Source organism: Camellia sinensis, chromosome 12, assembly GCF_055761805.1.
Source record: "Camellia sinensis isolate YWXY chromosome 12, ASM5576180v1, whole genome shotgun sequence".
Taxonomy (NCBI): domain Eukaryota; kingdom Viridiplantae; phylum Streptophyta; class Magnoliopsida; order Ericales; family Theaceae; genus Camellia; species Camellia sinensis.
In genome coordinates, this window is record NC_138972.1 from 120,571,362 (window position 1) to 120,715,540 (window position 144,179).

Sequence of the window (144,179 nt, forward strand, 5' to 3'; positions counted from 1 at the left end):
ACACTGTTTTACATGTCAGAAAGACATGCTGGGTACCAACCAGGTCTTTGCCGAGGTCCCACACCTACTGGCCGAGGTGTGGCTACCTAGGCTTCAGCGTGCGGATGCATGCAGAGGTGCGCACAAGACAACTAAAGGCGTAAGTGATCATGCAATGTAGGCCAAGGTGAGATACGATGCTTGGCCTAAGTGTGAGGTCTAGGTAAGAGTGATCTCGGCGACTACACCTCGGGAAGTGAGGTCTGGAGATCTGGGTTTCCACCCGCGAAGAACAAGAAGAACATGAACATGAAGATCATGAAGAACATAAATGCTAAAATCATAATTTCTTTATTACAAAATCTGAGATTTCATGCTATGAGTTCGAAAAACACGGACCTGGGTACCCATACTTGAAAATCATGTGAAAACAAACACAAAAACATGGATCTTGGCATGAGCTTTCGGATCAAAACATGATTTTTCTTGATGAACATATGAATGCTATTTTCTCTTTCTAAAACTGAACTTCAAAGCAATGCATGGCTTACAAATCATATTCAATCATGCAATGCAATAACATAAACATAAAGAACGACAAGAGCAGATTAAGAATCTAACCTTAGAACGTGGATCTAACGGTTCGATCTCCAGGGATCAAGCTTGGAAATCTTCCTCCTCTCAAGAACTCTCATCCCTCTCTTAGAGCTTCTCTTTCCTCTTCAAAACAAGTATAGAACACAAATGATGGGTTTTCTCTCTTTATCGGCTGACTTAACACTAAGCTCGGACACGTGGCAACGGCTGGTTGGCTCTCCTCAAAAAGGTGATAGATTGACAAGACAAGACTATGACAAAGTGTATCTAACAAGCTACTCGATAAGGCACTTCGACAAGTAACGACATCGGCTAAGGACAAAGCTTCGGCAACTAAGGTGACAATGACCTTAGCTATGAAGGACAACACTTGGCTAAGCTGTGCCACACCTTGGCCTAGATGTGCCACACCTCGGCCTAGATGTGCCACACCTCGGTCTAGGTCATACCACTCCAGGACAAGATCACTTAGGTGCAAAGGTAACATCTCGGCCTAGATAATACACATCTCGGCCTAGATAATGACATCTCGGCCAATATGTCAGGGCGAAGGTGGAGGTCAAACAAAGGGGTTCCAAGACAATTCTAGACTGAAGATGACCTCGGCTTGGAAAGATCTAGGCTTAGCATAACCTAGGCTTGGCATCAAGGAAAGAACAAAGCATGCAAGTAATACTTAAGCAAACAAGACAATATTCATGAATGCAACTTAACTTGACAAGGTTATGTAAATGAACATGAACATGACCATGACATGAATATGGGTTGTTACAGCATCTTAATATGGCAAAACATATAAATGCATGCAAGCATGATTAGGACATGAATGTGAGTTGTTACAACCATCACCCACTACCCATTCGCCACCCACCTACCACCACCACCCACCACCCATCACCACCACCACCACCACTACCACCACCCACTTGCCACCACCTACCACCCGCCACCGTCACCACCACCACCCGCCATCCACCACCCACTTGCCACCACCACCACCACCACCCACCACCCACTACCGTCACCCACCCACTCGCCACCACCCACCGCCATCTGCTATCCGCCACCCATCTGCCAGCACCACCACCACCACCACCACCACCATCCACTCACTACCACCCGCCACCCGCCACCGTCACCCACCCACCCACCACTACCACCACCACCACCCACCACCACCCGCCATCTGCCACTCACTTCCTACCACCCGCCACCACTACCACTACCACCACCACCCACTCGCTACCACCCGCCACCGTCACCCACCCATCCGCCACCACCACCCACCACCACCAGCTATCCACCACCCACCGTCACCACTTTCCACCACCATATTCCGCCGCCACTTGTCATTTCTCACTCTTTTTTATATTTTTAATTTTTTTTAAAAATTTTGTCAATTACTAAACACGTTTGTAGTTTATGTTTTTCTAAAAATAAACAAAAACCAGTTTATAAAATTTTTGTAAATATAAACTGAAAACGTAAACGTTACCAAACACACCCTACCTATTTGTTTTATATTGTTATTTTTTTTTATTGATTTTTTATTTAAAATTTTATTTTCTAAAAGAAGATAATTCATTGTTGACTTTTTTCTTATAAAGTAATATAATATTTTACCACCGAACTTGTAATATGAATTGTTGAGATAAAAAAATATGACATATAATATTGCACATAAATAATGGACGTAGAAAGAGAAGATTAGAGTTGCATCATCAAGATGAGGTAGGATGTTCTTCAATACATGATTGGATCGCTTGGGAATCAAAGGGATGGAATAAATCCATCTCACAAAAGCTTCTTTTTTTTTTTTTTCCAGTTATTGCAACAATTACATGAGAGATCAATAAATTATTTTTATTAGCTAAATTACACTCACAACCCCTGAAATTTAAGAAAATGTAATTAGTCCTATAAATTTGACGTAATGACACTGACTTTTCTCCAAAGAATTAAAAACTATATAGATGGTGGATAGATATAGAAATAAATAAAGGTAAATATATATTTTAGTAGAAAAAATATAATAACATATCTTTTCATCTATACGACTCACAAATCACCGATGAAAAAAAAGTTTGCATTATGTAAATTAAAATTTTGAGAGAGACCAGTGTAATTATTAGCTTCAATTTAAAAAATTTAGCACACAAAATTGAAAATAAATTCCATTTTTTTCTTTCTAATGTCATTCAATTTTGCATTCTTTTATCTCTCAATTTGAAATTTCTAAATGACAATGAAATTTCACTTTTCTAAAAATAAAGAACACAGTAAAATTTTATTGTCTAAAAACTGTAAACACAGTGAAAATTTACTATGTTTGTATTTTTAGAATTTTGTAGTCAACATTTGCCTTCTTTAATAGATCCAATAAAAGAAAGTGTCTTGGTTCTTGTTTATTTCCGATGTACCCAAAAAAATAAATAAAAATAACACGCCCCTTTACCAGATATAAATTTGGATTGAAGTCTTATGGCAAGGTTATTAGGTTCTTGCATATACACCCAAAAAACAAAAATGGTAGTAAGCTCAATGCATTTTCTAGAATCCTAATTTATCCAATTTCTCCTTTTTTGTTTTTATTTTTTTACCTTGTAGTTTTCCCAACAAAAAGCAAAAAAGAATTCCTAACTAAGGTCATCAATGAGCTACTGAGTGGTGTTTAGAGAAGTTGGTTAAAAGTTGATTTTTTGATTTTTTTTTGATTTTTTTTATCTTTTTGTGGATAAAAAATATGAGAGATGATGTAATAAAAAATGAATTAAAAACTAAAAATTAACTTTTAACCAACTTCTCAAAGTATCCTGAGTTGCCTTTCCATTGCTCCACTTTTCTAGACCAGAAAGAACTTACTAAAAATCTTGCTTTATTCTTTGTTTTTCAAAAGCTCATGTCAATTACTAGAAGGAATAATTACCCATTCTTCACTCACATAACATAATCCTCTTTCCACTTTTCTTTTTTTGGTCAAAAACCCTGCTTCCACTTCAAGCATTACTTTCTCAAAAATAAAAAATAAAAATAAATAAATAAGAAGCATCATCTATACAATATTGTGGAGGGTAAAAATATTGACTCAGAGCCCAAAGAAATAGATGTATGGCCTAGAGCATTTAACCCGGCTAAAGCAGCTCCAAAGTAAGGGCTAAGCCCAAGCCCTCGTTAAGTCTATCCAAAGAAGAGACAAAGCGGTGTGACCAACGGTTTGAATAAGATCACTTTCTAGAAGGAAATCCGCAGTATAAAGGAGAGCCCTTGGATCCATTTGTAACCTACGATGGAGATCAGATTCGAAAGAAGATAGGAATGTAAGATTAATATATCCTAACAACATGATTGTCTGATGAGGAAGATCTGATGGTCGAAGATGAGAATAAATATCCGAACTAATCCAAGCCATCCAAAATGAAAAAATCCAACAGTGACAAATCGAGATAGCTCGACCACTTGCCTGACCAAGGTCTAGGGGCATAAAGTACCGTTGGATCAAGACAGTCATCTAATGGCCCAAATACAAGGTATTGACACTATAAAAGGGAGGGCTAGAAATAACAAAAGGAGGCAAGTAAAAAACAAACCTTATAACTAGTATTCCTTTTCAATAAAATATGTCCAAACATTATTTTAACTTGATCGTCGGAGGGTCCTCCCAACCAAATCTGGTTGGGAGTGTCACTGACGACTTTGTGTCTTTTTGCAAAGCATAGAAAGGAACAACTTATCTCATTTTTTTGTGGAGAAAATTTCATTATTCCACAAATATATATATTTATAATTTTATTCATAACTGTTTGATTAAATAAAACAAAAGGAAAGAAGACAACTGGAAATGTATTATGGGCATCTCTTTTTATACTGAGGCCATCAATTGTACTGATCATTGCACAAAAGCCCTCCTCAATTTGTTGTTGGTCTATTTGCCAGCAACCACTAGATTAATGCCACCTGTCATCTGTTAATCTATTAAACTATGAGTAATGTTTGAAATTTCAAAAATTTGATTAAAAGTTCTACCAAATGTCTTACATGGAAATGGGACCCACATAATGTGGGTTTCATGTGAGTCTCACACCTATGTAAGATATTTGATAAAATTTTTAGAGTTTAAAGCATTTTTTGTTGGACTATATCCATTGAGAGCTTCTTTATGTGTTGTTATCCACTAAGTGGAATTAATGTTGGGGAGAAAAAAAAATTATTCCACAGAAAAGAAAGTTTGGGTCAAACCAAATAATATAATCTTAATTGGATAAATTACGTAAACTGTTCTTGAAATATATAATTAATTTTATTTTGGTCCTTAATATTTAATTTGTATAAATTGCAATCCTAAATTTCACTTATCTAATCTGATGTAGTCCCTTTCCCTAATTTGTCTAAAGAACTCATGTCAACTTCACATCAAAAATTGAAGGACATAAATGACTTTTTAACACATCTATTTATGTTAAATACTACCAATCAAAATAGTTAAACATAATATGTATTTGGCTCTCTCAATAATAGAATTAAAGGTTTTGATAGTGTTTGTTTCGTAAATAATATATTTTTGATGTATCTCACGTCAATTTAAGTAGAAAATATGATAAATTCTTTTTAATGCCTTTTAAATGTTTGATGTCAGATTGATATAAGTATTTTTCATATATTTTACTTAGATGAGAGTTGGAGTAAGAGACTAAATTGAATTAATGAATGAAATTTAAGGATGTAATTGATACAAATTAAATATTAAAATACCAACATGAAATAAGTCATATAGGTTGAGGTTTATTTGTATCATTTATGATTAATCTTATTCTTGATCTTAATTACCTAAAAAAAAATTTAAAAAATTTAAAAAATTAAGTGCTTGGGGGAATCAATCCAAGGGCTAGTAGTGAGTTTGGCTTATTATTATGCGTTAAGTGCTTTAATTGGGAAACACCCTTACTTACCCTTCGCTCAAAAAGGCCCACCCTAAATTAAAATTTATGTTAAAGATAGTGGCTTTGGTGGATTCCCAAAGCTGGGTAAAAATGAGAAGAAAACAAAAAATTAATGTTATATGTATTAATTAGTGTATTAATTAATGTATCAATTGATGATGTAATATAATTTAAGAGATTTTTGATATTTGTAATTTGTATAGTGAGTGGGGTCAATAATAATATCATAATTAGTATTGATACACTAATTGATAAAAATAGCATCACTGAAAAAAAAAATAGTCTTTGGTTGTTTAGCTCTGTAGAACATTCCTTATCATGGTTATAATGACAATAATATTAAAAATACATAATCATTCACAAAAAAATTTAATAAAATTTGAGATTTAATTTAGTTATGAAAGGTTTGTATGGAAAAAAAATCTCAACTAATTATTACATTTTTTGTAATATATTTTGTCTCTTGATTATGTGTTCTTAGCATTAATGTTAAAATTTATAATTATTTAATATTTGTATCCTAAGTCAAAAGTTTGGACTAAATATGGGATTATTTTATTTTAAAATTATTACATTCAATTTTGTTCTTTTATAAAACATTATTACACTGGACTCCTTAAAAATTTTAATTAACATAATATTTAACTCATTTTAATCATACCCCTTAAGATGGGAACAAATTGTTGTATTCATTTTGAAAAACTTTTGTGACAAAGTATTAAAGGGCGAATTACACTAACATTGCCAATCGTTTATAACTCGTATCATTTTAATTTTTGACTTTTCAATTGTGACACATCTGATAATAAATTTTCAATCTTGTTTCAAATAAGGACAATTAAAATCGTCAATTTGATAAAATATAAACTAATTTTAAAAAATGTCCAAAAAATATTTTTCAATTTCTAAAAATTATTTTTACCCACCAAAGATAAAATTATGTAAAATTGATAAATTTTTTACGCATTTATTTATTTATTTTACGAAATTAATTTTTATTATGTGTTTAGATGATGATCATATAATGTGTGGTTGTTAGACTTTTAATGTGTAATTAATATTTAATATATGAAATATTTTTAGTTTTGAATTTTTTGATTTAATAGATTGATTTAATAATGATATCAAAATTGTCGTCATATTTGAGTTTTGGGAAAATAAAACCTAATTTAATGAAAATAAAAACAACCATCCATCACATGATCATCATCCAAATACATAATAAAAATTAATTTGGTAAAAAAAAATAAATGTGTAAAAAATTTATTAATTTTACATAATTTTATCCTTGGTGGGTAGAAATAATTTTTAAAAATTCAAAAATATTTTTTTAATATTTATTTTTGTCAAATTAATTTATATTTATCAAATTGAAGACTTTGCCCTTAAAATTGAGTAATAATATTTTTAATTGTCCCTATTTTGAACAAGATTCAAAATTCAGGTCAAATGTGTCACAATTGAAAAGTCAATGACCAAAGTGACACAACCCTAAACTACAGGGACTGTTAGTATAATTTGCCCAAGTATTAATTTGTTTTGATGTTCAATTAATTATGACTATAATTTTTTTCCCCCTAAAATATTGTTAGTTAATATTAATAATAAATGATTTATGTTCTATTAGGAAGATGAATAACTCTTTTTATTCAATCATTTATACTTTTCTTTATTAGAATTTGTACAAATTTTAAAATGTAACATTGAAATAAAGTGTACTACTATTGAGTCTCAAACTAATCTGGGAGAAGTTATACTATTGAGTCTCAAACTAATCTGGGAGAAGTTATACTATTGAGTCTCAAACTAATCTAAATTGAAGGTTGATTGGGACTTAACGGCCATTTGGATTTGTTAGTGTCATCGACAATATTGTCGAGATAAAGGCCTTCCAAATAATATTTGCTAAGGTTGTGTTAAGATTTTAGATTTGTCGAAAGAACATAAAAAGTAAAGCAAAAGAGAAATAAAACATAAGCTAATTTTTATTTTCCCTCTGTAAATTCAAGATTCACATATCACCCAAATCAATCTGCATGCATGACAAAAGATAGAAAAAACAATGCATGAAGCTATAGACCATAGTAATGATAATGAGGCTACGATGTTGAGGACTGGTTCTCCTACACAAAGTAATGGCACAAATTCTTGAAATTTCCAATAACAAAACAACATTGTTGCCAATTTAATTCGAATATTACGCATGAAGTTCATTTTATCTTATAGAATAATGTATGAAATTCATATGGGAAACCTTAGAATGGTTATGTAAGTGAAAAACATATCCTGTTGACGAAGATAACACAATGCAAGAGAACATCTCAACCACTGTATATTCAAGATCTACAAAAGAAAATACGGTTAGTGCCCAGCCAGTAAGTAACTGGAAGTATCCCGACACTCAAGTTAGTTGCTATAATACCAATTGAAAATAATATGGTAAAAAGCTAACATAAAATAAAAACTTAATTAGTATTATTGCGTCATAAAAAGCATGAAAAACAAATGTTTCAATTTTTATTTTATTTTATTTTATTTTAATGATGTAAAAATATATGAAAAGGCCTCATTTAGATTTTTGGGCTCACGCCCATAAAAGATTAATAAGCTGCCTCTGGCTTCAAATATATTGCCAAACGAGGCCTAAAAATGTTCTTTTGTACCCCCCCATTGTTCCTCAATTTTTGACAGACTTAAATATGTTTCTCAACAATAACATTGTTTATGCATCCAAATTCAATGAGGTACATAACATCTCAGCAATTCTCATTTGCCTTCTCAGTGCATCTTTCATACAAAAATCAGATTTAAATAGCCATTCTCTCAAATTTAAATAGTTTGAGAAGCCCCGAAGAATCTACAAGCTCGCCAATTTTTTGTGCAGCAGCAGCCAAAGTTGCACCGCTTTTGCAAAAAGCAAACTTGATATATCTCTCTTGATAACTATAATCAACTAGAGGAAATTTCTCCAAATACAAATTTCTATGAAAAAACCAAACCCTAGCACGGCCACCACTCCCGCTTGTTTAATTAGTTCCTTGACAAATTCCATCTGAAAGCATCAAACTCGGTGTTAATCCATTAAAACATAACACAACATAACAATAATAAAATATTTAGATGACCTCAAAACTGAACTAAACTCTTAAAAAAACCTTATCACATGAAATCTGATCAATCCATTTGCTGTGGACATATATGAGCCTATTTGGTGCAATTTTTTGCAAGTGGAAAATTGAAAATAAAAAAGAAAAAGCTAAAGCTAAAAGCATCTCTCCCCCAACTTTCAAATAATAAATTTTGTTTAGCTTATTTAAACTATTTTTGACTCACAAGATGTCAGCATAAACTGACCAAACAATCTGACACAATTTCCTAAAATAAACAAAACTATAAGCAGTTCCAAAAGCTGAACCAAAGTAAGAAGTATCGTGGATCATCCAATGTCACAAACACCTGCTTAAGTTTCACATGAGTAGTCAAACTGCAATGAGTTTCTCCTAGTTCATCAAGTTTTGCCTTGGAGTATACAATAGCTATAACCAGATGAAATAGCTTATATGAATGACTAAGAAAAAGAAAACAGGGTTAACTTCTTTCCTAAACTTGGTTGATTGCAAATTGCAATAGTGTTTTGATCGAGCAAGCCAACAAGGATTTTGCTATATAACAAGCAGCCATTATATAATAGATAACAAACTTGTGTTGGGTCGATTTTGATTTACGGTTCATTACTCAAGTGCTAGTTGCATTCAAAAGTTCTCATACAAACACACATTTCAGAACCTCAGTTAAGATCTGGGAAAAAATGACCAAATTACAAGAACTATAAAATGAATTTGAATCAAACCAGATTCAGGCCCAAAAAATAAAAAATACCACCAAGTTGAAAATCCATGAAATGGATCCAACCATGAAGGAAAAAGTTTTAGTGTTTTATCATCTTGAACTAAATGCAGTCTTACAGTAAAATCAAATTTTAACAATTGTGCCCTATATCCGAATCAATAAATGAAAAGGCAAGTTCTATAAATATAATGCATTATAATTTATAATCTATACTATATATATAATAGAATGTAGTGGCGTTTCCAAAAGCCTTCAAAATGATATTCTAAAATTCTCATAATTTTAAAAAATACGTGGCAGCTCTCTTTTTAGTTTATAGTTCATTTCCTCCCCTCTCAAAGACTTTCGGAACAACAAAAACTCCTAGCAAACCCATCCATAAAAGCTGTAAAAATATATATATATATATATATATCAAGACTTTCACTCTCCCACAACTCCTATAATAGATACATATCCTCTCCACGTATATCCCTCTCCCACGTTTTGAGAACAATAAAAACTCCTAACAAACCCATCCATAAAAGCTGTCAAAAAAAAAAAAAAAAAACCAATCAAAACCTATCCATAAAAAGTTATAAAAAATAAAAAATCAAGACTTTCACTCTCCCACAACTCCTACAATAGATACATATCCCTCTCCCACGTATATCCCTCACCCACGTTACTCTCCCACCTCAAACAAATCTAAAAACAAAAAACACCTAACTATCCATATCCTATAACGGATAGATATAAAAACTTTCACTCTCCCACAACTCCTACAATAGATACATATCCCTCTCCCATGCTACTCTCCCACCTCAAACAAATCTAAAATATACTTCATTAACTTCCTTCATCAGCAGTGAACACTAGCAGTCCCTGAATTCAGCAGTCCGCCTCTCGATCGAATGCACGTCTCGGTTCTTCTTTTTCTTTTTCGTTTGCTTTACTAATTTATTTTTTGTTCCAAGTATTTTGTTCCAAGCATTTGCGATTTTTTATTTTGACTATAAATATTGCACAAAATTGTAATGTGCATGTCCCTGTTTTTTTTTTCTTTTGCTCTGAACATGTCTCTGTTTTTCTTTTCATATCTGTTTTTCTAATGTTTCTTTTCATATCCGTTTAAATGGAGTGGAAATTTATGATCAGAAATTAAACAATCAAAAAAAGAAGTGACAGTAAACTTTATTTTCTTATATACAGTTCACAAGGATATATATTTATATATTTTATTGGGAAAGTTGCAAGGAAATTGGAAGATTATACAAAAGCTGGCTACTTTGATTCCTTTCTTTTCATATCTATTTTTCTAATGTTTCTTTTCATATCCGTTTAAATGGAGTGGAAATGTATGATCAGAAGTTAAACAAATCTATACTATATCTATAAGCAAATGTAGTAGAGTATGAGAATTCTCCAAACTCTTAATACTAAATTCTTATGAATTCTCTCTCTTACGTGTCACCCCTCAAGTCTCTTCTGCCACTTTTTTTAATTTTTAATCATTTGTCAATTATCAAAATCTCAAAAGCCAAAAGGATTATATATATTTAAATAAAATGATAAATATTTAGATATGAACAACAAAGAGGTAAAGATAAAATATAAAAAATAAAAACGATAACTATTTAAATTTTAACCACAAAAATAATATAAAGAGTCAAATAAAAGATAAAAAAATAACTAAATAAAAAATATTACAGGTCCATTAATTTTAAAAATGAAAAGTTAACTATTTATATATGAACAATTAAAAATATTTAAATAAAAAAATATTACGAGTCAAATAATTTTTAAAATAAAAAGGTAATTATTTATATATGAATAACAAAAAAATAGAGATGAAAGAATATACAAAAATAAAAACATAACTATTTAGATTTGAACTGCAAAATGAAAATTTAAATAAAAGATAACAAAATATTTAAATAAAAAAAAGATTAAGATTGGGATATAAATATCCCAAAAAGATAATAATTTTTTTAACGATCTATATTTATCTTTTATTAGTTTATTATAAAATTTTCATATGTTTCAGTTTAATCTTTTTAAAATTTATCTTCAAGTTGAATTTAATATTTTATTTTTTTAAAATCATTAATTAATTATACATACAAATTTTAAATATGATAAAATTTCATATATATCTTTTGTTTAAGCATAATATTAAAATAAAAAAAATAGTACGAGTCAAATAATTTTTAAAATAAAAAGGTAATTATTTATATATGAGTGACAAAAAAATATTGATGAAAGAATATACAAAAATAAAAATATAATTATTTAGATTTGAACTGCAAAATGAAAATTTAAATAAAAGATAACAAAATATTTAAATAAAAAAAAGGATTGAGATTGGGATATAAATATCCAAAAAGATAATAATTTTTTTAATGATTTATATTTATCTTTTGTTAGTTTGTTATAAAATTCTACATATTTTAGTTTAATTTTTTTAAAGTTTATCTTCAAGTTGAATTTAATATTTTATTTTTTAAAATCATCAATTAATTATCCATACAAATTGTAAACATGATAAAATTCCATATATATCTTTTGTTTAAGCATAATATTTTCAATATAAAAACAAGTTCCTGCAAAAGAAATCATGAACAGAAGATTAGGGAAAAACAATCAACATTGAGCCATTTCTAATCCTTTTTCGGTGCCTAAAAATCTTAAATTTATTTTTAGGAACTCATTTCCTTTGAGATTTAAACCACAAATTTCTTCTTCTTCTTTTTTAATTTTTTTTTATATTTAGATTCAAAGTTTGAGCAAATGGAAGATATCTCATATTTAAAATGTTTATTTTTTTTTGAATAATTTAAATATTTATATTCTTTATGTTTATCAATTCAAGTTTAATGCATTTCCAAACATTTTTTTCTTTTTAATCATTCCAAACCTATTTGTGTTTAATGAATCAATATAACCAAAAAACAAATAGCATGTAAAAAAATTTTAACCATATAATGGGAATTAAAATTAATTTTATTTTAATTTATTATATTATATGGGAAGATTAATTTAATATCTACTATTGATTAAACAAAATTAGTGTTACTTTTATTTAATATATTAGTCATTTTGATTAATTACAACATGCCTTTGTTACTCTATTTTTGATTGTCTGAAGTAATTCTTAGATAAATTAGTTATTATATATGTAATGATTTACTTAATGTATGATAGTTTTTAAAAAAATTCAATAATGTGAAATATTAAATATTTTTTAATGATGTGAAATAAGATTTACATACACAAATTAAATAAAATATTAAAAAATGCAATCAAATAACAAATTCTTTTTAATGATTATTGACTTTTTAAAATCTCGTGCATCGCACGGGTGACCACTAGTATTATATAAACTAATGTATGATGATGAGAATATTGAACAAATAAGTCATCTTGATTGATAGTTCTTATTGTCATGCCCTAGAGGCAATATGTAAGAACCTGAATTTTTAAACAACTAATTAGTTTATTAATAATAATATTAAGCCAATCAATAGTGATTATTAAATCATTAAATTATAATATTAATAGCACCATAATTAATATCAATATTAAATTCTTTTAAATAAAATTATTTATCTTGATGTGATTAAAATTCTGTATCAAAATACAGTTGTGAATACTAAATGGATTAAATTGATAGTAAATAAGTTAGTTAGAATTTAGTAGGAAGAAAACCATCCAGTTGAAAATAATAATATTAAATAAGTAAACAAATAAATAAATTATATATACATATTAATATTGTATTGACACCAATTTCAATTCAATCCAATTCAAAAAAAAAAAAAAAAAGTGATCAAGTTGCAAGGAAAGTGGCTAATTGCCACTTCCTTTTCTTTTTATCTAGGTTACCTGGCTTGCATACTTATTTTTTTCCCAAGTCCACACTCAACCTCCCTAAGAGAAGTAAGCATGCAATGGCATTCCAAGCCTTGATTAAGGCAGCCACGGCAGGCATAATCTGTAAGCTACCATCTAAGCATTAGATGAGAGTTCCTAAGCAAAAAGGAGAAGTAAAGTATAAAAATAAATAAATAAATAAATAAAATAAAATAATAATAATAACAAATTAGGCCCCAAACTCCTATATTAGGAGCACTATTCAGCCTTATTACACACACTTGTAAGAGCAAAACAAAGAGAGAAGAGAGGGAGAGAAAGCACGAGGGAAAGGAGAGAAGAGAAGGAAAGAAGAGCCCAACACTTGGGATTTTTTTTTACTTCACTAAGGTAAGAATACATCACCTTTATCCTCCCTTTGATACCTCTAACTGAAATTATATAATTTATATATACAAAACTAAGCATGGTTAAGTCATATATAGCAAAATAATACCATGCATGCTTAAAATTTTGAATAGAATGATGGTTTCATTATGTTATAATTTCATATTCCTTCTTGATATAAATATATGGCTTAGCTACTGTGTTTATGTGTTCAATATTCTCCATTGTTGATATAATCTTGCAAAAGAGTAAAATGAGATGAGAATGGCTTCTCTTTACCTGAAACTTAGATTCTTCCTCATTGTTTCAGACTTTATCGGATGAAAAGAGGGCTCTAATAAATTGAAAATAATTGATTTTAAAAATTTGTGTATACTGGAAGCATATATAGGTGTTATGCACTGTGTAAAATTTTTATAAAATCATTGGATACCATTTTCTTACCGAAACAAATATTTTCCTTAAGCGTCGCTTACAACACATCAGAAGCAGTGGATTCAAACAGGTCTCATTTTCTCTACAAAGGGTATTTTTTTGCACGACTACTTGGAAAAGTTAGATTTTTAAGTTACCTTTCGAACGCCACTGGTTTCATAATTTTTTATTAAGTATTGAGAGAGAAATGTAAGAATTTATTCTTAATTAGGCTGTCATTGACTATATTTTGTTTGGTTTGTGAAAAATGGGTTGCACGTGATTCAGATAGATTGACTGGTATGAGCCCAAAATTATTATTATGATCCATAAAGTTTGGGCCATGGTCATCTTAGTGTATATATTATTTTATATGTGGATATGTGATATGGAGGTGTAAGGCCTGTTTTAAGTTATTTGGATTCCTTAATGGGAGGGCCCAGTAATTGTTTTATTTAGGCCCAGTCCCCTTTCCTATCCTTATTAGGGTTTACATATATCTATATATATGTAGATCAAAGGGTTGTCAGCCCCATTGAAAGACAACATAAAGATTAGGAGAAGGAGGGGAAGAGATGGTGCTAAGGTTTTCCAATTGTGAATGCCATATTCTTTCAAGGAAGCAAAACTCAAGACAATAACGGAATCAAATGATATGTATCTGAGTTTATATTTTAGTAGTTAATTATATTCATAGTGTTTTGATTTCTAGTATATAGATCCTATATTCTTACAAGAAACGCCAAATTTTCCAAAATGTGACAGAATCTGTCCAGTTTTCTTATAAAAATTATTTGACCTCCTTCGACTGGTTTTCAGTCTTCATACTCTTCTGAAAATATGTTCTAAACTCAAAAATTTAGCAAACCGTTCTGACCATGCCTCTTTTTGACACCATTTGAGGACTTTTTTTATTTTTCGAACACAGAACACCTGTGCTGACGTTTTCATGGCCTGAATATATTTTTTATTTCATTGCTGTTTGGACGCAGCAGCAATGCTGACTTTACCAGGTCACCATTTATTCCACAGAATAAATTTTCAAGTGGTTCAAATTGGAAAATTTATATTTTTAAGTTACCTTTCAAACGCCGCTGGTTTCATAATTTTTTATTAAGTATTGAGAGAGAAACACAAATTTTTTCCAAAATGTGACAGAATCTGTCTAGTTTTCTTAGAAAAATTATTTGACCATCTTCCGTCGATTTTCAGTCTTCGAATCCTTCTGGAAACATGTTCTAAACTCAAGTATCTAACATGCAGTTCTAACCATACCTTCTTTTGACACCGTTTGAGGCTGCTTTTATTTTTCCAACACAGATCACCTATGCTAGAAGTACTATAACTCACTGTCCCAGAAAAACCAGTTTTCTTCCAAAATTATTTCTCCCTTTGAAAATCGTTTTCAGCTCTGGTATTCTCCTCGGAATATTTTCCTAACTCAATGAATTAGCACCAGTTGAAATATCGTAACGATTGAACATCGTTTGGTATGGGTTTCATATTTTTTTTACATACAGTGCTGAAGAAAGTAGTGTGGGAATTCCTAAGAAATTTTGTGATAATTCCTAAGACATTCTATCATATTTATTTTGGTTGCCATACATGATTGTGTTGCCCTATATAAACATTATAACACTGTGGTTTTCAAACTAAAACTCGCACATGCATCAAAATGTGAATTTGACGAAGTAACGAAACACGAAATTGAATAGATGCATTAAAGTTTACAAGTGATGGGGTGAGCCCGGTTTAGAATCTTGCGCAAGTGAGTTGCGAACCCTAACATGGCACGGGAAGGTATTTCGGCTCTTATCGGTGTAGGCGATATAAGGTTGGTGGTGCAGGCGTCACTACATAGACCGTTCCCTTGGGGCAGACCGTGATGCCACAACTCGGGTACATAATTATGGTGTGTGGGCATCATTGGTAGTTACAGCAAGTGACATTTGAATATTTGACCAAGGGGGAGTCAGAATTTCCCGTGACCATTGCTTAGCGGTTGAGTGGAAATAATGCTCCGCGGGGAGTTACTTAAACTTGTCTGATAAACTAAATCTATCAGAATTTAAAATGAAAAGTGGGCATTTTCCTTATGATGAAATATTGCTTATGTTTGTCATTTTTATTTATTTATTTATCTATTGTTATTATTTTAACTGTTGACATTTCTATTATGCTTATTAAATGCTGCTTATTATTCTATTATTACACAATATTTATTATTTGTGAGTATTATTATCGGGGTGGGTATTTTCGGGTTATAGTATCTTATTGAGCTCGTCGCTCATTGGCATTCCCATTGCCCTGGCGTTTCATGCCAGGTACTGAAGAAACCGAAGGAAACATCGAGGTGTTGGAAGGCAACATTCAACCCTGGTTAGCTTGACGCGTGCCAAGATTCCATGAACCTTTTTTTTTTTTTGAGTTTTCTAGTTTTTTTTTTTCAGTTCTTTTTATATTTGTGTACTAAGACAAAGTTTAAGTTTGATTGGAGTTGTAATTTAAGAATTTTTAGTTTCCGTGTTGTTAATTAATGGATGATGGTAAATTTGGTGGCAACACTGATGATGATTCTTAATTAAGAAAATTGATTTTAAGTTTTAAACCCTATCATGATGTCCTCAAATTTTGGGGCGTTACACAATACTTCTAAAACATAACCAACTCCACAAATAACCACAATAGGTTGTCATTCATCCAATCTCAAAAAAGCAAATACAATAGTGGCCCTATTTGGTACAGCTTATTTCAGCTTTCAGCTTAATTTAAGCTATTTTGATGTGTTTGGTTTAGCTTAACAATGCAGCTTATAGGTTTTTGTAAGTCAGAAATCAGCTTATTCTTTGAGTGGGGCAGGAGAAGCTTAATTTATAAGTCAGAAATCAGCTTATGTTCATAGTTACAAGCTATAAGCTGTTAAGGCATAAGCTATAAGTACTTTCCCACAGCTCTACCAAACAGAGCCAGTATATACATGTATTGGATTCTTGATATGCATAGACTAGGTAAAGAAGACACGTACATCAGATAGCGCACAATTCTCAAGAAGCTCTGCAAATAGAAAAAATGAACCTTGAGGCTTAAATTGAACCTGGAAGCCAACCCCAACAAGCAACCTGATAGTGTAATTTCTTCTTGATTCATAATCCTAAGCACAAATGCAAATACGCATTACAAAAACAACTAGCATTATCATGAGCACAAATTTTATCAGAGTAAGCTATTGCATGCAATCAAATTGACAAATTAGTGCTTTCTAAATCCTACCCTTCTCAACGATTCAAAGTATTCTAAAGGGCTTCTCATAGCAGTCAAGGCAACTTCTTGGAAAGGTGCTGGAGCAGAGTCCGTTAATTTAGTATGGATATTTCTAATTGCAGATGTAATACAAGCAGGAGCAACCACCCATCCAATTCTCCAACCTGATAGAGACACATCCATGTTAACATAGTGCAGATCAAAACATGAGCACACACAGAAACCGTTTACTGGTCATTTAAGTAGTGATAGAACCTTAGAAGCATCGACACTCCAAGATGGGTGCCGTGTCTATGTCTGACACTATGGGGAGCGTGTGTCCACGTGTCCACTCAAATTTTTTAATTATCATTTGTTTGTAGGAGACACAATGGGAACACTTCATAGACAAGCGTCCTGTATTTGGACACACCTTGGGACACTTTTGTAGTTTTTTTTTTTTCTATAGTTTCACAAAGCTGATTTGGAATCAAAGTAAAATATATGGAAATAAAGCAAGAATAAGTAGGGGAAAAAAAAATTAAAATACACCCAAATATATAACGATACCTCTCATATCTATGTATCCCAAATTTATATTTTTATACACAGTAAATAAAAAAAATTGTTGTGTCCCTGTCATGCCCATGTTTTAATTTTTTGAGAATCAACATGTCCTGTTGTAGACACCCCATTTTTGACCGTCCTCAAGACTTGGACGTCACCGCTTAGAACACTCGGTGATTATCCATGTTTGTGTTCGTTTGGAGTTCCCGGAGGCCTCGGCTCGCGTGCCTTGCCTCAGGATCTCCGAACTCGACTGTTTAGTGTCTGGTTTCACACCAAACACTTGTGTTTTGCCTTTGACAGGCAGGGTAGGGTTTGTAGACCATCCCCACCCACCACCGGCAGTGGCTAGAGGCCACCGGCTGGTTTTTGCTGCCACCGGCAATGTATATTGCCGGCCGGCACTATTTGTTGCCGGTCAGCACTTTTTAGTGCCGGCCGGCACTCCTTTTGGCCAAGATGGCATTTTTGGCCGGCCGATTACTGTGCATCTGCTTTTGCAGATATTTTAAGACAGCTGTCTTGCTTTTTCTCCCCTCCATACACGTGTATGGAGGGATCTCCCTCTTATGAAGCTTGTCTTGTAAGCTTTACAAGACAAGAAGTGCCATATAGAGAGGAGAGGCTCTCTTGGCTTGAAAAGGCTAGAGAGTTTAGATATTTTGAGAGCAAAAACAGCCATTGTTAAGCTCTGGTTTTAGGGTTTGAGTTAGATACAATTCCTATATCTCTTTCCCTCTCTTTTGTGCTCTAGGTGTTTTGTGTCTTACTATTGCACACAAACACCTAGTGTTTCACCTTCCTCTTGGAACTGAGGTTCTAAGGGACTGATTTTGAAGTTTTGGTGTTGGATTCAAGCTAAATGAGGCCATTGGAGCACCATTTGTGAAGGGATCATCAAGGGTAAGAAACTTACACCTTTATTCCCCATTTTTGCATTGATTTTCCACCTATCTTAGAGCTATTTTTGTGCTTATTGTATAACATAAAAAAGTTCTGTTTTTGGGCCCTCTTTATTGTTTATTAAGAGTGTTTTGTTGTTTGAGGGTGGTTGACCCCCCTTAGGCCTTGAAAGGCCTCATTTTGGGCCATTTTGTGCTAGCTCCGGGATTTTGGTGTTGGGGTCTCTTCACCACTGAAATCTTGAGGGATTTCAGTGGTGAAGATGATGCCTTGAAGTCCCAAGAAGGAGAGGGCCACCCCCTCTCCTTGTTGTCCTTGAAAAGGGCGTGTTTTGGCCTCTTGAGAGAGCATTATGCTTGAGTGTGTGTTGAGCATGTTTAGGCTATTTTTCATGCTTATATATCCATAATATAACATGATTTTAAATTGGTTTTGGTACTCCATGCATGCTTAGCATAGTTGCCTTGTAATGCCTTAACATGTCTTAGGTTGTTAGCCTTTGTTAGAGCATGTTTTAGGCTTAGTCTTGTGAAGATTTTGTGCATGTTTTGCCATGTTCTAGGTCTGTCCTAGGTTGTTTGGGTTGATTTTGGCATGCATCGTATAGCCCCTTTGCATTCCGGCTTGTTGGCCTTAAGTATGTGAATGTATAGCATGCCATCCTTGCATTGTTTTGGTGATTTGAGACCATCCACCATGCCATTTCAGACCTTATTGTATGCTTGAGAGCTCGCATTTGATGTCCCTTTAATGCCTTGTAAGGTTGTCATCTCATGCTCCATGTTTTGGTGATTATGCATGCCTTTGTTTTGAGTCATTTGGATGCCATCTAAGTGGTCCTTAGGCCTTGTATTAATGTCCCAAAACTCTGTTTTTGGTCAATGATTTCATGCCATGTTTGGTCTTGCTAAGTGTAGTCCAACGCTCCATTGGTTTGCTTTGAGCACTTAGGCCATTTGTTGCATGGTAGGCTTGATTTATTGCTTGGTTTGGCACCATGTTTTAGCATGATTTCAATGCTTATGTTGCATGCTAATTAGTCCATGATTCCCCCTTTCAAATGTGCTTGAGGGTTGTTCAATTTGTGCTTAAGTGTCGGCCCTCAATTATGTGCATGTGTGTATGTATTTGGTCCCTCATATTATAGCGTTTTGGCCACTGTTTTGGGCCTTATTAGAGCTGCCCAAATCATGTTTAAGACCACCTTAGCATTAGTTAGCACTGCTTCATGTTTGTTTGCATGATTGCATAAGTTTGTTGCCATGCCATGTTGCATCCTTAGCTTGTATGCCGAGGTTGCATTGCATCTTGCATGCATGCCTTGTTCCTTGAATTGGTGATAGGAATTGGGCCTAGTTTGTTTGATTGGTTTGCATGCATTTGAAATCAAAGTTTCATACTTGGTTCTTTGGGCCATCATGCATGGAAATGCGTGATTGGTGGTCCGAGAATCGAGGCACATGCCCCTTTGAGTCATTATCATGATAAGGGACATGGTTGGTGCATATATGCCTTGAATTGTGCTGCCATGCTTTGTCTTGCCCTCTGTTGCTGTCATTTGCAGATTCTGCAGGAACACTCTGCCGACCGGCAGTGTAAGGTGCCGACCGGCAACAATTTCTCTGCCGACAGATTCAATTTGTGCCGATGGCCACACACCACTGCCGGTGGTAATTACACTCAGCCGGTGGTACTCCCCAGTGCCCAGGGACGCAGTCCTGAGGTTTTGACAGCCTCCAGAGGAGTGAAGGAAGGAAAACAGAGGCAGCCTATGCATGGCGGCGCGTTTCCCGAGGCGGTTTATCTGTTTTCTTAGTTTAATTTAATTTGTTAATTAAATTAATTAATTTGTAATATTTAATTAGCTTGCGTAGTTAATTAATTTGTAATATTTATTTGGTCCCTCTGAGCGAGGGCAAATCTGTAATAAGTGTGCGTGTGTGTGATGCATGTCTTCTAATCCCCACTTCTTTCTTCCCTTTTATTTACCTGCTTACGATGGTAGATTAGGGCACGTTTAATTCAGCATACCTTATGCTATGCATGTGTGCATCCATGCATTTGTATTGCATGCATTAGGCTCGGTACATCACGCTAACTGCATTTGTACTTCAATTCAAAAATTGAATATGTGATAGTTGATCGCATTTCGTATGCCATGCTTAGGTTAGCCGAGCCTATCTAATTGCATCCTGTATGTGTTGCATTAGGCAATTTAACATGAACTAGGACACGCATGTTTGCTAACTAGTTTACTGTTTTGGCATGGAGTACGATGTAAGTATTTATGCTTTAGCATCTCACATGGGTGTGAATGTTAACATGACAGTATGATTGCCATGCGGCTAAATGCTTATGTGTTATGAACTGCTTGGATGCCTGTGGGTGAAGGTTGGATTGTTTGAGTTGGAAAAACTCATTGAAATCCGTATTTTAGCCTACTTGCGAGTAGCAAATTTCAAAACATTTTCCAAAACAAACGGATATGCAATGTTTCTTTCCAAATTAGGCAATCTAGTCTATACTTGTTTGCTGCACGCATAACATAGTAATTCTAGGCTAATAAGTGGAATAAGAACACATAACGTTTTCAAAATCGGATATCATGGTTAGTAGAGGCCGGTCTTCGGACCGGGCGAAAGGGGGTGCTCATAGCTGACCTTCCCCGATCGTACCCAAGCTCCCGAGCCGAGACAACTCCGGTGATGACGGACATGTGGCCTTCGGCACCGAGTCAGGGTTTCCTAAATTTCCCCATTTTAAAAAATATTTAGGTGGCGACTCTGTATCTGGCAAAGCAGTCCATGTTTGACACTACTTTTTCAAAAATCTGTTTCTCAAAACGATTTGCCAGATTTGGACTCTTTGGTTCAGATTAAGAACCGCGACACAAATCGCGAGTCCGAACTGTAGCATGAGGCCCCGCGGGCGCGCCTACACCTGTGTTTGGATCCGTGCTTCTTAAGATAGAACATAATGCACGAATGGTAGAGGAACTTCAACAGAATTTCGAAAGAACATGAAATCTTCCAAGATTAGCACATTTAAAGTACAATTCTGGTAGGTAAGCTATTGAAGTATGCCTGTAACACTGTAAGTCTTGGACAAGGAAAATGTGATGATAGTTTGCCTTTGCATTCCCGGAAGTGAGGCCAAGGATATATGTGTCTTGTTGTCATAAGTAATATGCTCGTATACCTGCAGAACATCGAGAAAACATAAAAGATCAATTGAAACAAGCAGTAGATTTTGGTTAACAAATGAAAGAAAAAAACAGCAATTTCCACATTCATTCACTTTTCTTGGTAATTAGCATTAAAAATAGGCCATTACATGTGGAAAGTTGTTTAGGGGATGGTAGATTTTGCTCATTACAGAAAAATCCAATACCGGTAAAGAAAACTTCACTATTAATACTAATGTTTAGGTCTCCAGTCTAATTATGGAATTAGCACACTGAAGATGCATGATGTTCTGATATGCACTGCTTATTTTCTATGTGGGTTAAAGCTTCCTCTAAGGGATTCATGTACTCTACCATGGAATTAATTAACAATCTGGATCAGATTAAGTAATGCAGCTGAGGTGCGATGTTGAATTTTGCTGGGTGGATCTAGTTTTGGTTGCAAGTTACTGGTCTGTGTTCTGATATGCACTGCTGATGTATGCTTTGATGAAGCTTTTGGTGTTGGGCTCAGAGGCTTGGTTGGGTTTCCTGATGTATGAGATTGCTATGGTTTGGGTAGATAATTTGAGGTGTCCTTAGACTTAAGTGGAACCTGGTCTGTAGTTGGGATATGTTGCTGGAATCTGGTCTGTAGTTGGGATGCTCTGTTTGCTAATGTGTATGCTACTGATATGTGGATGGCTACAGTTGGGTGGCTTTGGGATGCTCTGTTTGGGTAGAGGGGCAAGCATTGGGATATGTTACTGGAATCTGGTCTGCAGTTGTGGTGCTCTGTTTGCTAATGTGTATGCCGCTGATATGTGGATGGCTGCTATATTCTGTAGATAGTGGAGTTGTTTGGCCTACAGGTGGTATGTTGCTTTGTTGTGGTTGTATGGTCTGAGGCTAGGGAATGGTAATGCTAATGCCCCTTCTGTTATGCATTTGAGAACCTGGGTCAGGTGCTGCTATGCTTTTGAGATGTATGGGTTGGATGGCTGCTGTGATCTGCAGGTGGAGGGCTGCTGTCTTCTGGTGTCTGAATCGCTTATGGTGGCTGCTGTGTTTTGTCTGAATGGCTGGTGGCTGCTGTGTTCTATCAACAGTCTTGTTTAGCAGTGGAGTTTAGGATTGTGATGCTGGTGTTTGAATGACACCTCCTGCTTGTTGCTGTGAGAAGTGGAGTTTTTTAGTTTTGCATTAGCCCGACTGTCATATCCCAGCTGCTGCTGTAAGGAATGGAGTGATTCTAGGTGAAGTTTTGTATCACATATGGGGTAGCACTAGGTGAAGTTTTTCTCTAGCCTGAATGGTGGTTGCTATGATCTGTTTTGTTTTAGGAGTTGTGTGGAGGTTTCCTGTTGTTCTTTCCTTTCTTTCTTTTTGGCTCTTTGGATTGGTTCCTCACCAATCTTGGGTTAAGTGCTAGCAAAGAATTGTGCTTCCTTATTAGTGCCAACCTAGTTGGGATTGGTAATGTTAGTTATGATGTTATTTGCACTTCCCTTCTTTATTGATGTAAGTTTTCGTATGTTTCTTGCTTTCTTCATCAATAAAGTTTATTTTTGCTGATCAAAAAAAAAAAAAAAAGATGCATGATGTTCTAAGAAGATGAATTGATTGATTAGCACTCTGACTGTTTTTTCACTTATTTGTTGTCTTTTCATATTTCATTAGGATATAACATGTCATTCTCATAACATCTTCTCATGCATATTTGTGAACAAAAATGACAAATTGACTAAACGAAATCACCATATTGACAGTAATAGTTTTCATGAAGGTTCAGTCTCCTGCAGTCACAACCTGGTCCTCAAAGATCTTTCGCTTTCCCAAATTTGATGAACTTATTTTCCCATTTTTATGAATTTGCTTAAGGAAATTCTTTCCCTTCTATTGAAACCCTCCCCCCTTTATGTGTTAAATATATAGACAGCCCAGTTGTTTCAGTAGCTCTTGTCATCTATTCTAATTAGGTTAGGTTATACTTCTCAAACCACTTCAACTTGCCATTTCAATCTTCAACAGTGTATACAATTGTGACTAGATAGTAACCACTGTCATACAAGAAGGACTATTGGGGCGTTTGATCTGCTAAACAAAACCTTTCATACGGTCATCTTGATCATGTTTTTGCTGTTTCTGAAACCCATTATTGTTCAGTCAACCACATAGGGTCAGACAAACCATGCATGTTTCTACTTCTTGTACTTGAAAGTTGAAACTATGCAACTGAGAATACTTTATGGTATTCAACTAGGTCTCATTCTCATTAATTTACTAATAAGTATCATCCACCATCTCTGTGTCCATCTCTCTCCCTTAACACAAACTATGTTCCAACGTAGTGTATATGCACTCCATCTAGTCATAAACAATAAATGTCTCCAACATTAGCAACATAAATCATAATCTAACCACCAAGTAGGTATTGAAGGATCCAACCATGTTCAACAACAATTCTTTTTCATTCTTCAGCCAAATTCACACTCATTCGATACGATTGGAACTCACTAATACAGATGACCCAATATAGGACTTATGTTACACAATTCAAAACAGAGAATATAAACTCAAAGCACGTTTGTGTCCTCATTTCGTAGTTATGGTGTGTGCATATCTAAGAAATCCAATGAATTTGACATATTTTTTCCATTTACAAGTTATGAGACAACTAAATTATCTAAGTCTGTTATACAACAAAGCCGCAAGGAGCATGAAAATAACTATCACGTCATGTGGAATAACTATAATACTCGACAAGTATAATAGAGATGGTGTTGATATTCATACTTTGTCAGTTATAGCTAGGCAATCTCTGGTGTGGCAAGCTCCAGCAATTGTCTCAAGCTCATCTTTGGTGAATACTTTTCTAGTTGGATTATGAGGGCTGTGCCATTATATATCAATACATTTTTAACTCATAAAGATATCATAAAAAAAACAAAAAATAAAAAACGCCCAATTAGTGCACATTAATATGTGTTTGGGAGGGGAAAGATATCATAAGTACAAAAAATTGAACAATTCTTAACATTATTTAGAAAAACATCACATAATGGTTCAAGCATCATTGGAGCTGTCTGTGCAGTGTGCACAATAATTTTGATAATGCAAACTTCCATTGAATTCCAAACAAATTTCAGCCACTTAACCTGGAAGCTTAATGCCCTCTGAACTGAATATACAATTACACAAAGAAAAAAGATAATAAATTTATCATCACAAATCACAACATAAACCAACCATATGACCAAACTAAATGTTGTGCTACACTTTATGAGATAATGGCATCAATAGCAGAAAATTACTAATGGTGGACAAAAGATGGCTACTTATTTGCTACAAATCTTTTATTGTAATTTATGTCCTCCAAGCCTTCCGTACATTGCAATTCAATATCAATTTCATTGAGTTTGTAATGGATGCATAGAGAAAATTAAGTTTATAGACAATACCTGGCATTGATCTGAAACTTTATGCACTACGGTGCTAGAGAAAATTAAATTGTCATTTTTCTGTCCACTCAAAATTAGCACCTAGTTCACAAACTCAAAATTTTGTAGGTCCTAGTATAAACCTCACAAGGAAAATAATGTCATGCCACTGATATCAGTTAATCATGAAGGCATTGGAGTCAAGACAACAGTGCCAACTGAAGATGACAACTTCTAAGCATCAATTGTAATTGGAATTGTTCTTTTTGAAACCCTATTATGTTCATAAATGTGCATATTGTAACTTTTTGGCCTTTATGTATCAAAATTTTGCAAGTCATTACATTTGAATCCCTGGTTTCAAAGATAAAATAAAAGAAATTTCTGCACCTGTTCAATACTATAGCTTTTGTTCTAGTAGTAAAGGATTTCATGAGTTTGTCAGAATCCAAAGTCCAAAAAGGTGCACATATACCTGATCATTTTTTTATTAGTACCAGCAAAAAGTATGGATCTCTGAAATATTAATACAGAAGTGAAAAATTTTGGCATTAAAAATTGACCAGATCTATGTTAAAAGGATAATGCAGGGAGATAACCCTAGGTGAAGTAAAGAAGCTTACTGGAATGCCTCCATCCATACTGATACATGCTTCATATGTTTCATATGAAGGATCAAACAAAATAACTTCATCACCTTTGTCTATTACTGTCAAACACTTTTTGGATAAATAGCAATCTTATACAAACTTAATTTAATAATTTATTTTATAATAAAATATTACATAACTTTAACTCACTTTGACTCTTAGATAATTTAAAAAATTAACTTCATAATTTTTTTAATTTTTTTAAATTAGAACATAAAAGATCGATTTTTTAACATCATACCAAAACATCACATTCTCACAAGGATAGAACCTAATAATATCTTCATATTGAAAGAATCAAAATCATCAATTAAATTACAACTCAGAGGACAGAGTTCAAAGTTCTGGCAAAGCTAAGCTAAAAAAAAAAAAAAAAAAAAAAGTGTTATGAAGTTAAGCTCAAAGTTCTGGACAGAGGACAGAGTTCAAATTACAATTCATTAAGGGCACAACCCTAGACATCCAAGCACTGCTTGCCCTACCGGCAATAAGGTCTTCTTCTTCGTCTCCTGTGCTCTATTCGCACGCTTTCCGACGCCGTTCGCTGGTTTTCTGGCCATCGATTTTTTGCTTCGCTTTCGCTTTTGCTTTTGCGTTTTGCAATTCTTTTCTTTCTTCTCGTCCCTTGAACATGATGAGCAAGTGAAGACCTTGAATATCCACTTCTTCATTCCAGACGATAAAGACCTCGAAGCAGAGCCTGACTCGATCGCCGGAGTATCCAACTCCACAATGCGATCAGGATGATGATGATGAGAGGCCTCTTTGTGTTCTTGCCATTGGAGCTGTGCTTATAGTGGTGACATCGGCTGGATCTCACCGTTCAAAAACAGCTCGTCAGCCGAAGTCATATAGCTCGGTGAGAAGTCAGAAGCAAATTGGAACTCGAACGACCCAGACTGATCATCGTTGATGTCGCCATTGTTGGAAGACTGAAGCTCGACGTTGGGTTCGCCATTGTTGCGGTTGTGGTTGCGGTTTGAAGAGAGCACTACTGTGAGTTCGATACCAGATATGACAGAAGACGCCCACAACAACAATATGTCAGTGATGAGTGATAGAATGGAAACAGAAATAAAAAACAAAATGTGAAAGGTTGAATACATATTGAAGGTAGTGGGATTTTTGCGTGAGAGAGAGAGAGTTGGGGTGCGCGGGAATCATCAGACAGAACTCTTGTGAAAGAGAATGATGCACTGGGCTGCCAATAAATATTAGAATTTAATTTTTGGATGCTTTCTTCTTCTTTGGAAATGTTGCTTCATTTCCCAAAATGTTGCATCATTTATGGTTATATTATTTTGGTTTAATTTAAGAATTTTGAAGTTTACTTGCTTACCATTAAAATTTTATAGAAAGGGAATCCCAAATTTTAATTTTATATAAATTTTAGCTAGCAAAATATAAATAATTTAGATAATTTTAATTATTATTATTTTTTAATTAGTGATGCTAGATTAGCTATGGATTAAAAAAGGAAAAATTACCTCCACCTCCCTTGAGGTTTAATGAAATTATAAATTCTTCTTAAGATTTTAAAAATTACATCCCACCTCTTAAAGTTTCTAATTTCTTAACAAATAGATCATTTTATTAATAAATCATCAAGTTAATTAATGTTTTTAATAATGTTAAAATTTTATTTCAATTAATAATTCAGATAATTTTATTATTGTATAGGTGAACAGTTAGAAATTACACTTTTTCAATTAATTCTGTTAAATAAAAAATTATGACGGAGAGGTATTTGTAATTTTTCATATTACAGGAGGCAATTCATAAATTAAGTAAATCTCAAGAGGTGTATTTGTAATTTACCCATTAAAAAATCAATGAGAACGGTGTCAGTAAGATGCAAAAATGAGAAGAGTAGGGGTGTAATTTTGGCCCGTGGCCCGCGGGCGGTCCGAAGCCCGCCCGCAGCCCGATGTGGGCCCAGTTTGTTAAGGCCCGTTTAGACCCAAGCCCAAGCCCAGCCTGAGGCCTTGGGCCTGGGCCATCATTTTGAAGCCCGGCCCGCTTGGCCCCGCCTATTGGTCTCGCTCAAGGCCCGCCCAAAAGCCCGGCCTGAGGCCCTACCTGCCTGGTCCACCCGATGCCCAATGTTATTTTTAATGGAAAATAATAAAATTTTGGTACAAAAAATTTTAAAAAAAAATTTAAAAACTGTTTAGGCCCGTCCACAGCCCGAGCCCAGGGGCTCGTCCCGAGGCCCGGCCTAAAGCCCGAATATCCCTGGGCCTGGGCCTAGTTTTCTGGCTCGTGTCCCGGCCCGGCCCGATTTTTTTTGAGGGAGCCCGTAAGGCCCAACATGAGTCTAGCCCGGCCCGAGCCCGGATGGGCCGGGCCAAAATTACATCCTAAGAGAAAAGTAACAATGGTGGACAGAAAAAATAGATAGAGGGGTAGAAATGGGTTGGGAAAAAAGGTTAGTCATGGACAATGATAACGATTTTAGGTGATTTTTATTAGAAAAAAAGAAGTTAAATTGTACATTTTTTTATTAGTTATATTTAACTAATAAAAATAAATAGTTAAAAAAGAAATCATTTTGATAGTATAAAAATAAATTTAAATAATTTATTACAGCATAACCAATGTTTTATTCAAAATTTTCATCAAATTTCACTTAAATTTGATTAAAAAAAAAGCTTGATTTGATATCGCGCATTCTAATGGAGTGATTTGGGATTTGATCAAACTATCAATCGATCGGGAGGACGACTGAAGATTCTTTGAAAAGTGGGTTAATAGTTGGTTCTCAATTTTTAAATTAATTTAGGTTATATTACTTCTCATATTTTTTACATATTTAAAAAAAAATTAAAAATAAAAAAATTAACTTTTAACCATCTTTTTAAAACAACTTTACCTGTCTCACGTTGCCTATGCTAATTGAATGTTTGTTGGGGTTTGCTTGATTTTGCTTTGATTTATTTTCATCTTTAAGTTATTTTCTTTTTAATTTTTTTATTATAAAAAATCAGCCTTTTAAAGACATCAAAAAATTAAATAATTATTAAAAAAAACAATATAAATAAAATAATGATTTTTTTTTCTTATTTTGACTTTTAAATTTTTTTTATATAACTTTTCAAAAAAAAAATAATTTGAATTCGTTTACTTGAGTGAATATATATATATATATATATATTTGACATACTTCTATATTTTACTAACATTTTACCCTTTTTTTTTTCCTTCTTTTATTTATATTTCTATCAAAATTCATGAGTCACACATCCATCAAAATTCATGAATCATACATCTTCTTGTCATTCTTCATTTTCTTTCCTCTGAAACCTTAGATATGAAATAATTTTCTTACTCTTATAATAATGACAAGAAAACCTTGTCCATCGAATTTGGATTCGTCCAAATTTGTACATGACAGTCGTTCGACCGGTCACCCGGTAAGATGTCAATCATCCGGGCAGATGCCAATTGGCACACTGATAGACAATGATAACGGTCGTGGTTGATAAGGATGACAACAGCAGTTGATAAAAGTGACCTCGATTGTCTGACTTATTAATTCAGACAATTCAGGCGAGCTCAAATTCGATTGATCAATCATTTTTCTGATAATTATTAGGAATTAGCTTCTCTTCAATTAGGTTTCCCAATTGGAACATCCTATTAGGCCTCTATGGACCCATTGCGGAACACGTATCGATAATCTAGACCACTCAGTATATGGGCCTCTGTCACGACCCAAACCTGCCCCTATGGGTTTAGCACCGTAACCGGCCAGTAATCCGAGATTACCAAAGGCCTGCTTAACAGTAATACAGTAAAATAGAGTACAGGGGCCTGGCGGAAGCCAAAACAGTAAATAAACAATGTCCAATGAGCTGTGATAGTCTGTATGCAAAAGACTTTTTCATACATATATGCAGTCAGTGACAAAACAGTATGTACATATATACAATCATTCAGTTCAGGGACCTAATCCCTATTAAACAGTACGGTAACAGTCTGTCAGTTATACAAAACAGATACAGAGACAGACGGAGAAATTAAAACAGCCCTAAGCCATAACTTGACAGGCTCGGAACCTCGCAGTGAGGCACAGTGGTTGGCTTGACAAAACTGGAGCTTAACCTCGACGCTTCTAGCCGCGGTCTGGTGCCTGTACACCTACATATATATATGAGCAGTGAGCTAAAGCCCAGTGAATAACGTAATGCGTAAAGAGGTTAAGAATGAATATCCTTACAGTAATGAAAACAGTTCGTTAATTCAGTATATCAGTTATTCAGTCATATGTGGTACATCTATTAGCATAACAATACAGTAAACAGTAGGTCTTAAAAGACCGAACAATAAATGATGGCCATCAATCAGTAAACAGTAGTGGTTCCAATAAGGGAACCGACAGAGATCTCTATAACAGTAACAGTAAACAGTAGTTGCTAAGGATGCCACAATACAGTTCAGAATATAGGACATACATTCATTCAATTAACAGTATCAGTTCAGAAAGCAGTACAGTTCGATTGTTCAGAAGATAATCATTTTGAACATATCTTTACACAGTTGTTACTCACAGAGTTCTGGGCTACAGTAAAGCTAGAGCGCGTCCCTAGTCGCCAACCCTACACAGTTACAGATTGAACACACACTAAGCTACACAGTTGGGAAAATAATAACTTAATCCCTAATTTGCCTCGATGTGGTTCTACATCTATATCCTCATTAAGATGCCTTAAACTAGGCCTAATAATGCCTAGGACGAGATGAGGATGCAAAGATGCACTTTAAAAGCATTTTTAGAATTTTCAGAAAACAGGGGTCACACTCGAGCGTTGGTTACTCCGCTCGAGCGGACATGCAGACAAAGGTTTCCGCTCGAGCTTAGACTTACCCGCTCGAGTGTTCTGCAAAATAGTGCAAAAGTACTGGATAGGTGAAAATCATGCTCGATTGGGCGCTCGACACCCGCTCAAGCATGAGACACAATGTCCCGCTCGAGCGTCAATTATTCCACTTGAGCGGACATCGAAACAGTGCAAAGTACTGGGAGCACGAATTTCACGCTCGAGCGCCAGTAACCCCGCTCGAGCGTGAGTTCAAAATCTGAAATTTCCAGATTTGAACTTCCAAGCTCAAACCAAGTTCAAATGCATTAAAACCAATTCCTTTAGACCCTTTTTCCTGGAAAACATTTGTAAATACATAGAATAACATGATTCAAAGCTCAATTGTAAAATCAAGGCCCAAAAGGAAGATCAATTCAACTCAATTTGAAACCAATTTTCATGAACATAAATCAAACATAACATGCATGAATTTAAACCATTTCAAAGCTTCAATTTCATGCTCTAATGAGCCAATTCTTTCAAAGACAAGGTGAAAACATGGTTTATGATCAAAACATGGACATGCATGTGGCAAATTTATTAAGAACAAACTCTAAAATGTAAGAGTATACCATGCATGCAATAATTAAGCTTCAATTCAACACTTTTGAACCAATTAAAGACTTAACTCTTTAATCTACCATGATCCATGCTAGAAGGAACTTAAATACACAATTAAGAGAAGGAAATTCATACCTAGGTTCCTCAATTACAAGTCTAGAGGCTCAATTATGCACTTAAGCTTTCAATTCCTCAAGATTCAAGCCAAATCTCTATGTTGAATTCACTACTCTCACTTTCACTCTCTCTTGGTCGGCTAGAGCTCTCAAATAAGGCTGAGGAAATATTTTGGTTCAATGTATACAAGTCTCAAAATGTATAAGGTAGTGGCCACTAAGTGGCACTAATGTAATTAAGTCAAACTATGCAATTTAATACCATTTAGCCTAATTTAATCATTCCAAATCACATTTTAGATAAATACACTATAAAATCATATAAAATCCAATGAACACAAATCATCAATCAATTTCAGATTCGGCCGCCGATAAGGCCTTCAATTCGCAATTTAAACACAAAGGCATGAACAGATAATCAAACAGTCAATAGATAGACATACCATTAAACAGATATACTTAATCAATTCAGTTCCAGATTTCAATTAGTCAATTCAGTACTTTAGTCAATTCAGTTACCAATCATAATCAGTCTCAGTTTAGCAGAAATCAGTGGTTAATCGGTAAACAGTGACGAGGGTTGTTACAGCTTCATCAAGTATTTAATTTAAAAAAAAAATCATGTTGATCAGATAACCATAACCACTTGATCAGATCACAGTTATTAGTTACCATTAATACAAATTTAATATGATCAAATAGCTATCGATATCAAATCAACGCGATTTTTTTGAAGGGATGAATTAGTTGACAAGTCCCACACATTAAACTGATCAAATTATTAACGTGAATTCCGTAGTAGGCCTGTTATTTGTAGATTAAGTTAATGTTTGTTAGTAATTGGGCCATTCAAACTCAACTCATAAATCTCATGAATCAAATTGTACGAAAGGGTTTGGGGATGTCTGTAAGGCCTCGGTGTCCCACATCGGGAATGAAGAGGGAGTTCCTGGGCTATAAAAGTAAAAACCTGGACCCTTATATAGCATCGAGGCCTTTTCCCAAGTGGTGAAATCCCTATGAGAACTCCCCAGTTAAGCGTGCTTAGGCTGGAGTAGTTCTAGGATGGGTGACCCACTAGGAAGAACAAATCCGTGCGGGCGTGACCCAAAGTGGACAATATCGATGACGTGTAAAGGGTCGGGGTGTTACAAATGGTATCAAAGCTGACTCTCCGGAGTACCGAGTGTGGGCCCCTAGCGTCTCTCGGTGCATGTGGGCGGGTTTGCGAGCTGGCATGCTACTACACGGGGACGTGCAGCCTTATGGGGGTTGGATTGTAAGGCCCCGGTGTCCCACATCGGGAATGGAGGGGGAGTTCCTGGACTATAAAAGTAAAAACCTGGACCCTTATATAGCATCGAGGCCTTTTCCCAAGTGGTGAAATCCCTATTAGAACTCCCCAGTTAAGCGTGCTTAGGCTGGAGTAGTTCTAGGATGGGTGACCCACTGGGAAGAACAAATTCATGCGGGCGTGACCCAAAGCAGACAATATCGATGACGTGTAAAGGGTCGGGGCGTTACAGGATGATTGAGGATCATTGGTTAGATATGGCTAAGAAAAAGGATTTGTTGAGGGGTTGATCTCCTCTTTGGGATTTTTCTCATCCTCAAAGAGATCACTTCTTCGAATAAAATAGCTAGAGATAATATTTTCCATGTGCCTTGCACATAGACTCCATCGTACATCATGAGGTACCTATAATAGTACACGCTTGTGGCTTTACAATGGGATGGATTTTGGAGAGACAATTTTTTGGAGAGAATTAGTTTCCCTTCTCCATTATCTATCTTGAGAGTGAAAGTGGGAGATCCATAGGAAAACCTTGTCATTATTCTCTCTCTAACTACTTTGATTTATTCTTCACCGAATCTCTTATCTCCATCATCTCTTTACTATCGTGTTTCTAATTGTAACCATTGAAGAATCTAAGCCTTTCGTCATTCCTAGAATATTCAAAGTTTCCAAACATTCAAATTTTTCGGCAAACATTTGTAAATTTTGGCAACCTTTGAATTTTTCGGCAACATTGTAACTCCCCGTATTTTGAGGTATTAATATTTAGTGAGTGGTATTGGTGGTTTATTATAATAATTTAGCGGTGAGATTTTTAGATAAGAATTTAATTTTAAATTATTTATTTGTATTTATCTCATCTCTTTATATCTATTATATTGTTATTTATTCTCATTTAATAATAAATCCTACCATTCCCCATCAAAAAAAAAAAAAAAAAAACTAAAACAATACCAAACCGTGGGCAACACCTACAGTACCCCCAAACCCACAATTCCATCATTTCACCTTTTCATTTCTTTAATTTTTTTTTAATCTTCTTTCATTGCTTCCTTTCCTCTATAAATCAGCAGAGTGGGAGAAGCTCCTCACAATCATTTCTTCATTCGGTTCTCCCCCTCTCATAAATTGTGTAGAGTAGAAATATTATATTTAGATATGGGAGTGTTTAGAGTGAAAATGAGTATTTTATAAAATAAATAAATAAATTGAGAGTTGTAGATTTTATTAAATTATACATACTTTATGTCTTAGAAGTTTGATCAAAGCTATTTTTGGAGATCCATGGAGCAATTTCAGATTTATGGTGATGGAATTAATTATTTTGAGGTAAATTCGGGTTGTATACAATATGCTCTATTTAAATCTCTTTGCAAAGAGTTCTCTACATTAAATTATTGGGCAAATTACATATACACCCCTCGAGGTTTGGTTAAATTACAAATACCCCCCTGAGGTTTGAGAAATTACGAATTCCCCCCCGAATGCTATATTTACATAAGAAATTAGGGGGTAATTTGTTATGAAATATAAACCTCAGGGGGTAAATTGTTATGAAAATAAAAACCTCAGGGGGCGGGATGTAATTTCCGAAACCTCAGGGGGATATCTGTAATTTTACCAAACCTCGAGGGGTGTATATGTAATTTGCCCTAAATTATTCTCAATTTGTAATCCACTTGATTATTGTGGTAAAATCACTTATTGTTGAATCGTTGATATTCTATCATTTGGTAAAATTCTCTACAAATATTTCAGTGTTAAAATGGTGATCTGTCTGACTGAATGACATGGAAATACTCCGTACATGGATCGAGTGAATCTTATTAATTGTTTGAACCAATATACCCAGATAAGCATGGAGCTTGGGTGAAGTGGGTGAATAAATGAATTTATTCACTGGTCATGTACTAAGTAAGACCAGGAATTTGGTCTTAGATAAATTATGGTTGATTTGTTGTGCAATTTGGTAAATTGCTTGATTATCGTATCGTTGATTTAGTGTCATAAATTATTGGATTCCTTTTAATTTATTCTGTATTTGAGCCTTGTATTCTTGTCGTATTGTATACTTCCCGAATTAATTTATTTTTCAAGTGTGGAGCAGATTTTAGTGGAGCTCAAAATTGAGATTAGAAAGATTTATTAATATAGAGATTTGAGACCCACCACTGTAATTATTAAATTTGGAGATAGTTGTAATATTATTTATTTCGGAGGTAATTGTGCTATAGAATATTTGGAGGATATTGTACAATTTGGAGACGATTTTGTAGTTATTATTTTTGGGAGCAAAACTTGTATTTTTTTTAGGCTATTTTAGTGTATTTAACGACCCGAGAGTGGGGCGTTACAAAATGGTATCAGAGCGTAGGGATTAGGTCTTACATGAGATCTGTTAGGTGGTGAGTATTATTGAAAAAAAAAAGGTTGATATTTAAGGTGAAAAAAAAAAAAATTACATCAGAGTGTGTAGCGGAACCATGTTATTTGGAGTTTTAGTTGAGATTAAATTTTGGAACATTACGGATTGGAATTTCGAGACTAAATTATTTTAAGGGGGATAGATTGTAACACCCCGTATTTTGAGGTATTAATATTTAGTGAGTGGTATTGGTGGTTTATTATAATAATTTAGCGGTGAGATTTTTAGATAAGAATTTAATTTTAAATTATTTATTTGTATTTATCTCATCTCTTTATATCTATCATATTGTTATTTATTCTCATTTAATAATAAATTCTACCATTCCCCATCAAAAAAAAAAAAAAAAACTAAAACAATACCAAACCGTGGGCAACACCCACAGTACCCCCAAACCCACCATTCCATCATTTCACCTTTTCATTTCTTTAAATTTTTTTTAATCTTCTTTCATTGCTTCCTTTCCTCTATAAATCAGCAGAGTGAGAGAAGCTCCTCACAATCATTTCTTCATTCGATTCTTCCCCTCTCATAAATTGTGTAGAGTAGAAATATTATATTTAGATATGGGAGTGTTTAGAGTGAAAATGAGTATTTTATAAAATAAATAAATAAATTGAGAGTTGTAGATTTTATTAAATTATACATACTTTATGTCTTAGAAGTTTGATCAAAGTTATTTTTGGAGATTCATGGAGCAATTTCAGATTTATGGTGATGGAATTAATTATTTTGAGGTAAATTTGGGTTGTATACAATATGCTCTATTTAAATCTCTTTGCAAAGAGTTCTCTATATTAAATTATTCTCAATTTGTAATCCACTTGATTATTGTGGTAAAATCATTTATTGTCGAATTGTTGATATTCTGATCATTTGGTAAAATTCTCTACAAATATTTCAGTGTTAAAATGGTGATCTGTCTGACTGAATGACATGGAAATACTCCGTACATGGATCGAGTGAATCTTATTAATTGTTTGAACCAATATGCCCGAATAAGCATGGAGCTTGGGTGAGGTGGGTGAATAAATGAATTTATTCACTGGTCATGTACTGAGTAAGACCATGTATTTGGTCCTAGCTAAATTATGGTTGATTTGTTGTGCAATGCTTGATTATCGTATCGTTGATTTAGTGTCATAAATTATTGGATTCCTTTTAATTTATTATGTATTCGAGCCTTGTATTCTTGTCGTATTGTATACTTCCCAAATTAATTTATTTTTCAGGTACAGAGCAGATTTTAGTGGAGCTCAAAATTGAGATTAGAAAGATTTATTAATATAGAGATTTTGGACCACCACTGTAATTATTAAATTTGGAGATAGTTGTAATATTATTTATTTCGGAGGTAATTGTGCTATAGAATATTTGGAAGATATTGTACAATTTGGAGACGATTTGTAGTTATTATTTTTGGGAGCAAAATTTGTATTTTTTTTAGGCTATTTTAGTGTATTTAACGACCTGGGAGTGGGGCGTTACACATCCCAAAGAGTAGGGGTGGTCCCAGAGGATGCCCTGCCAAAAATATTGTCGAGTCTCAGGGACCCCTTAAATCGTGTCACCTTGATTTGGGTATAGACTAGTTTAATCGAAGAGTGAATTTATCTCCACACATCGTTCTCGGGATCGAGTTTTTTGTTCAAACTCCATCATTCCATGGTTCTGGTGCGTCGATCCTGTAAAGCGCAGAACTCACGGGTGTTCTGGCACTCATTAACGGAGCGAGTTTTAGATTGTATTTGTATCCGTTCAAAGCCAAGCACTTCGGATCTTTGGGTTTGTGGATCCGAATCTTTTCGAGTCCAAGCTCAAATAGGTCTCTAGATTCATGATTTTGAGCCATTTCAAGACTAAACAAATACCTCGAATGATGGATCTTCTCTGATTGTTTTATCTTCTCTAAAAGCAACGGTTCACCTTATCGGATGATCGTATGACCTATGTCTCTTTGGATGAGCTTGTTGGGCTCTCTTCAGAGATATAAGCTTGATGGGTCTTTCTCGACTCAATTTGCTGACTTTCTTGCAGGCTTGTTCAATATAATTCACTTTAGCCTACTTGGCGATAATTTCTCTGAGTCCACTAATTTTAGGTTTTCCGATTGGACTCCGATTAGGCCTAATTAATTTAATAGGCTTAAGTTAACCTCTCTTACACAAATTGAAAAAATTACAAAAATAGATACCAAAAATGATACATATTTTAAGAACTAGTAATGTGCTTAATCCAAAATTGCTTGTTAACCTATTGGATCAAGCTGAATGGGTGGACTAAAGACAAACTTCTATTATTTTTAAACTCAATCTCTCCTTTGAAGTATTTAAACTTTAAGAAAAAAATTATAAATTAAAAATCATACGATGCTTATTGAGTAAGTTAGACCAAGTTTGGGATCCTTAAAAAAATTAAAAAGTCAAAAAATTACTCAAAAAGTTAAAAAGTTAATACTATTCACCAAAAGTCAATAATTACGGCTGCACAACTCTCAATCCTAATTTTCCTCTACAAATCAATTTTTACTATTTTTTATTACACATTTTTTCATAAAAAGTCAAAAAGTTAATCCAAACATCCATATTTTTTCCCTCAACTTTTTAGTCCAAAAAGATAAAAAGTGTACTTATTTAGGACACCCCAAACTTTGTCACTCAGGGTTATTTTGGGAAGATGGTTATAATCAGTTTTTTAGTTAAAAGCTGCTTATAAGCAGTTTTTTTTGTAAGAGAAGAAGTGGGTTATAATCTGGGAAGTGAATTATAACCCACTTTCCAAAAGAGGCCTCAATTACGTAATTGGTATTAGATTATAATATAAATAACGTTATGTCTTAATTTTTTTTTTATTATCTCCAGATTGTGGCTCGTTTGGAAATTAGAAATTATTTGAGAAATAAGTGCACTTATTTGGGTCATATTATATATATATATATATATATTATTTTATAAAAAGTCAAAAAATACACTAAATAAGAAATTCACTTTTTCATTTTTTTACAAAAACACATGTGAAAAAACAAAAAGAGTAATGTGATGGATGTTTCGATTTTTTAATAATTTTACCCAAAAAATCACATGCCAAACAGTCTCTAAGAGAGATTATTTGGTTTTAAAATAATACTTTACGTCATTCTTCATAGTAATGATAGTTATCATGTTATGCCTCGAAATTAAATACAAAAAATTTAGGAGAAATTACAAAAAAAAATAAAAATAAAATGATCATTGTGACAAAATAAATTATGAATTTTTAATTTTATTAATTTAAATTTTAATATTTTGATTTGTTTTTAATTTAAACAATTTATTTATTTTCGTCAAATAAAATTGACTAAAAAATAATATTTTGGTCATTTAATTTAATAATAGTATTTTAATCATTTTATGTACATCGATATTGAGTTTAATGACTAAGTAAATATTTTTCTATCAATTTTACTAAATAAAAATAGATAAAAAATTTAAAATTTCAATTGACAAAATTAAAAAATAAAAAATTATTTTATTACAAAAGTATTATTATTTTTTTAATTTTCCCAAAATATATATATTTTCTGTTGCATTGCATGTAATTTGTTTTGTGGTTGGGCTTATCATTGATTGGGAAATGTTTAATTCTACCCACAATAATATATTTGATATATATTAACTTTTGATTTATTATACATTTAACAATGGAGGGTTCAATTTTTTTGCCACATCTACAATGAATTTATGAGTATAAGGCCTCTTTTGAGAATGACAAAAGAAGTCAGCTTATTAACTTATTTAGGTCATATATTATCTTTTTATTTTTTTTTTGCACATTGTTTTATAATAAGTCAAAAAATAAAAAATAAAAATTCACTTCTCAAAATAGGCTTAGGAAAAAAGTTAATTTATTAACTTATTGATTCATTTAGATCACATTATCTTTATTTTTTTACATGTTTTTCTATAAAAAAAAAAGCTACGATAAAAAAAATTAAAAAATTAACCTTTTTCATAGTTCCTCAAATGTCTCTAACCTTACTCTCTCTACAAGTTATACTCTACATCTTTTACCAAATGTCATATAGACTTGCAACATTTGCTACAAAATTTGATAAAAATTTTGCCCTAATTTGGCATTCAAGGATTGGGAGATTAAAAGGTTAAAATGGCTGTAAAAAGATAAAATACGTTAAAAAATTAATAAGACAAAAATATCATATTTAAATCATAATTATTTCACATTTTCTCTTACAGAAGTCAAAAAGTCTAACCCAAACGAGACATTTTAGCTGAGACTAAAATAAAAATGCTATAGATCCCAAATAATTTGTCAATTTTTTACCAAACCTCTCACATGGGCAATGCCCACACAAACTCACATGTGTGTGGATCCCATACCTATGTGAGATGTATGATAGAAAATTTGATAGATTATTTGGGGTCCATAGCATAACATGAACAATGTTAAGGATATAAAATTTTCTACCAAATAAATAACCAAATGTCTTGCATGGGTGCGGGGTCCACAATTTGAGACTTATAACATTTTCCAGCATAACTGCATATATTTTTTACACATTTTTTTGTAAAAAGCTAAAAATTACTAAAATAAAATGTTTCCAAATAAGGCCAGCCAAAAAACCAAAAAATTAAAAAGCAACACAGTCCCCAAACGAAACCTTTGTAGTTTGTAGTATTTTTCTTCAGCAATGGTTGGTGGCCCGAAAATATATGGCTCGAATGGCTCAAAACACCCAAAACGACGTCCTTTTGGTTGTAAAACAATATCGTTACACCCAAAACGACGTCCTTTTTGTTGTAAAACAACATCGTTTTATAGAATTCGGGCCATTCTAGCCACAGAATTTGGGCCACCGAATATTATTCATTTTTCTTTTACCAAATATTAGTGAATCACAAGGTTTCATTTGGAATATGAGTTGACTTTTGGCTTTAGACTTTTTTAACTGTTTTAATTTGGGGTTAAAATAAGTTCGTTTAGGATGAACTTTTTAACTCTTTTAACTTTTATAAAAGAAAAAATGAAAAAATTATAATTTATATATGACAATTTTCAATCTGAGACTAAAAAATTTATTTTATCTTTTGATAACTAAAAAGCCCTAATATAGGGGTGTAAATTTGACCTAGTGTCACGACCCAAACCCGGCCCTATGGGTTTAGCGCCGTAACCGGCCAGTAATCCGAGATTACCGAAGGCCTGCCTAACAGTAAACCAGTAAAACAGAGTACAGGGCCTGGCGGAAGCCAATATAGTAAATGAACAATGTCCAATGAGCTGTGACAGTCTACACATACATGCACAATCATTCAGAACAGGGATCTAATCCCTATTAAACGGTACAGTAATAGTCTATACAGTAAACAAAACAGTTACAGGGACGGACAGGGAATATTAGAACACCCCAAAGCCGAAGCTTGAACGGCTTAGAACCTCACAGTGAGGCACAGTGGTTGGCTGACAAAACAAAAACTTGCCTGACGCTCCTAGTAGCGGTCCAGTGCCTGAACACCTACATATGTATATGTGCAGTGAGCTAAAGCCCAGTGAATAACATAATACGTAAAGAGGTTTAGGATGAATGTCTTTTCAATATTTAAACAGTTCATTGATTCAATATATCGGCCAGTCAGTTTGTGGCTCATATTGATGCCGTAACAGTCATTTAGAAATCATAGTAATCGTACGTGGCACATCCGTTAGCAGTACTAGTAGCAGTGTCAGTACAGTAGCAGTAACGGTAACAATATAGTAACAGTACAGTAGCAGTACAGTAGCAGTAACAGTAACAGTAACAGTAGCAGTAACAGTAACAGTAACAGTACAGTAGCAGTAACAGTAGCAGTACAGTAGCAGTAACAGTAGCAGTAACAGTAACAGTAACAGTAACAGTAACAGTAACAGTACAGTAGCAGTACAGTAGCAGTAACAGTAACAGTACAGTAGCAGTACAGTAGCAGTAACAGTAACAGTAACAGTACAGTAGCAGTAACAGTAACAGTAACAGTAGCAGTAACAGTAACAGTACAGTTCTTATGGATTCAAGAGGTGTCTCGCACAGATTCTAGAGGTGGCTCACTTTGTAGCACTTAGTTCCGTGCAGCACTTTGCTCCAAGTTTCACAGATTATAACAGTCATATGTGGTACATCCAGTAGCTAAACAGTACAGTAGGTCTTAATAGGCCGGGTCTTAATAGACCAAACAGTGAATGATGGCCATCATATCAGTAAACAGTAGTGGTTCCAACATGGGAACCGACAGAGATCTCTGTAACAGTAGTTGTCAATAACAGTAGTTGCTAAGGATGCCACAATACAGTTCAGAATATAGGTCATACATTCATTCATTCAGTTAACAATACCGTTCAGAAACAGTTCAGTTAAATTGTTCAGAAGATAATCAGTTTGAACATATCTTTACACAAATGTTACTCACAGAGTTCTGGGCTATAGTAAGCTAGAGCGTGTCTCCCCAGTCGCCAACCCTACACAGTTAACAGATTGAACACACACTAAGCTACACAGTTGGGAAAGATTAACAACTTAATCCCTAATGTCTCGGCGTGTTCTACATCTATATCTTCAACAAGATGTCTTAAACTAGGCCTAAGAACGCCTAGAATGGGATAAGGATGCAAAGATGCACATTTAAAACATTTTCAGAAAAATAGAGTCCCGCTCGAGCTCAAGTTTCCTCGCTCGAGCGTACATTACTCCGCTCGAGCGGACTGTAAAACAGTGCAAGATGCTGGGAGCTCGAATTCCCCGCTCGAGCCCCTCTTTCCCCGCTCGAGCGGGAGACCAAAATCTGGAAAATCCAGATTTGAACTCCAATGCTCAAATCAAGTTCCAATGCATCAAATTCGATCCTTTTGGGCTAATTTTCTGGAAAACACTTCAAAACTCATAGTATAGCATGTTTCAAAGATCAATTTGAGAAATCAAAGCCCAAAGGTAGTTCAATTAAACATGATTTCAAACCAAGTTTCAAGAACAACAACTCAAATGTGACATGCATGATCTTAAATCATCTTCAAAGCTTTAGTGCTGTTTCAAAAGAGCTCAAACCTTCAAAAACAAGATGAACTCATGGAGTATGACCAAAAGATGGACATGCATGTGAGGTATTATGAACTACAACCTCAAAACTTCAATATATGTACACGCATGCAACCATTAAGCTTTAATTCAACAACAATGAACCAATTCATGACTTAGTTCTACAATGAAGCATGAATCATGCAAGAACAACTCAAAGACACCATTAAGATGATGAATGATCTACCTTAGGTGTAGAATTAGAAGTGAGGGAGCTCAAATTAGTAATCAACCTTCGATTCTTTAAGCAATTCTAGCCAATTCACCATGAAACAAGTTGAACTCAACTCTTCTAGCTCCTCTCTCTCTCTAAGGTCGGCTAGAGCATCAAACAAGGCTGAGGAAATGTTTGTTTCCAGTGTGCACAAGGCTCTAATATGTTATAATAAGAGGCCCACTAACAATGGCAATTTGGTAATTAAGCCTAACTCTTTAATTAGCTTGTTTTAATCTAATTTAGTCATACCTAATCAGTTTTCAGGTAAATACACCATAACTCACATTAATTATGAGGATTATAAAACATTAATCGATTCCCGGTTCGGCCGCCGATAAGGCCTTCAATTAGCAGTTTAAACATAAAACATGAACAGATAATCAAACAATCAAACAGATAGGTTATGCATTTAAACAGATACAGTCAGTCAATTAATTTCAGACTCTAGTCAGTCAGTTCAGCACTTTTAATCAGCTCAATTATCAGTCATGATCAATTCAGTTTAACAGTAATCAGTCAGTCATTAGTCGGTAAACAGTGTTTAATCGGTAAACAGTGTGAGGGTTGTTACAGTCTCCCCTCCTTATAAAAAGTTTAGTCCTCTAAACTCGAGTTAACATACGGCAACAGAGATAACGCCTAACATAACAGTAGCTTTCACTCTTTAACAGGAGCATAATCATATTCATAACAGTTTCATGACCCAATCTCAATCTTAGCAGTGCATAGAAATAGAATCATAAATCGCATACAGAGATTAGGGTCCGAATTATAATGGAGTCTTAGACGTAGTCAGGTTTTAGAGTCAGGAATAGATTCGGATACAGAGCAGAAGCTGAGCCCTCGTAACGAGGCCTCCGGTACGGGTAACAGAGTGCAGACAAATATAAGTTCCATAAGGAACCTCCAATACCGGGCAGCTAACATATACCACATAATATTAAGAGTCACGAATACATATCAGAGGTTGACCCCTTAATCAGTATACAACATATAGCATTTCAGAAAACAAAACTTATTTCGTGACACAGAACATGAATACAGTTGCACACAACTTTACTGTAGTGGTAATCACACTATTTATATCAAGTACTTATCGGGGTTATAGATTGCACTGGCCTCATTTCATAAGTAATTTCCCCCGTTAAGTTACAGAGATTCGATTCATTCACTTCTGAGTCATTCATCCGGTCTTTGTTCAATTTGTCCTTAATTCGGTAATCCATCACAGTCAGTCCAGTTCATTTGGGAGTTATTGGAAACATAAGGCGAATTTGTACATTACTCCCATTACAGTAGGCAGGGTTCTGAAGTAATCATTCACATACTATTCATCAGTTTCAGTTCTCACAGATTCGATCATACTATGTATCAATACGGAAACAGTCATACTGATTTCATATACTTCCAGATAGTGAGGGTTTATAATCAAAACTAGTTTGCTGTCAACAAATCCCATCAGTTCTGAAGTACGGTAATCGCCAAAACAATCATTCCCTAATCAAACAAGTTCATAGTTATGCGGTAATACCGGGTGATTAATCACATGGCAGGCACCCAGTTTTCCCCATATTGGAAGCAAATCAGGTAATAGCTCTCAATAAGAGTTTTCTCAAGTCGATGAAAGTTCGACTAGGTCATTTCAGATGCAAGTTCTGTCCAATCATAATAAATAAGACTTCGAAGCACAAGCATCAAACAGAAGTTCTATTGGTTACACAAAGGGTTTCATCAACCCGCGGTTCTATCAGATCAGATCAGGTAGCAGTTCCATTCTTATCATTTCCAGGTGAGGTACAGAAGTTCATACTCCAGTCATTTCAGTACATAGTCAGTAGTTTCGCAATTAGTCTGAGTCCATTTATTGTCAATCTTACATCAGGGTCTGGTATCATTATAATTCATATCGAAGCAGTACAAGTCATATACAACGTGTTCCTCCCATTAAGTTTACAGGCAATGCAGTTAGTCACATCGAGAGGTAAACATCACAGTCAGTATAGCAACTTCCAAATAAATCCTTCTTATAGGCATATGGCATACAGTAATACATTACGCGAGATTCTCGGACACATAATAGGGAGTTGCCCTACGAGGGTTCCAAATCAGTCATACAGTCACTAGAGCATAGGCTCGCAGGTCTATTCAAACAGTCATGTCGATTTCCACAATCACGATTCACAGTCAAGAGTTCATTAGTCGGGGTCTTTATTCAATCACACAATTCTGGAGTCATGGTCCCAACGGTTAAGTTATCAACAAATTATATACCAATCAGTCCGAGCAAAGGTACAGTCATATATGTGCACTTTCAGAGTCTACTAATATTCCCAATACGGATTCACAAGTTCAATGTACAATACAAAATAGTTTTCCCCAGATACAATAGTTAAGGTAGCAAGTCATAAGTTTACCCAGTCTAGTAATATCCTTGAGCAAAGGTATGCGAACATGTACATGAGTCTAAACAGTTTTCATAGCATAGGTAATTGTTAACATAAGGCGTTACGGTGCTGTACATAGTCCACATCAAATAGTAAATCTTGAAAGATTCATTAACCACAGTCCATACCTGACAGTCCTAATAGTATCACAAGCATGGGAACATATGTATAGGTGTGAGTCTAAAATCAATTAGCATGTGAGCATTCGTTCGCAAATTCATACGCAGTAGTTCATCTTTACAAGCTAATATGGGTTCTTAATTTCAGAAGTCCCACACACAAACAGTTCACGTATATAATTCGAGTTCAAGGGTCCGATCATTTAATGATGTCCGTCAATATATAACAGTTCAGTCCGAATCATAGCTGTACAGATTTCTCGAATTACAGTCAGTCATAAGGTGTTCCCACGTTCAACAGTTCTAGCACAGTTCAAAAGGTCATGCTTAATAGTTCACATTCAGTTATTGCCATATGATACAAGGACCTAACTCAGTAAACTCTCGTTGGTCACAAGTCCTGACAATTCTCATAGTATAGGGTTCATAATTTCAGTAATTCAGTTGGTTCAGTCAGTATGTTCACAGTCTTTATCGGATTAAGGAATGTACGATTCCCACACAAATGTTCGTATAGGCAATTACACATAATTAAGGTAATACCCGCGTCAGTCATTTCAGTGTTCCGAGCATTCTCTGGAACTAGGGTCTAGATTTAGACTCAATGTCATTCGGTTGAGTTCGTGGGCAAGATTTAGGCAAGTGTCCTCCCTGTCCACGTCTAAAGCGAGTTTCAGACAGGCGGTGGCAACGCCCCAATGTTATTTCCCACAATCGGTACAGATAGGTATATCATTGGTCAGGGCTATTGCCCGAGGTTTTCCATTCACAGCGGTCATTTTCACTTTCTGTTACTTCCGTGTCATTCTTTCTGATTCGGTTGACGATGTTGATTTGGATATTTCAACGCTGCTACGTTGTCTCAGGCATTAATACTCTATCCAGGACATCTACATGCTTTGTTGGGTTTTAGCACGTCAAGTCAGTCAAACACATCTAGGTCACGCCCACCTTCAATTCTTTTCTATTCTTTGGTAGACAGTATCTAACATGTGGGGTGCCTATCGAAGTAGCGGGGTAAATTTTACCTCGTATTCGACCACAGTCTTATCACCTTACTCAAGTTGTTCAAACTCGGATACTTTCCTATCTTGGATGCATTGGGGGAAAGTATTTTTCGAAGAACACTTCACCTATTTTCTCAGTTTCTGAACCCAAGCCTCAGTTTTCAGTGGTTCGGTACTTCCCAGAAATTTCGGTGGTTTCAGTTTGTTGGGTTTCTGTATCAGTGTCATCAGTTCATATTCAGTTGGTGCAGGCACGTATGTCTGTCTTTATTATCTCAGATTTTTGATTAAGGCTTCAATCATTCATTCTAGCCTATTAATCCTCAGATCAGAAGATTCAGTTTCGTTCACAATCCTCGCCCCTTTCCCTTGTTTACACACAACAGGGTGATTATCAATCCAGGAGAGGTTCTTACTGATTTCACGTTTTATTTCATATCAGACGCGTGTATGCTTTCAATTCAACTCAGGTACGGTCACATGACCCTTTACTACCACACGTCCATAATCACATAGACTCCATATTCGGCATTAACATTCACATTACATGTTATACCACTTTACTTCTTTAAGTATGCATATAGGTTGCGTTCATTTCACCATAGACAATACGGTAATCATAAGCATAGACAGTTGCATACTTAAACACATTAACACATTTATTCAAATCATGGCCACACACATTCCTCATGTTCATGCAATGCCCTAATTACTTTTCTAGGACATCCTATAGCTCACTTGGACACATGTGTGCAGTATAACTCGTGGTTAAATATCGCTCTGATACCACTCTGTCACGACCCAAACCCGGCCCTATGGGTTTAGCGCCGTAACCGGCCAGTAATCCGAGATTACCGAAGGCCTGCCTAACAGTAAACCAGTAAAACAGAGTACAGGGCCTGGCGGAAGCCAATATAGTAAATGAACAATGTCCAATGAGCTGTGACAGTCTACACATACATGCACAATCATTCAGAACAGGGATCTAATCCCTATTAAACGGTACAGTAATAGTCTATACAGTAAACAAAACAGTTACAGGGACGGACAGGGAATATTAGAACACCCCAAAGCCGAAGCTTGAACGGCTTAGAACCTCACAGTGAGGCACAGTGGTTGGCTGACAAAACAAAAACTTGCCTGACGCTCCTAGCAGCGGTCCAGTGCCTGAACACCTACATATATATATGAGCAGTGAGCTAAAGCCCAGTGAATAACATAATACGTAAAGAGGTTTAGGATAAATGTCTTTTCAATATTTAAACAGTTCATTGATTCAATATATCGGCCAGTCAGTTTGTGGCTCATATTGATGCCGTAACAGTCATTTAGAAATCATAGTAATCGTACGTGGCACATCCGTTAGCAGTACTAGTAGCAGTGTCAGTACAGTAGCAGTAACGGTAACAATATAGCAACAGTACAGTAGCAGTACAGTAGCAGTAACAGTAACAGTAACAGTAGCAGTAACAGTAACAGTAACAGCAACAGTAACAGTACAGTAGCAGTAACAGTAGCAGTACAGTAGCAGTAACAGTAACAGTAACAGTAACAGTACAGTAGCAGTACAGTAGCAGTAACAGTAACAGTAACAGTAACAGTACAGTAGCAGTAACAGTACAGTAGCAGTAACAGTAACAGTAACAGTAGCAGTAACAGTAACAGTACAGTTCTTATGGATTCAAGAGGTGTCTCGCACAGATTCTAGAGGTGGCTCACTTTGTAGCACTTAGTTCCGTGCAGCACTTTGCTCCAAGTTTCACAGATTATAACAGTCATATGTGGTACGTCCAGTAGCTAAACAGTACAGTAGGTCTTAATAGACCGGGTCTTAATAGACCAAACAGTGAATGATGGCCATCATATCAGTAAACAGTAGTGGTTCCAACATGGGAACCGACAGAGATCTCTGTAACAGTAGTTGTCAATAACAGTAGTTGCTAAGGATGCCACAATACAGTTCAGAATATAGGTCATACATTCATTCATTCAGTTAACAATACCGTTCAGAAACAGTTCAGTTAAATTGTTCAGAAGATAATCAGTTTGAACATATCTTTACACAAATGTTACTCACAGAGTTCTGGGCTATAGTAAGCTAGAGCGTGTCTCCCCAGTCGCCAACCCTACACAGTTAACAGATTGAACACACACTAAGCTACACAGTTGGGAAAGATTAACAACTTAATCCCTAATGTCTCGGCGTGTTCTACATCTATATCTTCAACAAGATGTCTTAAACTAGGCCTAAGAACGCCTAGAATGGGATAAGGATGCAAAGATGCACATTTAAAACATTTTCAGAAAAATAGAGTCCCGCTCGAGCTCAAGTTTCCCCGCTCGAGCGGTCATGCAACAAAGGTCTCCGCTCGAGCGTACATTACTCCGCTCGAGCGGACTGTAAAACAGTGCAAGATGCTGGGAGCTCGAATTTCCCGCTCGAGCGCCACTTTCCCCGCTCGAGCGGGAGACCAAAATCTGGAAAATCCAGATTTGAACTCCAATGCTCAAATCAAGTTCCAATGCATCAAATTCGATCCTTTTGGGCTAATTTTCTGGAAAACACTTCAAAACTCATAGTATAGCATGTTTCAAAGATCAATTTGAGAAATCAAAGCCCAAAGGTAGTTCAATTAAACATGATTTCAAACCAAGTTTCAAGAACAACAACTCAAATGTGACATGCATGATCTTAAATCATCTTCAAAGCTTTAGTGCTGTTTCAAAAGAGCTCAAACCTTCAAAAACAAGATGAACTCATGGAGTATGACCAAAAGATGGACATGCATGTGAGGTATTATGAACTACAACCTCAAAACTTCAATATATGTACACGCATGCAACCATTAAGCTTTAATTCAACAACAATGAACCAATTCATGACTTAGTTCTACAATGAAGCATGAATCATGCAAGAACAACTCAAAGACACCATTAAGATGATGAATGATCTACCTTAGGTGTAGAATTAGAAGTGAGGGAGCTCAAATTAGTAATCAACCTTCGATTCTTTAAGCAATTCTAGCCAATTCACCATGAAACAAGTTGAACTCAACTCTTCTAGCTCCTCTCTCTCTCTAAGGTCGGCTAGAGCATCAAACAAGGCTGAGGAAATGTTTGTTTCCAGTGTGCACAAGGCTCTAATATGTTATAATAAGAGGCCCACTAACAATGGCAATTTGGTAATTAAGCCTAACTCTTTAATTAGCTTGTTTTAATCTAATTTAGTCATACCTAATCAGTTTTCAGGTAAATACACCATAACTCACATTAATTATGAGGATTATAAAACATTAATCGATTCCCGGTTCGGCCGCCGATAAGGCCTTCAATTAGCAGTTTAAACATAAAACATGAACAGATAATCAAACAATCAAACAAATAGGTTATGCATTTAAACAGATACAGTCAGTCAATTAATTTCAGACTCTAGTCAGTCAGTTCAGCACTTTTAATCAGCTCAATTATCAGTCATGATCAATTCAGTTTAACAGTAATCAGTCAGTCATTAGTCGGTAAACAGTGTTTAGTCGGTAAACAGTGTGAGGGTTGTTACACCTGGCCCACATGATATCGGGCTCGGATTTGGGTCGGTCCATGCCGGGTCTCACGGGCTTCCATTAAAATTTAGATTAAATCGGACCGGTTCATAAGTCAGAAAATTAAGGTCTCGTTTGGAAACATGCTAATTTAGTAACTTTTTAGTTATTTGGCTAAAATATGAGGTAAAAAAAACTACAATAATGATTTAGACCACTAAAAAATACACCACTAATAACACTAATGCATTGGGATTGGTAAAAAAAAAAAAAAAAAAAGAAACAAGGCATAGAAAGTGGGCGGGGCCCACTGCCACATCATTAGTGATCCTTCTAGTGCTCAATTTCTAGTGCTTCCAAGTATTTTTTAAAAAATTAGTATGTTTTGAATGATTTTTTGACTTTTTACGAAAAGATGTGCAAAAAAGTAAAGAGAAAAGAGAATCTTTGACTTTTTAATATAAATTATTAATTTTTTAACTAATTTAATAATTTTTTAATTTTTTAACTAAAAATGAGAATTTCCAAACGAGTATTTAAGGCGTATTCAGGCGTAGAAAGACCACAGGCCGGCCAAGAGCGGCTGAGTCCGACTTCAAAACCCATACTCGGGTCCCAAACTATGCTCAGGTTTGAACCTAATCAAACCTAATCGAACCGGACTCACCACATGCCCTAACATAACCCCAACCCACATGCCAAACGGGCACTAACCCTCCCGCACCTTTCAATCTACCTTTCTTCTCTGCAACGCAAGAGCTCGACGACGATGGCATCAATATCAGCAACTGGGTTGCCCTCCCCAAATCGACCCCTCTCATTCCCCCCAAAAATCTCGAATAAATCCCACAAATCTCCATCTTTCGTTTCATTCCAAGGAGGACCCAGATTAGTTCCTCAAAAATGGGCAGTTAAAGCCTCAGCCAGTGGGTCTCCTCCGGGACTCTACTCGGCCAAGATTTTCGAACTCACACCTCAGAACGTTGACATGGTTCTTGAGGACGTTCGGCCTTACCTCATCTCCGATGGTGGCAACGTCGACGTCGTCTCTGTCGAAGACGGTGTCATCTCTCTCAAACTCCAAGGTTTGTTTATTTCTGGCCTATTCTTTCATTGTTTTATGGTTTAATCTAATTGAATTGATTATATTCATCTTATTTTATTTCCAAATGAACATTCAATTTTTGTTAGTATTGGTTTTTGAGCTTGCCTGATAGATACTATTCAATTAGGGCGTCTTTATTTTTCTTTTTTCATTTTTGCTTCTGGGTTTCAATCAGAACATTGTAGAAAACATCATCATGGTAATTGATTGTTTTTAACTCGGGTTTTTTGAAAACTATGTCTGAGACAAACAAAATGAATTTTAGTTTTATTTTCAGTTTTATGGGAAATTAAGAAACAATGTGCGGATAAAATGAGTGCAGCTGAGATTAGAATGGTTAGAGAGATGTGTGTAGGAAAGGTAGAATTAGAAATGAATGTATTCGTGAAATTAGAAATAAGACCTATTGAAAATAGGAAAATTAGATACAAATCCATTTTATAGACCCACTTTCTACAATCAGTGATGTGTAAAAGGGGTGATTGGCTGATTGTTAGAGAAGATATGAGAGAAAGTTGTCTTGGATGTTCTAAGAGATTGCCACATCAGTGGGTTTGAAAAATGGGTCTTACTTTTTGGCCTGAATTGCACTACTCTTGAAATAAGTTGAAAGAAAACAGGCTAAGGTGATTTGGCCATTTACAACGAAGACCATAAATGGAGATGTTAGGGAGAGGGGAAGATCTAAGCTAACATGGGATGCGATAGTAAAAAAAGGATATGAATTGATTTAATTTGACTTATCATATAGCCCTTGATAGAATACAATGGCGAAAAAGGATTCATGTAGCGGACTTCCCTTGATTAGGATACAAGGCGTGGTTTGATATTTTCTGTTTTCTATTACTCTCTGAAAGTAGAAAATTGTTTTTGAAAACTCTCCCAAACACAATCAAAAAAGTTTTATGAGCTCTTTACCTTTGGAATTGCCTCCTATGTCATGCAATAAGAATACGGACTAGGAGATTTGCAGTGAAAGATTTAGGATGAGTGTGATGCGTGCACTCGATGAAAATCTTTTAGGCATACCAATTTCAATTTTGCATTTTCTGCTATGAAGCACGGACACGGACACGGGACGGGACATGACACTGATACGGGGACATGCAAATTTTAAAAAAATGGGGGACATGACACGCTGGGGACACGTTTAATATATATAATTTTATTTATTTATTATATGTCTAAAATAAAAAGAAAATCATTAATTTTTATACAATTACAATAATAATAAAATTAATAAACATATTTTTAATTTTTTTTTAATAAAAAATGAGTTTTTTTAAATAAAAATAATTTATTTTATGAATTTTAGGTTTAACAAAAATAAAGATAAAAAAAGGAAAAAAGAAAAAAAAAAGAGAGGGAAGAAAATAAAGGAGGAGAGAGAAATAGAAAAAGAGAGAGAGAGACAGAAACGGATGAAATAAAAAAGAGGGAAAGTGAATCAGCAAAGGGGGCAAGTCAAATGAGAGAGAGAGAGAGAGAGAGAGAGAGAGAGCAGAAGTCGAAGCAAAGGGAGGAGAAGAAGAAGGAGAAGAAGATGGAGACAGAAGACAAAGAGGATGAGGCGAAGAAGAAGATAGCAGACGAATACCTCAGCTTCTTCAGTTGATGTGAACAGGTTAGGGCTCCTCTCCTCTCCTCCCTCGATCTCTTTCTCTGTCTCCTCTCGTCTCCTCCCTCAATCTCTGTCTTCTCTCCTCTCTTGATCTCTTTCTCTGTCTCTATTTCTCTTTCTTTGCTCCTCTCCTCCCTCGACCTCTTTCTATTGTTCTCTCTTTCTCTCCAACAGTTAGGGCTTTGATCCACCTCAGACGTGTCCGGAAAGTGTCACAGTGTGTCCATGGCGTCTCCGATTGCAAAAATTCAAAAAAAAAAAAGAGGACACGTTACAGAGATGTCCGTGTCAGGTACGTGTCCGACACTTGTACGTAGGCCCTAGGAACGTGTCAGTGCTTCATAGATTTTCTGTAAGCGTTCAAGTATTAAAGCTGACATTAAGTCCGTAACGACTTTGTCCTGAAGATGTTCATGAAACTAGATCTTTTGCAAATCATAAACACAGAGATGATGTAGATTTTAGAGCCTTCATGTGTTGAATTTTAGATCCCATACCTCAGATGCAATGAATAAAAACAAAAGAGGAAGAATAAAACAAGCATGCAATTGAAACTTCCAACTAACTCAAAAACTATCATACTGTATGCAGCTGAGGCATCCAAAATCATCTAGATGATGTAAGTTTGCTAGACAGCATGACACTTGGCACTGTTGATGAGATACCAAGAATTTGGTGATTTATGTTATTCCTGTGACACTAGATGAGTATTTTTCTAAATTCTACTGTCCCACTTATCAGAACATACATTATAAGCAAAACCAGGCATGCGTAAAGCTTTCATTCATTAAACATGTTTGCAACCATATCCCATTTCAGCTGCCAATCAATGCCATGATGGCTTTAAGATGACAAATAAACCATTGCTAAATTTGTGGTTTGGAATGAATCAGAAATGGCTGAAACTTGAAATTGTTGAGGTGGGTGACCAGTATAAACTCGAGAAAGTTTGTTTCCCCTCATTGTCTGAACTAGTCATTAAAATTTGTTACTCGTGTTCCTGAGCGGTGTTTCTAGGGTGAAAATGGTCATTAGATTTTCAACATAATTATACAAAGTCTGAGTGGTGTTTCAAATTTTGAGCCTTGCAAATTCATTTTTTGTTGTGAACTGGCTAAGATTTCGATGGTAAATGGAAAACAGGAGCATGTGGAAGCTGCCCTAGCTCAACAACTACCATGAAAATGGGGATTGAACGAGTACTGAAGGAAAAATTTGGAGATGCAGTCAAGGATATTCGCCAAGTATATGATGATGACCACACAAGTGAGACAACGGTAGAGGTAATTTTTTGCTAACCTGAGCTACCAAGGGAGTAAAAACAATACCAAAATATCTTGAATTTCATCCATTGATAGCAATAATATGAACTACGTTGAAATTTGGGAGTGATTAGAATTTCCTGCTGTGTAAATGTAGGCGGTGAATGGCCATCTTGACATATTGAGGCCAGCCATAAAGAACTATGGTGGGAGTGTGGAAGTATTATCTGTTGAGGGTGGCGATTGCCTTGTAAAGTATGTAGGGCCTGACTCCATTGGATCTGGAGTCAAAGCAGCAATAAAGGAGAGGTTTCCAGACATTACAAATGTTGTGTTTACTGGTTAGGCTGCTGTCAATCTTGGAAGCTCAGGGAAGTAGATGACTGGATTTTCGAATATTTTTCATGAGAGGGGGATATATTAAGCGCCACGATAGAACTTCAATTCCAATGTCTCAGTGTATTTTACCTTCTGTGTGTGACAAACATGCACACGTGTGTAAATCCTATATTCACAATGTATAGTCACTCTGTCATCAGTGTGTTGGCTTTGTTCCTTGATCAATAAAATCACTTGTTATGCGTCATTTCAACCATGTTTCTCTTAGCTTCATCTTGGTGTGGAGTCTCTAGTCATTGCTCTAATTGTTTTGTTTCTTTTGATGGGACAAATGAAATATGAAATCATTTCGTTTATCTTCTTGAAGGCATTATATGATATCCCAATTTCTTGCTTAGCAGTAATGGAGATTTTGAGAACAAAACATGATTTTTGAAAATAACAATTGGCTAAATTTTGTCTATTTAAAGTCTGGAATAACAGGTATCGCATGACTTGTCAGCTGTATGAAACTCCAAACAGATTCCATGTCTGAGTGGGGCTGTAGACCTAGCCATTTTAGCTTGAGATAATAGCAGCCACTAATTTAACATTAAAATGCATTAAAAATCACAACCTTGGGTTTTATGCTTAAAAACAAACTAAATTCTTTTGAAACATATTATATTTTAGTATTTACATCAAAGAAACTTAGCTAAATTCTTTCCAAGCAGTCTGTATTACATCAAAGAAACTACTCTTAAGGATGAGTAGTTAATAAGTGTTTCACTATTCTCAACATTTGTTTACATTGTAATTAATTAATTAAATTCAAGTTTCTTCTATATACTGTTGTAATTAATTGATCTTCTATTGATAATTAAGATTTTCTGAAATAAAATAGTTTAGAATAGTAGAACCAAATTGGTATTTGTACTTTAGTTTTGGTTTGATTACATAGCTTCAATGGCTGGTTCTAGTTTTAATTTTTTAAAATCATAAGCAGCGGTTTAGTCCCATGATCACTTTAAAATCAAACCAATCCGATTCATGACCACCTCTATTGACGTTAACACCGTTCAAAAATCAACAAGGGAATATGAGCCTGGGGTAGCACTCTCGGCATGAAGTTTGGTGGTATTTATTGTACTATATCAGTTAGGATTTCAATGTGAGAGTGTGAAAGCATTGTAGACTAAAATGATTCAGAGCTCTATAATTATTGCTTAGAATGGATTTGATCTCCTATCATTTGTTGACGTAGACACATTATTGAACCTTGTATATATATATATATCTTATATATCTTGTTTGCAATTCCATTCTAGGCTTCTTAGCTTGACAAAGTTTGGTTTTGGTAAGATTGTGACAATTGTGTTTGTGTATAATGGATTTGATCTACTTTGACTCAAAGACGTAGCATATTATCAAGTTACGTATATATTGTATTCTGTGTACTTAGTTTATTTATATTACTACTTTATAATTGGATTGGTTTCTTGAACAGTCCATTGGACTGGATATCAGCATAACAAATGACATGAGGTTAATAGAATAATTCAGCAGAAATCATCAAAGAAATCAATGTAACGACGTTCTTACTGTCAATCACCAAAACGACATCAGTAATATTCCATCAATTCTTCTTTCTCTTTTGTTTTCTTTTCCCCTACTAGAACGGCAAGACATGAGCTAATTCTCAAGTCCTTGTATGATTATTTTGTTTGGCCTTAATTAAGCCCATTGGCATTGGGATTAAAAGATAAGAAAGCACTAACCCCCAGTTAAGATTAAGTCCAAAGACAAACATCTAATTAAGTAGGATCCAACTAACTAGGTCAAATAGTCTAAAGACCACAACATACATTCTTTTCTTGTTCTTTTATTTCCTTGTGTTCTCATATTGAGAAAGAGTAGCGATATATAAATAGTATTTTTATGCGGAATGATGTGTCTATTTTGACTTGTAGTTTCAAAAGTATTGTTGATATATCGTTTGAATGAGTTTCTTTGTATGAAAATACTTGGGTTTGTTTGGAAAATGGTTTTTTGATTTTTTTGATTAAAATATAAGGTGAAAAAAATTAACATATTTGAAAAGGATTTTTTAAATTTTTACGAAAAAAATATGTAAAAGTAGTGTAAATGGGAATTTTTTTTGACTTTGTAAAGTGAATGAGAAGAAATATTTGACCTTTTTTGTATGAGTTGAAAACTTTTTGATGATTTTAATAACTTTTTGACCAAAATAGTTACTTGCCAAACGCAGCCTCATCGTAAATCATTTTTTGTTAGAAAAATAGGCAGAGAAACTCCAATTAAGACTTGGTCCAAGGAAGAACTTCTAATTAATAAAGTCCAACGCCAATTCCAACTACATATGGCAAAGGTTTTTTTGTTATTGTCATTTGTTCTTTGGCTTTACTTGTTTGTCTTGTGTTTCTTTGTTGGTGCTTAACTGTCTGGTGACTGAGACACTGAAAGTTAAATAACTACTAATTTATTTAATTTTTTTGAGTTTTGTTGTGTTTCATAGACAATGCTTTTATGTAAAGTGACTGAGACTATAGTTAGATGAAAGGATTCACATTGTTGTTCAAATCGAATTTCTAGTCATAACTGACGGTTGCATCTGATTTTTTTTTTTTATAAATTTTTTTATATGATTTATTTACGTTGTGTTTGGTTAAAGGATTTTGGAAGGGATTTGAAAAGGAAAAAAGAAAGGTAGGTGAAATGTAAATAAAATATACTTATTTTTCACCTAATTTCACACATTTTTTCCTTTTCTCTTTCTATATCTATTTCCAAATCTCCCAACCAAACACAACAAACTTTTTGATATGAGATCACAAAATTATCACTAATTTAAACTCACCACTATTATCGTTTTCGACTTCCTTCCCTGTTTAAGCATAATTTCTCTAAAAATTAATAAGTAGTATATAGTCTAATGACATGTTTAATGGTTCCACTTTGGCTTCCTAATTAACTAATTTACAAAATTATGAATCACCTAATTTGATTTTATTGCAGCTGGCTGGGACAGTACACATGCAATCAGTGACATAAATATGTTTTAGAGGCTTGTGCCAAGTGGCAAGGAAGGAGGAATTTAAGACCCACTTTTACTTTTTTCACTATTACCTAACATATAATAATTTGCAAGGAAATCACTTTTTATTTTTGCTCATTTAAAAAAATAAAAAAACCTACATTACATTGCATATACAATATTAATAATAATGGAAGGTATTGTCCTCTGGTTTTCATGTTCTATATATCGGCCGGCTTTGTCCATGGAAAGTAAGACATGTATTCCTAAAATTTAGGATTGAGAATGATCGATCAATAATATGATATTTGGAAAATACTATTCACTTCATTTTTGTATATATTTTATTATTTTATTTATATATCTTTTACTCATAGTTTTATGTGTGAATTTTGTAAGTCATTAGGTTTAAAGAGCAAAGTTATTGAAAACAATCTTCTTGTGTGGGTAATGTTAGCAATCTCTAAAATAACACTTTTAAATATATTTACATGACAAGAGATCAAATCTAAGTTAATTGATTATTAAATAAAATAACATGTAGGAGTCCATGTCATTGGAGATAAATTTAGAAGTCTTAGCATTTCTATTTCCATGCCATACAAATGCCATACAAATTGACAGAAATGCCAGAAATCTTTAAAGCATATATTTAAATTTACCTGTAATGATGTGGTAGGAGGTTGATATGATTGATTTGAAAACCAATTAATAATTGCAATAACTTAAATACAATGGTCCATATCATGATGTGTATTTAAAAATCATAATTTAAAAGTTTCAAGTTTCTTTTTAAGTTGGAATTTATTTGTTGAGTATTATTAAAATTTGTTGGATGGGGTTTTTTTATATATTTTTTTAGGGGCAAAAGGTGGAGGACCAACGACATATTTTGCATTGTTGACAATAATTTTATGAACTATTTGCTCTTCTTATGGGTGAAAGTAACAAAAGTACTGTTGTAGTTTGGTGAAGAAAAAAAAAATCCTAAATTTTGTTTTTCATACATTGTATTTGAATTTTAAATTTGATATATAAAAAGAAGAGAAATAGAATAGAAGCAAAAATCTTTTTTTCATCTTCTTTATGGGACATTTATCTCGTCTTATAATTTTATATTCATGAATTTAAAATTTAAACATAACAACTAAATCAAATGCACAAAATCTTAATCGACCTTGTCCAAATTTTCTAATGTCGAGAAACAAAGACCAAAAAAGTTTTTTAAGAAAGTGTACAATATAAAATGTTGTGCAAAAACTAATACTTTACAAATATGAATATAGTATTGTGAAATTATATTTTAGTAAACTAATGGGTACCAGAAATTTTTTGCCATGTAATACTGTGCCTGTTTGGCAGAAATTATTTATAGCTTATTTCAGCTTTCAGCTTAATTTAAGCTATTTTGATGTGTTTGGTTTAGCTTATAGCTTATACCTTATAACTTTGTGGAAGTCAGAAATCAGCTTATTCTTTGAGTGGGGCAGGAGATGCTTTAAGAATAAGCTGGAAATCAGCTTAAGCTGAAAGTTATAAGCTATAAGCTGTTTAGGCATAAACTATAAGTACTTTCCCATAGCTCTACCAAACAGGGCTACTCTACCCAATTATTTATTATCAGACACAAATATAAATATGATAACTCACTATTTAAATTAATCATAATAATAATAAAAATAAATAAATAAAATCAAGTAAGCAAGATTTTTAACTATATGACCTCGTTTGTTTGGGGTTATAAGGAGGGGATTGGATTTGATAGTAAGGAGGGGATTGAGAGATAGGAAGGAGATTAGTAATCCCTTGGTATTAGTAAGGAGGAGGAAGGGGGATTGGTAAGGAAGAGGTAGAGATGGTATTAGAAAAATAGTGAGGGGATTAGAAATTTTTTTATTTTTTTTATTTTTTATAAATTGGGAATTTTTTTAAATATAATGTTTAATTTTTTATATTATTTTATTTATTTTATTATTTTATATAAAAATAATTTAATAATTCCTCACTATTAATCTCCCCACTATCAATCCCCTCATTATAAATTCTTTCCATCTGAAAATAAACGGACCTATGCGCTCCAAAAGACACTAATTTAATCCTAACCATTGTTTTCCTGATCCCTAAAAGTCTGGAATGTAGACTTTTTCTGCAATAATTGCACACATTTTTTAAATGAGTGTTTTTTTTGAAATTTTTAAAGTAAGAATTACTATTTAATTCCACGCCGTCGGTTACAAAATCGAATCAGAGGGGACAAACAGCCGTAAATCATAATTGTTTTTCTTTTTAAAAAAAAAATTATTTTTAGTGATTTTTATTTATTTATTGTTGAAATATGCTATTTTCATAACCTAGAAAGATTTTAAAAATAATTATAAAAAAAACTTCAAAAAAGTGTTTTTTAAAAAAATAAAAGAAAAAAATCCAACTTTACTTTTTTTTTTCTTTCTTTAATGAAGTTTTTTTATTTTATAAAAATGATTTAATTTTTGTGAAGGATATCTAAAAGTGACAAATAAAATAAAATAAACAGCTGTTAAACGTCATGCTTCACTTTTATTATAATCATTCATTTTCTTATATGATCATAATCTGATCACTTGACTAAGTAATTTCAATGAATTTAATTTTTTATAAAAATAATCAGTGTGTTTAATTTGAGTTTTTTGAATTAAATTTTTTAATTTTTATGTTTTTTTATTTTTAGTGATATTATTTAAATTTTAAACATTTTTTTTTACTTTTTAGATGTACCTTACTTAGATGTATCTAAAAAATAAAAAATTTATGAAAAAATATTTTAAAAAATTAATAAATACATAAAAATATAAAAAATGTACTGAATTATCGTATTTTGGATATTTAGTGAATTTTTAAAATGTTTTCTTTATAAATTTTTTACTTTTTAGATATATCTAAGTTAAGTATGCCTAAAAATTTGCTTAAAATATTAAAAAAAATAAATAAAAACAAAAAAATACGAAAAATAAGAAAGTAAAACTTTTTGAAAAGTATTTTTTAAAAAGTAAAACCAAGCAATGCACTAACAATTTGAATATCAAAAGAGGCCCAAGACAAACCCATACCAAGAAAACTAAACTGCAGATCAAAGTTCATTTATATGGGCGAGAGAAACCTGGTTTTTATGAATATATACATACTTTTGAGTTAAATTAAGGTCATTCATTGAGTTACAAATTATACTCAATTAAAATTTTCACTCGTTTGCTTTTATTAGGGTAAATTACAAACACATTTTTTAAGATTTACTTAAATTACAAATTACTACCTGTGATTCTAAGAATTATATTATGCTCTTTAATATTTCTAATTTCATAATAAATAGGTCATTTTATTAATAAATAATCAAGTTAATTAACAATTTTTAATATTGTTAAAATTTTATTTCAATTAATAATTCAGATAATTTTATTATTATATAGGTGAACAGTTAAAAATTTCACTTTTTCAATTAATTCTGTTAAATGAAAAATCCTGACAGAAAAATATTTGTAATTTTTCAAACTACGATAAGACAATTCATATTTTAATTCACAATGAGACAATTCATATTATAAGTAAACTTGAGGGGTGTATTTGTAATTCATCATTTTTATTATGAATTCCACGTCTGCACAAGAACATGTTCAAAAGCGGGCATATAAATCCCAATTTTAGCTTTTTTTAAAGCTTTGAAATGACCAAAATATATGAAATTTCTTACCTTTTGCAAATGATTAAATCTAGCATGTTTGACTGATTTTAAGCTTTGAATTGACCATCATTTTAGTTGTTGCAATTCTTTTCGTTTCTTTTTTATGTTTATAATGGATCACATGTATAGATTGGACCAATTGATGCATTGGCCATGGCCTAAAAAACATTTTAAAAGGTTACAAAGGTCTACTTATTTAATAGTTATGTCTGAATTTTATAATTGACTTCATAATGAAATTTATTTTTGTTTAATCTTCTTAGTCTGTATTGGCATGAGACTCTTGTTTTTTCTTTATTTAAATATGACTGAATCACTATTTAATTTGTTATTTCATTTTCAAATTAATTTTAACTTACGTCAAAATTACTTGAAGGTAAACTAATATTTAATAACAATTTATGAAGTAAAAAAGAAAAGTTAGCCTCCGTTTGGGAAGTGGGTTGTCTTTTTGGCTTTTTTGGCTATTTTAACCTGGGCTTAAAAGCTTGGTTTGGGAAGGGCTTTTTGGCTTTTTGGTTTTTTTGAGTTTTTTTGTGAGAGAAGAATGTAATGATTATGGATTGAATGTGATGTTTTGTTTGTTATGTATTTTATTTTTTATGACTAAAATAGCCAAAAAAACCTGCAAACCCACTTGCCAAACACGGGCTTAATATGATTAGCCCACATATGTATATATAATTTTAGGATCTAGATTGTTTTCTGTCCAAATCTACATCCATCAATTCTAAATTCTATTTCAATATTAGTGTGCATTCGACCATATCTAGAATAAATAATTATTTACCTATTTCAATTTTATGTAATTGTTCTACTTATATAACATAATCCATATATATATGTATATATATATTAAGTTATATAAATAAAATTTTCTTATGAATGCAGTGGAATCAACATTATTAAATGCACATGTAACCTATTATTTTATATTGAGTCTCTCCCTCTCTCGTGTATATAAATACCAAATTGTGTGTGTGTATGTTTCAAAGTTGGAACATAAAATCCATTCTTCAACCTTCCATAATCTTTCTTCTTCTATCGCTACATATATTTGCAGATATTTAAGTATGGTTGTGCCATCTCCGACTCCATTTCGGACCAAGAAGGCAAGGGCTGTGGGAATTCCCATTATTGACCTCTCTCTTGAGAGGTCTGTGTTGTCTGAGAAAATTGTGCAGGCATGTCAAGACTATGGTTTCTTCAAGGTGGTCAACCATGGTGTTCCCATGGAGATCATTGCAAGAATGGAGAAGGAAGGGAGTGATTTTTTCGCAAAACCCGCTTCGGAGAAGCAACAACAAGCGGGGGGCCTGCCTAGTCCATTTGGTTATGGCTGCAAAAATATTGGCTTCAACGGTGATGTGGGTGAGCTTGAGTATCTTCTTCTTCACACAAACCATCTCTCCATTTCTGACATATCCAAAGCTATCTCCTCTATTAACCCAACAAAGTTCAGGTAATATTATTATTATTATGTTACTCATATGTCTATGTCAGTGGCAGGAAAAAATTTAAGTATATAGAGTGACATTTTAGAAACATAGTAAAAAGTTATTTTTTGGATAAAATATCTAAAAACGTGACTGTAAAAAACGTAACAAAATGTCTTTGGAAAGTGTCAAAAATGCAATCTTAAAATTACAAATTAGGGCTTATGAAAAAAAAATAAAAAAATAAATCTCTTATGTTGGATAAGGGTATTTTGGTCATTTTAATTTGATTTGACATCATAAATAAATATTAAACTAAAAAGTAAAAAGTCAATTTTTACCAACTTTTCAAATCACTTTCAAAAAAACTAAAAAACTAGATAAAAAGTCAAAAACTAACTTTTTACTAACTTTCCAAAACAACCCAAAATTTGATCACAGAATAATCAGTGATAATTTTCTTGCTTGATATGAGTCCTATTAAATGCGTGTCATTTATTTCAATTAAAAGGATTGCCTCAAGTGTTATAATCAAATTTTCATGAATCTAGAAGAACATAATTGTTATATAATCTTGTTCACGGCTATCCAATTCTTACTTGGTAGGTATATCTCTCTATTGCAATTTTGGAGTTCTCTTAAATTAAAATGGAAATACTATGAATCTTACTTAAATATTTTAATTTATCTTAAATGAGAGCTGTGTGATTGAGATTAAATTAGTATAGTGTAAAATATATATGTAAAATAAATTTTAAATCATAAGATGACAATTTTAAATAATTTTTAAATAATTAAATTTAAATTTATAATATTAACGGATAAAAAAAGCAATTATTTACACGTTGACTAAAAGTCATCAAATAATGTTGAAAAGAAGCCACTTGTCTATTTTCCGTTTCAACTTCTTTTCAATGCCAATAGTTATTGTACTTAGGCCAAGTTTGGCTAATCAATAATAAAAGTGCATTTATTTCATCTTTTTATCTTTTTTAGGTTACATCAATCAACATCTCCTCTCTATTTTTTTTATACATAATACAAAAAAAGTCAAAAAATATACTTATTTAATCTTTCCAAACTTGGTCTTAATATTCCAATGTACCCAAAAAAAAAAAAAAAAAAAATAGTTATTGTACTTCCACGTCAATTGATTATAAAATTAAACACAACCGTTTTACATAAATCAAAGGCATGAGTTAAATTGACAAAATAAGCACAAAAATAAGGCCTTGTTTGGGGATTTGTTCTTTTAGCCAAAAGGTAAAGTCATTCAAAAAATTTAAAAGTTAACAACTTTAAAAAGTCAAAAATTATCTTTTCTTCTACTTTTTACACATTTTTTCATAAAGAATTAAAAAATCATCTCAAACATACTATTTTTTTTACATCATATTTTAATTTAAAAATCAAAAAGTTACTAAAAAAGTATATTCCCAAACGAAATTTAAGTTAATAAGACAAAATATCACATTTAAAGTTATAATTATTTTATTTTTCTTTTACAACCATCACATCCAAAATAAAATAAAAAATTCTTCCCACAAGGAGTTAATTTAGCTAATAGTTAATTTAGTTCTTTCCGAAGGAAGGCTTAATTAATGGCGTAGCAAGAAACTTTACGAATGGCACATTATATTAATCCACCTTTATTAAACGGTAGAGTGACAAATATCTAATTTCAATTGCAAGAATAATACTATACGTACCAATTGATATATTAACTAATGTATTAATTGATGATGTGACATAATTTAAGAGGTTTTTAGAATTTATAATGTGATTAATAAGTGAGATCAATAATAATGCCATAACTAGTATTGATACATTAATTAATATATTAATTAGTGCATGTAGCACTACCGCATCCTATTTGTTCGGTGCATTAGGTGACTAAAAGGCTAATTAATAATTTTTTCTGTCGGGGTGTTTGGGAAGAAAAAAAATAGCCCAATTTAGGCTAAAATTTACAAAAAGACAAAATAGGCTAAAATAGCTAATAAGACAAAATATCACATCAAACCCATAATCATTTCATTTTTTCTTTCACAAACATCATATCCAACCACAAAAAAATCCAATCATCTTCCCAAACACAAAAATTTTAGCCTACTAAAATAGTCAAAAACTAAAATAGCCTACTAAAATAGCCACTTCCCAAACGAGGCCTGTATTGGTGTCAGTTCCTTACAAATGGACGCTATATTGTGTTCAAGAAAAAAAATAAAAAAATAAATATACATGTATATAAGATTCTAGAAAGGAAAGTTAATTTGTATCGCCAACCAAAAAAAAAAAAAAACCTTAATCTCATTTTGAAAGGTTCATCATCAACTATATAAAAATTATAATTTTTTTTTGAAATCTAAAAATAATTAAGAAATTTGTAAATTTCTTAAAGATATGATAATTATAGATCAGTAATTTTCAACTTTGATGATTTTTCCAATTCAGTATTCTAAAGAAATAAAATGAAAATTTCAATTTCATTTATAAAATAAAATGAAAAAATCAAATTATCATTATGACAGAGGGCGACGTCATATTTTTTTTTGCAATGTATAGGAGGTTTAGGGCTAGAGCAGTAAATTATCCATAATTTATAACTAGCATTTTATTTAAAAAGTTCACGTTTTGCTCAAAGTGTTCCAATTTAACTTAACTCTTATATGATGATATCTACATATAAAATGAATATAAATTATATCTTAATTTTTTTAAAATAAATTTTTGAGTAAAAATTATGATCACTAAGCATTGTTAGGCCAAGAGATATTGAATAGAGAATACTATTCATTGAACAATCGAAATCTCAAAACTAGAGGTTTTGGACTAGTGGTTATATAGCACCATTTTTTAGTGTGAGATTTTAAATTTAACTTCTATATAGGGTTATTAAACGAATCAAGTACTTGAATTCGACTAATTAAAGATTCATTTGAGATCGATTCGTTATGTAAAGAAATTGAGTTTGAACACAAATTTAAACCTGTTAAGTTTTCAAACAAAGTTTGAACAACCTACTACACTGCTTTATAAACTTATATATACTATAAAAAATTAAATTACGTGAGCTCGTCTTGTGTTTGGCTCATTAAAAACTCGTTTGTGATCAAATTGTTACATAAATAAGCTAAGTTTGAATATAATTTTAAGCTTATTAAATTATCAAAGCAAGTTTGAACAACTTACAACTTGGCTCATTTTCAGCCATACTCTTATAAAGAGAAATTTAACACAATATGTGATGGTATTTATCTGTCCCCATTGTCCCCATTATAAAAGTTACACGTAATAGTTAATTATTTTTTTTTCCAAGTTTACCTATTATAAAAAAAGAAAGAAAGGAAATCTCATATAAGATCATGAAATTTTTTAATTTATTTTATTCAAAGGTCATGAGCTAAACATGAATTATTACCTGAAAAGTATACAAGTTCATGTGAGTTTATTTTATTTTATTTTTTGATTCAAAGGCCATGAGAGTTTTTTCTGAAAGGGAATTATTACCTGAAAAGTATACAAATGAAATTGACATGAGATCTTGGTAAGTTCAAAAAGAAATTAAAGAAAAAAAAATTAAAAACCTTGTAAACTACTTATAGATTAAAATAGCTAAAGGCTCAGAAATTATATCTAGAATCTTACTCTGAAAATTAACGTAGGATTTAAATTTAACTTTTATGCGGTTGGAATTATATTTAAAATGAATTTAAATGATATTGAATTTTTAAAATAAATAATATTACTGATTATAGGTACATTTGTCCTGGGTAAAGCATTGCACATGCATTGCTTCAACTTTATGGATTATTTCAAGTCCATGCAGTGATGGCATTGGAAGAAATTGAAGTGGTAGTACAATAACAGACTCAGTAGAAACAAATCAAAAACTTAGTACAATAATAGTGTCAGAAACAAATCAAAATCAAAATCAAAGATAGAGATTGAGCCTCCATGCATTGCGTTATGTGTCCTTTACCAATTTTGGACCTCTGCCTTGAACATTTTTTTCCAATTAAAGAATTTCCAAGCTGGCGATGATCATGAAAATACTGATATTTTTCTCAGCTTAAAATCCCTCAGATATTTTATCGTCTTCTACAATTCTCCTTTTTATTTTACTAATTTAAAATAAAAAAATAAATAGGAGAGCTCAATTCATTGTGATAATCTTTTATAAGCATAATTATAAGAGTTCCTATTTGCAAGAGATTTAGAACCAAAACGAGACAAGGAGAGGCATGGATGGGCCCCTAGTCCCACCAACATCCTGAAGAGCTAAAGTTGGGATATGAGAATCACATTACCCTCACAAAGACTCGAACCTAAAGTTATAGGTTGGCTAAACTAACGTGATGCTCAAAGAGCCCTATGTTACGATAATAAAATATAATCCTTTTGTAGTAGGACCCGTCACTTTGTGTTAGTATAAACTATGTTAACATATGTGGTATTTAATATTTTGTTATTGAAGTATTAGGCTTTTGGAGTAAAATTATATGACAAGTAGCACATGACACTCTAAAATACCTCAATAATTTTATGTGACATAGAGGCTGAGAAATTATCAATATTTCCTATTCTTCCTATGGTGTAGAGTTTGAAATGAATTTTATATTTGACAGTTGTGCTGTGAATGATTATATACAAGCAGTTAGGAGCTTGACATGCGAGATGCTAGATCTAGTGGCCGAAGGTTTATTTGTTCCAGACAAATCCGTCTTCAGTAGGCTTATCGGAGACGTCCATAGTGATTCATGTTTCAGGCTCAATCACTACCCTCCTATGGAAAACTCTAGGGAATGGGATCCATCTCCAAAGCTTAATGCAAACACTCGTATGGGGTTTGGAGAGCATTCTGACCCTCAAATCTTGACCATCTTGCGATCAAACGATGTTGAAGGCCTTCAAATTTGTTTACATGATGGGTTATGGGTCCCTATCACTCCTGACCCCACTGAATTTTGCGTGTTTGTAGGTGATGTTTTACAGGTTAGTATATATATTCATTTTTATTATTTTACCCATATTCAGTATGCAATTATTATTTATTTTTTATACAGAAATTATGTTTGTATGACATTTTCATTAACTCCCATTAAGCTTGACAAGTCAAAACTATGAAACTAGAAATAAAAAAATACTCCCAAAATGAAATGTATGAACTAAATTTATTTTAAATATGATTCATACTACATTAATATAAACTTATATCATACATTTTATTTTCGGGATACTTTTTCATGGCACATATCTTTTCCAATTTTGTTATTGACGTATTCCTAATTGATGCTGGCAATGAAAGGCTATGACAAATGGAAAGTTTGTGAGCGCAAGACACAGAGTAATAGTAGCAAACTCAGTGAAACCCAGAATGTCAATGATATATTTTGGGGCTCCACCCATTAATGCATGGATCTCTCCTCTTCCAAAGATGGTATCACCCCAAAAACCAAGTCTCTACAAACCGTTCACTTGGAGTGAATTCAAGAAAGCTGCCTACTCTCTACCTTTGGGAGATTGTCGTCTCAACCGTTTTAAAGATTCTCTTCAAATAAGTCTAAGAACACAGAAACTATAGTCACAAAATATGACACGTAATTTATATTAAGGGACAAGATTTTTTAAAAGTGGATCTAATCCCTTCATATCAAATTCTGTAAAATTTTATCTATTTATGCGTATGAATTATATATATGTGTGTGCGCGCACGCGCGTGTGTTTGATAGAAGTTAAAGAAAGGGTGTGTCTGAATTATGATGGCAGGGGAATTTTTTGTGCTCCAAGTGCTTCGGCTGTGTATTTATGTGTTTTTTTCATTATGCTTCAAGTGGGAAATGATTTGTGCTTTTACATTAAAAAAAACTATAGTGTGAGTTTTCAATACGTACAATGACCTTTTGCGTTGGATTTCGCCCTGAAGAAAATGCTTTTGTTGCTCCTCCTTTCTTCTTCTTCTTCTTCTTTTTTTATTTTATTTTATTTTCTTTTGGTTTTTTGTTTTCTCATTTGGTCAATAAATTTGAAGCACATCAATGTTATGAACTAAGAGAATTTTGTTTTTTTTTCAAAAAAAACTCTGAAAAAACAATGTGTTGTTGTGATTTGTTTAAATATGGGTTCCATTATACAATAAGGGTTTGCTTTCTTTTTCTTTTTTTTTTTCTCTTCTTTTTTCATTAGTGAAATTTTTACAAATATCTTTAAAATTTATTTATCCTTTTTAGGTATTTTTAGACCAAACTAGAATAATAATTTTTTTAAAACCAAATTTGAAAAAAGTCCATGAAAAACAAGGTAAATAGTTTTTTTTGTTTTTTTCAGTCTTAGTGAACTTTTTTCAAAATTGACTCATTTTTTATTATTGAATTTTTTTGGTGTTCTAAAAGGACCTAAAAACTAAAAAACTGATCTAAAAGGACCTAAAAACTTCAAAACTGATATTTTTTTTAAAAAAAAATTTAAAGGCAAATATTTTTTAAAAAACCAGATACCAAATGATGCCTAAGTAATGCTATAAAATAAAAATAAAAATTATAGAAAAATGTATGTACAATGATGGGATAAATTTGAGTCCCCTCACTTGAAGAAAAAAAAATTTATAATTTCATGAAGAGTTTTGTATAAAAATTCTATTATTGGTTAGAAAACTTCATTTAGAAATTAGTGAAACATATGGGAGATCTCAATGGAGACCTCTATGTTTGAGATCGTAGATGGCGACAGCGGCGGCGACTAGGTTTGAGATCTCAAATCATGACAATGACAGAGGCAACTAGGGTTTGAGGAAAAAGAGGTCACCTCTCTCTCTCTCTCTCCCTCACGGTGGCTAGAGTTTCATGAAGAAGTTGTGGTCGACAGTCTGGGTCGTAGTAGTGGCGAAATCACTAAGTGTGTGGGTGATTTTCTGACCACACTGCCCGCTTAGTAACCAGCTGGAGAGCACTGACAGAATAGATGGCACCTGACTGACCTGCCACAGAAATATAAGAATCCCGCGGTGGTTTCGACCACCCGGGGGCACTCCGACGATCAAGTCAGTATATCTCTCAAAGATAAATCTAGTACTAAACTCACAAGCTTGAGTATCAAAAGCATACCTTAGACCCATGGGGGTGCCTCTCTTTTATAGCCAATACAATCCTAGTCCCAATAGGAGCCTGGCCCTAATGGACTTAGGATTACTGCTAATCTGGGACTCCTAGTGGGATTAGGATAAACTCTCTAAGAGTCTTATCTTTACCCAAACTGAAGTCTTCTCCCAATCTAGGACTCTTGTCCATATCCAAGTTGAGTTCCCTCTTCATTCTAGGACTCTTGTCCCTTATTCGCTTATCTCGGATTCCCATATCTTCGGAGATAACCTCGGCAACTCCGAGATCACCTCGGCGTAACTACCACGACACGTGGAACCTCGGCTGACACGTCGGCGTCACCTTGTCATGTGTTGGTGATCGGAAAATATATCCCCACAACTGCCCCCTAGGTTCTATTACCTCGGCATTCTGATGTGATGGAACCTATATTATTCCTCTTTCCAGTACTTCGGCACAAGAACTCTTCATCGAGGTCGTTCATCTCAGGCCGACACGTCTTCTTTCAAGAACAAGAATTCAAATGAACTCTCCTACGCGTATGAGCTGTCATGCATCACTTCTCAACCGTTCCACTTATACGTTATATCTTCATTGGCCCGTGTTTGCGACGCGCCTGTAAGCCGTCTTCCGTCTGTCTGCGTCGTCTGACGTATGCGATGTTCTAGGCGCATCAAATGCCCTGTTTTGCCGCCGTTTCAAGTTTTTAACAAAACTTTGTTTTTTCCCTCTTTCTTTCCTTACCTTTGTATTTGATTTACTTGCTTTTCTATCTCTAAAGCTCTTGCTTCTTGAATCTGCCATTGCTAAGGCTCCAAGTTCTGCAACCGTCTTCGTTTGTCTTTCTGGTGAAGCTTTTACCACTCTGGTACTTCAGTAACTGTCGTTTATCTTCGGTGAATTCTATTCCGGCCTTACTTCGTCTGGTAAGCAGCTGTTCCTTCTTACCTCAGTTCTTGATTTTTTCTGGAGTTTTCTTGCTATTATTGTTGTGCTCAAACATTTAATTTACTGGATTATTCATCTGGATGCGTCTATTCCACGATTTTGCTCATGTCTTGAACACTTGCACTGTTTCACCACTTTTTTGCCACTGTTCTTGGCCTTCAACCGTTTGTATTCTCCATGTTTCTGATAGCCCCTTTTTGTTCTAAATTCTGAAACTTCGTCTTTGTTTTCTGTTTTTTTGTATCTTTTCCAGATCCGTGCCTTTGATCTTCATCTTCATAGTTTTTCGGCTTAGGATTTGTTTGTAGAACCTTTAATTTTTAGGGAAAACTGAAACAAGCCGTACCAATACTTACCTAGGTTTTTGCCGAGGTTCCAATAATCCTTCAAGAACATCATCTTTCGGTAATTAAATTCCTTTACGCCGAAATCATGGGTATGTGGAGACATAGGGTAAATACCCCAACCAAACTCGAATACTTTAGGGAAGAGTTCTCCATTCTAGCCAATGTTCACCTTAGGCTAGCTGGGGATGACGATTCCATCATGCCTACAGGCAATACGATGCCCTTTCCCATTGTAGCCTTTACTGAATGTGGACTTCGGCTTCCACTTAATCCCCTTTTTCGCGAAGTTCTCCACTACTATAGGTTGAACCGCATGCAACTTACCATCAACTCCTATCGAGTGATTAACGGTATCATAGCCCTAGCTAGGCAGGAGAACGTTAGTATCACCCTTGCCGATATCCAATATTGTTATACCATGTGCGCCCTGAATTTAAAAGAAAAAGGTTTCGTCTATTACCTCAAGCCAAGGTCCACCGAATTCAAAATCGTAGCCGACCTCCCAGACTCCAACAAGGGGGCTGGAGATGACTACTTCATTGCCTTTGGAAATTGGGAGTTTGCCCCAGACGAGGATGTCCATCTATACCCTCTTTCTCGAATAGTTAAAGAGGGCAAGGGTAAGAGCCCAGTGTCAATTACTTAGTTGTTTCTTTTTCAAGTCTTCAAAACTTTGTCTGTTTCTAATGTCTTGTTCTTCTTGCAGATGTTCGCAAGCCACCAAAGGATTTTCGCTAGTCCTACTTTCCAGGCAAAGACTTAAAGAAGCTCCTAGATCTGCCAATCCAAAAGCGCAAGACTCCACTGGTACTGAATTTTATTCCGACGTACAAGTCTACACTGCCCGACGTCCCGAAAAGTAAGAAGAAGAGCTTATCTCCTCCCTCTGCTACCACTCTACAAACCGCATCAACATCTCGGGCTGACCAAGGGTCAACCTCTGATCCAGTCGATCAACCATCAACTTCAGCCCCATACTTAATCCCAATACCAGAAAGAAAACGTCGGCGACGACTCGTCAAAACTGTTGAGATGGGTCGCCCAAAGCCTGTTGCCCAAGATCTCCTAGCCGACCTTCCTACGGACGTTGACGCTCAGCCGACGCAAACCATGCCCCCACCAAAGCCGAAGAGAACCAAGAAAGCCCAGCCAAAGGCTAAAGTGACTCAGGTTGAGTCTGAGGACACTTTACCTATATCCAAACTGGCTGAGAGTGGGAAGACCGCTTCCGTTCCCATAAAAAGGTCTGCTGAAACACAGCCATCAGAGTCCACTCAATCAAAGAAGCCGAGGTCATCGTCTGCGACGACCTCGGGTTCCAAAATACCAAGAGTCCCCTGGGTGCCTGAAATCACCCTGGAAGATAAGCCTGTTCTAGCCTGTGACAGTGCCGATGACATCAATGTCGGCGTGGCACTCAGTACTACTATTCTCCTTCCTGGCGATCTTGAGCGGAATGCCAAGATGAGCGAGTACGAGAACTACGCCCTCATGCTCCAACGTTCTGTACAAGTAAGTTCCCCCATTTGGCAACTTGTCTTTCTGCCTCTTTTTCTATACTTGTAAAGTTTGTGTAATAACTTTTCCCTTGGGTTCTTTCAGGTCATTCAACATGCCCATTCTCTCTCCATGCAAGCTTTTGAAACAAGGGAGAAGTTGGTCGATATGAGGCGGGAGGTTTCTGCCCTAAAAAAGGAAAACAAAACTTTTTTGACAAAGATGAAGAAGCTTGAAGACCAGGCTGAGGCTGCCACCAAAGCCCAAACCCTAGCCGAAGAAAAGGCCGAATCTGCCGAGGCTATTAAGAAGGCCGCCGAGGCCGAGAAGAGAAAGGTCGAGGACAAAAAGGCCCAAGCCGAAAAGGAACTTCAAGAGGCCTTATCCACTAAAGACGCTGAAATCAAAGCGGCTGACGAAAAGGCTTATGCTCAAGGAATGGCCGATGTTATAGAGGAATACAAACTACAAGTTAGGCAGGCGTGCAACAGGGGCTTCTCCCTTGGTTGGATGGCCCTTGCAAAGAAACTTAATCTTCCTGACAACTCACCACTGTGCCAAGCCGACGCTATTCCTCTTCCATTTCCTCCACCTCCTCCGCCAAGCCAAGCTGAAGATGAATCTGAGTCTGAATCTGTTGATGCTGAAGGAGCCTGACTCCAATGTCTTTCTTTGTTTGAACTTTTTTACTTTTCTATTTTCTGGACAATGTAAGCTTCCTTTTGTGGCCGATGTGCCTATCTTTGTCACTGCCGAGCAATTTGCTTTTGGTTAGGCCGTAGTGCCTTCTTTGTACACAACTGCAACTGTTTTTCTCTGAATGCTTTAGTCTTTATTTTCTCTTGATTGCTTCTGCATGGTTCTATACTTAGAACATTTGGCATGCCTTTCATACTTTGCCTCCTTTGTGCAATCTTATCGGGATTAAAGACCTCGGGTATAGTAACTACAAGCGTTACTTCGACAAGATACTGACCTGCAAACTTTTCATGAATTTCAACAAGTATATACTATTCAATGCTATCTTTGCAAACATTTCTCAAGTTATAACTAGTGCTAAACAATGATCTACTCGTAAATTGCTACAAATTGCTGCAAATTTCTCAAGTGTTTAAACAATATACTTAGCTTTTATTTCAACCTGTAAATTGCTGCAAATTTCAACAGATGATCATATGTCGGCTTAACGTCATCTTGTGAATTGCTACAAATTTCAACAAGTGTTAAGCATCTTCTTTAGGTTTAACCAACCTGTAGATTGCTATAAGGGTTTAAGCAATAACCTCGGCTTCACTTCAACTTGTAAATTGCTACAAATTTCAACAAGCGAAGAGAAACAGTAATCTTGACTTAACTTCAACTTGTAAATTGCTACAAATTTCAACATGTGAAGATAAGGAATAATCTCAGCTTAACTTCAACTTGTAAATTGCTACAAATTTCAACAAGTGAAGATAAGGAACCATCTCGGCTTAACCTCTACTTGTAAATTGCTACAAATTTCAACAAGTAAAGATAAGGAACCATCTCGGCTTAATTTCAACTTGTAAATTGCTACAAATTTCAACAAGTGAAGATAAAGAACCATCTCAGTTTAACTTCAACTTGTAAATTGTTACAAATTTCAACAAGTGAATTAAGTGTTTCTGTCTTCTCTCTGCCCCCAATGTGAACCTGAGTTCTACTTGGGTTCTTATTATTCATGTCTCCAAAAACACCAATACGTAACTTTATCAATCATATGTGTTTAAAGAAAAAGGGAAAAGATTTTATTGTTGACATCGGCCAAAAATAATGCACATCTAATGATAGAAGAATTTCAAATTACAAGTGTTCCAAGGTCTTGGCAGTGCTTTGCCCTCGTTATCTTCAAGCCGATAAGCTCCATTGCCTAATACCGAAGTAATTCTGTAGGGTCCTTCCCAGTTTGGGCCAAGCGTGCGCTCTCTGGAATCCTTCTTGTTGTCGACAACTTTTCTCAGGACTAGGTCGCCGATTTGAAAATCTCTTGAATTGACCTTCTTGTTGTAAGCTCTGGCAAGCTGTTGCTGGTATACTGCGAGCTGAATTGCAACTTTCTCTATTCGTTCTTCTAAAAGATCCAGATCTCGGGCTAAGAGTATGTCATTTGTCCCGTTCTCAACTCCCTGGGTTCGGATCCCTGGGATGCCGACTTCCAGTGGAATGACTGCTTCTGTGCCATAAGCTATGGCAAAGGGGGATTCCCCCGTTGATCTTCTCGGCGTAGTCCGATATGCCCAAAGCACGTTGGGCAATTCGTCTACCCATTTTCCTTTTGCTGCCTACAGCCTCTTCTTTATTTCATCCAAAATTACTTTGTTGGATACTTCTGCTTGCCCATTACTTTGGGAAAAACTTGGTGTTGAAAAGTAATTCTTGATCTTGAATTTCGCACAAAAGTTCTTGATGAGTTTGCTGTCAAACTGTGTCCCGTTGTCGGCAACTATTGCTCTCGGAATCCCAAATCTGGTGATGATGTTTCTCCATATAAAGTTCTTGACGTCTACATCTCTGATTTTGGCAAGAGATTCTGCCTCTATCCACTTCGTAAAGTAATCTGTTGCTACCAGCAAGTATTTTCTCTGCCCAGTTGCTTGGAGAAGTTGCCCAACAAGATCCATGCCCCATTGGGCAAACGGCCAAGGGCTGGATACTGGGTTTAGGTCAGCAGCTGGCTGATGTATCAAAGGTGCAAACCTTTGGCATTGTTCACACTTCTTCACGTAGGCTTCAGCATCCTTTTGCATATAGGGCCAGCAATACCCTTGGGTAATGGCCCTGTGGGCTAATGATCTGCCCCCAGCATGGCTTCCACAAATTCCTTCATGAATTTCATATAGGAAATCTTCAACCTGCAAAGGGTGTACGCACCTTAAAAGGGGTCCAGTGAAGGACCTTTTGTAGAGGTGTCCATCTGCTGTCAGACTGAATCTTGCCGATTTCAATCTGACTTTGTGTGCCTCCCTACGATCTTCTAGCAGCTTTCCTTCTTTCAGGAATGCAACAATTGCATCCATCCAGCTTGGCCCCATGTCCACACACATTGCTTCTTGCTCTGTGCTCTGTGGTTCTATGCTCGGGCCCGATATATAGTCGATCATAATTGTCCTTGCTTTTCCAGTCTGCATTGAACTTGACAGGTTAGCCAACGCATCGGCGTGGGTGTTGTCATCTCGGCTAACTTGGAGTAGTCGGTAGTTCTGAAATAGGGCTGCCAATCTGATGACCTCTTTTGCATATGCCGACATCCTTTCGTCTCTGGCTGCAAATTCTCCTGTTGACTGGTTAACAATAAGCTGTGAATCACAAAAAACGATTACCTCATCTGCTTCTGCTACTGCTGCCAGTTTTAGCCCTGCAATTAATGCTTTGTATTCCGCTTCATTGTTTGAGGCCTTGAACCCCAAATGGATAGACTGTTCTATTATTTCTCCATCTGTAGATATCAGCAGTACTCCTGCCCCCGCTCCTTGTCGGTTCGAACTTCACGAACAGTCTGAATGAGTCGCCAATGTAGATGCTGCAGGGTCTGAGTCTTTCCTTCCTTTGCCCTTTTGCCTTAGGCTGGGATTCTCCTTGCTTGCTGGGACAATGCTCATCTTGGCTCAACGGAGCCCAATGTTCGATGGTTTCAGACGTGAATTCTGCCACGAAGTCAGCCAAAACTTGGCCCTTTATTGCTGTTTTGGGCCTGAACTCCAGGTCATACTGGCCCAAGGCAACTGCCCATCTTGCGATTCTTCCTGTTAAGTCTCCTTGTTACAACAGGGACTTCAGTGGGGGCTCTGTGAGTACCACAATCTTGTGCGCCTGAAAGTAATGGTTCAATTTTTTTGAGGCCATTACTAAGGCCAGCATTAATTTCTCTAGTGGTAGATACCTTGTTTCTGCGTCGGCCAAGGTTTTACTTACATAATAAATAGTCTTTTGTTCTCCTTGTTCTTCTCGGATTAGCACTGCACTTACTGCGTGTTCTGACACAGCTAAGTACAAAAACAGCTCTTCCCCAGGTTCAGGTGTCGAGAGGACCGGAGTCGTGGTCAGATATTTCTTTAGGTCGGCCAAAGCAGCCTCACATTCCTCAGTCCGTAGGAAGTCCGTGGTTTTCTTTACCAGGTTGAAGAAGGGTTTACATTTGTCTGAGCTTCGGCTTATGAACCTGTTTAGTGCTGCGGCCCTTCCAGTAAGCATTTGTACCTGTTTTGCCGATGTTGGGCTCTGTAGGTCTAGGATGGCCTTGATCTGATCTGGGTTGGCCTCTATGCCCTTCCTTGTTACCAGGTACCCCAGAAATTTACCAAATCCAACTCCAAATGCGTACTTCGATGCGTTGAGTCGGAGCCGATATGTTTTGAGGATCTTGAATACCTCTTTTAGGTTGGCAAAATGACTCGAGGCTCCTTGGTCTTCACGACCATGTCGTCGATGTAGACTTCTACTGTTTGGCCAATCAGGTGTTTGAACATCTTGGTTACCAGCCTTTGGTAGGTTGCTCCTGCGTTTTTCAACCCAAAAGGCATCACTCTGTAACAGTACAGGCCTTTTGGGGTGATAAACGCTGTTTTCTCTTCGTCTAGGGGGTACATGGCTATCTGGTGGTACCCCCTATAAGCATCCAGGAAGCTCATCCTTCTATGTCCAGAGGTGGTGTCTACCAACTGGTCAATCTTGGGTAGAGGAAAGCAGTCTTTGGGACAAGCTTTGTTCAGGCTTGTAAAATCTACGCAGACCCGCCATTTACCATTTTTCTTCTTTACCACTACTGTGTTGGAGAGCCATGTCGGGTAATGAACTTCTCGAATGGCCCTGGCCTCCAGAAGTCTGTCCACTTCTTCTTCTACTGCTTCGACGTGTATGAACGTTGGTCTTCTGGCTCGTTGAATCATAGGTTTTGCTAACCTGTCGACATTTAGTCTGTGGGAGGTGACCTCGGGGTCACTGCCAGGCATTTCGTAAGGTGTCCAGGCGAACACCTCAATGTTGGATCTCAAAAAATCTTCCAGTTCTCTTTCCTCTTCTTTGGCTAAGCCTGAGCCGAGAAGAAAGTAGCGCTCTTCGTCGCCCTCCTGGACGAGGATTTTCTTTAGTGTCTCTTCACTCTTTTCGGCTGGCTCCTTGCCGACATCATCTAGGACCTCCATGTCCTCGTCTTCAATCTCTGCCTTCCCTGGCTCCCGAATGTTGCAAGTAGTTTTCATTGCTGTCATGGAGCAATTCTTTGCCTGCAGTTGGTCTCCTCTAACTTCTTCAATCCCATGTTCTGTGGGGAACCGCAATAGTTGATGTAATGTTGAGGGAACTGCCCCCATTGCATACAACCATGGCTTTCCCAAGATGATGTTGTAAGGTGAAGGCGTGTCAATCATGACGAATTCTGTTCTAATTTTCTTAGTGTTGGCTTGTACCTTCAAGCTTGTTGCACCCAGTGGCCACGTTGGCGTTCCATTAAAGCCGACCATCAGGCCATTTGATTGCTCCATGTCGTCTGGGTGAAGGCCTAGCTCCTTGTAACATCTAACGTACATGATGTCACAAGAGCTGCCTTGATCTATTAGGATGCGTTTCACTTGGCACTCCCAAACCTGGAGGGATGCTACCAAGGCATCATTATGCGGATGCTGGACCATCTTTAGGTCAGCTTCAGTGAAGGCTATCATCGGTCCTTGGCACTCTTCAGGCCGAGGTCTTTTATGTCCGACCTGGTTCACATACTGCAGGTGTTTTACTCTTTGGGTTTCTCCCCGAATGTCGCTTTCGTTCACTTTTGAATGAATTACATTAACCACCCTAGGTCCCCCTCCCTGTGGTTGCTATGTTGGGGGAGGCGGGGCCGCTGGTGCTTGAGGCAATCTTGCCTGCTCTTCTCTTGTCCTGGCTTCGTCGACGAGGTCCCTTAGATGGCCTTGCCTTACTAAGTCCTCTAAGTATGCTTTTAGGGCTCTGCAGCCCTGAGTTGGGTGACCTTCTTCATTGTGGTAAGCACAACGCCTACCAACGTTCCTTCCCATGTATTCCCCTGGGGCCTTTGCTGGTGCTGTGAAATAAGGTTGATTTCGGATTTGCTCCAGGACTTTGTGTACTAGGATTTGGAACACAGTCGTCACTGCCTGTTTACCCCTCAATTCTATCTCCGGTTTGTTAAATCCGTTGTCACTTCGGCTTTGCTTCGGCTCGCCGTGCCCTTTTTCCTGCTTTACCTCCTTATTCCCCGATGTGTCCTCTTCGGCTTTGGCATATTTCTCAATTCTCGCCATGAGCTCTTCCATGCTTTTTGGCAAAGTTTTTGCCAAAGACTTTCGTAGTGGACAATTGTCTTTCAGGCCGTTCTTGAATAATACGACCGCTACTTCTTGATTACATTCTGGTATTCGATTGAACACCTCATAGTACCTTTTCGCATAGGCCCTAAGGCCTTCGTCTTTGCTGATTTTCAGAGCCATCAATGCGTCCACCCTCAATGGCTGCAGTTTGTTTGTCACAAACCTGGCCACAAACATCTCGGCCAGGCCTTCCCAAGTCTTTACGCTTCCCTTCGGTAGTTTATGGAACCAATCTGATGCAATTTCCCCAAAGGACGAGGGGAACACTTTGCAGAGTAACGGCTCGTTCCTACTATATAATGCCATCGAATTCAGGTATAGCCCGACGTGGAAGTTGGGATCTGACTTACCATCATATATTTGGAACCTCGACATACTGAATCGCTTTGGTGCTTGAAATTTGTCCAGTTCCACCGAGAATGGTGTCCTCGGCTTAACCGGAGAAGTTACCTCGGCTTCAGCATTCTGTTGCTTCCTCTTGATGTAATCTCTCAAGTCTTTTTTACTCCTTCTTGGAGCTCGGCTATCTTTGGACTTCAATCTTTTCGGCACACTACTTTCAGCCTCGTGGTGGGGTCGTTTTGATCTCTCTCCATGTGTTGTGTCAAAGCAAAGCGCCTGCCCTTGAATATGCCGATGTTCTTTGGGCTCTGGATCCTTCGTGTGATACGTTCTTCGGGACTCCTCTCGTCTGCCTTCCCTGGAAGGTCGGTGAGAGTGCCTTCCGCTCCTGGTGTGCTGAGGGACTTCGGGGATTGTTCTTCTTCCTCCCTTCTGAGTGTTAGTTGCTGGCATCGGCGTATCCTGCAACGGGTATGGTGGCTGCATGACATTGTTTTGCATCATGAAGTTGACCACTGACTATAGGTCTGCCAACTTGTTTGCCAAGTCTTTTACTTCCTCATCCCTCCGTAGGCACCTATCCCTCCATACCTGAAGGTTATCTTCGTCATAATACTTGCTTTGGCCTGCTCTCTTTGAAGCGTCGCCCTCCTGGCCGACGTCTTTCTCTCCGTGGCCCTGGTCATGAGTTTTTGTATTGTGGTTGTCTCCTTCAACGTCAAGGTCAATTGGTCTGCCACTCCCAGCAGGAGTGTCGCCCCCAATGTTTTCCCTTTGTCCGTTACTGGCCATCTATTCTTCTAAGTTTCCCACAAATGGCGCCAAATTGTGTGGGTGATTTTCTGACCACATTGCCCGCTTAGTAACCAGCTGGAGAGCACTGACAGAATAGATGGCACCTGACTGACCTGCCACAGAAATATAAGAATCTCGCGGTGGTTTCGACCACCCGAGGGCACTCCGACGATCAAGTCAGTATATCTCTCAAAGATAAATCTAGTACTAAACTCACAAACTTGAGTATCAAAAGCATACCTTAGACCCATGAGGGTGCCTCTCTTTTATAGCCAATACAATTCTAGTCCCAATAGGAGCCTGGCCCTAATGGACTTAGGATTACTGCTAATCTGGGACTCCTAGTAGGATTAGGATAAACTCTCTAAGAGTCTTATCTTTACCCAAACTGAAGTCTTCTCCCAATCTAGGACTCTTGTCCATATCCAAGTTGAGTTCTCTCTTCATTCTAGGACTCTTGTCCCTTATCCGCTTATCTCGGATTCTGATATCTTCGGAGATAACCTCGGCAACTCCGAGATCACCTCGGCATAACTACCACGACACGTGGAACCTCGGCTGACACGTCGGCGTCACCTTGCCACGTGTTGGTGATCGGAAAATATATCCCCACACCAAGAATAAAAGTAGAGGTCGCATCTCTCACAGTTGACGGTGGTGGTAGGTAGTGATGGAATTAGGGTTAGGGTTTCAAGAAAAGAGGAGAATGGAAGGAAAAAGAAGAAAGAAGGTTATTGGTGAGGATGAAGATGAAAGTGGTGGCTGCCGATAGGAGTGAAAGTGGTGATGGGTTGGATGCCAGGAGCAAGGATTTCCTCATTGACTCTTCTCCTTGACTCCCTACTTTATGGGCCATTGGGTCCACTTCTGGACCAAATTTCGATGATCCGAACTGCTTACATTTTAGAATTTGTCACTTATATTATACCTGTAAAAAATCAAATTGATTGAATATCGAAAGAACTAAAAACCATTTATTAAAAAAATTTAATAAATAGTTTTATTGTTTAATAAAATTTTAGTTCATGTGGTTTTTGATATCCGATCGACTTGATTTTTTTACAGGTATGATATACATGACAAATTCTAAAATTTGAACAGTTCGGATCATCGAAATTGGGCCCAAAAGTGGACCTAATAGCCCATCAAGTAGGGAGTCAAGGAGGGGATCTTTATGCCAGAAGGTGTTGGCGGAAATGGAAGTAATAGTGGAATTAGGGTTAGGGTTAGACTTGGGAGTATAGGGATGGGGACAAAATTGAAATTTGATGTTAGGAAAAAATTGTAATAAAATAAAATAAAATAAATGAGGGGTCCAAAGAAAAAAGTTAGGCATTTAACAACCCTCTTTACTTATTGTTAACCCATAGGCTCAATTTGTTTTGAGCGATGAATAATACGATTGGATTAGTAATGAGTGGGTCCGCAAAAAATCATATTTATTTTTGAAATGTGCTATGGGATTAAGAGTCCCATGGGATTTTGAAACCCTTCCACATAGATCATGTTTGTTTGGACAGACTGGATAAAGAGGGATTGTAATTTATCAGACTATTAATCATGAGATATATAGTCCTTGAACTATTTAGTTAGAAAGAATGTGTATCCCGTGTTTGTTTTATCATGATATTAGATATTTGGAAATGACTATTCTATTGAATTTAATGTTTGATTGAAATATTATGAAGAAAAATAAATGCTTAATAGACTATTTTACCGTTTTCAATTATTTATTTAGTAATAGCAATACTAAATTTGTCTTTAATATTTTAATTGTTTTTGTGTAGATTAAATAAAAAATTATTTAATTTTATTTAGTTTTTTTAAAATTAAATAAATAAAACATCAATAAAAATTTTATGTTATTTTTAAAATAAAATTTTAAATAATTTTTTTAAATATTAAATATTAAATAATCAGTTTAAATAAAAAAATCAATAAAAATTAAATAATGAAATGAAATAAAATATCAACAAAAACTTAAAATAAAACATAAATAAAAAATCTATAAAAATTTGTTTAAAAAATTAAGTAAATAAACATCATTAAAAATTAAATTAAATTATTTTATTTAATTTCTTAACTGAGATTTTTATATTTTATTTTATTTTATTTATTAAATACAATACATAATGAAATCAAATACTTGGAAGGCAAATGTGTCATTTTACAATTTAGTCCCATGAGATTCCAATCCCACCATTTCTATTCTACATCCCTCTAGGACACAATAGTCCAACATATATGGGATTGATAGTCCGGTAAGACTCTTAATTTAGCCTATAAATTCTCACCAAATAATGGACTCCATAATAGATTGGACATGGAGTCAAATCCCTCCTCCAATGCTTCTAAACAAACATCCCTAGCAATCCCATGGAGAGATAGTATTGTAAAACGAATATTTTGCCCTTCATTTTATAAAACAACTAAATTACCTTCTATATAACAAGAGTTTTTATGGAATTTTATAAATTTTACATTAAACTAATATTACTATAAAATGCACAAATAAACACAATTTATATTATATCTCCAACATCAAACTAGTAATCCCCTCTTGTGTTCTTTCTTTTTTTTTGTTTTTTGTTTTTCGGTGCATGTTGATGTAAAAAATTAATTAATTTTTAATTTGAGTGGTGTCATATTGTTCAGTGAAAAAAGAAGGGGTAATTACCATTTAGTGGTAATTTATAAAAATAATTACATATTAATGAAAAAAATTATAATTATAATTTTAATATTTATAATATTTATTATTTTTTGTAATTATTTTCTGAGAAAATTATTTATAAGTCCTATTAGGGAGACTTATGCTACATATAGTCCTACTAAAAAACTTATGTTTCCATAAGTCCTATGTGAAATTTGCTGACACATTTACTCTTAATATTACTTGTTAATATCATAAATAATGATAAAACCATATATAGGAAATTGAATGTTACCATAGATTAAGTTTGCAAAATGTAACGTGACACCTACATAAACGTAACATAACGTGACACCTACATAAACGTAACGTAACGTGACATGTTATGTTTCGCAAATTTACTAGGTTTTTGATTTTTTAAATTGAATGTGAAAATGTTATTTGTTCATGTATTTTGAAATTCACATTCATATAGATATGATCTAGGAAAGAAAATTGATTTTTCCCCCGAATTTTGCCACCCCGAATCCCCCCGACGTCGTTTTGGGCAGTTTCTTTTTTTTTTCTTCTCTTCTTTATGCAGGTCTGAGACAGAGGGAGAGGGAGAGAAAGAGAAAAAGGAAGAGAAGAGGGAAGAAGAGAGGAGAAGAGAAAGAGGAGGGGAAGAGGGAATGGAGCCCTCCGCTTCCGCCGTCGGCCGATCGTCGCAGCTCGCAGCTTGTCGCTCGTCGCAGCTTGTCGCAGCTTATCGGCCGATCGTCTCCGCCTCTGCCTCCGCCCCTTGCCCAGCCGGGTTGATGTTGGCCCCTCCAGTCCTTCTTCTTCTTCTTCTTCCTTCTCTTCTTTTTCTTCCTTCATTCTTCTTTCTTCTTCTTTTCAAATTCGGGCGATTCGGGGGGGGGGGGGGCTCTTTTCGAGCTACATATCACTTCTGATTTAGGAAATTGAATGTTACCATAGATTAAGTTTGCGAAACGTAACGTGACACCTACATAAACGTAACGTAATGTGACCATATAAGATGGGGCATTACATAAACGTAACGTGACGTGACACCTACATAAACGTAACATAACGTGACGCCTACATATACGTAACGTAATGTGTCATGTTACGTTTCGCAAACTTATTAGATTTTTGATTTTTTAAATTCAATTTCCTATATATGGTTTTGCCATTATAGTGCATAATAGTATATTAATACCATTTATTTACAACTCATAGGATCTTGTAGAATACATTCCTATCTAAATAGAACTTGAAACTCTATAAGAAATTACACAGGATTTAACCTAGCATAAATGTCTAAAATAGGACTTATAAATAAGTCTCCCTTACTTTCTCTGACATTCACTGTTAGATAATTTTCTCAAAAAAGAAGGTGTAACTGTTGAGTAGTATAACCCATTCCCTCTTTCGCAAGAATATTGAACAAATAAGTTTTCTTGATTGATAGTTCCTATTGTCATGCCCTAGAGGCAATACTTCTAAAACACAACCAACTCCAAAAATAACCACAATAGGTTTTCATTCATCCAATCTCAGAAAAGCAAATACAATAGTATATACATGCATTGGATTCTTGATATGCACAGACTAGGTAAAGAAGACACGTACGTCAGATAGCGCACAATTCTCAGGAAGCTTCGCAAATAGAAAAAATGAACCTTGAGCCTTAAATTGAACCTGGAAGCCAACCCCAGCAAACAACTCGATAGTGTAATTTCTTCTTGATTCATAATCCTAATCACAAATGCAAATATGCATTACAAAAACAATTGGCATTATCATGAGCACAAATTTTATCAGAGTAAGCTATTGCATGCAATCAAATTGACAAATTAGTGCTTTCTAAATCCTACTTTTCTCAATGATTCAAAGTATTCTAAAGGGCTTCTCAAAGCAGTCAAGGCAGCTTCTTGGAAAGGTGCTGGAACAGAGTCCATTAATTTAGTATGGATACTTCTAATTGTAGATGCAATACAAGCATGAGCAACCACCCATCCAATTCTCCAACCTGATAGAGACACACCCATGTCAACATAGTGCAGATCCAAACATGAGCACACACAGAAACCGTTTACTGGTCATTTAAGTAGTGATAGGACCTTAGAAGCACTGACACTCCAAGATGGGTGCCATGTCTATGTCTGACACTGTGGGGAGCGTGTGTCCATGTGTCCACTCAAATTTTTTAATTATTATTTGTTTGTAGGACACAATGGGAACACTTCATGGACAAGTGTCCTGTGTTTGGACACACCTCAGGACACTTTTGTAGTTTTTTTTCTATAGTTTCACAAAGCTAATTTGGAATCAAAGTAAAATATATGGAAATAAAGCAAGAATAAGCAGAAAAAGAAATTAAAATACACCCAAATATACAACGATACCTCTCAGATCTATGTATCCTAAATTTATATTTTCATACATAGTAAATAAAAAAGATTGTTGTATCCCTGTCATGCCCGTGTTTTGATTTTTTGAGAATCAACATGTCCTGTGTTTGGATCCGTGCTTCTTAAGATAGAACAAAATGCACGCATGGTAGAAACACTTCAACAGAATTTTGAAAGAACATGAAATCTTCCAAGATTAGCACATGTAAAGTACAATTCTGGTAGGTAAGATATTGAAGCATGCTTGTAACACTGTAAGTCTTGGACAAGGAAAATGTGATGATAGTTTGCCTTTGCATTCCCGAAAGTGAGGCCAAGGATATATGTGTCTCGTTGTCATAAGTAATATGCTCGTATACCTGTAGAACATCGACAAAACATAAAAGATCAATTGAAACAAGCAGTAGATTTTGGTTAACAAATGAATGAAAAAATCAGCAATTTCCACATTCATTCACTTTTCTTGGTAATTAGCATTAAAAATAGGCCATTACATGTGGAAAGTTGTTTAGGGGATGGTAGATTTCGCTCATTAGAGAAAAATCCAATACCGGTAAAGAAATCTTCACTATTATACTAATGTTTAGGTCTCAACTCTAATCATGGAATTAGCACATTGAAGAAGCATGATGTTCTAAGAAGATGAATTGATTGATTAGCACTCTGACTATTTTTTCACTTATTTGCTGTCTTTTCATATTTCATTAGGATATAACATGCCACTCTCATAACATCTTCTCATTCATATTTGTGAACAAAAGTGACAAATTTGACTAAATGAAACCACAATATTGACAGTAATAGTTTTCATGAAGGTTCAGTCTCCTGCAGTCACAACCTAGTCCTCAAAGATCTTTCACTTTCCCAAATTTGATGAACTTCTTTTCCCCTTTTATTGAAACCCTCCCCCTTTATGTGTTAAATATATAGACAGCCCAGCTTTTTCAGTAGCTCTTGTCATCTATTCTAATCAGGTTAGGTTATGCTTCTCAAATCACTTCAACTTGCCATTTCAATCTTCGACAATGTATGCAGTTGTGACTAGATGGTAACCACTGTCATAAAAAAAAGGACCATTGGGGCATTTGATCTGCTAAACAAAACCTTTCATATGGTCATCTTGATCTTGTTTTTGCTGTTTCCGAAACCCATTATTGTTCAGTTGACCACATGGGGTTAGACAAACCATGCATGTTTCTACTTCTTGTACTTGAAAGTTGAAACTATGCAACTGAGAATGCCTTATGGCATTCAACTAGGTCTCATTCTCATTAATTTACTAATAAGTATCATCCACCATCCTTGTGTCCATCTTTCTCCCTTAACACAAACTATGTGCTAACGCAGTGTGTACGCACTCTGTCTAGTCATAAACAATAAATGTCTCCAACTTTAGCAACATAAATCATAATCTAACCACCAAGTAGGTATTCAAGGATCCAACCATGTTCAGCAGCAATTCTTTTTCATTCTATAGCCAAATTCACACTCATTTGATGCTATTGGAACTCACTAATACAGATGATCCAATATAGGACTTATGTTACACAATTCAAAACAGAGAATATAAACTCGAAGCACGTCTTGTGTCCTCATTTCGTAGTTATGGTTTGTGCGTATCTAAGAAACCCAATGAATTTGACATATTTTTTCCATTTACAAGTTATGAGACAACTAAATTATCTAAGTCTGTTATACAACAAAGCCGCAAGGAGAATGGAAATAACTATCACGTCATGTGGAATAACTATAATACTCGACAAGTATAAGAGAGATGATGTTAATATTCACACTTCATCAATTATAGCTAGGCAATCTCTGGTGTGGCAAGCTCCATCAATTGTCTCAAGCTCATCCTTGGTGAATACTTTTCCAGTTGAATTATGAGGCCTGTGCCATTATATATCAATACATTTTTAACTCATAAAGATATCATAAAAAAACAAAAAATGCACAATTAGTGCACATTAATGTGTATTTGGGAGGGAAAAGATATCATAATTACAAAAAATTGAACAATTCTAAACATTATTAAAAAAAACATCACCTAATGGTTCAAGCATCATTGGAGCTGTCTGTGCAGTGTGCACAATAATTTCGATAATGCAAACTTCCATTGAATTCCAAACAAATTTCAGCCACTTAACCTTGAAGCTTAATGCCCTCTGAACTGAATATACAATTACACAGAAAAGAGATAATAAATTTATCATCACAAAGCACAACATAAACCAACCATAGACCAAACTAAATGTTGTGCTACACTTTATGAGATAATGGCATCAATAGCAGAAAATTACTAATGGTGGACAAAAGATGGCTACTTATTTGCTACAAATCTTTTATTGTAATTTCTGTCCTCCAAGCCTTTTGTATATTGCTTTGGAAGTAGTGGTGTTCTAGATTCAATATCAATTTCATTGAGTTTGGAATGGATGCATTGAGAAAATTAAGTTTATTGGCAATACTTCGCATTGAATATTATAGGCAATCTTATACAAACTTAATTTAATAATTTACTTTATAATAAAATATTACATAACTTTAACTAAAGAGAGAGACTCTAAGATAATTTAGAAAGCTTAACTTCTCAATTTTTTTAACTTTATTAAAATCAGAACACTTCTTTACATCTTCCCCAAACATCTCATTCCCAGACAGGATTATACATGATAGAACCCAATAATATCTAACTAAAGAAGCAAAATTGGAACAAAGGTTTCTGGTAAATCCATTAAGGGCACAGCCCTAGACATCCGAGCAGTGCTTGCCCTACTGGCAAGGAGGTCTTCTTCTTCTTCATCTCCTGTGCTCTATTTGCACGCTTTCCGACGCCGACCCCATTTCGCCCCTAGTAGAATGGTACCGTGATGGCCAGTAATCCGAGATTACCAAAGGCCAACTTTCAAAATTCACACACAATCAGAGTATTACATATGGGGCTAACAAGTGCGGAAGCAATAATTTACAATACAAGTGGTCCATAAGAGCTGTGCATAAGTTAAATAAAATGGCATACATCTTTACATAGCTTTACAACTTGGATACAATAAAATGAAATACAAAATACATCTTGACGAAAAGGCTTCTCAAGCCATCATATACAAAACACCATGAATTACAAGCTAAGAAGCATGATCTTCAAGATGCTACAAAATGCGAGTCCAAAACAAGTTGCAAAGCACATCTAGGCGTCACCGCCGTCTTGCTCATCACCTACATATATATAGAGAGGGTGAGCTTGGATACTCAGTGAATGGTACAAGAAATAAAGGGTTTGCATGAATAATATACGAGATCTTCATCAAAGCGATACACATTATATCTTGTACAAAATCAAAGACAAAGCAAGTTCATCTAACAAGTCTTTCAAGCTTCATCAATCAAAGTCTTTCGAGGTTTCCAAGTTTCAAGGGATGACATTAACCAAGGTTGTGCTACAAATGCTTATAGTCCCCTAGCACGTATGGACTTTCAAGGGTTGTGCTACAAATGTTTATAGTCCCCTAGCACGTACGGACTTTCAAGGGTTGTGCTACAAATGCTTATAGTCCCCTAGCACGTTGTGCTACAAATGCTTATAGTCCCCTAGCACGTACGGACTTTCAAAGGTTGTGCTACAAATGCTTATAGTCCCCTAGCACGTACGGACTTTCAAAGGGTTGTGCTACAAATGCTTATAGTCCCCTAGCACGTACAGACTTTCAAAGGTTATGCTACAAATGCTTATAGTCCCCTAGCACGTACGGACTTTCAAAAGTTGTTATCCAAAACAAGACTAACACTTGATACACAAAACAGGGATAATCATTCATGCTTAACAAATACTTTTCGAAACAAAGCAAAGCTTTATCAAAACTTTATAACATAGCTTTATTAAAAATACCACTCACATAGTTCTTCAAACGTCGGGGCTACAGGCAAGGATCCAAGTCCTACAAGCACATAACAAATCCCATTGAATGCACTATCAAACAAACTTTACATGAATGCAAATGATCTCGACATTCTTTCAAAACTAAGTCGATCCAAAACAAAACACTGTTCCTCATCTTGGAAAAACATAATGGGCACCTACCAGGTCTTGGCCGAGGTCCCACACCTCCCTTGCCGAGGTGTGGTCTCGATGGCCACATTCAAGGAAACGAAGTCGGGAAAATCTGGGTTTTCCTTTCTTTGAAGAACATGAAGAACATGGATGCAAAGATCATAACGTATCATTACAAAAATCTGAGATTTCATGCTATGAATTCAAAAACATGGACCTGGGTACCCATACTCGAAGATCTTATGAAAACAAACACAAAAATATGAATCTTAATGCAAACTTTCGGATCAAACAAGACTTTTTCTTCAAGAACACATGAATACCACTTTCTCTTTCTAAACCCAACTTTAAATCGATTCATGGCTTGCAAATCAGGTTCAATCATACAATGCAGCTAGATGATCAATAAGAACAACAAGATTATATTAAGATTCTAACCTCAAAACACGAATCAAACGATTTGAACTCTAAGGATCAAGCTTGGAAATCTATTCCTCTTCTAAGAACTTCTTCTTCTTCTTCTAGAGCTTCTCTCTCCTCACAAACAAAGACATATAGCAAATAATACATTTCTAGGTCTGCTGGCTGACTTTACACTCAGCTGGGACACGTGGCACTACCAGGTTGGTTCTCCTAAAAAAGGTGGCTGAGTGAAAAGACAAGACTATGACAAAGTGTGTTCAACAAGCAAGATGGCATAGGCACTCCCGCAGGTAATGATCTCGGCTAAGAACAAGGCATCGGCAAGTAGGGGAACAATGATCTCGGCTAGGAAGGACAACACTTGACTAAGCTGTGCCACACCTTGGCCTAGATGTGCCACACCTCGGCCTAGGTCATACCACTCCAGGACAAGATCACTTAGGTGCAAAGGCAACATCTCGGCCTAGATAATACACATCTCGGCCTTGGTGATGAACACCTCGGCCCAGATAATGGCATTTCGGCCAATATGTCAGGGCGAAGGTGGAGGTCAAACAAAGTGGTTCCAAGATAATTCTAGACTAAAGATGACCTTGGCTAAACTCACACCAAGCTAGGTACAAAACATGCAAGAAACACTTAAGCAAAGCAAATCAAGGTTTTGCAAAAATGCAGCATATCAAGACAAGATCGTGTAATATATGCAAGCATGACTAGAGTAGAGTGAGGGTTGTTACAGCACAGCCCTAGACATCCGAGCAGTGCTTGCCCTACCAGCAAGAAGGTCTTCTTCTTCTTCATCTCCTGTGCTCTATTCGCACGCTTTCCGACGGCGACACCGTTCGCTGGTTTTCCAGCGATCGATTTTTTTGGGAATCGCTTTTGCTTTTGCGTTTTGCGATTCTTTTCCTTCTCCTTCTCGTCCTTTGAAGATGATGAGCAAGTGAAGACCTTAAATATCTACTTCTTCCTTCCAGACCTTGAAGGAGAACTCATAGTTCTCTGTTCGCCATTGTTGGAGGAGTGAAGCTTGACGTTTGGTAGAGGACCCATTGCTATAGACTCGTCAGCCGAACTCATAGTTCTTTGTTCGCCATTGCTACGGTTTGAAAAGAGAACTATTGCTGTGAGTTCGAGAGCAGTAACGACAGAGAACCCCCATAACAACACTTCCAACATAGACATGTCAGTGATGAGGGATAGAAGAGAAAAAAAAAATTAAAAACAAAAAGTAGAAAATTGAATACATCGTTGGATTTTTCCGTTTGTGAGAGGGTTGGGGTGAGTTTAGGGCTACAGAAAGCTCTGTGAATGAGAATGGTTAGAGAGAGAGAGTAGGGGTGAAAGCTCTGTGAATGAGAATGGTCATGCATTGCTTCCAATAAATATTGGAATTTAATTTTTTTAAAATTAACCTTTTATTTTTTTATATATTCTTGTTTGGAATTTTTTTTTAAAATTTCTATTGCAAAAAATGTTGCTTCATTTATTTTGGTTTAATTTAAGAATTTTGAAGTTTATTTATTTATTACCATTGAAATTTTATAGAAAGAGAATCCCAAATTTTAATTTTATATAAATTTTAGCAAGCAAAATATAAAAAATTTAGATAATTTTAATAATTTTTTTTAAAAAATAGATAGTTAAAAAAATAGACATGGTGGATAGAAAGATGCAAAAATGAGAAGAGTAACAATGGTGGCCAGAAAAAAATAGATAGAGGGGTGGAAATGGGTTGGGGAAAAACGTTAGTCATGGACAACGATAAGGATTGTAGGTGATTTTTATTGAAAAAAAAGAAGTTAAATTGTACATTTTTTTATTAGTTATATTTAACTAATAAAAATAGATAGTTAAAAAAAGAAACCATTTTGATAGTATTAAAATAAATTTAAATAATTTATTAGAGCATCTCCAATGTTTTATTCAAAATTTTCATCAAATTTCACTTAAATTTGATATAAAAGAAAGTTTGAATTGATATCACGCGTTCCAATGGAGTGATTTGGGATTTGATCAAACTATCATGGAGGACGATGAGGGATTCTTTGAAAAGTGGGTTAGTAGTTGGTTCTCAATTTTTAAATTAATTTAGGTTATATTACTTCTCATATTTTTTACATATTTAAAAAAAAATAAAAAATTAACTTTTAACCATCTTTTTAAAACAACTTTACCTGTCTCGCGTTGCCTATGCTAATTGGATGTTTGTTGGGGTTTGCTTGATTTTATTTTTGATTTATTTTCATCTTTAACTTATTTTCTTTTTAATTTTTTTATATAAAAAATCACCCTTTTAGAGACATCAAAAAATTAAATAATTATTAAAAAAACAATATAAATAAAATAATGATTTTTTTTTTTGCTTATTTTGACTTTTAAATTTTTTTTATATAACTTTTCAAAAAAAAAAAAAATTTGAATTCGTTTACCTAAGGTGAATAGATTTTTTTTTTTTTTGTTGACATACTTCTAAATAAAAATTTGTTAAAGATAATATGACTTTTTTATGTGAATTCAAACACTTTATAAAGGGTTATTTTCAGAAAATGTTACTTCATTTAGTTTTGGATGTTTTCTTCTTCTTTGGAAATGTTGCTTCATTTATGCTATGTTATTTTGGTTTAATTTAGGAATTTTGAAGTTTACTTATTTACCATTGAAATTTTATAGAAAGAGAATCCCAAATTTTAATTTTATATAAATTTTAGCCAGTAAAATATAAATAATTTAGATAATTTTAATAATTTTTTTTATCAGTGATGCTAGATTAGCTATGGATTAAAAAAGGGAAAATTACCAATACCTCTCTTGAGATTTAATGAAATTAAAGATTCTCTCCAAGGTTTTAAAAATTACATCCCGCCCCCTAAAGTTTTTAATTTCATAACAAATAGATCATTTTATTAATAAATTATCAAATTAATTAACATTTTTAATAATGTTAAAATTTTATTTCAATTAATAACTAAGATAATTTTATTATTGTATAGGTGAACAGTTAGAAATTGCACTTTTTCAATTAATTCTGTTAAATAAAAAATTCTGACGGAGAGGTATTTGTAATTTTTCAAATTACAGGGGGAAATTCATATTTTAAATAAATCTCAAGAGGTGTATTTGTAATTTATCCATTAAAAAATGAATGAGAACGGTGTCATTAAGATGCAAAAATGAGAAGAGTAACAATGGTGGACAGAAAAAATAGATAAAGGGATGGAAATGGGTTGGGAAAAAAGGTTAGTCGTGGACAATGATAAGGATTGGAGGTGATTTTTATTGGAAAAAAAGAAGTTAAATTGTACATTTTTTTATTAGTTATATTTAACTAATAAAAATAGATAGTTATAAAAAGAAACCATTTTGATAGTATAAAAATAAATTTAAATAATTTATTAGAGTATCTCCAATGTTTTATTCAAAATTTTCATCAAATTTAACTTAAATTTGATTAAAAAAAAAGTTTGATTTTGAGAGGGTAATTTTTGGTAAAAATTGGGCCGAGCTGTGAGATGGGCTTTACGACCCAAAGTACGAAGGACTGGATAAAAAGGCCCAATGGAAATGTAAAAGTTATTCCGGTCCAAGAGTAAGAAAGTTACTCCGGTTCAAGAATGGTAAAGTTACTTCGGTCCAGAAGAGATGTTGAGTTACTTCGGTCCGTACAACTTTTCTAGTAAGGCCGGTCTCGGAGATAGTCTGGCCATAATATATTCTGGGTAGGTCGGTCGGAATGTTGCTACTCGGTAGATCGGTCCAACCACATCATGGTTCGTACATGAGAGAACCGAAATATGATGTAGCAAGAAGAAGAACCGAACTACTGTTAGTACGGCCTACTCCGTGGCTCGGTATAGCCAGTATTATTTCGGTCATGTGGTAGTTCGGCCATAGTAAAAACCATCCCACTTGGTTTAAGCAGTGGGGGGGTGTAAAAGGATAAGCATTATCCTTTAGGAATATGAATCCTAGGAGGACTCTGCATGGAGAAATAGAAGTCCTACTAGGATTGTGCCACTCGAAACCTATAAAAGCTCACAAGCATCACCTTGGAGGAGCTAACATAACACAACATACAATTTTGCTTTCTGAACACATTGAGCTTTGTCTATTTGTCAAGTTTTCTGACTTAGGCATCGGAGAGGTTTCCGGCACACACCCGCCGGCTAGCTCACGTTTGTGTTTTCAAGTGACAAAGCGACGTCGTACGGAGGAGCATGGACTTAGTCAACAGGATTATACGAGGAAAATTATTTCTTCCCCGTATAGATTTGATATCATGTGTTCCAATGAGGTGATTTAGGATTTGATCAAACTATGAGTCGATCGGGAGGACGACCGGGGGATTCTTTGAAAAGTGGGTTAATAGTTGGTTCTCAATTTTTAAATTAATTTAGGTTATATTACTTCTCATATTTTTTACATATTTAAAAAAAAATTAAAAATTAACTTTTAACCATCTTTTTAAAACAACTTTACCTGTCGTGCGTTACCCATGCTAATCGGATGTTTGTTGGGGTTTGCTTGATTTTGTTTTTGATTTATTTTCATCTTTAAATTATTTTCTTTAAAATTTTTTTTTTAATAAAAAATCAGCCTTTTAAAGACATCAAAAAATTAAATAATTATTAAAAAAACAATATAAATAAAATAATGATTTTTTTGTTTGTTTCTTATTTTGACTTTTTAAATTTTTTTATATAACTTTACAACCAAAAAAAAAAAAAAAAATTGAATTCATTTACCTGAGGTGAATAGAATTTTTTTGTTTTTTTGTTTTTTGACATACCTCTAAATAAAAAATTACTAAAGATAAAATGATTTTTTTATGTGATTCCAAACACTTGTCGTTTGGTAATACTTACGTTTTCAGTTTTCTGTTTATATTTACAAAAATTTTAAAAACTCAAATAAAAACTTATTTGGTAAAATTTTTGATTTATAAATCAATGGTCTCAGTTTATAAATTTAGCCAAAAAATGAAAACACAAAAACTGTGTTTCCGTTTTGAGTTTTGAGTTTTTTTTTTTTTTTACCACCCAACACTAGCCACCATCCGCCACAATTTTCCACCACCGTCTTCCGCCACCACCACCCACTAACCACCACCACCTGCCGCCACCACCACCCACCAACCACCACCACCTGCCGCCACCACCACCCACTAACCACCACCACCTGCCGCCACCACTCACCACCCACCTGCCACCCCCACCCACCACCACCACCCACCTGCCACCCACTCGCCACCACCATCCACCGCCAGCCACCATCACCCGCCACCTACTTGCCACCACCACTCACCACCCACTTGCTACCACCATCCACCACCTGTCACCACTAGCCACCCGCCACCACCACCCACCACCACCACCACCATCACCCACCACCCACCCGCCACCCACTTGCCACCACCACCCACCACCTACCACCACCACCACCATCACCTGCCACCCACCTGCCACCCCCACCCACCACCCACCACCCACTCACTACCACCTACCACCCACTACCGTCACCCACCCACCCACCCACCCACCACCCGCCACCTACCCGCTACCACTGTCATCCGTCACCCATCTGCCACCACCACCCACCGCCACCACCCACCACCCGCCACCGTCGCCCACTACCCTCCACCCACCTGCCACCACTCACCACTACCCGCCATCCACCATCCACCTGCCACCCGCCACCACCACCACCACTCACTCGCTACCACCTATCACTTGCCATCGTCACCCACCCACCCACCACCACTACCCGCCACCACCACCACTCGCCACCACCACCCACCCGCCACCACCTGCCATCCGCCACCCACCTGCCACCACCACTACCCACTTGCTACCACCCACCACCCGCGACCGTCACCCACCTACCCACCATTACCACCCATCTGCTACCATCCACCACCACCGGTCATCCGTCACCCACCTGCCACCACCACCCACCACCCGCCGCCGCCACCACCACCACCACCCACTCACTACCATCCATCACCTGCCACCATCACCCACCCACCTACCACCACCAGCTACCCACCACCCACCTCCATCACTTTCCACCACTGTCTTCCGCCGCCACTTGCCACCACTTGCCATTTCTCACTCTTTTTTATATTTTTAAAATATTTTGTCAATTACCAAACGCGTTTGTAGTTTATGTTTTTCAAAAAATAAACAAAAAATAAACAAAAACCAGTTTATAAAATTTTTGTAAATATAAACTGAAAACGTAAATGTTACCAAACACACATATAAAGGGTTATTTACAGAAAATTTTGCTTCATTTAGTTTTGGATGTTTTCTTCTTCTTTGGAAATGTTGCTTTATTTCCAAAAATGTTGCTTCATTTATGGTATGTTATTTTGGTTTAATTTAGAAATTTTGAAGTTTACTTATTTACCATTGAAATTTTATAGAAAGGGAATCCCAAATTTTAATTTTATATAAATTTTAGCTAGCAAAATATAAATAGTTTAGATAATTTTAATAATTTTTTTTTATCAGTGATGCTAGATCAGCTATGGATTGAAAAAGGGAAAATTACCTACACTTGTCTTGAGATTTAATGAAATTACAGATTCTCCCCAAGGTTTTAAAAATTACATCCCGCCCCCTAAAGTTTCTAATTTCATAACAAATAGATCATTTTATTAATAAATCATCAAGTTAATTAACATTTTTAATAATGTTAAAATTTTATTTCAATTAATAATGAAGATAATTTTATTATTGTATAGGTGAACAGTTAGAAATTGCACTTTTTCAATTAATTCTGTTAAATAAAAAATTCTGACGGAAAGGTATTTGTAATTTTTCAAATTACAGGGGGAAATTCATATTTTAAATAAATCTCAAGAGGTGTATTTGTAACTTATCCATTAAAAAATGACTGAGAACGGTGTCAGTAAGATGCAAAAATGAGAAGAGTAACAATGGTGGACAGAAAAAATAGATAGAGGGATGGAAATGGGTTGGGGAAAAAGGTTAGTCATGGACAATGATAAGGATTGGAGGTGATTTTTATTGGAAAAAAAGAAGTTAAATTGTACATTTCTTTATTAATTATATTTAACTAATAAAAATAGATAGTTAAAAAAAGAAACCATTTTGATAGTATAAAAATAAATTTAAATAATTTATTAGAGCATCTCCAATGTTTTATTCAAAATTTTCATCAAATTTCACTTAAATTTGATTAAAAAAAAAGTTTGTTTTGATATCACACGTTCCAATGGAGTGGTTTGGGATTTGATCAAACTATCAGTCGATTGAGAGGACGGCGGGGGGATTCTTTGCAAAGTGGGTTAATAGTTGGTTCTCAATTTTTAAATTAATTTAGGTTATATTACTTCTTATATTTTTTACATATTTAAAAAAAATTAAAAATTAAAAAATTAACTTTTAACCATCTTTTTAAAACAACTTTACCCGTTATGCGTTGCCTATGCTAATTGGATGTTTGTTGGGGTTTGCTTGATTTTATTTTTGATTTATTTTGATCTTTAAATTATTTTCTTTTTAATTTTTTTTTATATAAAAAATCAGCCTTTTAAAGACATCAAAAAATTAAATAATTATGAAAAAAAAAAACAATATAAATAAAATAATGATTTTTTTTGGGTGCTTAATTTGACTTTTAAAATTTTTTTATATAACTTTACAAAAAAAAAAAAAAAAAAAAAAATTGAATTCGTTTACCTGAGGTGAATAGAATTTTTTTTTTTTTTTGGACATACTTCTAAATAAAAAATTACTAAAGATAATATGACTTTTTTATGTGATTCCAAACACTTTATAAAGGGTTATTTTCAAAAAATGTTGTTTCATTTAGTTTTGGATGTTTTCTTCTTCTTTGGAAATGTTGCTTCATTTATGGTATGTTATTTTGGTTTAATTTAGAAATTTTGAAGTTTACTTGTTTACCATTGAAATTTTATAGAAAGGGAATCCCAAATTTTAATTTTATATAAATTTTAGCTAGCAAAATATAAATAGTTTAGATAATTTTAATAATTTTTTTTTTATATCAGTGATGCTAGATCAGCTATGGATTAAAAAAGGGAAAATTACCTACACTTGTCTTGAAATTTAATGAAATTACAGATTCTCCCCAAGGTTTTAAAAATTACATCCCACCCCCTAAAGTTTCTAATTTCATAACAAACAGATCATTTTATTAATAAATCATCAAGTTAATTAAAATTTTTAATAATGTTAAAATTTTATTTCAATTAATAATTAAGATAATTTTATTATTGTATAGGTGAACAGTTAGAAATTGCACTTTTTCAATTAATTCTGTTAAATAAAAAATTCTGACGGGGAGGTATTTGTAATTTTTCAAATTACAGGGGGAAATTCATATTTTAAATAAATCTAAAGAGGTGTATTTGTAATTTATCCATTAAAAAATGAATGAGAACGGTATCAGTAAGATGCAAAAATGAGAAGAGTAACAATGGTGGACAGAAAAAATAGATAGAGGGATGGAAATGGGTTGGGGAAAAAGGTTAGTCATGGACAATGATAAGGATTGGAGGTGATTTTTATTGGAAAAAAAGAAGTTAAATTGTACATTTCTTTATTAATTATATTTAACTAATAAAAATAGATAGTTAAAAAAAGAAACCATTTTGATAGTATAAAAATAAATTTAAATAATTTATTAGAGCATCTCCAATGTTTTATTCAAAATTTTCCTCAAATTTCACTTGAATTTGATTAAAAAAAAAGTTTGATTTAATGTCATGTGTTCCAATGAAGTGATTTAGGATTTGATCAAACTATGAGTTGATCGGGAGGACGACCGGGGGATTCTTTGAAAAGTGGGTTAATAGTTGGTTCTCAATTTTTAAATTAATTTAGGTTATATTACTTCTCATATTTTTTACATATTTAAAAAAAATTAAAAATTAACTTTTAACCATCTTTTTAAAACAACTTTACCTGTCGTGCGTTGCCCATGCTAATTGAATGTTTGTTGGGGTTTGCTTGATTTTGTTTTTGATTTATTTTCATCTTTAAATTTTTTTCTTTTTAATTTTTTTTTATACAAAATCAGCCTTTTAATGACATCAAAAAATTAAATAATTATTAAAAAAACAAAAAAAAATATAAATAAAATAATGATTTTTTTTTTGTGTGCTTATTTTGACTTTTAAATTTTTTTTATATAACTTTTCAAAAAAAAAAAAAAAATTGAATTTGTTTACTTGAGGTGAATAGAATTTTTTTTTTTGGACATACTTCTAAATAAAAAATTACTAAAGATAAAATGATTTTTTTATGTGATTCCAAACACTTTATAAAGGGTTATTTTTAGAAAATGTTGCTTCATTTAGTTTTGGATATTTTTTTCTAAATCAATTAGTCCTTTTATTTATGATATGTTGTTTTGGTTTAATTTGGGAGTTTTGGAGTTTACTTATTTACCCTTGGGTGGGATTTTGGTTTTGATTTTTTCTTGGTGTTGTGGTGAGTTGGTTATGGTATGGTGTTATTTTCAATTTTTTGTGGGGGATTGTGTGGAGTAATTTAGGGAAAGAAGTGAGGAAGTTGGAAGGAGGGAGGAAGGACGAGAAAAACAAAAAGGGGTTCATTGGTTGGTGTAATTTTAGTAATAAATTTTAAGTTTTATTTGAATTTATCTTTCTTTTGTATTGTAGTCTGTACTTTTTTTTTTAATTGAAGAAAATCACTGAGCGAGAAAAACATTTAGAATGAAATAGGAAAAATTCTAGAATAGGCCAGTGTCTTCCTTGATTTTTTAAGTACGTATTTGTTTTCTTTTTTTATTTGGGGAGAGTGGTTTTGGTTGGCGGAACCTTATGGGATTCTTCTTAGTAAAAACAAAAAAAATGATTTTGTTTCTATATCTTCTGTATATCTTTGTTGAGTTGCTATTGTTATATATAAAAGTGGTGATTTCTCAATGTTTTATACTTAATTAATCAAATTTTGTGTTGCAATTGCATCAAGACGGAATGGGGTAGCCTTCAATCACTATGTGATATTGGTTATATAATAATCGAAACCAATTACGTAAAGAAATTTTTTATGAGTGAGATATATTGGCTTACTTTGTTAAGTAGTTGGAAACAAAATATGACCGACCCAATTAGTATGTGTTGCATCAAATATATTAAAAAATGATATCATCATCTTTTATGTTGAAATTTATATTTTACCTATATTATCGTGATTATAAATCATCAGTAATAATATTGAACACCTTAGTTATAACTAAGGATCACAAATATCATAATTGTATCATAAAATAAGGTGATAGAACTTCCCATAATTCAAACAAGCCTAAGCTTTAATTAGTAAATCCGATTCACATCATGAAATGTGATTGAAGTCCATAAACATATGAGCAATGTGATTTACAAACAAAAAATATATATAAAATTTTGTATCAAAATAATATAACAATGATAATCTTAAAAATATGGTTGACTATGATAGAATCCAAAACTACTATACATTGTTCTAGATCAAAATTTTATATAAATTTTCTCTCTTGCGCTCCATGAACAACCAGAAAAATCACAGCTTCTAGAAGGAATATACATTAACTATGTTGACTTGTGGTGGTTTTGTTCTTGTTTTTTTCTTTTTCTTTTTCTTTTTTAAATTGTAGATTTGTATCAACTGTCTCCTTTTTTTTGTTTGTTGATATTACCTTGCTTGATCCGGATGATGACGACGTTGATTTTGGCCATAAATACATTAAAAAAAATATTTTGCTAAAAAGTGACTTGGTCACAAGATAATAATAATAATAATAATAATAATAATAATAATAATAATAATAATAATAATAATAATAATAATACACTTTTTAATCTTCATCAATTTCAAAAAAAAAATCATTAATTTTAAAATGTTTTTTACATTTTCAAAAGACCATTTACTTTAATTTTTTCATTTTTAACTTTTTGATAATTTTAAAAAATTAAGCACAAAAAAGGTGTTATATATCACTTTTTTTTAGCCTTTATATGGGCAAATTACATATACCCCTCGAGGTTTGGCTAAATTACGGATACCCCCCTGAGGTTTGAGAAATTACGAATTTTCCCCTGAATGCTATATTTGCATAAGAAATTAGGGGGTAATTTGTTATGAAATATAAACCTCAGGGGCAAATTGTTATGAAAATACAAACCTCAAGGGGCGGGATATAATTTCAGAAACCTCAGGGGGGTATCTGTAATTTAGCCAAACCTCGAGGGGAGTATATGTAATTTGCCCCCTTTATATTTGTAGATTACTTAACTATTTCCGTTATGAGGGCTGTACCATTATATATCAGTACATTTTTAACTCGACATAAAAATATCATAAAAAAACAAAAAACGTCCAATTAGTGCACATTAATGTGTATTTGGGAAGGGAAAGATATCATAAAGATATCATAATTACAAAAAATTGAACAATTCTAAACATTATTCAGAAAACATCACGTAATGGTTCAAGCATCATTGGAGCTGTCTGTGCAGTGTGCACAATAATTTTGATAACGCAAACTTCCATTGAATTCCAAACAAATTTCAGCAAAGACACAAGTCCAAAAAAATAACTTCATCACCTTTGTCTATTACTGTCCAACAGAACAATTAAATAATTATACACAAGTCCAGCAAAGACACCATACAATACATAAGAATCTCACATAATAAACCATCTAAGATAAGAAAACATACTTGCAAGTTGCAAACATTGTTGCTGCAAATGCCTCAGATTGACCATAGCAAATAGCTATATCCGTTAGAGGGTTGAAATCTAAGCCATGCATATGTTTCATAATCTTTGCCACATCGTCACAAATTCCTTGAACATGCCTTGAGTAACTAAAAAAACCTTCAATTTTTCAACCAAAACAAAAAGAAAAAGGAAAAATTTCGAAGGAATGTACAACTATCATTGGGTAATATTGTTATTGAGCTAGGCTGTTTCAATGACTTGCTTAATATAACACAGGAGATGAATGTACGAGCACACCAACCCTAAACAGTATTGAAAGTGGCATCTAAAAATTGGGAACAACAAACATTCTATAATCAAAATACCATGGTAGAGTGGATACTGTAAAAACTTTATTCTCAAATTTTAGCTACATTAGGAAGTGAAAACTGAAAAATTCATCTCCAACAGTCTCCCTAAGGTTGTGTTTGGTTCCTGGATTTGGAAAGCGATTTGAAAAATGATAGGAAAAAGGTGTGTGAAATGTAGTTATATTTTATTCATATTTCACTTGCTTTTTCTTTTTTCCTTTCCAAATCCCTACCTAAATCCATAAACCAAACACAACATAAAGAGGCTCCTAAATTTACCAATAGCAACTCTTATAACACACCATTAGAGAAGCTCAAATGTTCTATTTGGTTCACTGGAATGAGATGGTAATGAAATTCCGTAGGCTTTCCTATGGAATGATAAATGGTGATTCTATTTACAATATATATATACATATTTTTTTTAGTCAACCAAACATGAGAATGGACACTTTCATATAATGATAATTCCACTCCACTACTAGGAACGTAAAAATTTGAGTAAAACTAATTTACTTATAGGAAATTTAGGCAAATAAATATCATAAATCTTATTTGATAGATCAAATAATTTTAAAAATATTAATTTTATTAAAAACTGAAATCTAAATAAAAGCTATATTATTTTAGTACTCATAGTATGTGTTAATTTTTCAAAACAAACTTTTCGTACTTGCCCTTAATCCATAAAAATTTTATTACGAGGGCTCTGATCAAATCCCCTTAGACATATTTCTCAAAGTTTTATTAAGAGTGGCTTTGGCTAAATCCCCCTTTACTTCCTTTACTTTTTTCAGACATATTTCTCAACCTACAAAAGGGAACATGAAAATAAAAGCCGAACAATGATTTCACAGTAAGTTAATATTATAATATGAAGCTCCAAGGATGTGATTCAAGGCTAAAGTTAAGTTGAAGGGGAGTTTGGGAGGGAGAGAAACCTGTATTGATTGAAGTCGGGAACAATGGCGGAGATGGTGGCGTTCTTGATGTGGAGAGGAGCAGGGAAATCGGGGAAGCCTTCGGCGAGGTTGACGGCATTGCATCTCTTGGCAAGTAGCGACAGTTGCTGAATTGGAGAAGGAGGAGGAGCAGGGAATTACACCCAAATAGCATCACTACCCCGTTGAGTCCTCGAAAGACCTACAACGAAGTCCATTATGACATACTCCCATTTCCACTCGGCTATAGGCAAGGGTTGCAACAAACCCGCTGGCCTCTAATGCTCGACCTTCACTTGCTAACAAGTAAGGCAGTTAGACACGAAAACAACCACATCTTTCTACATCCCCCGCCACCAAAACTGGCGACCCAAATCGCGATACATCTTAGTGCCTCCCTGATGCACCGCAAGGCGTGAATGGTGAAACTCTCGGAGTACTTCCTCTCGGCAAAACTCTGGCACAAACAAGCGGTCTCGGTACCTCAAACTCAGGTCAGGATACACAGTCAAACCCTTCTCAACCTTCCCACTGGAGATCTTCTCCCGGAGGGATTCTACCTCAAGGACACTCCTTTGTGCCTCTAACACTCGATTCACAAGTGTGGGCCGTGCAACTACAGAAAACAAGGTCGCAGACTCAACAGATTCGCCCAGGAGCAAATCAAGCTCGCCAAGTGCACCCAACATTTCCCACTCCCGGATGGCCATACAAGCTACATCACTAATGGATTTCCTACTAAGGGCATCAGCCACAACATTGGCTTTACCCGGGTGATAGTGCAACTCAAAGTCGTAGTCCTCAATGAACTCTATCCACTTCCTCTGCCTCAAATTCAAGTCTTTCTGTGTAAATAGATACTTCAAACTCTTATGATCCAAGAACACTTCGAACCTCTCACCATAAAGGTAGTGCCTCCAAATCTTCAAGGCAAAAATTACAGCTGCTAACTTTAGGTCATGTGTAGGATAATTCTTCTTGTGTATTTTCAACTGACGTAAGCCATAGGCTACTACTTTCCCCTCTTTCATCAATACACAACCCAAACCCTCTCGTGAGGCATCCTAATATATAGTATAACCCAAACCCCTTTTCGGAATAATCAAAACTGGAGCGGTGGTAAGTCTAACTTTATGTTCTTGGAACGACTTGTCACAAGTCTCACTCCACCCCTTTCTGCGTCAACCTAGTCAACGGCGAAGCTAGCCTAGAGAAATCTTTCACAAACCGATGGTAATAACCAGCCAATCCCAGAAAACCTTGGATCTCAAAAACACTCTTAGGTTGTGCCCAGTCCTGCACTGCCTCTACCTTGGATGTATCAACAGACACCCCTTCCTTGGAGACTACATGGCCTAAGAATTTTACCTTTCTTAGCCAGAACTCACACTTCCCAAACTTAGCATACAGCTTATGAGCTCTAAGCAACTCAAGCACCACTCTCAAGTGTTCCTCGTGTTCCTCCTCAGAAGGTGAATAAATTAGAATGTCGTCCACAAAGACGACCACCAAGCGATCTAAGAACTCTCGGAATATACAGTTCATCAAGTCCATAAACACTGCCGGTGAATTGGTGAGCCCAAAAGGCATCACTAGAAACTCATAATGGCCATACCGCATATGGAATGCCGTCTTCGGAATATCTTCCTCCCTAACCCTCAACTGATGGTAACTCAATCTCAAGTCTATTTTAGAGAAACAACGGGACCCTTTTAACTAGTCAAACAAATCATCTATACGGGGCATAGGGTACTTGTTCTTAACCGTAGCCCGATTCAACTTCCGGTAATCAATACAAAGTCTCAAAGCCCCATCTTTCTTTTTAGCAAAGAAGGCCGATGCTCCCCACGGCGAAGTACTAGGGCGGACAAAGCCCTTATCTAGCAACTCCTGGAGTTGAATCTTCAACTCATTCAACTCGGCTGGGGCAAAACGATACGGTGCCATGAAAATTAGTGTCGTGCCAGGCACTAAGTCAATAGAGAACTCAATCTCTCGATGAGGTGGCAAACTAACAAGGTCCTCGGAAAAGACGTCCGAGTGCTCACAAACCACTCTTAGCAACTCGGCCTGGGTCTCATCACATTCACTACTCATACAGCTAGCGAGAAGACCACTAAGCTCACTCTGCTCTTGCGGATCATACACTGGTGGCAAAACTCTACCAATCCGATCTCCCAGGAAATGGAAACGATCCCCGTTCAAGGTACATACAGTAACCCTCTGGCGGTAGCAATCAATAACAGCTCGGTATGACGATAACCAGTCCATACCCAAAATTACATCAAAACCGACATAGCCATAACTACAAAAGAAAATGGAAGCTGGCGGTCGGTGACCTCAATATCACAACCTTTACACCCCTGTTTCAAAATTAACTCACCCCAACAGGTGATACAACATAACTAGGAGAAGCTAACTGTGCCAACTCCAACCCCAAAACACATGCAAATGCAGCAGATATAAATGAATGGGATGCACCCGTATCAATCAACACATTAGCAACCGAGTTGCAAAACAGAAAGGTACCTCTCACAACAGATAGAGCCGGTACAAGATCCTGTGCGGTAACAGCATACACACACCCTGTAGGCCCCTGATCTACCTGCTTATCTCTCGGAGCAAAAGACTGCTGCACGGACTGAGCCGAAGAGGCTCCTTGATTGGCCCTCGAGGCCTGAACTGACTGAGCTGGCTGAAAACTCTGCCTCGATCCAGATGCACCAGATGTGCCACTCATCTGCGGGAAAAACCTCTTCAAGTGCCCCGCCTGACCACACTGGTAACACGAGAGCGGCTGGCCTCTGCCCTGACTCTGGCTCTGAGGATGAGCCGAAGATGAAGCTGCTCTCTGCCCTGTTCCCTTCTGTGAGCAATCTAGAGACTTGTGGCCCAGTTGACCACACTTGTAACAGGTAAAGTCTCCCTGATTGCCTCTTCCAGAGCCCGAACTCGGCACTGGAAAGGTAGATCTCGCAAACGCATCTTGGGACTGCTGAGGGTTAAGACCCCTCTGCTTCTTACCGTCCCCCTGACCATCCTGACTCCTCTTAAAGCCCCTCATCCGCTCCTTCTCCTCATGTATCATAATCTCAAGGTGGGCCGCAGTATCCACAAGGTGCCCATACTCCCGAGTCATGGACCCTACAACTCTAAGCTTGAGCCCGAGTCTCAACTTCTTTTTGAACTCAAGACAACGGCGCTCCTCAAACGCTACCAACTCAGGTGCAAACCTCGATAAGCTGGTAAATGCGGTCTCAAACTCGGCCACTGATGTGTTCAGCTGCCTGAGTTGACAGAACTGATTTCTCAATTTCTCCCTAACAGCGGGAGGCAAAAACTTCTCCTGGAAAGCATTTATAAAGGCCTCCCATGTCCCACCAATACGACCTCGAACAAACTTCCACCACTGACCCGCGTCTCCCTTCAGCTGGAAGGATGCCAAGGTTACCCTCAAGGCTCCGTCTTCGATGCCAAGCATCTCAAACGTCTTCATCATCTGCTCAAGCCACTCATCAGCCTTAATTGGCTCTTTCGAATCCCCTAGAAACTCACCCGGATTAGACCGGAAAAACTCCCTCCTCAGGAAGGAAGGCCCTGCCTCAGCTACATGGGTCTGCGCTTGATTCTCAGCCCTGAGAATGCCCATAGATTCCCTCAACGCTCTTGCCATCTCGCGGGCTAAGGCGCCTATGGCCTGCTGACCTACTGGTTCGGCCACATTGGCCTGACCAACACCCTCCTACTGTGTCGAAATCTCATCCGGTATAGGCATCTCCTGCCTCCTAGGCCTACATCGCCTATCACCACGTCCTCGTCCTGACATCCTAATAAAGGTAACGAAGACATTAGCACATTCACAAATGTGCCGAAGCTATTTCACTCATGTCCTAATGCAATGGACAACAATAATTCACTCCACGTAAGCACATAATCACATAAGTACTTACGAATTTCATTTCCGAATAATGACAGTCCCGAGGCGTTGTTAGAGTTCCAGTTAGAAACGACAGTGATCAAGTGCCTTTCCAACAGGACTCCCAGAAACCCAAGGATCCAATCAATATCCTAGAAACTAAATTCTATACCCAAATAGTCACGTAAACATGTTATCAAATAAACACATAGCATCATACATAAGTCTCTAACAAGCGAGACAAACCCATTGTGGTACTAATCACTTCCCACGTACCCAAGTATTCAAACTCGGTACGCTCTGATACCAAGTTGTAACGCCCTCAAAATAATACATATAAATCCAACATTCATGACATTCATAGACATAAGAGAATGAAACATGCTCCCATTTATCAGAGTATTTAGTACAAAAGTATTACATGTTGACAACAAAAGTAAATGCCCTAGGGCTTACAACTTTCCAAGCCAACACTTGGTTACAAAAGGAGAGTTCTAACTCTAAACACATTAAGCCCTTGGCTTGTATTTACATGTAACACCAAAAATAACAAAATAATCAAAAAGAGTCTTCAACTCCCAAGACCTTCCAAGCTACATCCTTGGAGGTGGCATAACACCTGAACCTGAAAATGATGTCCCATATAGGGTGAGCCAACGCCCAGTAGAGATATTCTAAACATAATATGAGCAATAACTAAAACATTAGCATTTTGACAAATGTTTAACTCATATAAACGAACATACATCTCTTTCATAACTCATCCATATTCACAACACATTTCAATCTCTTTCCATTTCATTATCCAAACCAATTCATAGATGTGGTTCTTTATTCATCCGGACAGTTCATAATTAGCCTACAACTCATATTAACAATACTCTAACGATTCAATTTCAAATGAGACTACAACTCATATTACAATACTTCAATTCATCTACGTTATGCAAACGCAATTAGGATTTCAGGACTTTTACTCTGGACACTCTAGCCAACTTAATTATCACTGGAGTCCATCCTCTATCTCCTCCCAAATCCGGTTTAGGAGTCCATCCCCTATCTCCTCCCAAACTGTGGAGTACATCCCCTATCTTCTCCCAAATCGTGGAGTACATCCCCTATCTTCTTCCAAACAACATACATATACAATGTATTTAAACACTTATCATATACGATGATCAAGCAAAGCATATATTCAATGTGTTATTTCTTCCGTCATATTCAATGGCATACTCAACTGATTAGTTATAATTTACCTAATCATCATGCAGTGTCTACAACACTCAAGACTATCCTCCACCGATAGCCCAAGACAATTATTTCTAAACAGATAATAAATTATCAAATAGATAAATTATCTACGATTTCAAAGGTGAGTGATTAATCAATCCAACTCCACCATTGAATCTCATAATTACCCAATTTCATTATTTCCAACTCAATTTCATATTTTCGTAACTTTCCCAAATTAATTATACAAATTAATTCATCATAATAAATTAGGGCTTTTCTCTCCATTTTCTTAACATTGACCCAAAGGTCTAAATATCATCAATAAATATCAATAACCTCAATTTAGGACCCAAAATACCCATGTATTGGTGAAAAGGACAAAACCCCTCTTTATACATTTTGAAACCCTAACACCCAAAATTACCCAACTTCAACATTAAATAAAAAAGACCACATGTTTATGTCAAAGACCATAAATATGAGTAGTTATCCCTACCTCAAATTTCGGAGCTCAAAGGAGAAGAAGAAGAAAACTCAAGATTATATATAACTTAATTGCCCATGTTTGTTTGCAGGAGGGTGGTTTATGCAAGAGAAAACTGACACTTCATAACCAAAGTAAACAAACAGTTATTAATGGTTTGTTAAAAAGTAAACAAACTGTTATTAATACCAAAAATGAGCTAAAATAAGAAGTATGAAAAAAATTCCCCCTTCATGGAGACTTGCTCAAAATCATAATCAGCAGCATGTATCGCAATCAACAGGAGCCTACCAATCAACGTGAATCTAGCCCATGTTGCCATGCCTATAAAACTCAACTAATAAATAAACTGAAATTCATTTGATAGGTGTAAATTGAATTTTTATTTATTTATTTATTGCTAGGCCAAAAAGGATGAAAAATAGGACTAAAAGTATGTACACATAATGAAAAATTTAAAAACTATCCCATAACAACTTAAAATTTAAAATTAAGTAACTAAGAACAAAATAGGACTAATAATGCTAAACTACCAAATATATAAAGCCAAATAATAACATAACATATCTATTTCATAGAAACCCATTCTTATTTCATAGATCTGTAACAAACCAAACTCAAAGAATAAAATTTGAACCACACAGAAATTCATATTTCAGTCAAAGAATTTTCACAAGCAAAACTTGAAAATTAATAGAAGTTCACAAGAATAAATAAATAAATATTAGCGGTTAAGGCACACGCGATGCATGTGTAAATTTTTTTTAAAAAATTATGCGATTGAGTCAATAAAAATTGAATTAAGGAACACTACTTTTTAATTGATAAAAATTTTAATACATCCTCATTCAATAGAGAAAAAAAGAAAAAGAAAAAATCAAGTTCAATTCACAAATTTCAGATAAATCAAAGAAATTCAACCAAAATGGGGTAGCACACAGTGCCAGAGCCTCTGCACTTCCTAGGGTTCAACTGACCATTCTAAAATAACATGTGCATGGCTCTTGCAATTGTTTGAGTCTTTCTCTATTTCAATTTCCTTTCTATATACATATCTATATCTAAAAGGGAAGGCCAAAATTGAGGTAGATGTCACATTTTTTTTTTCTTTTCCAAAATATCCTCATGTAATTGCCCAAATCAAAACGTCCTATAACTAATGAAATCCAAATTCAGATTGCGATCAAAATTTATAACCTGTAATAGCACACCACACACCACTAGTATAGTATAGTATAGATATAAACAAATTGACGTAAAAATGAGTAATAAAAATCGAAATTGGAGGGATATGAAAATACCTAGCAGGATGAGAATGCTGAATTGTGTAGTAGCCGGCATGGTGACCCAAGTCTACGGCGGAAACGTCGGGGTCAGCGAAATTGGCAAAACTTGAAACGCTTTTTGACGATCCTGGGAGCGACAGGCGCAGCAGAGACATCATTGGGATCGACGATGTTGATGGACTCCTTTGGAAAGAAATTGAGCTCTCTGATCAACTTCTCACCCTGAACCGACGGAAGCATCGCGTTTGATGGTATGTGAAGAGTCGCTAAACCCCAAGAACAGAGAAGAAGGAAATGAGAAACCAATTATACACAAACCGAACCCTTCATCTATCTCTCTCTCTCTCTCTCTCTCTCTCTCTCTCGGGGAACCCGATTTGGGATTTTGGTTGAAGAGTTGGGGATTTTGGGTTTTTTGGGAGCGGGAATGGAAAAAAATATATATATATATTTTAATTTTTATTTATATATATATTTTTGATTTCCATCAATATTTAAACAGTGAAACGACTCTTTTTTTTTTTTTTTACAACGAAAATAAAATTTATTTTTTGTTAAAATAATTTTTTTTTTATAGTTAGTGATTTTTTTTATTTTTCATTTTCTTTTAATTACTAATATTGAAAATTTATTTGTTTCATTGTTATTTTAATGAATAAAAAATTATTATTATTTTTTGTTATTTGACAGAAGTAGGGGTAATATTTTAATGAAAAATATTTTCTATTAAAATAAAGTTAATTTTTTGTGGTCAATGAAAAATATTTTTCTACAACCCATTTCTTTTGTTACTAAAAATCAGAAACTAATTTTTTTTTGGTAAAGGATAGGGAGTAGCAGTAGTAGTGAAGGTAGTAGATAAGAGGTGATAGTGGTGGTGATGGCGGTGGTGATGGCGAAGGAGATTAGTGATGAAGTTGTGATAGTCGTAAAGGAGATAGAGTAGCAGTGGTGGAGGAGAGATAATAGTAGTAGTAGTGGTGGTAGTGGAGTGGTGGCGATTGTGGTAGTAATGATAGTCGTAAAGGTGGAGTGGCAACAGTGGTAGCAGTGGTGGTAGTGGAATGGCATTTGCAGTAGTGGAGAAGATGGTAGACGATATGGGTGGTAAGAGAGAGAGAGTGAGAGACAGGCAGAGAAGAGAGATAGCGAGAGAGAGAGAGAGAGATGAGCGAGAAAGAGACAAAGTGGTCGCTAAAAGTGCATTTTCTTATAGTATCTCGATAAATCGAAAGAGAGCTCGATAAATAGAGAAGAGGAGAGGGGGAGAGTGAGCAAGGTGAACACAATGAGGGAGAGAGAGATAGACAGACAGACAAAGAGAGAAAGAGAAAGAGAAGAGTGATGAGTGAAAGAGAGTGAGACAGAGAGAGAAAAAGAGAGAGAGAAAGAGACAGAAAAATAGAGAGAAACAAGAGATGAGCAAGAGATAGACAAAAAGAGAGAGAAAGAGAGCGAAAAGAGATGAACGAGAAAGAGACATAGAAAAAGAAAGAGATAGAGAGAGAAGACAGATGAGCAAGAAGAGAAAGAAGAGAGATAAGCGAGAGAGACAGAGAGAGATAGAGAGATGAGTGAGAGAGATAGAGAGAGAAAAAAGATGAGAGAGATAGAGAGATGAACGAGAGAGAGAAGACAGATGAGAGAGAAGAGTGATGAGCGAAAGACACACACACACACACACACACACACACAGACAGAAAAAGAAGAGTGATGAGTGAAAGAGAGAAAGAGAAGAGACAGAGAAATAGGAAGATGAAAAAATTGGTGAGGAGAGAAATGTTATATTAAAACAATTTGACATCGCTTTTTTTAAATTTTTTTGCGACAGAAAAATACCGCTGTATTTATTCAAACTATTTTGTGACTGTATATTTATGAAGTTGTCTCAAAGACACAATATTTTATTTTATTATTATTATTATTTTTTTTGCAACGGTACCTATTATAGTCGCAAAAAACTCACTTTTTTTTTTTTGGCGAGAACAGTTGGTGCTGTCGCAAAAACTTTATTTTTTCGCGACAACAATCTCTGCCATTGCAAATATTGTCCTTTTTTGCAACAGTAATTTCTGTCATTGCAAATACTCTATTTTTCTACGACAGTAAATAATGTCATCGCAAAAACTACCTTTTTTCGCGAAGGCAAGTTGTGCCGTCTCAAAAACAGCAAGTGTGCCGCCGCAAATGCTTCCATCTTTTAAGCCAACTTTTCTTGTAGTGAGAGCTCAAGCACAACTAGGACAAATCAAGGGAAAGAAAATTGAGTGGGGAAAAAAATGAAGAAAAGTTGCGAAAAAAATTTAGGAGAAAAATTATTTAGTAAAACAAAATAAAATCACGTCATAGATAATTTTTTTCAGCATATTTTTTATTAAAATTTAATTAAATTATATATATATATATGTCTATAAGTGTATATAGATATTTTAAAAAGTATATTGTTTGTATATTATTATTTGTATTATTTTTAATGAAGATACTATGACTAAAAATAAATATAAAATAGAGATAGGTGATCAATTGCAATTGTCACTTAGGGATGATACTTCAAAATTAATTGAGAGAGTTGAGAGTTCAGAGAGAATAAGAGTTTGAGAGACAGATTTGTTTGTGAGAAATAAAATGTGAGAAGGGTGGTATTTATAGGACTTAGAAGGGAGGGGTTAATTTATATATATATATATATAAATAAAAAATAAATAAAATTGGTTGTTGGTGGAATTAACAGTTATATGACTTTTTCAAATTGTTTTGTTTTAAATTTTTGACCATTGCACTAACAGGGGGGGCAGGGAGCCGTTGGGGTTGGGTTGAGCCAGATGGGGAAGAAAATTTCGGGCCGAGTGTAGACACCCCATTTTTGACCGTCCTCAAGACTTGGACGTCATCGTTTGAACACTCGGTGATTATCCATGTTTGTGTTCGTTTGGAGTTCCCGGAGGTCTCGGCTCGCGCGCCATGCCTCAGGATCCCCGAATTCGACCGTTTAGTGTCTGGTTTTGCACCAAACACTTGCATCTTGCCTTTGAGAGGCAGGGTGGGGCTTGTAGACCATCCCCACCCATCACCGGCAGTGGCTAGATGCCACCGGCTGGTTTTTGCTGCCACCGGCAATATAGTTTGCCGGCCGGCACTCTTTTTGGCCAAGATGGCATTTTTGGTCGGCCGATTGCTGTTCATCTGCTTTTGCAGATTTTTTTTAGACAGCTGTATTGCTTTTGCTCCCCTCCATACACGTGTATGGAGGGATCTCCCTCTTGCAAAGCTTGTCTTGTAAGCTTTACAAGAGGCATATAGAGAGGCTCTCTCTAAGAAAAGAGGAGGGCTTTTAGACATTTTTGAGAGAGGAAAATACAGACCAAGCTCTGGTTTTTCTAGGGTTAGGGTTAGATATACACTCTCTATCTCTCTTTCCCTCTTATTTGTACACTAGGTGTTTTGTGTCTCACTATTGCACACAAACACCTAGTGTTTCACCTTCCTCTTGGAGCTGAGGTTCTAAAGAGTTTGTTTTGAGATTTCGGTGTTGGATTCAAGCTCAAGGAGGCCATTGGAGCACCATTTGTGAAGGGGTCTTCAAGGGTGAGATTCTAGTCCTTTTTTTCCCCATTCTTGCATTAATTTTATACCTATCTTAGAGCTTTTTTTGTGATTATTGTATAACATAAAAAAGTTCTGTTTTTAGGCCCTCTTTATTGTTTATTAAGAGTGTTTTGTTGTTTGAGGGTTGTTGACCACCCTTAGGCCTCAAAAGGCCTCATTTTGAGCCATTTTGTGCTAGCTCCGGGATTTTGGTGTTGAGGTCTCTTCACCACTAAAATCTTGAGGGATTTCAGTGGTGAAGATGATGCTTTGAAGTCCCAAGAAGGAGAGGGCCACCCCCTCTCCTTGTTGTCCTTGAAAAGGGCATATTTTGACCTCTTAAGGAAGCCTATGCTTGAGTGTGTGTTGAGCATGTTTGGTTTGTTTTTCATGCTTATATATCCATAATATAACATGATTTCAAGTGGGTTTTGGAACTCCATGCATGTTTAGCATAGTTGCCATGTAATGCCTTGTTTATGCCTTAATGTGCCTTAGGTTGTTAGCCTTTGTTGGAGCATGTTTTAGGCTTACATTTGTGAAGATTATGTGCTTATTTTGCCATGTTCTAGGTCTGTCCATAAGTGTTTGGGTTGATTTTGGCATGCTTAATATAGCTCCTTTGTATTTGGGCTTGTTGGCCTTGAGTATGTGCATGTGTAGCATGCCATCTTTGCATTGTTTTGGTGATTTGGGATCATTCTACATGCCATTTCAGTCCCATTTCCATGCTTGTTTGATTGCCTTGCATGCCTCTTTAATGCTTTGAAAGCATGTGTTGCAATGCCCCATGTTTTGGCCATGGTGCATGTCTTTGTTTTTTGAGTCACTTAGATGCCATCTAAGTAGTCCTTTAGCTTTGTTTTAACATGCTAAACCTCTGATTTTGGTCCTCCTTTTCATGCCATGTTTGGTCATGTTAAGTGTAGTTCAATGCCTTGTTGATTTGCTTTGAACACTTAGGCCATTTGGTGCATGCTTGGCTTGATTTGTTGCTTGGTTTGGCACCATGTATTAGCATGATTTCAAAGCTTATAATGCATGCTAATTGTTCATGTTTGTCCCTTTCAAGTGTGCTTGAATGTTGCTTGATTTATGCTTAAGTGTTGATCCTTATGTGCATGTGTGTGTGCATGCCATTTAGCCCTCACTTTTTAGCACTATGGCCACTGTTTTAGGCCTTATTAGAGTTGCCTAATTCATGTATAAGACCATCTTAGCATTAGTTTGCATTGCCATATGTATGCTTGTATGCTTGCATGAGTGCCTTGCCATGCCACGTTGCATCCTTAGCTTGTATGCCTAGGTTGCATTGCATCTTGCATGCATTCCTTGTCCCTTGACTTGGGTGATAGGGGTTGGGAGTTTTGTTTGATTGGTTTGCATACATTTGAAATCAAAGTTGCATACTTGGTTCTTTGGGCCATCATGCATGGAAATGCGTGATTGGTGGTCCGAGAATCCAGGCACATGTCCCTTTGAGTCATTACAATGATAAGAGACATGGTTGGTGCATACATGCTTTGAATTGTGCTGCCATGCTTTGCCTTGCCCTCTGTTGCTGTGAGTTGCAGGTTCTGCAGGAATACTCTGCCGACCGGCAGTGTAATGTGCCGACCGGCACCATTTTCTCTGCCGACAGATTCAATTTTGTGCCGATGGCCATACCACACTGCCGGTGGCAATTTCAATCAGCCGGTGGTGATCCTCTCTGTCCAAGGGATCAGTCCTGAGGTTTTGACAGCCTCCAAAGGAGCACAGGAAAGAAAACAGAGGCAGCCTACGCATGGCGGCGCGCTTCCCGAGGCGGTTTATTGTTTTCTTAGAATAATTAATTTGTTAATTAATTTGTAATATTAATTAGCTTGCGTAGTTAATTAATTTGTAATATTTATTCGGTCCCTCCGAGCGAGGGTAAATCTATAATAAGTGTGTGTGGGTGGTGTGTATGTCTTCCAACCCCACTTCTTTCTTCCCTTTTATTTACCTGCTTACGATGGTAGATTAGGGCACGTTTAATTTAGCATACCTTATGCTATGCATGTGTGCATCCATGCATTTGTATTACATGCATTAGGCTCGGTACATCACGCTAACTGCATTCGTACTTCAAATCCTAAACTGAATACGTGATAGTTGTGCATTCTCACATGCCATGTTTAGGATAGCCGAGCCTATTCTAGCAACACTTTGTATGCGATGCATTAGGCACTTAACATGGACTTGGATCATGCATGTTTGCTAACAAGTTCTTTGTTTTGGCACGGAGTACGATGTAAGTATTTTCGCTTTAGCATATCGCATAAGTGTGAATGTTGCCATGACAGCATGCTTAACATGTGGCTAGATGCTTATGTGTTAAACTGTTTTGAATGCCTGTGGGTGAAGGTTGGATTGTTTGAGTTGGAAGAACTCATTGAAATCCGTGTTTTAGCCTACTTGCGAGTAGCAAATTCCAAAGCATTTTCAAAATGAACGGATATGCAATGTTTCTTTCCAAATTAGGCAATCTAGTCTATACTTGCTTGCTGTGCGCATAACATAGTAATTCTAGGCTAATAATTGGTGTAAAGAACACATAAAGTTTTCAAAAACGGATATCACGGTTAGTAGAGGTCGGTCTTCGGACCGGGCGAAAGGGGGTGCTCATAGCTGACCTTCCCCGATCGTACCCAAGCTCCCGAGCCGAGACAACTCCGGTGATGACGGACATGTGGCCTTCGGCACCGAGTCAGGGTTTCCTAAATTCTCCCACAAAAATATTTAGGTGGCGACTCTGTATCTGGCAAAGCAGTCCATGTTTGGCACTACTTTTTCAAAAATCTGTTTCTCAAAACGATTTGCCAGATTTGGACTCTTTGGTTCAGATTAAGAACCGCGACAACAAAAATCGCGAGTCCGAACTGTAGCATTGAGGCCTCCACGCGGGCGCTGTTACAGTTTCTGGCGACTCTGCTGGGGATTTTTAGAGAGTTTGACTCGAACTCGTGATATCCTGTTTTGACTTCATTTATGTGTTTCTTTGCATTGCATGTGCATTGGTGCGCCTAGGAACACAGTGTTTGCCATCTGCCATTCTTGAACGGTTTGCCGGCGGCTTGTCTTGTCAAGGCATGTCCATAAGGCTGACCGGCTATGGGCTCTGACAGTGTGGGAACACAAACCCCGGTTTACCGGGGCACCCTTTTGACCATTCGACCTAGTGCATATTCGGAATCCGTAGTGACCATTCCAAGCTAGGACAGGTTGCTTACCCGTTTATAGGTTGTTTGAAACCGCTGCGTGCGTAGTGAAACCCTAGCTCCTGACAAAATAGGACAGGGAAACCCTACCCCAACATAGGGGTGTTTTGGTTCTCACTTACTTGCTATGTGCTTTTAGAGTGTATCTCTACAGGAACGCATATACCAGTTTGCGAGTTTGAGTATCGGGCCCGAAGGCGCCAGAATCAGTATTTTTGAGAATCAGTTATCAGGAATCAGTTATCCGCGGGTATCAGATTCAGTATTTTGGGAACAGAAATCTGGGAACAGTGATCAGCAGTAGGGTACAGTTGTTTGGCTACACCCGTGTTTGATCAGTTTGGGCTGAAATGCTGTCTGTTTTTCTTTCAAGGGTTCAGAGAGTTGCAGAGTTGATACAGAACAGCCAGTGTCTCCCCTTTGCTGAGGCAAGATTTATGGCGACACAAAGTTCAGAAGAAATTGTGGTTATGACGACTGCATTGGAGCAGGGAACCGCTCTGCAGAGTGAGGCCAACATCAGTATGTCACACCCGCCCAGGATGCCCGTTGTGCACCCAGTCTGGGCTCCCCAGTTATACCAGGCTCGTGAGCCCACCACCTTCGAATTAATGGGGATGATAGGCGATCTCCAAAGGTCTGTGGCAGACCTCGCCTATGGAATATCGACTTCACCTCCAGCGGTGCCGTATGCCGGGAATTTTGTACCACAGGAGCCCCCGCTACTGGGGCGGATTGTGATAGAGCTCAGCCAGCCAGAGATGGCTTCCGGCTATAGCCACGACATCCCAGCACCAACCCCGACCCTTGATCAGGCTGAGGCCAAAGGAAAAGACAAGGCAAAGATAGATGCCGACCCCATTGAGCAACTGCTGTGGGCAGTCGAGGCTCTGAAAGTCAGAGGAATGAGCAAGCAACAAACGTCTGCAATAGTGACCAAAGCTGTGGATGATGCTTTCCCCACTCCGATCAAAGGCAGTTCAAGCCAAGCAGAAAACCGGGATGGGCCCCGTCATGCCCAGACAGTTCCTGTAGTTCCCAACCCTGCACCGGGGAAGGTTCAAAAGGCCAAGGCAGCGCCAGCTGATCCTTTCGCCAGCGCATCTGGCAAGAATCCTCAAACTGCAAAGTACCTGCCCCGAGGGCGCAGGGTCTTTCACGACCTCCACATGCCTTTGTCTAGGGCATTGCTAATATTGGCGAAGAATGGGCATCTTAAGCCTTTGGAGCCCCGGCCACTCCCGAAGAATCTCCCCGCCACTCATGATGCTACCTTGTACTGCGCGTACCATCAACAGTCCGGTCACAGTACCGATGGATGTTCCCGCCTTCGTCATGAAGTGCAGGATTTGATTGATAACAAGGTTATCCTACCACCCACCTCGGGCAAGCCCGTCACCACTCAGTTGTTGGATTTCGAGGGCTCAGATACTGCGAGTATGTGAAGTGAAACGCCTGCGGGCAACATTTGGTGTATTTTTGAAGCGTCTGGCACGCATTTTTGAGCATCGGTGAAACCGAGTTTTGTAAATCCTGACTTGGATATCGAGTCAATCTTTTGTTTTGAGTCTGTCACTTTGTCTTGAGTCAGTCTTTTGCTTAAGGGTCTGTCTTGTTGTATCGAGTCAGTCCCCGTTGTATATAATACCTGGTGATTCTGAGGTTGTTGTCCCGAACACCGTTTTGTTTTGTAATTACCCATTTTTGTTTTTTGAGTCTGTTTCTGCCGAGGGGCCAGTTCTACCAACAAATCTGAATGAAACAGCTGTTGCTATCTCAAACTTCATGCTTGCTTTCAGCATAAGTGCCAGAGAATTTGATTGGGCTGACAGTACATCTCGCTTGCTCTCCTGCGCGCCAAACTCATTGCATTAACCTAAGATTTTCAAAAAATAAACCTTTTGAACACTGCGGTGATAAAAACGAAGAGGAAAGAATTCCTCGGGTTTTGCAAAATTTTGATCATTTTGAGAGAAAGAAAGGCGTGCTAAGCCTTTTTATGAATGAAATCATGCTTGTCGGCGTGAGTACTGAGAAGGATCCTGGCCTGATCCAGATTGGTTCCACACTATCTTCGGCGCGAGCGATTTGTCGCTTTCTTAAAAACTTTCAAAAGCAAATGTTTTACGCGGCCCTGTGAAGACTTGTGTGGAATCCCTCTTGAGGTCGCGCAGCCTAGGATCGCTCTCAGCCTCAAGATTCAACCCGTTTGCTTTCCGATTTTGAACCCGTTCAGAACGTTCAAAAAGTTCAACGGACAAACGCCGTGAAAGGTCTGTATGGCCAGTTTCGAAGCAGCCCTCGAGTAAGAGGCACCAAAAGCCAAGTTAGAAGGAGTAGATCTCGCCGAAAGAAGCTCGTTGAGCAACCGTGAAGGGTTCTTCTGCAAATCAGTGCAACAACCGTTCTCCTGGACACAGAGAGGCTTCAATTCCAAGAAAAAAACCATTTGGCATGGACTTGCTACACTTTTACCCTTTGAGAGGCTCGCTGGGCCGAAAACCCGGAAGGGCGACCCAGGCAAAAGTTAGAGCAAGAAAAAAAAGACAAAAAGAAAAAAAAAGAAAAAAAAGAAAGGCAAAAAAAGAAAAAGGAACAAAAAAGAAGAAATAGAAAATGAAAAGAAACTCGCAAGGTCGAAAACCCGCATTGGGCGCCTTGGCAAAAGTGAGAGCCAAACAAAGTGAAGGTTAAAATACCTGAGTGTACCTTAACCGGAACTACGTAAGGCTTGATTCCCATGTTTGAGATACGTAGGCAACTTCATCATGAAGTCTAGCCCCCAACGCTTTCATAGCGTCTCAGTCCATGCCATGGTTTCGATTTCATCCCCAAAGTCCAGTGGCCAACACCCTTCAAGGTGATTGTGTCCATATATGTGTTGTATCCGTCTTCGTCATCGCTGTGTCTGAGAGTTCGACCATCGCCAAATGAAGACTGTTTACAGATTGCTGCGGCACCATCCCAAACAAGGGGCAACCTTCCGTTGCCACGAGCCACTGTGAGCCGCCTTCCAAACTAGGGGCAACTTTCCGTTGCCTCCCACCCCCCTTCAAACCAGGGGCAATTTTCCGTTGCCTCCGATCCGAGGTTGCGCATCTCGAAGGGTAAGTTCTGTGCTTGTTGAGCATCAGCTGTTTGAAAAATAGTTTTTGAAAATTTTTACTGAGGTTGACTATTTTCTCGAAAACTATTCCATTTTCCAAAATCGGACCATTGTCTTGGACCCAAAAAAGGAAAATTTTCAGTGCTTGCTGCCTGACTTGCACGGTTTTCAAATAAAAAATCGAACAAGTACGTTAATCCGACTTTCATTTTGATCAAAATTGTTTTAGTAGAAAGCAAAAACAAAAAATGGTTAAAATGATGAACTAGGGGCACAGTTGAGCCAGGCGTTCTGTCTTTCCCCCGTCATCGACGTACTTGCCAGAAGAGCGCTCTACCCGCCGGAAGAAATAGCCGTGAGCTAACGGTATTGAGCATGAACCCACACCTTGCTATTTATCCATCAATCACCCCGGGGAGGGATGAAAAATGAGAGATTGAAGAATAGAGAGGTGTAAGTTGAGAGAAAAGTGAGGAAAAGGGTTTCGAGAGAAAATCCAAGCTTGAGAGTTGAGTGATGTGAGAATCACAAATCAGAAAGGGTGGGAAACAATGCCAAGAGAAACTGGCTCCTCGTGATCTGAGGTCCCCCAGCTTCGTTTACGCGTCTGTGTGTCGTGTCTTTGGTTTTGTTTACCTCAACCCTTTGTTTTTGGTCTTTTCCGAGCGTGTCTCGTCGTGCTAGGACGTGCACCTATATTTGAGTCCTTTCCGCTGTGTTCAGTTATAGGCTCGATATCCCGGTTTGAGAAATCCTTCATTCAATTTCAAAAATCATCTATGCTCAGAATGCTGTGCCATTCTCTACATTTGAATGTGTTTTGACTCCAACCGGTTCCATCTTTGAGGTCCGTCTTGTTAGATTGGGCCGTTTGTTCAGAATTTGCTGTGCGCAGAATGAATCGAATGCTGTGTTATGGGCTGTGTGCAGATTAATCCCCAGTAAAGCAAGGGCTGTGTGTCCAGAATCAGGCAGTGGGTTGCTTGGGTTATTTTGCTGTTGGCTGTTTAGTTATCTGATTATTACAGTGTAAGTGTTCAATTTTCAGATAACCGATCAATTTCGTTTACATTGAGGTGTAACATGATGAGATGCAATGCAATACATGAGATATGCGAATGTAACACTTTTTAAGCAAAAATCTGTTCATTTAACTATCTTTTCAAATGTACAAGTTTTGGAAACAAAAATCTGCCTGCCGCAGTACAAGGTAATCTATCTACCAACAAAAAGAAAAGTACAAGAAAGAAAGAAAAGATAGCAAAAATCTGCATCTATGTCAAGCACTCCGAAGGGCCGTCAGTCTGTCCTGGTCCTCTTCCTGGACGAGGGTCCAGGAGCATCATCAGCGTCGTCATCAAAGCCCGAGCTAGAACCGTCTCCGGTCTCCTCCTCCGATGACCCTACCTCCGCCTCTGACTCCTCGTCGTCGTCATCGTCCGGGACTGGAGCTCGCGAGCTGCTCCCGACGTGAGTACGCCCTCCCCTGGTACGGGGAAATATCCTGCCCTCCTCATCTCTCCCCCGAGCAGGGACAGAAGGTCTGGCCGAAGCACCTCCTGCCATGGGAATCTGGAAAGGAGGCTGAAAAAGTACACAAAAAGGGAAATGCATCAGTACACTGTGAACAGTTTAAAGGTGCAGAATGCAGCGTATGAATACAGTAAGAGTGCCGTGAGCAGTTTAGCAATGTAGAATGCAGAGTATGAGTACAGTGTAAGAATGCCGTGAGCAATTTATCAGTATAAAGTACAGTGCAGAATGCAGTGTATGCAGTGTGTCAGATGCTGTGAGATCAGTGTATCACGTGTTGTGCCGTGCATCAGATTATGCGAATCAGTGTATGAATGGTTTGAGGCCAGTGTCAGAAGGACATACCGGTATGCTGTAGACGGCTAGGAGGTCAAATGTCCGCTGGAGCATCCCCATCATCGAGGCATTCATCGCCAACGACTGACGGGTGTACTCAGAAGAGGCCTGCAAAAGTATCAGATGCATCAATATTCTGTGGAATATCGAGTAAACTGAATTGAATAACTGTACAAAATGCAGTAGAACATACCGGCGGTAAGTCGGGGACATCAATGAACTCGTGACCAGCCGGTGGAGGGGCGAAGGGGATCTGATAGGTCGACCCACCCTGCCCCTGGAAAGTCAGTACAGCAGGCAGGGCAGGCCAGCCAGCTCCCCGTCCTCCCCGCACTCCACCCCTACCACGGACCCGGGCCCTCCCCGAAGATCCAGCCCCTGCTCCCGCTCCGGCCCCAGCCGCCGATGCCACAGGCCTGGCTCCCTCTGCTCGACGGCCGCTCAAAGGTCGCATCAGGTACGTCCGCACGTACTCCTGATAGTCGCCGGTGCCTCGGAAGCCGGCCTCCTCCCGAGTAATCATCCAGCTGCTCAGTGGTAAGCCCCTCAGTCTCCCTCATCTCTGCAGGAGGGTGAGCCGGGACTATTTGCTCAGGTAACCCGCGGGTCTGGCGTAGAAAACGCTCCCCCAGGTACCAAGCCCGACAGACTGGGCCCTCTAGCAAGATCCGGAAACGCGAGGTCTCCTCAGCACTAGGGAACCGACCCCGCATCGCCGACGGCAAGGAGGCCCATGGCCGCCATGTGATCTGAAAATGACAGATAGTTTGTTATCTACTGTTATTGAAATATACAGTGGGAAAACGAAGCTAAATGGACTGAAAGTAAAGCATACCTCCGTGGGGGTAATGGTATCGAAGTATCGGCGGAAGAAGCCGAACGTCTCCCGTGGTCGCCGGGTGCATCTCCCGTCGAAGCGACTCGAGAACGGGACAGCCGGAGGAGGCTCCGCGACTGGTACGGGTGCAAGCCTAGGGAAGTAGGCGTAAACCCACAGCTGCAAAACAGATGTCAGTATGACTATCAGAAAAAGCAGAATATACAGAATAAAGCAGAAATGGCAGAGCCGTGTGTTGTGCAGTGTATTGTGTGCAGTGTACAGTGTGAGCAGTGTACAGTCAGTGTAAAGCAGAATGCATGTGTGTGCCGTGTGTACAGTACACAGTAAGTGTAAAGCAGACCGCAGTGTGTGCAGTGTACAGAGTACAGAAAGTACGAGACAGGAATGAAAAAGCGGAGAAGAAATGTACCTCCCAAGCCCGCCAGTAACCTCCAAGCAGCTGGCCGCTGCCACGAGAAGTCGAGCTCATATATCCATACAGGGTGGCCAGAGCAGCGCCGCCCCAATCGTAGTGCAAGATATCCCGGACGTCCACCAGTGCGCTGAGAAGGCAGAGAGGCACGGTGTTCGCCCGGTCGGCGAAAATGGTAGTCCCGAACAGGAACATGAGGAAGCCGCGAGCATACCTCTCCTCGTCCTCCGGGGTCATCTGCACCTCCTCCAAAACGGGCTGAACCCTGAACTGTGTCTCGAACCAGGAGTACCGCACGAAGCCCGGACGAGCTAGTGGCGGGGCCTCCCCCAGTAGATGGACCTGAGCGGCGGTCCACTCATCCATGTCTGTGTCGAAGGGGATCGGATCACCCCCTACCTCGAAGCCTGTGAGCATCGAGAAGTCATAAGGGGTCATCGTCATGTCCCCTGCGGCAGAAAAATGGAAAGAATCGGTGGTGTCCCACTATCTCTCCGCCAGAGCGGCAAGAAGAGGTCTGCATGTGGACAACCTAGAGAGCCCTCGGCAGAAGGTGCCGAAGCCCGCTCGGTCTACGATGCGCTGGACCGCATCAGGGAGCTCATCATACCACTCCCGTGCACCAGTATTCCCATACCCGCGAATGGTATGGGAACCCTCCTGCAAACAGAAAATGACAATTGCAAGACAACATTCAAAATGCAGTTTTGAAAAGACAGATATGGCATGTATGCAAGTTTGTCAGATTCAGGCAAATACCGGGTGCCGGTGTGCTTACAGTGAAATACGTGTGCTGTGTCAGCGTGTTTAGGTGTTTCAGAACAGATGTAGCGTGTGTGCAAATCTAACGGATTCAGATAAATGCTGGATGCCAGTGTATGCAGTGAAATACAGTGTGCGCCGTGTGTTTGGGTGATTCAGGGCTAGTGCAGTGTGTGTGCATGTGTCAGTCTCAAGCAGATATCAGTTGTATGTATGTTTACAGTCAACTACGGTCTACGGCATATTAGATTTCAGCAGTTAAAGAGTACAACTAACTATGGCAGTTTTGTATCCTACATTGCAGAAAGTAAAGCAGAAAGAAGAGAGTTACCTCGGAAGTGCCGAATGAAAGGTGGGAGGTAGGCTCACGCAGTAGTAGCTCAGGCGCCGCGTACCTCTCAAAGCTCCGGAACTGACGCAGGCCGTCTGGGGGCAGAACGTGGATCGCCGGCCGGTAGGTCGCCGGGTCGAACGGGCGCTCGCTCAGTGGTAAGAGCTCGACCCCGGGATCCATCTCGTGGTCCGGGGGAGTCCCGCCACGTGGAATGTCGTCCGCCATGAAGAGAGTGGTGTGAAAATGGCCCGAAAAAGGAAAACCGGGTCGGAATACGAAGAGTCAACCGAAAAGTCAACTCCCGAGAAGGTCGAAAATGGCCGGGAAAGCCGGAATGTGAAAGGGCACGGAAATGAAGAGGAAAGTGAGGGGAACGAACCCCGAAGAGGCTAGAACGCCAAACGAGGCACCGAAACGAGAATGTGATCGGTCGAAAACATCCGAAACGCGAAGAGAAATGCGAATCCGACGACGAAACGGGCGTAGAACGCGAAGAAACGGAGAAATGGGGAAAGGAAAAAGCTCTAGAGAGAGAGAGCAAGGGATTTCGGCGTGGAGGAAATGAGGAAATAGGGCTTGAAGCCCTATTTTATAACACCCAAGGTGAAAAGTCAAAACTGCCCCGCATCAGCAACTGTTTGCCGGCCGGCAATGTTTTGTGCCGGCCGGCACTTTTTTGTGCCGATGGAATTGTTTTTGTGCCGATGGCCAGCCGGTGGCCTCATCTTTCGGCCGGTGGGGTTCCCACAGCCTTGTTTAGGCCATTTGAGTTATTTTGGGTCTTCATAGCTCAAGAAAGTGCAAGAAAGTGTATCTCCGACGCTCAACCGGCCTCCGTTCTGACCGCAGGCCGTGTCTCCAGTGCGTGGCACTCGAATTCGTGCAAGGTGTATCCTTTTTGTATCCTTTTAAATTCAAAGTTGCCCCATGTGTGTTGCACGAGTTCACCACACTACTTCGGTGCATCACATCGCGCTGTCACGCGCCACACATTTGCATTGTTATGCACGTGTTACATGCGTTGCAACACGCACCCCTTTGCATTATCATGCACATTTCTCATGCATCATCATTGCATTTCCATTCCATGCATTGTCATGCATTCTGGAATACGTGCGTTGTTGCGCATTTAAGCCCATTTACATTCCGTGTGGCATGCATGTCGCACTTAGCATTGCACTGTTTTGTGCATTTCAAACTATCGCATTGTTTTGTGCATTTCAAACCGTCGCACTGTTTTGTGCATTTCAAACTGTTGCACTGTTTTGTGCATTTCAAACCTCGCGCTGTTCTGCGCATTGCACTGTTTTGTGCATTTCAAAATTGTTCGCGCTGTTCTGCGCATCGCACTGTTTTGTGCATTTCAAACCGTCGCACTGTTTTGTGCATTTCAAACTATCGCACTGTTCTGTGCATTTCAAATCGTCGCACTGTTTTGTGCATTGCATTCCGTTGCGCGGTTTTGCGCATCTCATTACATTACCTGCGTAGACTGCATGTTTGTAATCAATTTCTTCTCTATACTTGCGTAGACCGCATGTTAATTACATTACCTGCGTAGACCGCATGTTTGTAATCATTTCATTACTTGCGTAGACCGCATGTTCATTACATTACCTGCGTAGACCGCATGTTTGTAATCATTTCTTTACTTGCGTAGACCGCATGTTCATTACATTACCTGCGTAGACCGCATGTTTGTAATCATTTCTTTACTTGCGTAGACCGCATGTTAATTACATTACCTGCGTAGACCGCATGTTTTGATTGCGTAGACCGCATGCTAATTCCATTACCTGCGTAGACCGCATGTTTTGATTGCGTAGACCGCATGCTTAATTCCATTACCTGCGTAGACCGCATGTTTTGATTGCGTAGACCGCATGTTTAAATTTCATTACCTGCGTAGACCGCATGTTTTGATTGCGTAGACCGCATATTATCCAATTCCATTACCTACGTAGACCGCATGTTTTGATTGCGTAGACCGCATGTTCAATTTCAATACTTGCGTAGACCGTATGTTTTGATTGCGTAGACCGCATGTTCATTACAATACTTGCGTAGACCGCATGCTTAATTCCATTACCTGCGTAGACCGCATGTTTTGATTGCGTAGACCGCATGTTTAAATTTCATTACCTGCGTAGACCGCATGTTTTGATTGCGTAGACCGCATGCTAATTCCATTACCTACGTAGACCGCATGTTTTGATTGCGTAGACCGCATGCTTAATTCCATTACCTGCGTAGACCGCATGTTTTGATTGCGTAGACCGCATGTTTAAATTTCATTACCTGCGTAAACCGCATGTTTTGATTGCGTAGACCGCATGCTTAATTTCAATACTTGCGTAGACCGCATGTTTTACTTGCGTAGACCGTATGTTAATTCTTTACCTGCGTAGACCGCATGTTTTGATTGCGTAGACCGCATGTTCAATTTCAATACCTGCGTAGACCGCATGTTTTGATTGCGTAGACCGCATGTTTTACTTGCGTAGACCGCATGTTAATTCTTTACCTGCGTAGACCGCATGTTTTGATAGCGTAGACCGCATGCTTAATTTCAATACTTGCGTAGACCGCATGTTTTGATTGCGTAGACCGCATGTTTAATTTCATTACTTGCGTAGACCGCATGTTTTGATTGCGTAGACCGCATGTTTAATTTCATTACTTGCGTAGACCGCATGTTTTGATTGCGTAGACCGCATGTTAAATTTCATTACCTGCGTAGACCGCATGTTTTGATTGCGTAGACCGCATGCTTAATTTCAATACTTGCGTAGACCGCATGTTTTACTTGCGTAGACCGCATGTTAATTCTTTACCTGCGTAGACCGCATGTTTTGATTGCGTAGACCGCATGTTCAATTTCAATACCTGCGTAGACCGCATGTTTTGATTGCGTAGACCGCATGTTAATTCTTTACCTGCGTAGACCGCATGTTTTGATGGCGTAGACCGCATGCTTAATTTCAATACTTGCGTAGACCGCATGTTTTGATTGTGTAGACTGCATGTTTAATTTCATTACTTGCGTAGACCGCATGTTTTGATTGCGTAGACCGCATGTTTAATTTCATTACTTGCGTAGACCGCATGTTTTGATTGCGTAGACCGCATGTTAAATTTCATTACCTGCGTAGACCGCATGTTTTGATTGCGTAGACCGCATGTTTAAATTTCATTACCTGCGTAGACCGCATGTTTTGATTGTGTAGACCGCATGTTTAATTTCATTACTTGCGTAGACCGCATGTTTTGATTGCGTAGACCGCATGTTTAATTTCATTACTTGCGTAGACCGCATGTTTTGATTGCGTAGACCGCATGTTAAATTTCATTACCTGCGTAGACCGCATGTTTTGATTGCGTAGACCGCATGTTTAAATTTCATTACCTGCGTAGACCGCATGTTTTGATTGCGTAGACCGCATGCTAATTCCATTACCTGCGTAGACCGCATGTTTTGATTGCGTAGACCGCATGCTTAATTCCATTACTTGCGTAGACCGCATGTTTTGCTTGCGTAGACCGCATGATTTATCGATTTCATTACCTGCGTAGACCGCATGTTTTGAATGCGTAGACCTCATGCTTATTCAAATCTCATTACCTGCGTAGACCGCATGTTTTGATTGCGTAGACCGCATGTTCAATTTCAATACCTGCGTAGACCGCATGTTTTGATGGCGTAGACCGCATGTTTAATTTCATTACCTGCGTAGACCGCATGTTTTGATTGCGTAGACCGCATGCTTAATTCCATTACCTGCGTAGACCGCATGTTTTGACTGCGTAGACCGCATGCTTATTCAAATCTCATTACCTGCGTAGACCGCATGTCTTGATTGCGTAGACCATATTATCAATTTCATTACCTGCGTAGACCGCATGCTTTGATTGCGTAGACCGCATGTTTGTTAAACTTCATTTTCTGCGTAGATCGCATGCTTATGATCAATTTCGTTGCCTGCGTAGACCGCATGCTCCACTTACATGTTTGTATTTTCACAGCATTGTTATGCCCCCCACTTGCTTTGCGCTGTCACGCATTTCGAGTATGCTATTGTGCATGTTGTTAACAATATTGTACCTGTTAAGTTTGTTTTCTTTTCAGGCACGATATTATATGTACGGTTCATTTGAAGCTGGTGTAACCAGACGAGCCTCACAGGTATTGTATCTCCCGAGTGAGACGTATTGAGAATTCCATAATTCTCTTACATCCTTTCTGCATTGTAGTGTAGTTTGGTATGCTAGCTTAAAATTGTCGCATGTTTGCTTCATTACAGCTTTCTTTGCATGATCATAAGTTATGCTCGGCTTCGTGCATTGTCTTGCATTTTGCCCCTGCCTTCGGGCGCATATCTTATTTGTCTTGTATGTTTGTCTGAGTCTTCGGCCTTGTCAAAAATGGGTCGACTCTGGGCTTTGACATTCACTCCCGTCATTGTTATGACTTTCGAGTTCTGTCAAAGAGGGGCAACTGTAGACACCCCATTTTTGACCGTCCTCAAGACTTGGACGTCACCGTTTGAACACTCGGTGATTATCCATGTTTGTGTTCGTTTGGAGTTCCCGGAGGTCTCGGCTCGCGCGCCATGCCTCAGGATCCCCGAATTCGACCGTTTAGTGTCTGGTTTTGCACCAAACACTTGCATCTTGCCTTTGAGAGGCAGGGTGGGGCTTGTAGACCATCCCCACCCATCACCGGCAGTGGCTAGATGCCACCGGCTGGTTTTTGCTGCCACCGGCAATATAGTTTGCCGGCCGGCACTCTTTTTGGCCAAGATGGCATTTTTGGTCGGCCGATTGCTGTTCATCTGCTTTTGCAGATTTTTTTTAGACAGCTGTATTGCTTTTGCTCCCCTCCATACACGTGTATGGAGGGATCTCCCTCTTGCAAAGCTTGTCTTGTAAGCTTTACAAGAGGCATATAGAGAGGCTCTCTCTAAGAAAAGAGGAGGGCTTTTAGACATTTTTGAGAGAGGAAAATACAGACCAAGCTCTGGTTTTTCTAGGGTTAGGGTTAGATATACACTCTCTATCTCTCTTTCCCTCTTATTTGTACACTAGGTGTTTTGTGTCTCACTATTGCACACAAACACCTAGTGTTTCACCTTCCTCTTGGAGCTGAGGTTCTAAAGAGTTTGTTTTGAGATTTCGGTGTTGGATTCAAGCTCAAGGAGGCCATTGGAGCACCATTTGTGAAGGGGTCTTCAAGGGTGAGATTCTAGTCCTTTTTTTCCCCATTCTTGCATTAATTTTATACCTATCTTAGAGCTTTTTTTGTGATTATTGTATAACATAAAAAAGTTCTGTTTTTAGGCCCTCTTTATTGTTTATTAAGAGTGTTTTGTTGTTTGAGGGTTGTTGACCACCCTTAGGCCTCAAAAGGCCTCATTTTGAGCCATTTTGTGCTAGCTCCGGGATTTTGGTGTTGAGGTCTCTTCACCACTAAAATCTTGAGGGATTTCAGTGGTGAAGATGATGCTTTGAAGTCCCAAGAAGGAGAGGGCCACCCCCTCTCCTTGTTGTCCTTGAAAAGGGCATATTTTGACCTCTTAAGGAAGCCTATGCTTGAGTGTGTGTTGAGCATGTTTGGTTTGTTTTTCATGCTTATATATCCATAATATAACATGATTTCAAGTGGGTTTTGGAACTCCATGCATGTTTAGCATAGTTGCCATGTAATGCCTTGTTTATGCCTTAATGTGCCTTAGGTTGTTAGCCTTTGTTGGAGCATGTTTTAGGCTTACATTTGTGAAGATTATGTGCTTATTTTGCCATGTTCTAGGTCTGTCCATAAGTGTTTGGGTTGATTTTGGCATGCTTAATATAGCTCCTTTGTATTTGGGCTTGTTGGCCTTGAGTATGTGCATGTGTAGCATGCCATCTTTGCATTGTTTTGGTGATTTGGGATCATTCTACATGCCATTTCAGTCCCATTTCCATGCTTGTTTGATTGCCTTGCATGCCTCTTTAATGCTTTGAAAGCATGTGTTGCAATGCCCCATGTTTTGGCCATGGTGCATGTCTTTGTTTTTTGAGTCACTTAGATGCCATCTAAGTAGTCCTTTAGCTTTGTTTTAACATGCTAAACCTCTGATTTTGGTCCTCCTTTTCATGCCATGTTTGGTCATGTTAAGTGTAGTTCAATGCCTTGTTGATTTGCTTTGAACACTTAGGCCATTTGGTGCATGCTTGGCTTGATTTGTTGCTTGGTTTGGCACCATGTATTAGCATGATTTCAAAGCTTATAATGCATGCTAATTGTTCATGTTTGTCCCTTTCAAGTGTGCTTGAATGTTGCTTGATTTATGCTTAAGTGTTGATCCTTATGTGCATGTGTGTGTGCATGCCATTTAGCCCTCACTTTTTAGCACTATGGCCACTGTTTTAGGCCTTATTAGAGTTGCCTAATTCATGTATAAGACCATCTTAGCATTAGTTTGCATTGCCATATGTATGCTTGTATGCTTGCATGAGTGCCTTGCCATGCCACGTTGCATCCTTAGCTTGTATGCCTAGGTTGCATTGCATCTTGCATGCATTCCTTGTCCCTTGACTTGGGTGATAGGGGTTGGGAGTTTTGTTTGATTGGTTTGCATACATTTGAAATCAAAGTTGCATACTTGGTTCTTTGGGCCATCATGCATGGACATGCGTGATTGGTGGTCCGAGAATCGAGGCACATGTCCCTTTGCGTCATTACAATGATAAGAGACATGGTTGGTGCATACATGCTTTGAATTGTGCTGCCATGCTTTGCCTTGCCCTCTGTTGCTGTGAGTTGCAGGTTCTGCAGGAATACTCTGCCGACCGGCAGTGTAATGTGCCGACCGGCACCATTTTCTCTGCCGACAGATTCAATTTTGTGCCGATGGCCATACCACACTGCCGGTGGCAATTTCAATCAGCCGGTGGTGATCCTCTCTGTCCGAGGGATCAGTCCTGAGGTTTTGACAGCCTCCAGAGGAGCACAGGAAAGAAAACAGAGGCAGCCTACGCATGGCGGCGCGCTTCCGAGGCGGTTTATTGTTTTCTTAGAATAATTAATTTGTTAATTAATTTGTAATATTAATTAGCTTGCGTAGTTAATTAATTTGTAATATTTATTCGGTCCCTCCGAGCGAGGGTAAATCTGTAATAAGTGTGTGTGGGTGGTGTGTATGTCTTCCAACCCCACTTCTTTCTTCCCTTTTATTTACCTGCTTACGATGGTAGATTAGGGCACGTTTAATTTAGCATACCTTATGCTATGCATGTGTGCATCCATGCATTTGTATTACATGCATTAGGCTCGGTACATCACGCTAACTGCATTCGTACTTCAAATCCTAAACTGAATACGTGATAGTTGTGCATTCTCACATGCCATGTTTAGGATAGCCGAGCCTATTCTAGCAACACTTTGTATGCGATGCATTAGGCACTTAACATGGACTTGGATCATGCATGTTTGCTAACAAGTTCTTTGTTTTGGCACGGAGTACGATGTAAGTATTTCCGCTTTAGCATATCGCATAAGTGTGAATGTTGCCATGACAGCATGCTTAACATGTGGCTAGATGCTTATGTGTTAAACTGTTTTGAATGCCTGTGGGTGAAGGTTGGATTGTTTGAGTTGGAAGAACTCATTGAAATCCGTGTTTTAGCCTACTTGCGAGTAGCAAATTCTAAAGCATTTTCAAAATGAACGGATATGCAATGTTTCTTTCCAAATTAGGCAATCTAGTCTATACTTGCTTGCTGTGCGCATAACATAGTAATTCTAGGCTAATAATTGGTTTAAAGAACACATAAAGTTTTCAAAAACGGATATCACGGTTAGTAGAGGCCGGTCTTCGGACCGGGCGGAAGGGGGTGCTCATAGCTGACCTTCCCCGATCGTACCCAAGCTCCCGAGCCGAGACAACTCCGGTGATGACGGACATGTGGCCTTCGGCACCGAGTCAGGGTTTCCTAAATTCTCCCACAAAAATATTTAGGTGGCGACTCTGTATCTGGCAAAGCAGTCCATGTTTGGCACTACTTTTTCAAAAATCTGTTTCTCAAAACGATTTGCCAGATTTGGACTCTTTGGTTCAGATTAAGAACCGTGACAACAAAAATCGCAAGTCCGAACTGTAGCATTGAGGCCTCCACGCGGGCGCTGTTACACCGAGCTCACAGGATGGGTCACACTCCATAACACACCAGCGTCGGGCCGGGCTCTAGAACACATAGCCTAGGGTCTTAGGTTGGGCTTAGGCTCGAGCCTGGTTGGGCCTACCCAGGGCGCGAACAGACTTGGGGTGTGCCTCGAGCTCGTGGGCCAAATTTACACCCCTATATATGGGTAGTGGTTATGAGATATATGATTAGTGGTTATGATATATGTGATATTGATTATGAAACAAAGGGTGCTGGTTATGAGATGTGGTTATAACATATGTGGGTAAAGGTAATGAGATATATGATTAGTGATTATGAGATATGTGAATCTGGTTATGAGCAGAGTGGTATAGTTATAAGTCAAAGGGTGTTTGGTTATGAGATATGTGATTAGTAGTTATGAGATAGGTAATGTTGGTTATGATCAAAGTGGTGTGGTTATGAGATATGTGATTAATAGTTATGATAATTGTGATGTTGGTTATGAGATATGTAGGTAATAGTTATGAGTAAAGTGGTGTCAAAGTGTGGCAACCCTCACCTCTGATTAGCGTTAATTCATGATTAAGCGTGTTAAGTAATTGATTGAGATGAAATCCTAAATTGATTACAGGAGTATGTATTTCAATTACATTCTTATCTGTTTGATATAGGAAGATCTGTTTGTGTTTTGATTCTAAATTACGAATTGAAAGCCTTATCGGCAATTGATTCAGAAATTGACTTGGGTTTTATGCTAATTAGGATTTATACAATTTTATGGTAGGTTTAATTAAAATTCAATTTGGAATGATTAAATTAGAATAAATAATGCTAAATTGATTGAGCCTAAGTTATTTACACTTTTGCCATTAGTGGGTCTTTTCAAGGCCATTTGTTTGGTTCCTTATATGTTTGGCATCATCTACCTTGCACCTCCTTGAGCAAAAACGTGAGTGAGAGAGAGTATGAGAAAATTTGATTCAACTAGAGAACAGCTTAAAATTTGAGGAAATTGAAGAAACTTTGAGGACTTGTCCATCTTGCTCAAGAATTTAGCACCTAAAGTCCAATTGAACATCTAAGGTAAGAAATCTAGTCCCTAGTCTTGAATTTATGTTGAATCACCTATGAATTCAAGTGAATTGAACCTTGAGTTATGAGATTTAAGCTTAATAAATGTTAATTCGTGCATGCATGTCCATATCATGGAGTTTTGAAGTTATTTTGCATGAAATTCTTACATGCATGCCTAGATTATAGTTGTAATCTAAGAATTCATCATGTTTTTGAAAAGAATGTCCCTTGGGATCATGCATTAGAAGCTATGAATTCAAATAAATGCATGCATGGCATAATTACATCATGTTCTTGAATTTTGGGTTGAATTTGTGTTCAATTGGCATACTTTGGAGCCTTGATTTTATGAAATAGTCTTTAAAACATGTGGTATTATGAGTTTCCAAGTATTTTCCAGAAAATTGGCCCAAAAGATTGAGTTTTGGCATGTTGGATTCTTGGTTTGAGCTTTGGAAGCAGATCTAGAAAATCCAGAATTTGGCTTCCTTACTCGAGCGAGAGATTCCACGCTCGAGCGACCACCTTTGTTGTCAGACTCTCACTCGAGCGATGGAATACTGGCTCGAGCGTAAATTGCAAGCTCTCAGGTTTTTGCGTGTGCAAACGCACGTTCGAGCAACGAGACCTACGCTGGAGTGAAGAGCTGTGTCTCACGCTCGAGCGAGCATCAAGTGGAGAATTTTAGCAACCAGTACTTTTTACATTTTTACAGATCGCTCGAGCGAAGGAGCCACGCTCGAGCGAGACCCCTGTTTTCAGCAAATTTTGAAAAGTGTTCTAAAGTACATTTTCACATCCTTATTCCATCCTAGGCATTCCTAGGCCATGTTTAAGGCATCTTAATTGAGAATATTGATATAGAACCACACCAAATCAAGTTAGGGGCTAAGTTATTAATCCCGAGTGTGTAATTTAGTGTGTGTATTCGTTCTGCAACTGTGTAGGTTTGGCACCCAGGGACGCTGTCTAGCCTGCCCATAGCCCAGTAATCTGTGAGTAACACTGTTGTAAGATATGTTCAATCGTGTTTATTTTCTGATTGATAAATCATATCGCTTATGAAATGATACTTTTTATCGATTGAATGATGATCCTATTTTGAACCGCATTCGTGGCATCCATAGCATATTGCTATTGTTATTGATATTGTTATCAATATTGTTACAGAGATCTTTGTCAATTCCAAATCTTGAAACTATTGTTATTGTATGATGGCTATCAATTGATTGTTCGGTCTTTTAAGACCTAGCGTATTGTTGCTATTGGATGTACCATGTAGAACTCATGAATATGATGGATCGACTTGATCGAATTGAATGATTGATTGACAAATGATATTGATTGAAAATGTTTTAGTGTTGGTCGATTATTTTAAAGACTGTAAGGACATCATTCTTAACCTCTTTACACATTTGTTATTCACTGGGCTTTAGCTCACGGTTTATATATGTATGTAAGTGACCAGGCACCGAACCAAAGCTAGAAGCGTCGAGTTAAGCTCATGTTTTGTCCAGCCGACCATTGTGCCTCACTTCGAGGTCCCGAGTCAGCTCAAACCAAGGCTGTTTTTGGGGTGTTCTAGTTTCACCTTTTTGTTTCTGTTATGTATCGAAAGTTTAAGACTTGATTGTACAGTTATGGTAAAGGGATCAGGTCCCTAACCTGTATGCTATGTGTATTTGGTATGTGTATATGCTTATGGCTTTGAATGTGATTTTGTCCATAAAAGTCTTTTCCCATTCACATTTTTCACAGCTCATTAGACATCTTTTTATTATTGATTGGCTTCTGCCAGCCCCTTACTCTGTACTATTGTCTTTACTGTTAAGCAGGCCTTTGGTAATCTCAGATTACTGGTCGGTTACGATGCTAAACCTATAGAGGCGGGTTTGGGTTGTGACAGAGTGATATCAGAGCACGAGTTATACCGCACACATGTCCAAATGAGCTTTAGGATGTCCTAGAAAAGTAATTAGGACATTGCATGAGCATTAGAAAGTGTCTGTGGTCATGGTATGTATGTATGTGTTAATGTGCATAATTAAGCAACCTTTCTTATGTTTATTATTACTGTATTGTGTATAGTGCAATGGAGAATGCAAGAAATGCCGATGAATCCGAATCATCTGAAGCAAGAATGACAAGGTTGGAAAGAATGGTTGAACTGTTGACTGAGGCTCTAAGGCAACAACAGAACCAATAGCTACCACTTCCTCCAGTACAGCCAGAACTAAATATTAATGATGATGTGATTGCCTTGACGCAAAAGTTTAACAAAATGAAGCCGCCAACATTTCAAGGAGGTCTTGAGCCACTAAAGGCCGAAGCATGGGTATTAGAAACTGAAAAGCTGTTCGAAGTATTTCCCAGTTCCGAGGCACACAAAGTCTTACTGGCTACATTTACATTGCAAGAAGAGGCCAGACGGTGGTGGATGCTTATACGTGATACTAACAATGCCATGACCTAGACCCAATTCAAGGAAGCTTTTTATGAGAAATACTTCCCTCGGTGTGTCGGGGACCGCAAAGTGACTAAATTTGAGCAATTAAAGTCGGGCACCAACTTAGTAGCCGAGTATGAATCAAAGTTCACCGAACTCGCCCGATATGCACCACACATGGTTGACACTGATTATAAAAAGGCCAGGAAGTTTGAAGGCAGGCTCAATGTAGAGATACTTGATCGAACCAATGTCTTGAAACTACTCAAATATGTGGATGTTCTTGACCGAGCAATAATAGCCGAGACGAATGTGGCAACATTGAAACAAACTAAAACGCCAGCGACTGAGTGGCGGGGTAAGAGGCAGGGCTTTAACTTTAAGAAAGGTCGGAATAGTTCATTGAACAAGAAGCAAAACATTGGGTCATCGAGTAGTTCTAGCCAGGGCAACAATTCTATACTGCCTTGTTCAGAATGCGGCAAGAGATGCAAATGGGTGTGTTACAGAATTTCTAGTGCTTGTTACAAATGTGTCAAATTGGGCCACATGGTTAAAGACTGTCCACTCGCTTCCCAGAATCTCAGTAAACCCGTGGCAAGTGCCATAGCTTCAACTGCTACACCAAAACCTAATCTCAAAGCTACCGGAAAAGAACCTTTGAGACAAGGCCGAGTGCTTGCACTTGTACCAGGAGACGTGCAGAATACCGAGATAATTGTGTCAGGTATACTTTCAATTTGTGCCCAAAATGCTTATATTTTGATTGATTCGGGGTTTACACATTCGTTTGTCTCGTATGCTTTTGCACGAAAGTTAAATAGACCATTGGAACCCATGAACTATTTGTTAGCTATATCTTCACCTGCTGGGGGATCTATGACTCGTGCTTATGTGTATCCTGCATGTGAAATTGTGATTGGGGATGTCCTTTTGTATGTTGATTTATTGCCATTGAATCTTGATCATTTTGATGTAATTTTGGGAATGGACTGGTTAACAAAATATCATGCTTCCATTGACTGTGTAACGAAACAAGTTATTTTTCGTCCACCTGGATTGCCTGAATTTGTGTTTAACGGAGTTGGTGTTGTACCTTCCCCATATCTGATTTCGTCCGTGAAAGCATTCAAATTGATTAAAAAGGGGTGTAAAGGGTATTTATGTTGCATATTGATTGTACTTGCTGATACTAAAACTAATGTAGACAGTATTCCTATAGTCAGAGAATTCCCAGATGTTTTTCTAGATGATTTGCCAGGGAATTTGATCGATAGGGAGATCGAGTTCACCATTGAGGTGTTACTGGGTACACAGCCGATTTCCAAAGCTCCGTACAGAATGGCACCTACCAAATTAAAAGAATTAAAAATTCAGCAGCTGTTGGATAAGAAGTTTATCAGGCCCAGTACTTCATCGTGGGGCGCGTCAGTTTTATTTGTGAAAAAGAATGATGGCTCATTAAGGCTTTGTATTGACTACCGTGAATTGAACAAGGTGACAGTGAAAAACAAATACCCACTGCCTCATATTGATGATTTATTTGACCAATTGCAAGGTGCTCAGGTTTTCTCCAAAATTGACCTTAGATCCGGATATCATCAGTTGAAAGTAAAAGTAGGGGACATTGAAAAGACTGTCTTCGGAACGAGGAATGGGCATTATGAATTTCTTGTTATGCCTTTCGGAGTTACGAATGCGCCTGCTGTATTTATGGATCTTATGAACATAATCTTCAAACCATTCCTCGATGAATTTGTGGTTGTTTTTATAGATGACATTTTGATTTATTCCAAGAGTAAGGAGGAACATGAACATCATTTGAGAATTGCTTTACAAACCTTAAGATAATAGAAACTGTATGCAAAACTAACAAAGTGTGAATTTTGGCTTAATAATGTCATGTTTTTGGGGCATGTGATTAGTAAGAATGGCATTTCAGTTGACCCACAGAAGATTGAAGCAGTGGTGAATTGGCCTCGACCGACTAATGTTACTGAAGTTCGGAGTTTCTTGGGTTTAGCCGGGTATTACAGGAGGTTTGAGAAAGATTTTTCCAAAATTGCTCTACTATTGACTTAGTTGACTCAAAAAGGAATATCATTTGACTGGACTGATCAGAGAGAATCACCTTTCCAAGAATTGAAGACTCGACTTGTGACTACATCGATTCTCACCCTACCCTCAGGTATGGATAGATTTATTATTTTTAGTGATACTTCTTATAAGGGTATTGTAGACGCGCCCCGCGAGGGGCCCCGCTACAGTTCGGACTCGATTCGTGTCGCGGTTCTTAATTTTGAACCAAAGAGTCCAAATCTGGCAAATCGTTTTGAGAAAACAGATTTTAGGAAAGAAGTGCCAAACATAGACTGCTTTGCCAGATACAAAGTCGCCACCTAAATATTTTTTATGGGGGAATTTAGGAAACCCTGACTCGGTGTCGAAGGCCACATGTCCGTCATCACCGGAGTTGTCTCGGCTCGGGAGCTAGGGTACGATTGGGGAAGGTCAGCTATGAGCACCCCCTCTCGCCCGATTCGAAGATCGGCCTCTACTAACCATGATATCCGATTTTGAAAACGTTATATGTTCTTATTCCATTTATTAGCCTAGTGTTACTATGTTATGCGCACAGCAAACAAGTATAGACTAGATTGCCTAATTTGGAAACAAGCATTGCATATCCGTTTGTTTTTTGAAAAGCGCTTTGGAATTTGCTACTCGCGAGTAGGCTAAAACACGGATTTCAATGAGTCATTCCAACTCAAACAATCCAACCTTCACCCACAGGCATTCAAACAGTTATATCACGTAAGCATTTAGCCGCATGGCAAACATACTGTCATGGCAACATTCACACGCATGTGAGATGCTAAAGCTAAAATACTTACATAGTACTCCGAGCTAAAAACAGGAACATGTTCGCAATCAATGCATGATCCAAGTCCATGTTAAGTGCCTAATGCATCGCATACAAAATGTCACTAGAGTAGGCTCGGCTAGTCTATGAATGACATGTGAAAATGCACGACCAACATGTATTCAGTTTGAAATTTGAAATACAGATGTAGTTAGAATGATGCGCCGAGCCCGGTGCATGCAAAGCAAATGCATGAATGCACGCATGCATTACATGAGGTATGCTAATTTAAACGTGCCCTAATACTAACCATCAAAGCAGGTAAATAAAAGGGAAGAAAGAAGTGGGGATTGGAAGACATACACACTACTCACCCACACTTATTACAGATTTTCCCTCACTCGGAGGAACCAAATAAATAATACAAATTAATTAACTACGTAAGCTAATTAAATATTGCAAATTTCCTAATCAGCTAGTCAAACTAATTAAGCTAGGAAAAGTAATAAACCGCCTCGGGAGGAGGGCCAGATGCAGCGCGTGCTCGGGTCTTGCTCGGAAGTGCACCGTCATGCATAATCTGCCTCTGTTTTCCCTGCTCTGCCCCTCTGAAGACTGCCAAAGTCTCAAAGATGCTCCTCTGGGTACTGGGAATCACCACCGGTTGAGTAGAGTCACCACCGGCAGCAAATTGTGGTCATCGGCACAAAATTGATCCATCAGCAGAAGAATAGTTGCCGGTCGGCAATGTATACTGCCGGTCGGCAAAAAATGCCTGCAGAACCTGCAACTCACAGCAGCAGAGGACAGAACTTGCATGGCAATACAATTCAAGCAAATGTATGCACTAATCATGCTCCCTATCATGTTTGTAACTCAAAGGGGCATGTGTCTCGATTCTCGGACCACCAATCACGCATTTCCATGCATAATGGCCCAAAGGATCAAGTGTGCAACTTTCATGTCAAATGAAATGCAAACCAAACAAACAAACCAAGGCCCAATTCCTATCACCAAGTCAAGGAATAAGGCATGCATGCAAGATGCAATGCAACCTAGGCATACAAGCTAAGGATACAACGTGGCATGGCAAAAAAAATTATGCAAGCATACAAGCAAACATGAGGTAATGCAAATTGATAGAAAGGTGGACTTACACATGATTTAGGCAACTCTAATTAGGCCTAAAACAATGGCCAAAGTGCTATAATAAGGGACCAAATACACATGCACACATACACATGATCAAAGGTCAATACTTAGGCACAAATTGGACAACTCTCAAACACATTTGAAAGGAGGTAATCATGGACATATAGCATGCAACATAAGCATTGAAAATCATGTTAAAACATGGTGCCAAACCAAGCAACAAGTCAAGCTAAACATGCAACAAATGGCCCAAGTGCTCAAAGTAAACCAATGAAGTATTGAACTACACTTAACAAGACCAAACATGGCATGAACTTATTGACCAAAACCAGAGTTCTAGCACATTAAGACAAGGCCTAGAAATCACTTAGATGGCATCCAAATGACCTAAATTCAAAGGCATGCATAAATGCCAAAACAAGGAGCATGCTACCCAAGCTTTTAAAGCTTCAAAGAGGTGTCCAAAGCGAACATACAAGCATGCTATAAGGTCTGAAATTATGCTATAAATGATGCCAAATCATTAGAATAAAGCAAGTAATGCATGCTATATACTCACACACTTGAGGCCAACAAGCCAAAATGCAAAGGGGGTATATAATGCATGCCATGGCCGACCCAAACAACCTAGGATAGACCTTAAACATGGCAAAATGAGCACACAAGCTTCACAAAACTAGACCTAAAACATTCTCGAACGAAGGCTAACAACTTAAGGCATATTAAGGCAATAACATAGCATTACATGGTAGGTATGCTAAGCATGCATGGTGTACCAAAACCAATACACAACAAGGTTATATCATGGCATAATAAGCATGGAAAACAACCAAGGCATGATCAATACATGCTCTAACATGATGCTCTCTCAAGAGGCCAAAAAGGGTCCATTTCAAGGACAACAAGGAGAGGGGGTGGCCCTCCCCTTTTTGAGACTTCAAGGCACCATCTCCGCCACTGAAATCCCTCAAGATTTTAGTGGTGAAGAGGCCCAAACACCAAAGTCTCGAAACTCACTCAAAATGGCTCAAAATGGGGCCTTTCAAGGCCTAAAAGGGGTCAAACACCTCCAAACCACAAAACACTCTAAACAAACAATTTAGAGGGCCTAAAAACAGAACTTTTTTGTATTATACACCAAACTCAAAAATGAATTTAAGACAGGTAGAAATACAATGCAAGATTGGGAAATAAAGAGGTAAAATTGTTACCCTTGAAGACCCCTTCAACAATGATGCTCCAACAGCTCCTTCTAGGTTGAAAACAGCTCCAAAACTTCAAAACCAACCTCTTAGAACCTCAGTAGCTAAGTGAAGGTGAAACACTATGTGTTTGTGTACAATAGTAAGACACAAACACAATTTAACACACACAAGGGGGAGATATAGAGATAGAAAGTGTATGGTTTCTAACCCTAGAACTCAAAACCCTAAAAATGGCTGTCTAAAAATATCTTAAGTCTCTCAAGTGTCTAACCCTAAATCCAAGAGACAAGGCTCTCTCTTATAGAGCTTCTTGTCTTGTAAAGCTTACAAGACAAGCTTCCAAAGAGGGAGATCCTTCCATACACGTGTATGGAGGGGAGCAAAAACAAGACAGCTGTGATAAAATATCTGCAAAAGCAGATGCACAGTAGTCGGCCGGCAAAAAATGCCATTTTGGCAAAAGTGAGTGCCGACCGGAAACAAAAGGTGCCGACCGGCAAAATACATTGCCGATGGCAGCAAAAACCAGCCGGTGGCCTCTAGCCACTGCCGGTGGTGTGTGGGGATGCCTCACAAAGCATTCCCTGCCCCTCCAAGGCAAAACACAAGTGTTTGGTACAAAACCAGACACTAAAAAGTCAAGTTCGGAGATCCTGAGGTAAGGCGCGTAGCCGAGACCTCCGGGACCTCCAAACGAACACCAACAAGGGTAATCACCAAGTGTTCCAATGGTGACGTCCAAGTCTTGAGGACGGTCAAAAATGGGGTGTCTACAGGTATGAGATGTGTATTAATGCAGAATGGTAAAGTTATTGCGTATGCTTCCCGACAACTGAGGCCCCATGAGAAGAACTACCCAACTCATGACTTAGAACTTGCTGCAGTAGTGGTTGCATTGAAAATTTGGCACCACTACTTATATGGGGCAACAGGTGAAGTGTACACCGATCACAAAAGTTGAAAATATTTCTTTACACAGAAAGAGTTGAACATGAGACAGCGAAGATGGTTAGAGTTGATAAAGGATTATGACTTGCAAATTTTGTACCATCCGGGAAAAGCTAACACTGTTGCTGATGCACTTAGTCGGAAATCAATCGGGAACTTAGCCTGTTTGCTCACTGGACAGAAGGAACTGCTACGTGACCTTGAGAAATTTAAAGTTAAGATTGTTTTCTGCGAACAAGGTGGGACATTAGCTGTTATTTCTGCTCAACTGGCACTTATTGAGGAGAGTAAAGAGAAGCAACAACAAGATGAATTTAGGAAAAAGATCATTGATGAACCGGAATCCAAACCAAGGCCGGACTTTAAATTTGAAAACAATGTGTTGAAATTTCAGGGGAGGATGTGTGTACCAAGTGACCCTGAATTGAAAAAGCGAGTTTTGCAAGAAGGCCACAGTTCAAAACTTTCTATCCATCTAGGAAATACAAAAATGTACCAAGACTTGAAACTTAATTTCTGGTGGTCGGGAATGAAGAAAGAAATTGCCGAGTTTGTGTCGAAATGCCTACATTGCCAACAAGTCAAAGCTGAACATCAACGCCCTGCAAGTTTACTTTAGCCCTTACCAATACCGGAGTGGAAATGGGAACATATTACTATGGATTTCATTGTTAGGTTGCCTTACTCCAGTAGAGGTATGGACTCAATTTGGGTTATTGTTGATCAATTGACTAAATCTGCTCACTTCTTACCTGTCAAAACAATTTATAATGCGGACAAATTGGCTACAATTTATATTGATGAAATTGTCAGATTGCATGGAGTGCCTATGTCTATTGTTTCTGATAGGGACTCGAAATTTACATCAAGATTTTGGCAAAGTCTACAAACGGCATTGGGTACCGAATTGAGATTGAGTAGTGCATACCATCCTCAGACAGATGGCCAGTCAGAGAGAACAATCCAGACTCTAGAAGACTTACTACGTATGTGTGTTCTTTATTTTCAAGGAAATTGGGAAAATCATTTGTCGTTAGCTGAATTTCCCTACAATAACAGTTTTTACTCGAGCATTGGTATGGCACCTTTCGAGGCTTTATATGGCAGAAAATGTCGGTCTCCGATTTGCTGGGTAGAGGTTAGAGATGGGCCTTTCCTTGGGCCCGAGATTGTACAAAAGACCACGAAAAAGATGCAACTGATTCAACAAAGATTGAAAACCACACAAAGCCGACAGAAAAGTTATGCGGATGTATGAAGGCAAGACAGGGAATATGAAGTGGGTGATCATGTTTTTGTTAAAGTGACACCAATGAAAGGACATACTCGTTTTGGGGCTAAGGGTAAGCTAGCATCGAGATATGTTGGGCCGTATGAAATCATTGAAAAGATCAATCCAGTGGCGTACCAAGTAGCGATTCCTCCTGAAATGGAGCATATGCATAATGTCTTCCATATTTCAATGTTGAGGGATTATCTTCGGGATCCCTTCCATGTTATTGAGCCTACCCGTGTCATATTGAGTGATGATTACACTTATGAAGAATGGCCTATTCAGATTGTAAACCGACGAATCAAGAAGTTGAGAAATAAAGAAATCCCGTTAGTGAAAGTGGATTGGAAAAATCATGGTGGCGTTTACGCGACTTGGGAAAGGGAAGACGATATGGTGAAAAGATATCCTGATTTGTTTCCCCTGAATCTAGTGTTCTTCCAAAATTAATGTAATTCGAGTTTAGAGGATCAAACTCTTTGTAAGGAGGAAAGACTGTGACAACCATCACCTCTGATTAGCGTTAATTCATGATTAAGCGTGTTAAGTAATTGATTGAGATGAAATCCTAAATTGATTACAAGAGTATGTATTTTAATTACATTCTTATCTGTTTGATATAGGAAGATCTGTTTGTGATTTGATTCTAAATTGCGAATTGAAAGACTTATCGGCAACCGATTCAGAAATTGACTTGGGTTATATGCTAATTAAGATTTATACAATTTTATGGTAGGTTTAATTAAAATTTGATTTGGAATGATTAAATTAGAATAAATAATGCTAAATTAATTAAGCCTAAGTTATTTACACTTTTGCCATTAGTGGGTCTTTTCAAGGCCATTTGTTTGGTGCCTTATATGTTTGGCATCATCTACCTTCCACCTCCTTGAGCAAAAACGTGAGCGAGAGAGAGTAGGAGAAAATTTGATTCAACTAGAGAATAGCTTGAAATTTGAGGAAATTGAAGAAACTTTGAGCACTTGTCCATCTTGCTCAAGAATTTAGCACCTAAAGTCTAATTGAACATCTAAGGTAAGAAATCTAGTCCCTAGTCTTGAATTTAAGTTGAATCACCTATGAATTCAAGTGAATTGAACCTTGAGTTATGAAATTTAAGCTTAAGAAATGTTAATTCATGCATGCATGTCCATATCATGGAGTTTAGAAGTTATTTTGCATGAAATTCTTCCATGCATGCCTAGATTATAGTTGTAATCTAAGAATTCATCATGTTTTTGAAAAGAATGTCCCTTGGGATCATGCATTAGAAGCTATGAATTCAAATAAATGCATGCATGACATAATTACATCATGTTCTTGAATTTTGGGTTGAATTTGTGTTCAATTGGCATACTTTGAGGCCTTGATTTTATGAAATAGTCTTTAAAACATGTGGTATTATGAGTTTCCAAGTATTTTCCAGAAAATTGGCCCAAAAGATTGAGTTTTGGCATGTTGGATTCTTGGTTTGAGCTTTGGAAGCAGATCTGGAAAATTCAGAATTTAGCTTCCTCGCTCGAGCGACCACCTTTGTTGTCAGACTCTCGCTCGAGCGACGGAATGCTGGCTCGAGCGTAAATTGCAAGCTCTTAGGTTTTTGTGTGTGCAGATGCACGCTCGAGCGACGAGGCCTACGCTCGAGCGAAGAGCTGTGTCTCACGCTCGAGTGAGCATCGAGCGGAGAATTTTGGTAACCAGTACTTTTCAAATTTTTACAAATCGCTCGAGCGAAGGAGTCTACGCTCGAGCGACCTCTCTCATTTGGTAAGCTCGCTCGAGCGAAGGAGTCCACGCTCGAGCAAGACCCCTATTTTTAGCAAATTTTGAAAAGTGTTCTAAAGTACATTTTCACATCCTCATTCCATCCTAGGCATTCATAGGCCATGTTTAAGGCATCTTAATTGAGGATATTGATATATAACC

The 144,179-nt window shown here is 36.9% G+C and overlaps 3 protein-coding genes and 1 pseudogene across 3 annotated transcripts; 2 read left to right on the forward strand and 2 right to left on the reverse strand.

The window, feature by feature from the left end:
• Nucleotides 1–8,320: 8,320 nt before the first annotated feature.
• On the reverse strand, nt 8,321–108,029 carry LOC114267461 (uncharacterized; annotated as a pseudogene).
• LOC114267423 (nifU-like protein 1, chloroplastic) lies at nt 50,231–54,238 on the forward strand. The gene is made up of 3 exons (XM_082899728.1): nt 50,231–50,749; nt 53,534–53,673; nt 53,810–54,238. The coding sequence occupies exons 1-3, from the start codon at nt 50,434–50,436 to the stop codon at nt 53,996–53,998; spliced, it is 645 nt and encodes a 214-aa protein (XP_082755854.1). The 5' UTR covers nt 50,231–50,433; the 3' UTR covers nt 53,999–54,238.
• LOC114269581 (gibberellin 2-beta-dioxygenase 2-like) lies at nt 61,810–67,864 on the forward strand. The gene is made up of 3 exons (XM_082899727.1): nt 61,810–62,202; nt 66,805–67,171; nt 67,485–67,864. The coding sequence occupies exons 1-3, from the start codon at nt 61,814–61,816 to the stop codon at nt 67,758–67,760; spliced, it is 1,032 nt and encodes a 343-aa protein (XP_082755853.1). The 5' UTR covers nt 61,810–61,813; the 3' UTR covers nt 67,761–67,864.
• A 12,024-nt stretch (nt 108,030–120,053) lies between the features above and the next one.
• Nucleotides 120,054–121,249, reverse strand: LOC145803839 (uncharacterized). Its single transcript, XM_082897208.1, has 3 exons — nt 120,989–121,249; nt 120,805–120,903; nt 120,054–120,510 (listed from the first exon to the last, which is right to left on the reverse strand). Exons 1-3 carry the CDS (start codon nt 121,247–121,249, stop codon nt 120,226–120,228), a joined length of 645 nt encoding a protein of 214 aa, XP_082753334.1. The 3' UTR covers nt 120,054–120,225.
• Nucleotides 121,250–144,179: the final 22,930 nt, after the last annotated feature.

Coding starts and splice junctions, on each gene's coding strand:
- LOC114267423 (XM_082899728.1), top strand. CDS start 50,434: ATGGCATCAATATCAGCAACTGGGTTGCCCTCCCCAAATCGACCCCTC. Junction 50,750..53,533: donor CATCTCTCTCAAACTCCAAG/GTTTGTTTATTT, acceptor AATGGAAAACAG/GAGCATGTGGAAGCTGCCCT. Junction 53,674..53,809: donor CAAGTGAGACAACGGTAGAG/GTAATTTTTTGC, acceptor GTGTAAATGTAG/GCGGTGAATGGCCATCTTGA.
- LOC114269581 (XM_082899727.1), top strand. CDS start 61,814: ATGGTTGTGCCATCTCCGACTCCATTTCGGACCAAGAAGGCAAGGGCT. Junction 62,203..66,804: donor ATTAACCCAACAAAGTTCAG/GTAATATTATTA, acceptor TATATTTGACAG/TTGTGCTGTGAATGATTATA. Junction 67,172..67,484: donor TTGTAGGTGATGTTTTACAG/GTTAGTATATAT, acceptor TGGCAATGAAAG/GCTATGACAAATGGAAAGTT.
- LOC145803839 (XM_082897208.1), bottom strand. CDS start 121,249: ATGCGACCTTTGAGCGGCCGTCGAGCAGAGGGAGCCAGGCCTGTGGCA. Junction 120,904..120,988: donor ATGTCCCCGACTTACCGCCG/GTATGTTCTACT, acceptor ATACTTTTGCAG/GCCTCTTCTGAGTACACCCG. Junction 120,511..120,804: donor TAGCCGTCTACAGCATACCG/GTATGTCCTTCT, acceptor GTACTTTTTCAG/CCTCCTTTCCAGATTCCCAT.